We start from the raw sequence: 121,896 nt of genomic DNA, 5'->3' as shown, positions 1-121,896 counted from the left end.
CGATAATGCTCTAACATGTGCTCATTTTATTTAGATTCTAAATTAGCATCACAGAAAACTCTGATTAAAGAAGGGTGGTTGGTCCTTTACTAGAAAATTTAAGACCATTATATCTGGTTGGAAGTAAACTTCCCACCCTCTGGTTCCTTCTTTAAATGAAGTTTTAAAATTTTTTTTATCAAGGTTCCCCTTGTGGACCTTTTGGTATCATGGGCTGTTTATATAAAAAGAATCCCACAACTTGCTTTTGAGACCTGCATCCTAAAACCAAAATAGCTCATGATACAGCCTCTAAGTCATCATTTATTGATTTATAGAGCCCCCATCACATGATTGAGGTGCTTTACAATACAGTAAACATCAAAACAGAACTCACATAGTTAAATACAATCAACAAATTACAGAACTAAAACTGGAATGAAGCAACATTATGTCAAATTTCAAAGTGCTGAGAAGTGGCAGTACAAAAGGAAATTCCACCAACTGGAGACCAGACGGGCAAAGATACACAGGCACCACAACCCCAAATAGGCAGATTTGTAAAGGGTGAGTGAGTGTAAGATAAAATTTCACAACTAAGAATGAAGGGCATTAAAAAATACTAGTGACACCCAAGTGATCACACAACCAGTGGAATAACCTCACAAAGATATTACCTTATAAATAACAAGGTAAAACCAACTTCATATGGATTTTAAACTCTTTACGAAGAGGCCAAAAAGCCACTGACATCATCTATCCTGTTATGAACAGACTGAATTCTATAAGCCTTTACAAGAACTTAGAATAAATTTAGGAAGCAGCCAACAGTTCTATAATCCATGACTATGGAGATGTCAATAGTTGGCACAAGGTTAGGGAGAAAAATCCTTTTCCTAAAGCAGAGAGGACTCACCTCACACTAACGGCAAGGCACTGGTGGGACAACAGCCACCTGGATCAGTGTCACCCAAGTGTGATTTAACAAATATGGAGGCATTTAAATTCACACTGCCAGATGAACTCTTGGAAAGGCACAGATGACACCTCTGACAGAGGAAAAGTCAAAACATCTATCTAGGCCTGTGTTTCCATGTGTAGCATGGCCAGGGCACCAGGTGGAAAGGTGCACTCATTTCTGGCTCTCCCTTCTAGATCTAAACTAAACACATATGATTATACCAAAGTAACTGAATTAAAGTGGCACTTAAAAGTTCAAGAATAGTTGTCCCTGAGTTACTAGGTCATTTGCCACTCCCAAATCACTAGGTTTTAAACTCAACAGATTGCTAGGCAGAATTTTTGCAACAGGATAGCAAAATTCAGACTTCATTTTGTCACAACCACCACCATGTGAACAATTTCTGATTTAAGAGTAAAGGGATTGCGTTCAAAGTCCCAGGTAGGTGTGCAGTACTGACACTTAGGGGCAACAATTCTTAAGAGTCTTAAAAAAAAAGTCACAAAGTTCTTAAAGAAATTTGGGCCACAATGAATAAAATAAAAAATTTCACATTCAGTCATTACACATTTATGGGTTTTTATAATGCTTCAGAGTGGAAAACAGCCTGGGATTTAGAAAAATCACTCTCTATGGTGACTACGTCCTTAACCATTTTACTTCTGCTTAAAAAAGGACATGCAAAGTTCATAAAGGACTAGGCTACTTGCAGGAATCCTTTCATTATTCTGCCAGAATAGTTCTCCAAACTCATCAGAGCAGAGATGCACCAATTCTCACAAATACCATGTCCCATCTGGCACTGTCTCAAGTTCTATCCCTCATCTGCCAAAAACTACTTCCCAATCCCAACCTGACACCAAACAGAGAGGAATCTGGACCTCCCTTTAACACTGCACATGCTCATTTTACCATTTCCTGAAATTGTTTTAGAAAACTCACGAAATATATTTATACTCAAACATTAATAAAATCCAAGTGCACTGTCAGTGACAGAATCTGTATGTCAAAACAGAAAGCATTTACACCTCTGTAACGCTTTGAGATTCACTTAAGAATCTAGATAGAGACAAATAAATATACTGTCATGGTCATGTGATTTTCAAGTATTAAGAGTTTGTTTGCATAAAGAATCAACCTGAGATTTTTCTAAACTGCACTTCTCTGGCATTCAGTATTATAACCTTCATTCAATACAATAAAAGCCAACGACTTGACAATTATTGGAAAAAAATTATATTTTGGAAGAACTCACTACATAAGGTGACAGAATTCCAAAATCAAATTACATGAAAATATACATCGCAATTTCTTTGTACAATAAGTGAGAAAAATCTGAGTATAGAAGAATAGAGGCAAAGAAATATGAAGGGCTAAGGTTATGAGGGTAAATAGCATTTTTAATAGCAAACCCAGAAGTTAAGTAGAAAGCCTGTAGCTGTGCATGCTTTAGTCATCCAACCTTAACATTAGGTAACTGGAGGGCAAAAATAAAACCAAATCAGAATTTTGTAAAATTGGGGTAAATTTCGCTAAATTGAATTCAGAACCAACTCTTTTTAGTTCTTAGGAATAATGACAGTTCAAGAGCTCTCAACAGCCAAAAAATGTTATTGCTACATCCAATCCAAGTGACGGGTACAACTAGAATACAAAAAGGACAAAGCACCTAGTGATGACCACTCCTCCGAAGTCATCATTAAAATCAAGTAACTGCTTATTTAGTATTTCAGTATTGGAACTAAATGATTTGAAAACCTTCTGGCAGATAGAAGAGGTAAACACAAAGGGGAGTGTGTCAAAACAAAGAAGATACAAACTTTAGTAAATGGAAAGAGTTTAATGAAGCCTCAATGGTTTAAAGGAAATTAAATGGAAACTTTTCATCCTAATTGCTTTTCATCTGACATGCTTTAAAGAGTCTTTTAAAACATAAGAAACAATGAGTAGGGGAAGAAAACCTGCTAAAATCTTTTAGAATTTACACGATTCTTATTCTACTACAAGAAAGCATTATTTGGTACAAGGTGTATTTGTGGATGTACATGAACAGTATATATATTATCCGGATCATGTTGTGCTATGTACAGGTCTTTACAATTCTTCCTGAAGGTTAAAACAGTTCATTAGAATTCAAAATACGTAATCATCTGTAAGTTGGCACTTGTTAGGCTCTTGTCAGCATTGATACTGGCATGTTTTATTGCAGCCCAGTTCCAGCCAGTGTTTGCCAACTTGTTACAAGAGAAGTCCAGCAATAGGTGGGTAGAGTGCAGGAAAAACAGTGCCATGTTTCTCGATTGGAGACCTACAACAAAACAAACAGCATTATAAAATAAATTTATAAATTACAAAAGAATCTATTATAAATTTTTACTCGCATGCTATTTCTTTAAAAACAAATTAATTTCATTTTAAGGTAACCTTTGTGTTTGTCCAATATGGGAGCCACATATGGCCACTTCACTTTACATTTAAATAATAGTAAATAAAATTTTAAATGTAGTTCCCGCCATGGCCAGTGGCTCAATGGTTAGGGCATTTGGCCCAAGCACCATATATCCACCTGTTAAAATCACACATTTTATTAAAAGGCCCTAAAAATACAGAGCAGACAAGTATGCTTCCAAATAAAAAACACTTTTTGATATCACAGACAATAAAAGTACTCGCTCAGGGGTAGTGGTTAGCCATTCTTAAGTGAAAGCAATTCATGAATTAAACAGCTTAGTATCGCCGAAACTGGTTTGGCTCAGTGGATAGAGCGCCGGCCTGTGGACTGAAGGGTCCTGGGTTCGATTCCGGTCAAGGGCATGTACCTGGGTTGCGGGCACTTAACCAGGGGGGATGTGCAGGAGGCAGCTGATCGATGTTTCTCTCTCATTGATGTTTTTTTTTTTTTTTTTAATGTATTTTATTGATTTTTTACAGAGAAGAAGGGAGAGGGATAGAGAGTTAGAAACATCGATGAGAGAGATGGATCAGCTGCCTCCTGCACGCCCCCCACTGGGGATGTGCCCGCAACCAGGGTACATGCCCTTGACCGGAATCGAACCCGGGACCCTTGAGTCCGCAGGCCAACGCTCTATCCACTGAGCCAAACCGGTTCGGCCTCATTGATGTTTTTAACTATCTCTCTCCCTTCCTCTCTGTAAAAAATCAATAAAATATATTTAAAAAAAATAAAACAGCTTAGTATCAAGAAGTTTTCCCATTACTTTCACACAGACACTTCCAAAAGTTCCAATTCATACTGAACTGGCACTAAGTATACTAGTAGAAAACAATTCTCCCCTCTCACCTGCCCTGATTCTTATATCTTATTAGAGGCCCGGTGCACGAAATTCGTGCACCCGTGTGTGTATGGGGGGGGGGGGGGGGGGGATGTCCCTCAAACCTGGATTGTGAGAGGGTGCAGGCCAGGCCGTGGGACCCCACCAGGCACTAAGTATACTAGTAGAAAACAATTCTCCCCTCTCACCTGCCCTGATTCTTATATCTTATTAGAGGCCCGGTGCACGAAATTCGTGCACCCGTGTGTGTGGGGGGGGGGGGGGGAGATGTCCCTCAAACCTGGATTGTGAGAGGGTGCAGGCCAGGCCACGGGACCCCACCAGTGCACAATCGGAGCTGGGGAGGGATGCGGGAAGTTGGACAGCTGGGGAGGGGCCCCGGGAGGGTTCCAGGGCATGTCCGGCCTTTCTTGCTCAGCCCCAATCAGCCGGATCCTAGTAGCATGCTAACCAAACGGTCAGAGTGTCTGCCCCCTGGTGGTCAGTGCCCATCATAGCGAGCGATTGAGCGGCCTTAGCATATTATTAGCATATCACACTTTGGCTGAACGGACAACCAGACACTTAGCATATTAGGCTTTTATTATATAGGATTTTTTTTTTTTTTTTTTTTTTTTTTTTACAGAGAGGAAGGGAGAGAGATGGGAGAGAGATAGTTAGAAACATCGATGAGAGAGAAACATCGATCAGCTGCCTCCTGCACACCCTCTCCTGGGGATGTGCCCGCAACCAAGGTACATGCCCTTGACCGGAATCGAACCTGGGACCTTTCAGTCCACAGGCCGACGCTCTATCCACTGAGCCAAACCGGTTTCGACATTATATAGGATTCTTTGTCTTATGTCCTGGCATTGGTGACCATCCACATCCACTCCCTGTCTGAGGTCAGTAATGCTTCACTCTCCTTCTTGTGGCCAACCAGCCCATATGTTTCTGTCTCTGTTTCTTCCTTCTGTCCCTCAGTGTGGAAATTATACAAGATGCTGTTCTTGGCCCTAATAAGTACTGCTCCCTACATCAAGTGAATTTTCACCTCTACTCTGGAAACTTCCAATCTCACCAGCACCTCTATGTCTAATCTCTGTCCTAACCATCATAACCATTCAGTACTTAGGCATGTGCTGACTTATCAAAACCATACTCTGCTTCTACTCCCACTGGAGTTTTTAATGTGATTTAACCTTACCTTTTTATGTCTGATCTAACTGGCTAAATTAACGGCTTTTTAATTGGGCAGGATAATGTAGATAATGTATCTATGTAACTATCATGCCTTTGCAAATAGTAGGCATTTAACAAATATTCATTAACAAGAACTGAAATAAGCTCAGTGTGTCTCCTGTTCTTGGTGTTACCTCTCATTTCAGATATAAATCTTGATTCTTAATAACATGCAACTTTCACCCTAGCCAGTTTGGCTCAGTGGATAGAGCATCGGCCTATGGACTGAAGGATCCCGGGTTCAATTCCTGGTCAGGGCACATGCCCAAGTTGTGGGCTCGATTCCCAGTAGGAGGCATGCAGGAGGCAGCCGATCAATGATTCTCATCATTGATGTCTCTATCTCTCTCTCTCCCTTCCTCTCTGAAATCAATAAAAATAAAAAATATATAAAAATAAAAAAATAATATGCAACTATTAAAAAAGGAAGCAGATATATATATATTATTGAGCTAGCAAAATATCAAAAGACAATGTTGAATTAAAAGTACAGAAAAAAACAAGCTTAACAGTAGCATAACTAAGATAGTATCTAAAATTAATCACTGGAAAAAAAGAGTGCATTAATTTCATTTAAAATTCTATTAAGGACTCTAAGCTGCCACAATATGCATACTGAATATATCTGGAGTACTTGCAACTTTAAAGAAGGCTGTTTTGTTATTAATGTGTGAACAGTGCTGACATATGTTAGTGAAGATTTCCAATTATTGCTTCCATACTCTTTAAAAACAGTAATTAGTTTAGTTTCATGAGTAACAGTATACTGTTTTTCAATTAACTTATTCTACGTAATGAGGTATTTTAACTCAACATTTTTTGACTCTATCTTTTTGATAAGTGAACTTTAATCTTGAGAAGTATATCTCTTTTTAAATAATTTATTGATTTTTAGAGAGAGGGAGAGAAACATCATGTAAGAGCAACATCGATTGGCTGCCTTCTGCAAGTTAATTTAGCCAGTTAGATCAGACATAAAAAGGTATGTTTCTCTCTTAGTGTCTACAAGAGATCAAGTCTGCAACCTGGGCATGTGCCCTTGACCAGAATCGAACCTGCAATGTCCTGGTGCATGGGATGATGCTCAACCAACTAAGCCAGATCAGTCAGAGTTTGACAAATATATCTGTTTAAAAAAATATATATATTATTGATTTTTTACAGAGAGGAAGGGATAGGAATAGAGAGTTAGAAACATCGATGAAAGAGAAACATCGATCAGCTGCCTCCTGCACACCTCCTACTGGGGATGTGCCTGCAACCAAGGTACATGCCCTTGACCGGAATCGAACCTGGGACCCTTCAGTCTGCAGGCCGACGCTCTATCCACTGAGCCAAAACGGTTAGGGCGATAAATATATCTTAAAGATGTGAATGTTATAAGCATAAATTAACTCTAGTCCCACTAGTAAAGGAGATAATATATAATCCCTTATAAAATTTGTTTCTGACACTTCATTAGTACTTATCTAACTTACAATATATTATCAAGGTAAAAGTAATAAAATTCTTCGTTATTTCCTAAATTTTTAAAGTACTGTTAAGGTAAAATCACACATAAGCTTAGGCTTCAATATGTTATTTCGTTCCTCATCAATTCTTTGTTGTCGCCAAGCCCTTTTCTAACTTGAAAATGATATGGGTAAAAACCGTGAGTGTGTCTGTTGTTCCTAAGATTTTGTCATACTCATAAACCAACCGATGCAATGAGTTGAGCTTTGTGAAGATCAATGTGCAGCTGTATCCAGAACAAATACTCAGGATGAAGTAGAGGCTGGCATGAAGGATGTTCAAAACTAGCAGACTAAGGCAGTGTCTAGTAACAAGAACTTGATCTAAGGTGGTGGAAAGCAAGAGTTAAAGAAGGGAAAAGACATGGACCACTGACTAGATGTGATGGAGGTATTACATGTAATGATAATGAAATAAGAACAAAATTATTAGCAAAAATAAAAAGGATATAAACAAGATGAAAAACATAATTTTAAGACTATAAGCTTATTATTATATCTGGTGGTAACAGCAATAAGTCAAGTTAATTTTCAGCATTTCAGGTTATTATAAAGAGATCAAAAAGTAGATCTGAGTCTCTTCAGAAATCAGAGATAGTATATACCCTTAACAATTCCACCCATAGGTATACACACTAAAGAAACACATAGTACATGTGCAGCAAGAAACAAGAATAGCCACATTCTCTATAATAGCAAAAACAAAGCAAAATAAAGAAGCAAAAAACCCCGCCATAATTTGGAAAATAAATGCAATAAGAAATTAGAGGAGAGACGTAATTTATCTAATAAACCACTACATAACAGTGAAAACAGATTAAATGTAGCTGCACATAATACAGACCAATTTCAAGAATCTGATATTGAATAATAAGTCATAAAAAAAGCATACATTATAATTCCATATATACAATTCAAGACATCCAATATTGTTTGGGAATACAAACTGATAAAATTACAAAAAAAAGCAATGGTGCCCTAACCGGTTTGGCTCAGTGGATAGAGCGTCGGCCTGCGGACTCAAAGGTCTCAGGTTCGATTCCAGTCAAGAGCATGTACCTTGGTTGCGGGCACATCCCCAGTGGGAGGTGTGCAGGAGGCAGCTGATCGGTGTTTCTCTCTCATTGATGTTTCTAACTCTCTATCCCTCTCCCTTCCTCTTTGTAAAAAATCAATAAAATATATTAAAAAAAAAAAAAAAAAAGCAATGGTAAAATGGAAGAAACTTGAAATAAGCACTTTATCATTGGAAATTTTACCATCTCTAGTTTCTGAAAAAAAATAAACTGCTACCATACTAACTAGTTTGGTATACCTACTTGAAAACAGCTGGGCCTACTAAAAGAAAAAGCAAGTAAGTTATACACTGTTTCTGTTGAGAAACAGCAAACTACTGGATACTAACCACTAGAAACTGAACCCAATAAAAAATGCAATTCAAATAACTAAATCACATAATTTCCCAAAACATATACAACATTTATAAAAAAGGCAAAGTAATATCATTTTTAAAATGAACTTACCCTGAAATAAGTAAAATTACAGCTATTGAATAAATGTCACTCAAAAGCAGTCTCTTGGCTTTTTCTTACACAGCGGGCAACTTTTCTTTTGAATTCTCCATTTCTGTCTTCCCTCCATTCTTTCTGTAGGTACAGAAGTGAGATCAACTGACTTTATCAATTCCTCTTATAATTTCTAATACAAATTTTACTTTGAATGTAATGCTTTGACAATATGTAAGCTGATAAGATAGAAAAGGAGTCAAAAAATATTTCTGCAAGGCACTCTGCTGGGATAAAAGAGTAGAAACCCCCCATGCAAATCACCACTATAAGCAAAATTCTCTTAAAAAGGGAAAGATCATTAACAGTTTTATATTATACTAGAGGTCTGGTGCACAAAAATTTGTGCACCTGGGGGGGGAGGGGGGTCCCTCAGCCTGGCCTGTGCCCACTCACAGTCTGGGACCCCTCGGGAGATAACGACCTGCTGGCTTAGGCCTGCTCCCGGGTGGGAGAGGGCAGGCCCAAACCCTAGGTGCAGCCCCTGGTAGGGCTCAGAGCAGGGCCGATTGGGGAGTTGGGGCACCACCCCCTGTCATGCACAGAGCAGGGCGGATTGGGAGGTTGCGATGCCACCCTCAGTCACACTCAGGGTAGGGCCAATTGGGGGGTTGGGGCACCGCCCCCTGTCACACTCAAGGCAGGGTTGATGGGGAGGTTGCGGCGCCACCCCGTCACGCACAGAGCAGGGCCAATCAGGGGGTTGGGGAGCCCCCCCCCCCCCCGTCACGCACAGAGCAGGGCAGATCAGGGGGTTGGGGCGCCGCCACTCTCACACTCAGGGCAGGGCCGATGGGGAGGTTATGGCTCTACCCCGTCACACACAGAGCAGGGCCCGTGGGGGTGGGGGGGGGGGAGGGTTGGGGCACCGCACCCTGTCACACAGAGAGCAGGGCCGATCAGGGGGTTGGGGCGCCACACCCTGTCACACAGAGAGCCGCAGGGCGATCAGGGGGTTGGGGAGCTCCCCCGTATCAGGCACAGAGCAGGGCTGATCAGGAGGTTGGGGCGCCTTCCCCTGTCACGAACAGAGCAGGGCAGATAGGGAGGTTGTGGCCCCGCCCCCTGTCACACACAGAGCTGCAGGGCGATCAGGGGGTTTGGGCGCTGCCCCCGTCACACTGATCCCAGTGCCGGGAGGCCTCTCGGCTCCTCTGATCCCGGTGCTGGGAGGCATATTACCCTTTTACTATATAGGATAGAGGCCTGGTGCATGGGTGGGGCTGGCTGGTTTGCCCTGAAGGGTGTCCTGGATCAGGGTGGGGGTCCCCACTGGGGTGCCTGGCCAGCCTGGGTGAGGGGATGATGGCTGTTTGCAGCTGGTCACACAACACACCCTTCAGGGTGGAGGTCCCCACTGGGGTGCCTGGCTAGTCTGGGTGAGGGGCTGAGGGCTGAAGCTCCCAACTGCTCCTTTTTTTCTTTTTTTATTCTGGGCCAGCTTTAGCTCTGGCTCCAGCTCTGAGGCTTCTGCTGCTGAAAGCAGGTATCTGGTTTGTTTGGGTTCTATAATTGAAACAATGTATAACTCCAGCTCTGAGATCCCGGCTCGCTGAAAGCAGGTTTCTGGGGTTTTGTTTAGCTCAGGGGTGGGCAAACTTTTTGACTCGAGGGCCACAATGGGTTCTTAAACTGGACCGGAGGGCCAGAACAAAAGCATGGATGGAGTGTTTGTGTGAACTAATATAAATTCAAAGTAAACATCATTAGATAAAAGGGTACGGTCTTTTTTTTTTTCTTTTTCTTTTTTTAGTTTTATTCATTTCAAACAGGCCGGATCCGGCCCGCGGGCCGTAGTTTGCCCACGGCTGGTTTAGCTTCTATATTTGTTACAATGTTTCAAGCTGCAGGCTCAGAGGCCGGCAAGGCAGGCGGGGAACGTTGGAGTCCTCCATCACTGAAGCAAGCAAGCCTCATGTTCGCTTCCAGCTGCCTGGCTGCCGGCCGCCATCGTGGCTGGCAGTTAATTTGCATATCTCCCTGATTAGCCAATGGGAAGGGTAGCAGTCGTACACTAATTACCATGTTTCTCTTTTATTAGATAGGATTGATAAGAAAAGTACAACTTATAAATAAGATATTCAAGCTATCTGAAGGATTACCGACTCTCCCTGACGGAAGCAACCAGAAAGTAAAAAAGACACAAAACTCTCCTATATACAGTAGACAGGTGGAGTACATCACATTGAGATGATACTGAGCACTACTTCATGGGGGGGGCGACGGTGGAGAAGAATGAAACAATATCACTATCACTGCCAGACACATGAAAAAGGAACACGAAGCAGCACTGGCACAGTTTCACACAAGAACAGAGCTGATTTATCTAGCATGTAAATACGTAGTAGGAAATTCCTACAAAAATGCCCAGGCTTCTTTTCCCACCTTTTTATAAAATAACATCCATTTACAAACAACGAAAACCATAGACCTCTTCAATCACTGCCCTTGTGGAGGAACACATTAGAAAATAATTTTGCCCTCAAAGCAAGGAAGGCACCACCGAAATCCAATAATTACAATAAAATGAGCTAAATTATAATGCTAACATGTCCAGAGACTGAGATATATTACTTAAGTATTTATGAATAAAATGTTATAAAGCCTGCAATTTCCTCATCACTTAAGTAAAAGGAAGAAAAGAGCAATTCTAGGCAAAGGGAGATAGGGGGGTGGGGAAGACACCTAAAAATACCATTTAGCCGAGAGACTTTAGAGTACGAGCAGGGTCCTGGCCAGTTGCTCAGTTGGAGTGTTGTCCTGTACACCAAATGATTGTGGATTCGAGTCCCGGTCGGGGTGCTTAAAAGACGCAACCAATCGATGTTTCTGTTTCTCTTTCTCTCCCCCTCCATGTGTCTCCCCGCTCCCTCCCTCCCTCTCTAAAAATTAATGAAAACATATTCTCAGGTTGAGGGTTAAAAAAAAGACTGCCCTGGCCAGTGTGGCTCAGTTGGTTGGGTGTCATCCCGAGCACCAAAAGGTTGCTGGTCTGATTCCCAGTCAGGGCACATGCCCCAGTTTCGGCTTGATCCCCAATCCCCAGGAGGGTGTGTGCAGGAGGCAATCTCACATAGATGTTACCCTCTCCTTTCCTCTCTCTCTAAAGACTAAGAGCAGGGATCAGATAGAAAGCTATTACAACAATGTAGGTAAATAAGTCAAAAGGGCTCAAGTCAATGGCAGGGGGATGGCAAGGAGTTTAGAGAGACGATATAATATGACCGGCATTCTCTGATGACTGAGACAAGACTGGGCAAGGATGACTTGCCCAGTAAAAGATAGATTGGTAGATGATGGTTCCAAAGCAGGAGCTAGCTAATACAACCACCATTTGTTTCATCCAGCATAGCATAAACTTGGATAACCTGATAGGTTATATTATCTTCTGCATTTTATATAAATGGAGAACCTATGAATTCAGTGGGGCAAAAAGCATATGTTTTTCTCTATTTGCTTTCCTGAGAGAAAATATCATATGGGAATTTTTTCATTATCAAAGAAAATGACAGGAAGTTATCTAATAATGGGGGGGGGGGGTTGATGAAAGACCAGAAGATCAAAGAGTAATGAAATATGAAGAAAGAAGAAAAAGTAACAGTCTAGAAATGCTTCAACAGAACCAGAGCAAAAGAGGGAAAGAAGCTATTAAACAGAACTCTAAAGAAGGTAAAGCTTGAAAATGGTAAACGTGAGAAGAATTAGTAAGAAGTAGGGCTGAAAATAAAGAAATAGAAGTCTGTATAGCTCAACAGTTTGGCATTCCTTCCACCTATGTGCAAAATTCTAATACCTTCCTAAAATAATAATGATATATATATATATTTTTTATATAAATATGCTGCGCTGAAGAGTACTAAAATTAGAGATGCTTCATTTAGGCATTTAAATGACACCCCTCCTCCGCCAATCCTTACTCTTAGTTTAGTATCTGGCTTGCTACTCACACACTCGAGGGAAACAAAATCAGCACCTGAGCGCAAGCACACACACACACACACACACACAAATACATACACCTCCAATCTGCTTTCCTAAACCCTCATTTATTACTTATCATAAATGGAGGATAGTTACGTAGAAGGCCTACCTACAGTTCTGAAGAAGTCTTCAAAATACAAAAGAAAAACTGACTTCAAAGAAAGAGACTTCAGAATTTAACTTTTAAAAATCTCTAATTTTGCCGAAACCGGTTTGGCTCAGTGGATAGAGCATCGGCCTGCGGACTCAGAGGTCCCAGGTTCGATTCCGGTCAAGGGCATGTACCTGGGTTGCGGGCATATCCCCAGTAGGAGATGTGCAGGAGGCAGCTGATGGATGTTTCTCTCTCATCGATGTTTCTAACTCTCTCTCTCTCTCCCTTCCTCTCTGTAAAAAATCAATAAAATATATTAAAAAAAAAAATCTCTAATTTGAACTCCCAAGAGAACCATTAAGTTCATTAAAGAGTGATTTCATGAAAAAGGAAACAACGAAGAAAAGACCAAGCATTTAAAATTAAAAGTAATACTGTCAAAATAAAAATTCAACAGAAGATTCAAAATCAGCACCATTTTTTTTTTTTAATTATTTATTAGTTAAGGTATTACAAATGTGTCGTTCGCCACCATTTTTAGATTAAAAGTTACAAGGGATCAATCTGAGTTATAGCTACAAGTTCAAAAGAGGGAATAATGCCGCCCTGACCAGTAGTGTTCAGTGGTTAGAATGCCTCATGTTCAACTCCTAGTCAAGGGCACATACCTTGGTTGTTGCGACCCCACTGAGGGCACATATAGGAGGCAACCAATCCATGTCTCTCTTTTACATCGATGTTTCTCCCCGCCCCTTTCTAACTCTCTCTGAAAAGCAATGAGGAAAATATCCTCAGGTGAAGATTAACAACAAAAATGAAAGAATGCCAAACCTGAAAAAAATTTTCAAAATAATTTAAAAGGTAAATTTCCCACAGTCGAAGTCTTCAAAGTATACATCAACTAGAGGGATGGAAAATTTTACATATTGTGAAATTTCAGAAGACCAAAAATCCAGAAAAGGATCTAAAGGGAACTAGAAAGAAAAAGGAAAGAAAAGGCACCTATAGACACAGAAGAATGAACCTAGCATCAACTTTCTCCTCAGTAACAATAAGTACTAAAGAAAAATTCTGTAGAAATTTTATTTTCTACCCTAGAATTCTGTAAACAAAGTATCAATTTTAAGGTCAGGACAGAAACACTTTCAGACATGTAAGAACTTAATTCCCAGCCACCTTTTCTTAAACATTACTCTTGGATGAAGAACAGCAAAAGAAAAAAGTTAACAACAAAAAAGGGGGCAGGGGAGACCCAGGAAACAGATGATCTAATACAGAAGAGCAGCAAGTGAAGGAATGAAAATACAAGGAAAGCAATCAAGCAGCAGGCTGAATCAACCTAATTTGGATCCAAAGAATGGAGGGATCCAGGAGAGAGATCTCCAAGAAAAATGGGAGTTCCTTAAAATAGGTATCGTTCACTGATTGAGAGGTGAGAAAAACAAACAAAAAATACATAATAATATGATTAAAAGGTATGCAATGCAAGCAGAAAAGGCAAATAAGAAAGGTAACCAAAACTGTTTACAAGATAGCTGTGGTTTAAATATGAGACAACTGGTTAAATCAGACAAAGCAGCAGTGGGTTTCACAAAAAAGAACAGGATAGATGTTGCATAGTCTGTGAAGTCAAGTTTGTATATTTCAACTTCCTATAAAGGCCATTTTCTACCCTTATGAAAATTTTGCCTATTCACATTGTCAAATATTTATTTGTTCTTATTTTCTCCTTTTTGAAGATTAAAACTCAACTTGTCAGTTCCAATCTTATAGAAGAGCTGACAACTGTGAATGAAACAGGAATTACTTCTCAAAATGATTCTATAGGATTTTTTTAAATATATATTTTTATTGATTTAAGAGAGTAAGGGAGAAGGAGAGATAGATGATGAGAGAGAATCATTGATCAGCTGCCTCCTGCACACCCCACACTGGGGTGTGCCCTGACCAGAAATTGAACCGTGACCTCCCAGTTCATAGGTCGAGGCTCAACAACTAAACCACACGGGCTGGGCAGGATTTTTTTTAAAAAAACAGCTTTCATCTCTTCTCCCTCACTCTCTCTTATACTGTTTGAATACTTGACTAAACAGAAAAATAGAATAGTGTTCTACCAGGCTTTACTTCAACTTGATTACTAAATGAAAAATTTCAAAGCCATAGATATGAAAAGGGATTATTTATGTAGTGTTTTTCTACATCTAAGATCTCACCTAAATTGTTTTGTTGTGTTGTTGTTGTTTTTCTGTTAATCCTCATCTGAGGCTATTTTTCCATTGATTTTTAGACAGAGTGGAAGGGAAGGGCGGGGGAAGAGAGGGGTGGGGAGAGAGAGAGGAAGAGAGAAAGAGAGAGAGACACACACATTGATGTGAGAGAGACACATTAATTGGTTGCCTCCTGTATGTGCCACAACCAGGACAAGGGATCGAGCCTGCAACCAAGGTGCGTGCCCTTGCCCAGAATCGAACCCAGGACTCGTTAGTCCGCCGGCCAACACTCTATCCATTGAGCCAAACCAGCTGCAGCGGTTCTCAACCTGTGGGTCAAGACCTCTTTGGCGGTCGAACGACCCTTTCACAGGGGTCGCCTAAGACCATCCTGCATATCAGATATTTACATTACGATTCATAACAGTAGAAACATTACAGTTATGAAGTAGCAACGAAAATAATTTTATGGTTGGGGGTCACAACATGAGGAACTGTTTTAAAGGGCCAGAAGGCTGAGAACCACTGAGCTAGGGCTTAAGTTTTTATATGATTGAATTAACCCCCCCCAAAAAGGTGATTTTAATCTTCTGGCTTTCATATACAGTAACAAATAAAATTCCAAGAATAAGAATAAAAACAAAAGGCTTTTCAAAGAAGGACAGAAGATTGAGTAACTAAGACTATTAAAAAAGACTAATAAAACAAAAATATAATGTGAAAATATAATATGGGCCCAGCCTGCATGACTCAGTGGTTGAGCGTTGAACTATGAACCAGGAGGTCACAGTTCAATTTCCTTTCAGGGTACATGCATGGGTTCTTGGTGGGCTCCATTCCCAGTGTGGGGTGTGCAGGAGGCAGACGATCAATGATTCTCTCTCATCATTGATGTTTCTATCTCTCTCTCCCTTCCTCTCTGAAATCAATAAAAATATATATTTTTAAAAATAATAATAAGTGGGATCCTAGATTCTGGATTTTTAATAACCAAAAAAAGGAAGCTATAAGAACAATATTGAAGAAATCTGAGTATGGGCTGTATATGTATATTCAATAATAGTACTGTATCAACGATAGACTCGTACTATGCTTATATGGAAAGATACCCTTGTTCTTAGGAGATATATGCTGAAGTATTCAAGTATGAAGAGTTAGGATATCTGTAAAGTATTCTCAAACAATTTGGCAAAAAAAAAAAGTAAAATCTCCACTACTGGTAAATCTAGGTGAAGGATATAGGAATGATTAAATAATGCCAGCTTTGTTGTAAATCTGAAATCAACAAAAACATACTAAAGACAAAAAAAGCCCAACTGATGAGGTTTAGTGGTTGAGCATCAACCCATCAACCAGGAAGTCATGGTTCGATTCCCAGTCAGGGCACATACCTAGGTTGTGGCCTCAATTCCCAGTAGGGCATGTGCAAGAGGCAGCCGATCAATGATTTTCTCTTATTGGTTGATGTTTCTATCTCTCTCTCCCTCTCCCTTCCTCTCTCTGAAATCAATAAAGACATATTTAAAAGAAAATACAAAAAACTCAGGAATAATAATATGAACTTGATATTAAATTTTCCTAGGTATGACATGTAAGATGGTGTCCTTATTCTTTGAAGATCCAGGTTCAAGTATTTAGGGGTGAAGCTGAGTTGTATCTGTAATTTATTTTTGTAAAATGGATATAAACAGACACACACACTCACACAAACACACACACACTCACACACACACACAGATATATAAAGATACTATATTTCTGAGTTTCATTAAAGGGGAGGGGATATGTGCATATGACCACCTTACCGCAGCATCAACATTAGCAGGTGAGTCTCCATTAGGATCTGCCAGCATAGAAATAACACTAATCATGATGGTTTCCACGGTGTGAATGGGAAGCCAACGTTCCTCTGGTTTTTCATAACCATATTTATCTTCACCAGGCTCATGAAGAATAGAAATGCATACATCACCATTTTTATCAACTGCAAAATTAGAGAAAAAACAGTCCTGTTTAAAATACATATTTGAAATAACTTGGTTATACAGAAGATATCTATTATAGATCGAGTCCTAATTTCCACAGAACCTGTATAAAACAATGAATATACAGAAGTTAATTTCCAAAATGGAACCTGTTAACCTTCTAAGAAGACCATGGACTTTACTAACTAGGATTCATCTGAAAAACCCAATTGAATGTAAGTTATCTTGTACATCTGAGCAAAACTTCAAGATACCTAGCATGTAGCTAGATGTTGCCTAGCATTTACATGTAGTAAATACAGCAGGTCCTGGAATATTATGCAGCCGTAAAAAAGAAGGATCTCTTACTTTTTGAGACAGCATGGAGGGACCTGGAGAGTATTATGCTAAGAGAAATAAGCCAGTCAGAGAAAGATAATTATCACACGATCTCACTTATATGTAGAATCTAATGAACAAAACAGATCCAGAGACACAGAAGCATGGAACAGACAGTCAAATCTCAGAGGGAAGATTGGGGGTTGAGGGGGTGTGGGAAGCGATCAACCAAAGAACTTATATGCATAACCCATGGACACAGACAATAGGGTGATGGAGGCCTATGGTGAGGGCAGGCTATAAGGGGTCAATGAGAGAAAAAAGGGGACATATGTAACCTTCAACAATAAAGACTAAAATATAAAATAGCCCTAGCTGGATTGGCTCAGTAGATAGAGCCTCAGTCTGCGGACTGAAGAGTCCTGGGTTCAATTCCAGTCAAGGGCACATGCCCGGGTTTCAGGCTGGATCCCTTGTGGGGGGTGTGCAGGAAGCAGCCAATCAATGATTCTCTCTCATCAGTGATGTTTCTATCTCTCTCTCCCTCTCCCTTCCTCTCTGAAATGAATAAAAATATTTAAAAACATATATAAAAAAATAAACAAAATAAAAACTCATATTCTCTAACTTCCTCTTCTATGCCACCAATACACCTTTATAACTACATATCACTATCATCCTTCAGTTTCACCATTAAGTCTACATGTCCACCTTTGCCTTATATAGACCATAATTTCCTTATAGAAAGAGACCATAATGCATTAATCATCTTTATATCTCCAGTGCCTAACAGATACTCAGATGCTCGCTTTTCCTCTCATTCCTATTTCAAAATGACTTTTCACTCTTTCCTTGTCTCATTCTTCCTGTACTTGCCATCATTGCCCCTTACCTCCTCAGGTATCCTTTCTTAAGTTTTAATTATTTCACTCCCCAGTAGGGGGCCTGCAGAAGACAACCTATCAATGATTCTCTCTCATCATTTATGTTTCTATCTTTCTCTCCCTCTCCCTTACTCTCTGAAATCAATAAAAATATTTTTTTTTTTAAATAAGGGCACTGTGGTTAAAAAAACAGTCTTTTCAACTTGAAGAAACACACACACACACACACACACACACACACACACACACACACGAAAACACTTGTTCCCTCAGCTTTCCTCTTAAATTGCCTAGGCCACTGCTATGTTTCCTCTTAACAGAAAAGAAGTGCCACTTACTGTGTACATATGTGCTCTCGTTTAATTCTCACAGATAGAGAAAATAAGGCTCAAAGAGGCTCTGCCTAGAATTCTATAGCTAATCTGGTGTAGCCAACAGTGAGAAGCTTAGTCACATCTTCAGAAATAGGTGCAAACAGACTGATACTGCACATTGAATAATTCAAGTGAAGCATAAGAAACCCTGCCAAAAGCCCAGGAAGAGATGAAAGAAATTTCAAAGAAACAAGAGGTGAATCTCATTAATTCATGCATCCATACTTCATGTAGGACTATTGTTAATGCATTTTCCCACAAATAAATTTTAGATATTTTTCTCCCTTCTAGACAAAAGTAATTACATGCCTTTTGTAATCACTGCTATCTCAGATGCTATGAAGTATGGTAGTTCCCTTGGTTCCCAATAGTTTTCAATTTGCCAGTTCTGGTCTCTCAGAAGACCCATTTGTTTTGCAAGCCACTAGGTTCTAATATATACTACCTATCCATGCAATAATGCCTTAATTTATTCTATAATCCATACTCTCCCACAGATTTTGTTGAAACTAATAAATAAGGGTTTTTCTTCCTTGCAACTGAAAGAACCTTGACTAGGAGAAACAAAAGGCAGATTAGTGTAGTAGTCTAAAAAGACAGCTGATGCCCTGACCGGTTTGGCTCAGTGGATAGAGCGTCAGCCTGCGGACTGAAGGGTCCCAGGTTCAATTCCGGTCGAGGGCATGTACCTTGGTTGTGGGCACATCCCCAGTGGGGAGTGTGCAAGAGGCAGCTGATCGATGTTTCTTACTCATCGATGTTTCTAACTCTCTATCCCTCTCCCTTCCTCTCTGTAAAAAAATCAATAAAATATATTTAAAAAAGAAAAAAGAAAATAAATAAATAAACAAACAAACAGACAGCTGATTACAAAATAATGATAAGTCAACATACTTAGAAAACAAATCCTTGCAAGCTCATACAAAACAAGGCCAAAAGTTCAAGGAAACTGTGTATAATAAACATAACTTATCTATCCTAACCTTTGGTTCACAAGATGGATTTTATTTATTTATTTTTTCACAAGCTGGATTTTAAATGGTAGCAGATCTTTGGGTAAAAAAGTCAATGTCTTCATTACACAAACAGCAGTACTGGGATGCTTTCCAAAGGTTAAAACGTACACTATCTCACCTCATTTGAAGCCCTCAGTCGTTTCATGAAATAGGTAGGACATGCCCTGTTTTATAACTAAGAATATAGTTTAAAAAGTCTAAGAGCTAAGAAGAGAAAAAGTAACTACACAATCCAGGTTTAATTACTTTTGTGCTTTTTGGAATAGCCAATGAGTCACCTAATGCCTTGGAAATTATCTCTTCAATTTTAAGAGTTCTATTAATGCTGAATATCATCGTATCACCCACCAAACTTGCCTCTAGTTTGGAACATCATGAGACTCAAAGGAGCTGAAAACCAAGTAAAAAAACCATTTTTTCCGTATGATCTCTGTTGCTCCTTCTCACCTAAAGAATCTAACGCATGGCCATGTGCATAACAAATACAATGAACTTAGTACAAAAATACCAAAGCAATTTCATTGAGAACTGTATCTTTCTTACTGAACTTGAAAACTTCAGTGACGGGCCATCATATTTGTAAATGTAAAAGCACAAATAGATAAACTTACCATTTGGATGCCAGATTTCTGTAATGAATTTCATTTTAGGAGGCCGGAGGGGATAATCTTTTGGGAAAGTGAGATGAGCCTTAAAAACACCACCTTCACTGGAAAGCAAAAACATAAACAAGTCCTTGCCAATAAGTTCCTGCTTATAAGTAAACAATTATTAAAACAAACATAAAAACAAGGGTGCTAGTGTTGACAGCATAAATAAATGAATAATCTGGATTTCAAGCAGTTTACTTTATAAATAACCAGGTTTAAAAACTGTCATACCTACACCATCTTCTTAAACTCTCAAAAAACTAGTAAATATCTCAAAAAAGACATCCAAATCAGATTGCACTACTGCTGTGCTACAAAACTTCCTATTACTTCCCACTGCACTTAAAACAAAATTTAGAAGGTTTAACATTGCCTTAGGGTCAAGTTGCCAAATTTCTATGTTGATCTCAAATCATCACTCTTTGTTCTAGCCCGTTTCCTTTCCTTTTTTCAAACACAGTAAGCTCTTTCTCAGCTCAGACTTTATGCACATTTTGTTGTTCCTTGTCTGGGAAGAAATGCGCTGACCTTCTATTCATTCATCCACTTATTTATCTCATCATTTAACAAATGATGTGTCAGACACTAGGAGCATAGTAATGAACAAAGCATACAGTCGCTCAAGTAATTTATATTCTAGTGACTTTCCAAAGCAGTCCTGTGCAATAGAACATTCTACACATTGAAGATGTTCTATATTTGTGTGATCCAATATGGTAGTCACCTGCCACTTGAAGTATGGCTAGTGAAACAAAGGAACTGAATTTTACATTTTATTTAATATTAATAGCCACATTTGGCCAGTGACTGCTGTATTAGTGCAGTTCCAGAGCACTGATATTTACTTAAAAAATATTCTTGGCCGAAACCGGTTTGGCTCAGTGGATAGAGCGTCGGCCTGCGGACTGAAGGGTCCCAGGTTCAATTCCGGTCAAGGGCATGTACCTGGGTTGCGGGCACATCCCCAGTGGGGAGTGTGCAGGAGGCAGCTGGTCGATGTTTCTCTCTCATCGATGTTTCTAACTCTCTATCTCTCTCCTTTCCTCTCTGTAAAAACTCAATAAAATATATTTTAAAAAAAAAAAAAGAAAGAAATATTCTTGAAGAATTGTCAGAACAATAAAATGAGTTTTATATGTTAACAATAAAAAATGAGATGAAGTCAACTTTATGGGGCAAAAATGACTAAGTCCTGCATTGTGTCCTTGGTACCACCTGTCTCTTCTCTTTGAAATACCAGTTTCTCCTTGTCATTCAGAACTCAGCTTAAATGTTACCTCTTAAGAAAGATTTGACTACCCAATTTTAAACAAGCCACCATGTCCCTTTATTACATTGACCAATTTGCTGCAACAGCAATTTGCATATCAGATTTTTTTTACTGTTCAATGTACATACCATTATGTGATTATGTTTGTTTTACATCAGTGAGAAATAGAATTCTCAGCTCATTAAATGGTTTTCATTCACTGAACAAATATACATTGGTTATCTACTTGTGCCAGACACTAGTCTATGTAAAAGGATATAACAGAGCAAGACATTAGCACTGGTTTCATGGCACTTACCATTCTAGTGACAGAGGAAAATACAAAAAAAAAAAAAAAAATCAGTAATAAGTACTGGAATAATATGAGAAATCTATTATTAAATTTAAAAAAGAAACATAAATATCTACTGGATAAACCCATCTATCTTTAAAATATAAAAAACGCGGGTATGTTTACATGAAACATGACATAAATACATTAACAATGGTTAACTCTGGAGCACAGGATTATGAATCTTTTACTTTTACTTTCTGTTTTGTACATTTCAGTAGAACTTCACTTTTTAACCACAGCAAGTATTCATTTTTATTGCCTTTCTCTGATCATAAAAGCAAAATTGGGGAGAGGGTAATAAAAGAGAGGTAGATCATTAATACCAAGTAGTCCTAAACACTTAGCAAATGCCACTCACTGGACTCCAAGTATAAAAAGTAACCTTAATAATACAATTTTGGTAAAAGCAATAGGAAAAGACTGCCAAGGCAGAAAGTAAGAATAAAGTGGTAAAGCACAAGCATAACAAACAGGATAATTTGATTTAACAGTTAAAGAAGATGGTAACTTGCCCTGGATGGCGTTGCTCAGTGGTTAGAGTGTCAGCCCAAGAACCAAAGGGTCGAGGGTTCCATTCCAGGTCAAGGGCACATAGCTGGGTTGCAGGTTCAATCCCACATGTGAGAAGTAACCAATTGAAGTGTGTTTCTCTCACATCAGTGTCTCTCTTTCCCCCACCCCCACCCCAACTTTCACTCTCTCTAAAATTCAATGGAAAAAATATTCCTAGTAATGATTTTTTAAAAAGAAGATGAGAAATAATACAAATGAAAGGCTTTAAAAGAGAGGGGCGGAAGCCAATTTTTTTTTAAAGTAAATGGTAGAAAGACTAAAAAAAGGATAAATAAAAAAGTAAAATAAGAAAGAAAATAAGGGCCTAACAACAAAACAAAAAAAAAAAAGCTTTTCCTTCTGTACAGGAAGAAAACCAGACCGAGTGCAGTACAAATAGATATCCAGAGGCAGAAAGGAAGAAAAATTACAAATTTTATGCCTGCCTTACTGGCCTTAACTTTCATAATTTGTAAGATTATGTACTGAAGGGGAAAAAAACCTGAAGATGAGGAAAATTGAGAGTAGAGTATCTGTTGTGAAGAATGCATTACACTGATAAAGAGATAAGTCTATTTTCTCAGCCTGTATTACCCCAACTGTAAAAGATAGTGCCAAAACTGGTCTTAGAACAGAATTATATTAACTAGTTTCTCAAGCTGGGGCTATAAACCAATTAAGTAACTAACCAGTTTTCTTCTTAAATAAATAAAATTAGAATAGAAAACAAAGGTGCTTATCACAAGTAATTTGTTTCAGTTATATGATCTACACACATGCTTCTATTTATTAAGATGTATACACCTAAGCATACATTGGGTCACGATGTAAATTATTCCTGATTATGGGTTGTGGTGTAAAAAAACAAAAAAAAAACAAAAAAAACACAAACGGTTTGAAAGCCATAATTACAGAAAATAGCCAAGAATCGTTGCCACAAAGCCCAAGCACTTTATTCTACTGATGAGGCTAATCCTCAATATTCAGTTAGCTTTTCCTTAAATTTTGATTGGTTAGATCCCCTTAAAAGCTTTATATTAGCTGACTGGAATTCCTGTCATAAAAAATTACCTAGTCTCATTATTTTCAATCAAATCTAATTAACAGGATTATCCTAGAACATTTAAAGCGCAGATTTTTTTTTTACTCTGTCTGCAATGCCCTCACCCATCCTGTACCAACCATGCTATTCCTTATAGTTTTTCTCCTATAGGTGGATCCTTAACGCTTCTTTTATCTGTGAACATTTTGTGTGTGTGTGTGTGTGTGTGTGTGTGTTTAAGTCTTGCTCAGTAGTCCCTATTTGTGGGTACAAACTTCTAGTGAACAGCTAAATTAGCAAAGAGGAACTCAAAAGACCTACAGGATACAAAACATTGTAAAATAAGTATTAACATGTCACATGTTCACTGTTTTTCAACTATACAGGGATGCTACAGTGATGAGCAAATTCAAAGTTTATTGAAAAGCATCAATGAATTAAAAATATCTTCTCTTCTATTATATATTCTCTTCATCACAGATATTATTGACATGATGTTAAAAAAGAGTGTACAGTCCAGCCAGTGTGGCTCAGTGGTTGAGCACTGATCCATGAATCAGTAGGTCAAGGTTCAATTCCAGTCAGGGCACATTCCCAGGTTGAAGGCTTGATCCCCAGTGGGAGATGTGCAGGAGGCAGCTGATAAATGATTCTCTCTCACCATTGACGTTTGTGTATCTCTTTCCCTCCCTCTGAAATCAATAAAAAAAAATTTTTTTTAAGGTATGCAACCAGGAGTTCCCAATTTGAAAAGGTTAAGAAACCTAGGCCTAGTTCAAGTTTCTTCTATTACGCCTATCTTACTGTTTTTGTATTAAATTATAAAAATCTGACAAGGATCAGAAATCCTATCATTCTGCTTTGTCAGACCCTACCATTCTGCCATATGTACTTCGGAATCCCTATCATAAAATGATAAATTGTATGCTGTCATATAAAATTTTGCTCAACATTTTTCTTTTATATACACTCATCTTGATACTTGTCTCTTGTTCATTTAGTTTACCTGCCACATTCCACAGTTTATCCATTACAATTGTAAGACATTTGATTGCTTCCATTTTGCTACTGCAAGCAACAGAACACTGAACAATCCAAACACTTCCTAGGCATAGGGCTTTGACCCTAGAAATAAAACTGCTAAGACAATGTTTAAGTAATTGTTCAATCATACAACTAATAAAAATGGTAGAGTCAGGGAACTAAACAAAGATAGTTCCCAAAGCCCATGTTCTTAAGCACTGAATGATAAATGGTATGGCATAGCCAGTGCTCCGTCAATTTCTGAGGAATACGTGTATGAGGTTCATTCCCTCCAAAAATTCATTACAGAACATATGGCTGTGACTGTATGTCTTAAAACTATAAAAAAATTTTGTTACTGTAAAAGAATATTAATCAGAGTTTGGTTACCTAATTCTTTATTTTCTATATCATCTCAAGGTAAGGCAATAGTACAAAATACAGCCCAGTGGTGTGGCTCAGTGGTTGAGTGTTGACCTATGAACCAGGAGGTCACGGTTCAATTCCCAGTCAGGGCACATGCCTGGGTTGCAGGCTTGATCCCTAGTGGGGGTGTGCTGGAGGCAGCTGATCTCTCTCATCATTGATGCTTCTCTCTTTCCCTCTCCCTTCCTCTCTGAAATCAATAAAATATATTTTAAAAAAAAGAACAACACTACAAAATACATATAATCTTAAGATTCTCTCATTTTTCATTGCCAGTAGTAAGAAACAAAGCAGCATACAACGTGAACAGAGTAGCCATTACTGATGAAAGAAAAAGAGAGTAAGAGATAAAAAAGAAGTTGTACATTCACCATTCACCAATATAAATTTAAACATATATTTACACAGTGCTATCTGGGTGTCTGAGACTTTAAAAACCCACTGCCACTTCTACCTGAATTTTTCATTTCTCTGGATATGAATAGCTATCCACTACTTGATAACCAGTTGTATAAAAACAATAGGTATATCACACAAGTTTCAGAATCTCTTTCATAAAGACAGCCTCAAGAATTGATTCTTAACAGCACTAGAAAAATTAATAGACAGAGAAGTAATAGATTCAAGACTGTGTAAAGATAAATATAATGGCTAAATTAATACTCATGGCAACTATCAGTTTCAAATAAAGTAATGCATAAGTATACCAGTTCATTACATAGATTGTAGAGTATGGACTGCCCTCTAGTGACTAAACGAAGGCTAATGTTGCCACCATGAAATATCATGCTAGCTTTTAAAAAACTTTAGTACCCTATTCTTCTATTATTACATCAGAAGCCCGTTGCACGAAAATTCGTGTAATTGGCCTTCCTTCCCCTGGCTGCCGGCACCAGTTTTCCTCCGGCACCTGTGACCCAGGCCTTTGGTCCAGCCGCAGCGGAGGAGCCAAGCCTCTTCAGTCTTCAGTCTGGCCGGAGCCATCAGTCTTCGCTCCTCGCCTGCGTATGCAAATTAACTGCCATCTTTGTTGGGTTAATTTGCATACTCATCTGACTGGCTGGTGGGCATAGCGGAGTGACACCAATTTGCATGTTTCTCTTTTATTAGTGTAGATTAGAGGCCTGGTGTACGAAATTCATGCACAGATGCAGTCCCTAGACCTGGCCGGCGATTGAAACGCGAGCATCTGGCATGGAAGGGCAGGTCGAAGCTGACCTCTGGGCCCTGGGCAGCACCTGGGCCCTGGACCCCGGCATGCCCACCTCCACCTGAGTCACAGCGCCAGAGTCCCCACACGGAGATTCAGTAAGCGCGGCCAAAAATCACAGGCCAGGGCGCAGTGTGGGCCTCTGGATGGCCCAGTGGCACCACACGGAAGCCAGGCGGGCAGCGTACTCTTTCCCAGCCGGCCTCGCAGACTGGCTCCTGCGCGAACCCACGGGGAGCCTAACCAGCCCCTGTAGTCCAGTGGCTGCGGCCCAGCCTCCTCACAGGCGCCCAGTGCTCAGGGCCACCTGAGTGCGGGGGCTTCCCCAGTGCACAAGCCCTGACGTCCCAGGGGAGGGTAGCACTGTATCTCCGTCCCTGTCATCCCTGCCCTCAGGTAGCCGGTGAGAGGTTGCAGTGTATGGCTGACACCCGCCATGTTCCACGCCGCCCCCTGGTCGTCAGCGCACGTCATAACGAGCAGTCAAACTCCCGGTCCAACGACCACCAGAGGGAACAATTTGCATATTAGGCTTTTATTATATAGAATAAATTATCTAATCATTAAGTGGAGAATTAATCACGTAGGTCTAGGTACCATCTAAGCCCACATTAACTAACTTTCAACCCTATATCCTTGCCACCCTGACCCCCATTGTCAGCCTCTATTTCTCTTCCTGGCAGTTATTTATACTCAAGGTCTATGTATTCACTCCCAAATCACTCCTCAAACAGAATGATTTCTACCCTCTTACTCTCTTCACTCCACTGAAGTAACTACAAGAACACAATGCCCGTTCGATTCCTGGTCAGGGCATATTCCCAGGTTGCGGGCTTGGTCCCCAGTGTAGGGTGTGCAAGAGGTAGCCAATCAATGATTCTCTCATCACTGATGTTTCTATCTCTCTCTCCTCCCTTCCTCTCTGAAATCAATACAAATGTATTTTTTTAAAAGAACACCCATTGCCCTAACTGGTTTGGCTCAGTGGCTAGAGTGTCGGCCTGCAGACTGGGGGGTCCCAGGTTCGATTCCGGTCAGGGGCATGTGCCTTGGTTGCGGGCACATCCCCAGTGGGAGGTGTGCAGGAGGCAGCTGATCGATGTTTCTGGATCTCTATCCCTCTCCCTTCCTCTCTGTAAAGAATCAATAAAATATATATATATATAAAAAAAGAAACAAAATATTACAAATACTCCATAATCCTCTAAAAAAAAAAAAAAAGAACACCCATAATCTCCTTACTGTTAAGTAAATAAACACCATTAAATACCTGATTTTTGATTCTTGATTTATAGTAGAATTTTAGAAAGCTTACTTCTATAAAACCTTTCCTCTCCTTATACCTTTCCTGGCTAATTTCCTCTGCTTTCTCATTGTCCTACCCTAGACACATATGCTCTTTCTTTAACCTCTAAACAAAGACTGCTGATCTCCCTACTTCAAGCAGCCACGAGAAGCCCTCAAACTCCGCAAAATTTGTCTATAACATTCTTATGTTATAGACAAAATTTTAAAATAACATTGTTGTTGCAGAAATACAAGTAGCAGGAAAAATAAAACCCATAATCCCAAAATTATAATACTTAGTAATTCAATGCACATTTTTTAATATAAATTTAACTGGTGCCTCCAGATGCAAAATTTCTCAATGGCTGGGCTTTGTCCTTAGGACAAAAGATAAATTCAAACTCTTTAATAGTATTTGTAAATTTCAACTAGCCTTCGACTCCCTACCCAACCTCATTTCTTAAAATTCTTTATAATCATTTTACTGTTTCCATATCCTTATTCCATCCCTTTTTTCTAGGCTCTATGTATACAGTTCTCCCTATGAAATGCTTAATCCCTAGTTCCCTTCAACTTACCCCTACCACTCACTATTATTGCCTGAATATCTGTCTAGTTAATTCTTACCTTGCTGCTGACAGTCCCAAATCTCTTCCATCCAAGAATAATTAATCTAAGCCAGATGTGGCAATCTGATTCATATTGCCAGTTACTGGTTAAAGAATGAGTAAGCCACTCAATTCTGACAAATGAGACAAGAAGCAGAGCCTGCTGAAGAAACTACCTTCTCTTATTTCCTTGGGCGATATTCTCAAATGTTCGAAACTGCTGTAACCATTTTGTGTCGGGACAACAAATTATTCAAAGTATTCTAAGCCAGTTAAAATCAGATTTCTGTTACTTGTAGCCAAAAAGCCTAGTAACTAATACAGTTACTTGCCGGGAGCCGGTCCATGCTTGCTGTTTCAAGGGACCTGGCATATATGGCATACTGTTCTTAATATGTTTGCTCACCTTCTTGGCACTATGTGTTTTAACCAAGGTCTCTGAGAAAGGGTGTTTCCCCAGGTAGGGATTTTCCCCTGAAGCTAGGGAGGGAATAAAACCTCTTTACTAAGTGCCAGGCGGGTAATTAATCACTTTAACTACGAACAATCGTGCTTAAGCTACATAATCTTTACTCCCTGGAATGAAGATAAGAAACGCCCTAACCTTTGTAATAGAGATTGATAGGATTGAATCAACTGGTATAAATACAGATGTAATAAGACAGCAAAACACAGAACTTAGAATAAGGAACCAAGAGAGATAGAACCTAGGCACAGAACCTACACAGAACGTTCTCTAGAGACAGAAGAACTTCGCTGGAGAGAACATGGCAAAAGTTCCTGGACAGAAACTGGCCTCAGAACCTAGAGACAGAACTTAGCGAGAGAACATGGCAAAAGATCCTGGACTGAACCTGACTACAGAAATTGGCAAGAGAACCTGACTAGAACCTGGTAACTGAACCTGGCTGGAGAGCCTGGACAGAACCTGGCTGGAGAACCTAGCGAGGGAACATGGCTACAGAACCTGGCTGGAGAACCTAGCAAGAGAACATGGACACAGAACCTGGCTGGAGATCCTAAGCAGAACTTTGCTGGAGATCCAGACCAGAACTTGGCTGGAGATCCTGGCTGGAGATCCTGGCTAGGCTGCTGATCAACTGAACGCTGCCTCCATGTCATTCCTTCTTTGCCGACTCCGTCTACGCCTTTGGGGAACCCCTGGACCTGCTGGGGCTGGACCCGGGCAGTTACTAACTCTTCATTTCCCATTTTAGACATCTTTTCTTCTTGGAAAAGTTCCTGGCACATTAAAAACCTGCCATGTTCCCAATGACTTGTCATAATACCCCATGCCTATCTGCACCATACCTATCACCAAAGTGTATTAAATGACTATGCAATGATCTGTTTTGTCAACTAAAGTATAACCTCTTTGGGAACAGTGACTATTAACTAACTAATTCAAGGTCATGTTCCCATCTGGAGTAAAGAGTACTCAAAAGAAATCGGAGAACTAAATAAATTAAGTAGTGTAAATGCCAGTATAGTGCTTTATTTTTGCAACCATTCAAAGGAGGACATTGCCAAAAGTGATGGCATAAATTTAATAAATCATAAACCTCTTTTTTGAGGGCTTGATAGTAAAAACAATTTTATAACTTCCAGTATATGAATTTTAAAAATAATCATTAATAAAAAGAAATCAGATCCAAGTAATTTTGGATGATTATTATGTTTGTCAACTGCATTAAGGCTTCATTACTCACAGGATGCTCAAATACGCATGGCACTGAGGTCAAATTTATATAGCCCAGGTGTTGCTGGTGCTCTCATCAGGATGGGACAGTGTGGAAGTGGCCGTCAATTGTCTCATCATAGGTCCATACTCCAAAGGAGCTACCAACAAATGCTTCTGCTATGCACATTTCGTATCAAACAGCCAGCACTTTTTAAATGTATATTCAAGGCCAGAAATAGGTTTGTATTGGTGAAAATAATGGTCTGTTAACTAGTACAGTATTAAAAAAATATTCAGAGACAATTGCATGAAAAAAGTATTAGAAATCTGTGAGGTCCTTAGAGATGGAGCTCAAGTCTAGATGCCTAACCAAGCCTCTATATCAGGGTTGAAGTCCAGCATGATGGCCATATAAGACACGAGAAATCATTTGGTCAGGCCCTGCCAAGGCATTAAGTTAAATGTTTGACAGAATATAGCAGGCTAATTTTTAAGTCGATAATTTTGTATGGTCTGCAATTATGTTATAAATATCCAAATGGCCCTTGGTAGAAAAAAGGTTCCCCACCCCTGTTCTACATAGACAACATCAGTTTAGAGGAATTTCTCTCATTATTCATATTAACTGTAAGAGTAACAAGATTCTATCATTGAAATATTGCTGTGTAAACGTTCATGCAATGTGTTTTGATTGCAAAATCTAGAAAAGACCTGAATTTCATCAAGCTCATAAACCAGGTTGTATGTATGGTTTTGTGTATAAAATTTGGTTAATTAGCTTTCAGCCCTTGCTGGTTTGGCTCAATGGATAGAACGTTGGCCCAAGGACTGAAGGATCCCAGGTTCAATTCCAGTCAAGGGCATGTGTGGGGAGGCAACCAATCAATGTGTCTCTCACTTTGTTATTTCTCTTTCTCTGTCTCTCCCCATCTCTTCCACTCTCTAAAAAATCAATGGAAAAATATCTTTGGGTAAGGATTTAAAAAAAGGAAGGAAAAAAAAAGAAATTAGCTTTCAAATAATAACAAGACTGTGGCGTACTACTTCTAGGATGTTTTCAATGGCTACTGTTATCTATCAAGCTAACATGGTGGTTATTGTAAACTGAGTTATTTTAATTTGTAACAATTACCAATGCAAACATACATCTGGGAAATATACCAGCAAAAACTTTGATTGACAATACGTATGACAAAAAAAACCCAAAAATCCACACTATAGTTCCATGTTCTATGTCATATACCAGTCTACAGAGAAGTAGCTGAGTTTTCTTTTCTATCATGTATTTTGTGAGGTGAAAAGGGGTTGCCATCTTAGTACACCTAAAATGACACTACTTGCCCTAACCGGTTTGGCTCAGTGGATAGAGTAGGGGTCCTCAAACTTTTTAAACAGGGGGCCAGTTCACTGTCCCTCAGACCATTGGAGGGCCGGACTATAGTTTAAAAAAAAACTATGAACAAATTCCTATGCACACTGCACATATCTTATTTTGAAGTAAAAAAACAAAACAGGAACAAACACAATATCTGTATTTGCATGTGGCCCGCGGGCCGTAGTTTAAGGACCCCTGGGATAGAGCATCGGCCTGTGGACTGAAGGGTCCTAGGTTCGATTCTGGTCAAGGGCACGTATCCTTGGTTGCGGGCACATCCCCAGTAGGGTGTGTGCAGGAGGCAGCTGATCGATGTTTCTAACTCTCTATCCCTCTCCCTTCCTCTCTGTAAAAGCTCAATAAAATATATTTTAAATAAATAAATAAAATAAAATAAAAGGGCATTACTTGACCATCAGAAAAAAATGTGTGATGCATCCAAATCCTTGCCTTAGTACCATCAAGGAAGGACCATGGCTGAGTGAGAACGTGTAGTTAGTCCCCAAGAGACTCAGATCTAGATTTGTCCCTACTGTCTCTCAGTTGTCTGTCTGTGAGAAGGTCACTGCATTTTCTTCCAATACCTCAACTTCTAAAAAAATATGGAACTTGTACCAGTCAGGTACAAGGTAGTCATGACCTCTCTTACAGAACATTAAATATTAGTAAGTTTAAGTTAGTCTATAAACACTTGGGGCAGAAAATAAAACTGTGGCCTTCGAATCTAGAAATGTATTACATAAAATATTTAAGAAATTCCATCTCCCTTTATCTATTGCTCTTTGATAGCAGTACATTCTGTTGTTCATCTTTACAAATCAGTTAGTAAGTGGTTAATGAAAAATGATTAACTGTAACAGTCACATTTACAAACTGGAAAAAGATGACTGTAAGTTCATTTTAGAGCGGGAACACCTTGGTTCTAGCCAGTATTCTGTGAGAACCCAATTAGAGAACCGCTGAAATTGATATTCTTGAAAGTTCTTTCCAGCCTGCTCAAGACACTTTTGTGTACACTGTGCTCTGTATGAAATCTCCCAGATTAATAGTATGCTTTCATTAAACTGATAAAATGTTAAAATTTATAAATCCTTATCTTTAAAATTATAATGTTCCCTTTGAAGGCAAGGCACAGTAAGCACAAGGGAAGGAAGAAGGAGAAACATTTCAATAAAGAATATTCTTTTCTATCTTGACAAAACCAATCCAATTTCTGTAATACAAGTAAAAAACTGTATTATTTATATGTAACCTCACCTTAAAGATAGCTTTTCTGTAATAAATTTGTCCTAGGGAGCAAGAATATCTGAATTTCTGAAACTCATATATTTAAGAAAGCAACAAGTTTTAGACAGTTTCAAGCAGGATACAAAAACCCTAGAAAGATCATTCCATACAAATGATACTAAATACAGCCATTTCATCTGCTTTTTAAATAATTTCATTTCAGTTTGCCAAAATAGTTTACATTTCAATTAATTAAAAGAGCTCTACTTTGATGTCAGTTTCATTGTACTTACTAAAGTGTATCTGGAGGACCAATAATAAGGACTTCCCATCGGTAGAGATCATTGTCATCTATTAAACCTGCTGAAAAACCTTCCACTGGATTTTTGTTGAGTTCTGTGGAGAAAGAAAAATTTGATCAAACCTTTAAAATTAAATCACATAAATTTCACCCAACAGATGAATTACAAAACTTGAATATACATTTTATTAATTTTAAACTATTAAATAAATATAACGGGATTCATTAGCAAAATGCTACCTGATGACCAAAACATTTCCAACTCTGATGACACAAGGAGCCAAATGAGCAAAAGTAAACTAAACTTCCCAGAAGATCATCTTCTACTGCCCTCTAACTTCTACCCTGGTTTCAACTAGGTTCTTATTCTAGGTAGCTCTACAAGAGTATAGAGACACAGTGGTGTAGAGAACTTATAAAAATGCAGATATCCAGGCCCATTCACCAGAAACTCTGTTTCAGAGGGAAATTATTCAATCAATACTTCTGACGATTCTTATGCTGTGGTCTATAGGATGCACTTTGAGAGTGCCTAACACTAACAGAGTGCCTAATACCTTTTCATTGGGATTTGCTGAGCTTAACCAACCTTTACTTAATACTAATATCTACATATCTTTTTGTCAACTCCTCTGTAATCCTGGGGAATATACACCTACAGTGGATGCTCAAACGTGCCCTGCTTGTGTGTGTTAATCCTTCTGCTGGCCACAGCTTCCAGCACACAAGAGTGGCTTAAGAATAATTCCCAGTCCAGACAGTGCAGCTCAGTGGTTGAGCGTCAACCTAGGAATCAGGAGGGGTCACGGTTAGATTCCCGGAGCAGCAGCGATCGACCTGCCCACCCGGGCGTCCCATGTGCGACCCGACCCAGGGCGGCGGGGCGGGACAGCGTGGCTCCTCTGTCACCCCAGCTTCCTCATCACAGCTCCCTTGGGGGCCTAAGCCTTTAGTCGGACATCCCCCAAGGGTTCCCTGGCTGCCAGAAGGACGTCTGACTGCAAGCTTAGGCCTGATCCCTCAGGGAGTGGGCCTAAGCCAACAGGTGGACATCCCCCAAAGGGTCCTGGACTGCAAATGGGTGCAGGCCGGGCTGAGGGGGACGACCCCCCCCCCCCCCCCGTGCACAAATTTTTGTGCACTGGGCCTCTAGTAACACATAGAAAAGATACTGAAAATGGAAACATAGGAATTACATTTTAATCTTATTTTGTTTATGCATGCAAACATTTACTGAATGCTAACTACACAAAGAGCTGAAAGTCCCACTTTTACTGTCAATTGAGAGACAGGGTAGAGCACAGACAACTGCAAAATGGAGTTATCTCATTTCCAATCTTTTTCTAGATAAACACAGACCATTTATCCAACACGATACAAGAGTCTTGTGGAAGATTCTATAATTTATTTAGAAATCACCTAGTTACTGCAGTTTTTGTCTGAAGTTTTGTGGAGTTTTATAAATGTAGTTGGATAAGCTCTGAAATGAGCATATATGGTTTAAAAAAAAAAAAAAAGCCCTTAACAATTTTCTTACACTTCCCATAAAGTATGTCATTGCATCTCACTTTTGTAAATACACAGTAAGTTCTTAAAATCTTTTGCACATTTTTTCCATGCTTTTCTTCCATAGGAATTGTGTCTAGTGCTTGTTTCATGTAAGTAACACAAAAGCAATGTTGAAGAATGTACAAGCACTTCAAACTCAAATGACGCGAGTTTGACATGGCTTTTGCCCTCTACCATGAGTCCTCATAGGTCCATGGATATTCAACAGGTTTAATTTACCTATAGTTGCAGATCATTACCATACCTTCATGAATGCTTCCTTCAAAGTTCAGTTTAAGTAATACCTTCCTCCATGAGGCCTTCCTTAAGTAATTTACCAAAAAATCTTCTTTTGACTTCAGAGTTCCTATTAATTATACTTGTTGTCTGCACTACATCACCTGGCACTTAACTCTCAGCTCCTGATTCCACAATGTGTGTAAACTCTCCAACATCAGTACAGAAATGTGGAGAGCACAAAAGAAGGGCACATTATAATCATGAAGAGACAGAAAGGGCTTCTAAAAAAGAGAGGAGACATCTGAAATAAGACAAAGGATTTGGGTAAGAGAGTTTCTAGAGTTAGAACAAATACAAAAATTGAAATATGGGACTCGGTATATAGAACAAAGGGGATGCATTAAGTTGAAACCACACAGAAGGAACTTGACAGCAAAGAGCCTTTGTAAGAAATATAAGTTTAGACTTTATATCCTGAGGACTACGATGATGAGCCTCTCTGTTTGTGTTTTGTTTTTAAAACAATGAGATAACCTCTTAAGATTTACATTTTTGAAAACCAACTTTTCAGTAAGTGAAAGATGACACAGAATAAGGCCATGGTGATGACAAAGAAAACAAAAAAGAAGCTAGTCAAGTAATCCTGGAAAGTGTACCTTTAGTATATGGTAGAGGAATAATGATGAAAAACAGGAATATTTAGAAGACAGAATAACCAACCAAGCTTCGTGATTGTGGGGGGTTAAAATAATAAGTTAAAAATCACACACAATTCCTCAAAAAGTTAAAGATAGAGTTCCAATGTAACACAGCAATTCCACTCCTAGATATATACCCAAGAGAAATGGAAACATCTGTTCAAACAGGACGTTGCACACAAATGTTTATATAGCAGCATTGCTTATAATAGTAAAAAGGTGGAAACAACCCAAATATCTATCAACAAATGAATAAACAAATTATGGCATATTCACATAATGGAATATTATCAGCCATAAAAATGAAGTTCTGATACATGTTACAACTTAAAAGAATCTCAAAAAAATCAGGCTAAGTGAAAGAAACCAGACACTAAGGTCACATATTGTATGACTCCTTTGATATATCCAGAAAAGGCAAATCCACAGAAACAGAAAGCAGAATAGAGGTTACCAATGGATGGGCGAGGGGGTAATGGGATGTGATTACTTAATAGGTAGGTATTGGGGGAGGGGGTGTTATAGGATGATGAAAAAGTTTTGAAACTAAATAGTGGTTGCACATTGTGAATACACTAAACACCACTGAAATATATACTTTAAAATGGCTAAATGAATCAGTAAACACCTCTGAGTTTGTGTTACAGATTAAGCTCCGCACCCCCACCCCCCACTTTTTTTTCTGGAAATTTGTGAAGTGCTTCTGGTTGCCAATGGTCACATTGTCCTGGCCTCCCTAGGCTCAATTCCTACAGAGAGTATTAAGGAGCTTTCCACATTAACATAAAGGTTTTATTTTCTGTTAGTTTTTAAGTCCAACTTTTTAAGTCTTTTAAGATTTAGATATTTTTAGATGGTACATTAAAATTTTGTTTTGCTTGAAGAACCAAGATTACCTTGGTATTACTGTATAGTATATCTGCATGCACACCATTTTTGTGTAAAAACAATTTTTACTATAAAGACATTTCAAGAAATTTAAGAGAAGTGCTTTTGAGTTATATGGTATGGCATAAATACTTTCAATTACTAATCACATAACTAAATGTTATTGAACTGCATTAATAAATGAGTTCAATGGTCCTTTGGATGACTCAGAATAACCTAATTTTGCCTACCCTCTCCTCAAATGGAAACATATGCTTATACTTGTAGTGTTCGTTGTATTTTTCCCTCATTTTTAAAAATTTGTGACACATTGAAATGTGCCTATACGGAGTTAAGAAAGGTATTTTGCAAGCAATTTCTATAAAGCCTTTCTTAGCAATAAAATTCCTTTACATTTTAAATTAAATTTCACAGTAGGAAGAAATAAATTCAATGAAAAGAGCTAAGTAAAGAATCTTAACATTTCTATTAGCCATTGGAAAAGCTTCACTTTCTGTCCTTTAATTAAAGTCTACATTTCTCTTATCAGTTTTGTATTCTGTATTTGTGCCCTAGTGAACATTCAGTGATGTAGCTGATATGCCAGGCTGGTGTCACAACTGGATGAACAGCAAAAGGGAATAAAACTGAAAGAAGGTTACATTGCACTCATATAACTTGACTTAAGGAGACCTTATTTCATATGCATAAGTACCCATCGTGTGTGTGTGTGTGTGTGTGTGTGTGTGTGTGTGTATTATAAATAAGGGTGCATGTATAATGTGTGTTTTAACCAGCTCCAGAAAGCTGTTGGAAACGAAGATTTCTTTTGCCAAGAGCAAATTGCCAATGGTCAAAGTTATGACTCTGGTAAACTTTTAGTAATAACTAGATGCCAATACAGTCATTGCAAAGGTTAAGACCCTGCATCACTGAGTTATAAAATTGTAACTCTCACTCTGCAATGGCAGATAATGATGCACTCAGCAGGGCTGCTCTAGGTTTTCTGATGCTTAACTAACCTGAAAAGTAGTTTCAGGTCTTTTTAAGGACCACATATACTGAAGGGACAAACTTTCAGTAAAATTGACCATTAGGGGAGAAATAACCCATCATTTTCTTGGACAGATAACAGTTCTTACACGTTGGATATGGGGCAATACTTTTCTCACCTTCCCCATCCTTTGATTTTTCATTTGTGAAATGTAGGAGGTTTTGCTTTTTGGAATTCCAATCTTTTGCAGGCTTTATTGATTTATGTTTCTGTAAAGTGACCATCAATGTATTAGTTTATATAAGTTACTTAGGATTATTATACAATTTATATGCTTGTTAATATTAGCATCATTAAACTCTTATGATGTTCTTTAAAAAGGTTGAAGCACATGAGTACAGACAGTCCTCGGGTACGTAGGACTCAACGTACGTGGTTACGTCGCCATCTTCCATTTACAATATTTATTAAAAAAAAGTTCCGTCATTTCAACGTATGTACATATGTGCTTTATGTTTTTTATTATTTATTTACCACAAGTAAAGGTCAGTAATTGTTAACTTTCTTTTAAGTTTTTTTTTACTGTTTCACTTCATTACTGCTGTGTGTGTGCTCCATGTGAGTGACATAGGTACTTATGTAGGTGGGTTCCAACTTACAGCGAAAATCAGGATAGCACCCTAGGAACGGATCTCTGACATAACCAGAGGACCTACTGTAGTACTACAGAAAGAAGTGGAATCAAGTTCATGATCATTTTAATGAGTCACTGAAAAACACCTGGTTTTCAAAGCAAGGCTATAATTCTTAAATCAAAGACTGAGGGCACCATGGCCAGTGTGGCTCAATGTTAAAAGTGTCTGCCTGGGCACAGAAGGATCACAGGTTCAATCCCTGCCCCTGAATGTGAAAGGCAACCAATCAATGTGTCTCTTTCGCATCAATGTTTCTCTCCCTCCTTCTCTCTCCCCTCTTCCTCTCCCAGTCCCTCCCCCTTTCACTCTCTCTAAAAATCAATGGAAAAAATATCTGCCAGTGAGGATTAACAAAACAAAACAAAAAAACTTGGAGTAATGAAAGAAAATTATATCAAATCACCACATCACTTATCTTGGATTCAAATATGAAAAGTAGCCTCATAAAAAAAAGTAGCAATTCTGTAAATAATGAGATAAGGAGAATTTAAAAAATTTTAATGCCCAGCACTATCATTGACTGATTGTACTGGAAAGGCATATTTCTTTCTCTCTCATGTAGTATACATGTAGACAAAACACCTTTTATAATCCTTAACTTTGTCTTTAAATAGATAGGGATTTCTAAATTATTACAGATGCTACTGAAGTAAAAACAAAAGAAAAAAATCAGAGTCCGGGTAGAGATACTGAGCAGTGTTCAAGGTTAATCGATGATTGGTTTGCCTTTAATCTTTGGTCAAAGTCACTAAAATCAGATGATGATGATGATGATGATGATGACCAAGGGTCTCAAGTCAAATGGGGCTAAGTTCAGACCTCAGTCACTGGCTACTTTGATTTTAGGTGTCAAAGTGATCTTGAGCAAGGTTATTAAAACTTTCTGAGGCTTATTTTCTTTACCTATATAATGGGATGATATCTACCTTCCAGGGCTTTTATAAGGATAAATTTGGTCGTGTTTATAAAGCATTTACAGCAAAGACTTTGGTACTCAGTAGCTAATGTAGCTATAAATCTTAAAGGAATTTTATTTCTAACTATTTTCTGAAAGTGTATAATTCATGAAATGAGCAGAAAAATACTCTCACATTGAGTTTCTTGTGTTGAAGTTGTCTAATTGTCCAGATGTAAGTGATTTACTTTGCATATATTCTCTGGAAACTCTTCTTACCTCATGGAGCCTAAGATATACCAGAATATTTTTTAAAGTAAAGGAAAAGTACTATTTTTATCATTAGATCAAGTCTGATTATATCTACTTTATCTCCATTTAAATAATCAGAATCTTGGTGATGTCTACTGAATTTTTACTTATTATAAGAGCAATTAACAAACAAGACATTAGGAAGATATTTCCTATCAAATATCCATTGGCTTTTTCATGTTAAAAAATTGTAAAGATACAAATAAAATATATTTAAAATCATAAAAAGGTATACCATCAAAAAGTTCTGGAACTGTGGTTCATTCCAACCCATATTCCAGACACGATATATGAGTGACAAGGACACAAGAGCATTAATAAACCAGGTTGCTGGGAAGAAAATCAGTAAAGTTGATTCTGAAGGTCTGGCTTTAATTAAATTTGTTAAGAACAGAGTGGCTGAGAAAATGTGCAGGACCATTTTAACTATTAACCACTTTTACTTCCCCTCAAATTTCTTCATTTTAAAAAAACATCTATTTTTTTATTGATTTCAGAGAGGAAGGGAGAGGGAGAGAGAGGTAGAAACATCAATAATGAGAGAAAATCATTGATTGGCTGCCTCATGCCCCCTTCTGGGGATCAAGCCCGCAACCCTGGCACATGCTCTGACTGGAATCGAACCATGACCTCCTGGTTCATAGGTTGGTACTCAACCACTGAACCATGCCGGCTGGGCCCCTTCAAATTTTTAAGATTTTAATAAACAAAATAGAAATAGATTCACAGATACAGAGAACAAACTGACAGCTGTCAGAGAGAAAGGGGACTGGATGGCTAGGGGGAAAAGGTGAAGGGATTAAGCAAAGGAAAAAAACTCAGACACAGACAACAGTATAGTGATTACCAGAGGAAAAGGGGGGGGGGGTGTAGGGAGGTAATATAGGGCCATGGGGGGTTAATAGTGATGGAAGGAGACTTGGGTGGTGAACACACTATACAATATACAGATGAGGTATTGTAGAGTTATACATCTGAAACCTATATAATTTTCTTAACCAATAAATTCAATAAAATATTTTTTTAAATGGCTAAGTGTATGTTATTTGAATTCCAACTCAATTTTTAAAATATATTTTATTGATTTTTTACAGAGAGGAAGGGAGAGGGATAGAGAGTTAGAAACATCGATGAGATAGAAACATCGATCAGCTGCCTCCTGCATACCTCCTACTGGGGATGTTCCCTCAACCAAGGTACATGCCCTTGACTAGAATCGAACCCGGGACCCTTCAGTCCGTAGGCCGATGCTCTATCCACTGAGCTAAACTGGTCAGGGCTCCAACTCAATTTTTCAAAATGACAAACAGGTTTCTATACGGAGCAATTGGGTATAAGTCTGTTCATTCTCTGAAGTGAGAAATATATGAAGATGTGCTGATTTGAGAGATGAGGGGGAAGAAATGATGATAAGTTTCGTTTTAAATGCCCATGGGGCGTAAGTACAAATATAAATTTCTTTTTTAAAAAGTCTGAGTTAGCCCTAGCCCGTTTGGCTCAGTGGACAGAGCTTCGGCCTGGGGACTGAAGAGCATCACAGGTTCGATTCCAATCAAGGGCACATGCCTGGGTTGCGGGCTCGATCCCCCTGGTGACATGCAGGAGGCAGCCATCAATGATCCTCTTTCATCATTGATGTTTCTATCTCTCCCTCTCCCTTCTTCTCTGAAATCAATATATATAAAGTCTGAGTTTGAGATAGAGATTTGGGGGTTATATCAAAACATTGTTGATAACTGAAGTCATAAGACTGAAAACATCACCAAAGGATGCACATTAAGTATCCTATATAATAAGAGAGGAATATGCTAATTAGCCATTGTGTCCTGAGGGGTAAAGACCAAGGGCATCACTACCAGATCACCACGGATTAGCAGGAGGGTGGGCCAGCAAGATACAAGCAGGCTGCGGAGAGCTACAGAAGGGGGCAGGGCAGCAAGCTATGAGGGGGGGGAGGGAGGAGCTGCAGGAGGGCGGGGCAGCGGGAGGATGGAGAGCAGCAACCTACTGGCTACAAAAAGGTGGCAGAGAGCTACAGAAGAGGGCAGGGCAACAAGCTATGGGGGGGGGGGAGCTACAGGAGAGCAGGGCAGTGGGTCAGAGCTACAGGAGGGTGGCAGCAACCTACTGGTGCATGGATTCGTGCGCAGGGCTACTAGTAAACCATAAAAGATCTAACTGAAAGAATTCTAGGGAATACCACTATCTGGGAGATAAAAAAGAAGAGGCTACTAAAGTGACCTAGGGGATAAAACTGAGAAATAGGAAGGAAACCAGGAAAAAGCTGTATCAAAGAAGATGCATTTCAAGGAGAAAGTTACCAACAATGATAAATACATACTGCTCAGGAAGGAGGGGTCTAAATTCAGTCCTTTGGGCTCAATAAACAGAAGATCAAAGGCTGGCCTATGCCTAAATAGTTTCAGTGTAATGATGAAGCAGAGACCATAAAGGCAACACTGAGTTGACTAAAAGAAGGCACAGTAGAAAAATATGAGTGGAAACTTTTTCTAGAAGTTTGTGGGTGGAAAAGTGTAGTAGCCAAATGTAGATGAAATTCAAGCAGGTTTTTAATGGAAAAGGCCAAAAAGGATGTTTAAATATCCTATCTGCTTTTAAATGTTGATACCTCACACTACATTCAAATCCCAATGGATTACACATATATAAAAAAATAAAACTTAACTAAAATACAGGACTTTTTTTTTTTACATAATTTTGGGTAAAGGCGGCCTTCCAAAGCAGAGCACAGAACTCAAGTCAGATTACACAAAATATTTTAAATTCAGTACAGCAATAAAATTTAAACACAAGTGACAGGATGGGGAGAACATTTACAACACAGTTGGTAAAAGTCTAATATCCCTAATGCAAATAAAGTTCTTGTAAATCAAAAGAAGAGAAAACATGCAAAGGGTACAAACACATGGGGAAAAAATGAAAATAGCTTATAAACACAAAAACCTAGCCTGCTTAAGGCAAATATTTGAACCAAGAAGTGCCTATGCTTGGTTTTCTACTTGTATTTCCTAAGGTATTGCCGAGAAGTTTTAAAGGTGACAAAGATGAAGATAACATCTTTTGTGAATGCTAACTGGACGCACAATTAAGAGTTGGAAAGACCTACAAAGGGCTCTGTTTCCCACAAATCATGAATGATAAACAAAACTGTGAAGTTCTAAAGCAGGCAAAACTAATCAACATTATTCAAAATCTTTTTTTCTCTTTTCTTTTGGAAAGGGGAATGAGAATAGTATCTCAAAGGAGGAATAAAAAGGACTTCTTGGGTGCTGGTAATGCCATGCTGTACATAATATTTTGTTGTTGTTGTTAATCCTCACCCGAGGATATTTCTCCATTGATTTTTAGAGAAAGTGGAAGGGAGGCAGAAAGACAGAGAGAGAGAAACATAGATATGAAAGAGACACATTGATTTGTTGTCTCCCGAACAGGAAGGGAGATTGAGCCTGCAACTGAGACATGTGCCTTTGACAGAAATCAAACCCTGGACCCTTCAGACTGAAGGCCAACACTCTATCCACTGAGCCAAACCCGCTAGGGCTGTTATACTTCTTAAAACTCAGTAAATCATGGAGTGTCACAGGATTGTTAAATGAGTTATATATGCATTCTGTGAATCTAGAAATACTGTGGGCCAGAGTGCTGGGGTCCAACCCCAGCAGGTCCAGGGGTCCCCAAAGGTGTGGACGGAGTCGGCGAAGAAGGAATGACACGGAGACAGCGTTCAGTTGATCAGCAGCCTAGCTAGGATCTCTAGCCAGGATCTCCAGCCAAGTTCTGCCTAGGTTCTCTCACTAGGTTCTCCAGCCAGGTTCTGTAGCCATGTTCCCTCGCTAGGTTCTCCAGCCAGGTTCAGGCAGCGTTCAGTTGACCAGCATGGTTGGGTTCTCTCTCCTGGTTCTATCTAGGATCTCTAGTCAGGTTCTGTCGTCAGGTTCTTCAGCCAGGTTCTGTCTAGGTTCTCCAGCTAGGGTCTGTCACCAGGTTCTAGTCAGGTTCTCTTGCCATGTTCTATCCAGGTTCTGTAGCCAGGTTCTGTCTCTAGGTTCTTCAGCCAGGTTCTCTCGCTAGGTTCTGTCTCTAGGTTCTGTGTCCAGTTTCTGTCCAGAATCTTTTGCCATGTTCTCTCGCTAGGTTCTGTCTCTAGGTTCTGTGGCCAGTTTCTGTCCAGGATCTTTTGCATTGTTCTCTCACTAGGTTCTGTCTCTAGGTTCTGTCTCCAGTTTCTGTCCAGGATCTTTTGCCATGTTCTCTCCAGCGAAGTTCTTCTGTCTCTAGGTTCTGTGTAGGTTCTGTGTCCTGTTGTCTTGTTGCATCTGTATTTATACCAGTTGATTCCAATCCTATCAATCTCTATTCCAAAGGTTAGGGCGTTTCTTATCTCCATTCCAGGGAGTAAAGATTATGTAGCTTAAACATGAATGTTCGTAGTTAAAGTGATTAATTACGCGCCTGACACTTAGTTAAGGGGTTTTATTCCCTCCCCTAACTTCAGGGGAAAATCCCTACCTGGGGAAACAACCTTTCTCAGAGAGGTGACCTTGGTTAAAACACATAGTGCCAAGAAGGTGAGCAAACATATTAAGAACAGTATGCCATATATGCCAGGTCCCTTGAAACAGCAAGGATGGACCAGCCGGCACCAGAGTGCTCTACAAACCATGAAAAAAAAAGGAAACCAAGCACAGGAAATGTCCATGAGAAGAATGATTTGAATAGGTATAAGTAATGAAATATAATGCATGACTGACTTGCTACGATAGAGTTATTATTCAAGGTTAAGACTAAAAGAGAGTGAGGAGAACATATGAATAGGAAAAAACTCTATAGTCCTGAATTTGAACTGGAAGTATCAGTACAAATTCATGACACAGATTTAAAAATTCTAATCTCACTGTGGCTGGTTTGGCCCATTGGATAAAGCGTCGGCCTGCGGACTGAAGGGTCCGGGGTTCAATTCCAGTCAAGGGCACATGCCCGGGTAGTGGGATTGGTCCCCAGTAGGGGGCGTGCAAGAGTCAGCCAATCAATGATTCTCTCTCATTGATGTTTGTCTCTCTCCCCCCACTTCCTCTCTGAAATCAATAAAAATATATTTAAAAATAAAATAATATAAAAATTATGAACTCTGTCCACTGAAAAAGTGTAGAAAAAAAATTACCAACCATTTAGCAATGAGTATGGTCTCCAAACATGATTAACTCTCAAAGAGATGAGGGCTCTTCAGAGAAATGGCTGATTCCAGATCCGGGACAGGAAATGCTCTAAGCTTATCTCTTACACATCAGATAAAAAAGCAAGCCATCAAATAATACAATGGTCTTTTTTTTTAATATATTTTTTTGATTTTTTTAGAGAGAGGAAGGAAGAGAGAATTAGAAACATCAATGAGAGAGAAACATCGATCAGCTGCCTCCTGCACACCCCCTACTGGGGATGTGCCCGCAACCAAGGTACATGCCCTTGACCGGAATCGAACCTGGGACCCTTGAGTCCGCAGGCTGACACTCTATCCCCTGAGCCAAACTGGTCAGGGCAATACCATGGTCTTGATAAAAGAATTCAGCCAACTTGAAGAGGCTCCACTAGCCAAATATGGGAAAGCTTAAGTATCAATAGTTAATAACCACAATGAATTAATATATTAATGGATTTATAAACAGTGATATAAAAAAACAACAAACTAATTGGTCACTATTATGGGATGCTACTAAACCATTTTGTTATTTTGAAAACCAATTTAAAAAAAGATTAAGAATAAAAATTTCTTTTTCTATACAAATTATATTTCTAAGTAATCATATAATAATTACCATGAGGTATCTCTCTTTAGAAATAGTCCGGTTAAAAATGAAAAATATGTACAACACTGCCATTTTGTCATTTTAATCTAGACATTTTAAAAAGAAAGACAACCTGACATTCTCTCCTGATAAACAAACCACCACTTATAAGGTGATCTTACCTGACTCACAAACCTGAAACTGTTTAAGCCCCTAGATACAATTACCAATTTACAGAAAATACAGACAGAAAAATATGTTTAAAGACAACTCTGCAATACAATTAGCAAAATATACATTGTGGGAAATTCTAAAGAGCTAGGACTGGAATCTTCAATAAATACACTTGCAAGGGGAACAAAAAGAGAGAACTGAATTCAATTTTTAAAAAATGTGTGACACAAGTTAAAATGTTTTTGTTTTTTTAAAGATATGTATTTTATTGATTTCTGAGGAAGGGAGAGGGCAAGATAGAAACATCAATGATGAGAGAAAATCATCGATTGGCTGCCCCCTGCACGATGCCTACTAGGGATGAAGTCCACAACCCAGGCATGTGTCTGTCCTGACCGGGAATCGAACTTCAACCTCCTGGGGTTCACAGGTTGGCGCTTAACCACTGAGCCACACCAGCCAGGCCACAAGTGAAAACTGAATACTGACCAGATATTAAGATAATATTAATAATATTAAAATACTGTTAATTATTTTAAAGTGTGATAATGGTAATGTGGTTTTTACCCCTATTTTTAAGAGACAGAAATATTTAGAGATGCTGAAATATTTATAGATAAATGATTGTGATGTTTGGGATATGCTTCAAAATCACAGGGGCTAGGAGTATTATTAAGTCTAAAACTTTTCTCAATAAGAGTTTAAAAAGCAATACTAAAAAATTTAATGTAGTCTAAAATAATGTCTGAAAATATTTTGCTGCCCTGGACAATGTGACTCAGTTGGTTGAACACCGCCCAGTGCATGGAAAAGTCCCCTGTTCGATTCCTGGTCAGGATGAGTATTTGACCCCTATTTGGGGTGCCTGCAGAAGGCAACCGATCAATGTTTCTCTCTCACGTTGGTGATTCTCTCCCCCCCGCTCTAAAAATCAATAAAAACATATTTTTAAAAATTATTTTGTCAATAACATGAAAACAAACACTCATGGAGCCTCAGCAAAAAATACAAGGTCTCAAAATAACGGCATACAAAGACCCAAATACTGTCATTTTATACTTGACTATGAAGGAAATAAGCTACTTGAACACTATAAATATACTTTGCCAAGACCAAATCTAACAGCTACAAAGCCAAATACAAACTGTATTTATAGCCTAGCACTGATTTTCCTTTGTGTCTGTGTGGTTGTAGTCTCCTGCTCCAGGGAATGTGCATTCCTGTCAAGTTTATTTATGTAACACACAGCTGGCTGTAAGGTGCATTTTATATAAAGTGACCATTTTACAGCTTCATTTTGAAATCACGGATAGAACCTTTTGTCCATAAACTATCTAATTACTCTTAAGTATTGAGATGGTTTGTCAAAATAATTTTAGCCTTATTATTAGAGGAGTAAAATCGCCATATTACTTTAAAACATACAAATCACCACAAACCCAGTCACCAAAATTAACTGGGAAAACATTCCTTTCCTGCAAGCTTCCATTAATTAATTAATATTGAAAAAAGTAATATATCAGCAAATACCTGCAAAAGGTCTACTTGTATTTCTTCTATAGATTTTAAGATACATCAATTTTATAGGTTTCTTATAAGTTTTAAAAGTTTGCTTAAAATTTAAATTTCTTTTTAATATCATGCGATGCGCTAGAGCTAGAGCTGGCTAATTTCCTAATCTAAATCAGTTTCAACCCCGATGAGTTTCTTATACCATACTTCAAAAACATCAGAGCAGACAAGCAAAATAGGTCAGAGATCATATCTTGCAAAGATTTTGCCAACGTTTCAGAAAAGATTTGCTTGGCAGAATTCAGGACCACATTCCTCAAATAACACTAATGGAAGGTCTGCTGCCTGCAATATTTTACCTTGCTTACCCTTCTGCCAACACTTAAATCCAGGGGTTCTTCAACATTACATCCTAAACATGTTGTTGCTTACGGTTAAGTTAAATACAGTAGCATCATCATGCATGTCTGCCAAGATATGCTACAGCAGGAATCCCTCACAATAGAGAAATTGTTATGCTTGACACTCTAGTAGTATATAGTTTTATATACACTTCAACTTACTTAGTGTTCTCATTTATTTATCAGAAACAACTGTGATTGACATTTTAGGGGAAAATTCTGAATTTAATTGCACAATAGAAAACTTGGGACATAGTTTTGCACACAGGGCATAGTATTGTATGTCAGACCTGGGTTTGATTGCCAACTCTCTCTTAAACAAGTCTCTCTCTTTTTTTTTTCCTTTGGTCTCATTTGCCGGATCAGTAAAATACAGTAAAACCCATGGTCAAGTTTACAAGACAGATGAGAGGTATTGTATGTGCAAAAGATTCTCCATCTTAGAGTACATAAATGGTAGCTGTCCATTTTCTTCCTTTAAAATTGCTCGTCAAACTCCAGACTATGAAAGGAAAAGAATACAATGTTCTTTAGAATCTCAAGAACAAGCCATACTTTAAATACTTTTTTGAAAAATACTACCCATCCCAACATCATACTCAACTATTTGTTTCTAGCGGGAGCGGCCAAACAAGGCTCCCAGACCCTTTGGCCATAGGAATGAGTGAATCAATATCTGACACAAGCCAGAAAAATGAGATTACAGGGTTTTTCAACTGGAATTAAATAAGAAAGGGAGCCCCAAACCATGGGGAAACTAAGTTTTAAAAGGCCTGAGAGCTGCCAACAGTTACAGTTCAAATCTCGAGAAAGCTAATGTGAGAATCAAGCTAAAATTGAATTAAATAAGCAAAAGTAAACAACAAAAAGAGAGAATCTGACAGAAGGAAGAACAACCATATGTATGTATTTATTCCCTTATCCTGGTTATCAATAAGTCAAAGGGTTCTGCCAAAAGAGATAGTGTGGTGATTGTGGGAGATGAAGGAGGGGTGGAGGGTGGAGGCAGAAGAGGGCACAGAGGGGATAAATGGTGATGGGAAAAAATTAAATTAAAATAATAAAACAAAGGTATCACTTTTCTGTTTCTCCTATGAGAGGCAAGAAGCCAAATGAAATGAAGAGGATATAGATTAAAAACTAAAAACAAAAACCCACCCCAAGTGACATTCCAGGGCATCTATAGGAAGCCAGAAAGAAGACAGAAACTGATCTTAGCAGATGTTAATTTTCTTGAGTCACCCACACTATTTAGGACAACTGCAATGAATTCTCTAGGGCAAACTTAACAATCAGGAAAAAACTAATTTTCATCAGGCCGGCAGGAGAGGGCAGTTGTGGGCGATCGGGCAGGCAGGGGAGGGCAGTCGTGGGCAATCGGGCTGGCAGGGGAGGATAGTTGGGGGTGATCAGGCTGGCAAGGGAGCAGGCCGGCATCCATCAGGCTGGCAGGGGAGCGGTTAGGGGATGATCAGGTTGGCAGGCAGAAGCGGTTAGGGGCAATCAGGCAGGCAGGCAGGCAGGTGGGCAGTTAGGAGACAGAAGTCCCAGATTGTGAGAGGCCCGGTGCACGAATCCATGCACCGGGCCTCTAGTTTATCTATAATAGCATTTACTTATAAAGTGTGTTTAACTCACCTTAAAATCGACCAAGAAACTAAAATATCAATATGAGGGAAACACATTGATTAGTTGCCTCATCCACATGCCCTGACTAAGGCCCGGGCCAAGGAAGAGCCTGCAACCAAGGTACAGGCCTTTTGGTCCACCGGCCAACACTCTATCCACTAAGCCAACCAGCTAGAGCTCAAATTTCACTTTTAATTAACAATGAAAACTTTCCAGAAGTCAAAATAGTCATATCCATCCTGTGGTTACTTGCCTTCTAAGTAGAAAGCTCTTTCATAGTCTTCCTCATAAATAAAGAACAGGCAGGCAAATATTTTTAAAATTGTTTACACAAACTTAAAATACATCCCTGAGCTTAAAATATTTCATTACAACTAGCACTAAATTGTAATTAGTAAATTTCCTATTTATAGTTGTTTTAAATTCAGTACCATAAATATCTGTATTATAATCTCATAGGCAAAAATATAATTTACTGCTACTTTATTAGTAAGGTGAGCTTTATTTTATGTGCTAATTACAACAAAATGACATGCTGTCATTTTCCTGGTTTTTTTTTTAAGATTTATCTTTTTCATAATTCATATTAAATAAAAACATCAATTTTTAATTATTATATTCAGATATATATCTAAGCTCTTATTTCTTTTGATCATTGTTTGGTAACATCTCACTTGATTTCTTTGTTTGCATTACTTGTGTTTCACTTATTGTCTTGTTTTCCTGCATTGGCTAGAACATTACCGAAAAATAGAAATAAAAGTAGTAATATATATCCTTTTATTATTTATACTAGAGGCCCGGTGCACAAAAATTTGTGCACTCGGGGGGGGGGGGGGGCCCTCAGCCCGGCCTGTGCCCTCTCGCAGTCTGGGACCCCTCGGGAGATAACGACCTGCTGGCTTAGGCCTGCTCCCGGGTGGCAGAGGGCAGGCCCAATCCCTAGATGCAGCCCCTGGTCGGGCTCAGAGCAGGGCCGATTGGGGAGTTGGGGCGCCGCCCTGTCATGCACAGAGCAGGGCAGATTGGGAGATTGTGATGCCACCCTCAGTCACGCTCAGGGTAGGGCCAATTGGGGGGTTGGGGCACCGTCCCCTGTCACACTCAAGGCAGGGTCGATGGGGAGGTTGCGGCGCCACCCCCTGTCACACACAGAGCAGGGCCAATCAGGGGGTTGGGGCGCTGCCCCCGTCACACACAGAACAGGGCCCATCAGGGGGTTGGGGAACCGCCACTCTCACACTCAGGGCAGGGCCGATGGGGAGGTTATGGCTCTACCCCATCACACACAGAGTAGGGCTGCTCAGGAGGTTGGGGCCCCGCCCCCTGTCACACACAGAGCCGCAGGGCGATCAGGGGGTTTGGGTGCTGCCCCCTGTCACGCTGATCCCGGTGCCAGGAGGCATATTACCCTTTTACTATATAGGGTAGAGGCCTGGTGCATGGGTGGGGGCTGGCTGGTTTGCCCTGAAGGGTGTCCTGGATCAGGGTGGGGGTCCCCACTGGGGTGCCTGGCCAGTCTGGGTGAGGGGCTGAGGGCTGTTTTCAGGCTGGGAGTGACTGAAATTCCCAACCGCTCCTTTTTTTCTTTTTCTTTTTTTTTATTCTGGGCCAGCTTTACCTTGAGGCTTGGCTCCAGCTCTTAGGCCTCCACGGCTGAAAGTAGGTTTCTGGCCTTTGCTTACAATGTTTCAAATCTGCTGGCTGAAGTCCCGAGGTATTTGTTACAATGTTTCTTAAACTGCCCGCTCAGAGGCCTGCAGCCACAGGCGGGGAACGTTGGTTCCTCCAACGATCCTCCGTCACTGAGGCAAGCAAGCCTCATGTTAGTTTCAAGCTGCCTGGCTGCCGGCCACCATCTTGGCTGACAGTTAATTTGCATATCTCGCTGATTAGCCAATGAAAAGGGTAGCGGTCGTACGCCAATTACCATGTTTCTCTTTTAATTCTCTTTTATTAATGTAGATGTATTTATACCAACTGTTGATTCCCAACCACCATTATTTATACATTATAGCAGTTTCATTCTTTTCCTAGGGTTCTAAGTAGTTTATTGTTTGTTTTTAAAAATCAAGCATAAATGGACACTGAATATTTTTTCAAATGCCTTTTCAACATTTGTGTACATTATTAGTGATCCACAATCATGGTATTGTTTCTTCCTTAATGTATTAATATACAGTATTAGTAGTAATATGAATACATTATCTCAGCAATCCTAAATAGAATCCCATTGGTCATTTACTATACTGCCATTTTCAACTGCAATGTTGACATCTATACAGAGATTGGTCTAAAGTTTTTCTATGCTGTCAGATTTTGATATCAGAGTTTTCATTTATACCCCTTACAATAGAGTAATTAATATAAATAAGAAAAAAAAAAGTGGGATAAGTACCAGAATAAACAGATCAATGAAACATACTGGACAAAAACAGGTTATTTGGAAATTTACAGAATTGTACATTGGGGGAGAAGGGAATAAAATTTATATTCACATTATACATTTATTACATAATATAACATTTACCAAAATAATTTATTCTTGTTTATTTATTTTTTTTTTTTAATTGGTTTCAGAAAGGAAGAGAAACAGATAGAAACATCAATGATGAGAGAGAATCATTGATTGGCTGCCTCCTGCACACCCCCTACTGGGGATCGAGCCCGCAACCTGTGCATGTGCCCTTGGCCGGAATCGAACCCGGGACCCTTTAGTCCGTAGGCCAAAGCACTAACCACTGAGCAAACCAGCTAGGGCTATTCTTATTTATCTTTTAAATATTTTTTTATTGATTTCAGAGAGGAAGGGAGAGAAAGAAATATCAATGATGAGAGAGAATCATTGCAAATGAAAACCACAATGACATACCACCACACACCCAGGCATGTGCCCTTGATGGGAATCGAACCCAGGACCCTTCAGTCCACAGGCTGACGCTCTATGCACTGAGCCAAACCAGCTAGGGCTATTCTTATTTTTTTTTTAATTCTTTGGCTCAACTAAGCAAGAGATGAAACCTAAAAGTCAGAATAACAGCTTTGTCTACATAAAAATGTAACTACTTGAACCACAGGGAAAAATTACTAACATATGACCAAATGTTAATCTACTTTTAGTGTATGGATTCTCATAAGAAATACAAAAAAAGGCAATCTATAAAGTAAAAACCAGAATGGATAACACAACTGTACAGTGGTTCCTCCCTTAGCCTTGTATCCATGCATATGAGCATGACCAATGGACACTGACAATAGGGGGTGGGGGCATGTGCTGGGGGTGGGAGCAGGCGGACAGAGGTCAATGGGGGAAAAGGAGACACATGTAAAACTTTCAATAATAATAAAGAATTTTTTAAAAAACACTAAACATCACAGATACAGATCCTAGGGCATTGGAAACTAAAGAGAAAATAAACAAATGGGACTACATCAAAATAAAAAGTTTCTGCACAGCAAAAGAAACCATCAACAAAACAACAAGAAAGCCCACTACATGGGAGAACATATTTGCCAATGCTATCACTGATAAGGGTTTAACCTCCAACATTTATAGGGAACTCATACAACTCAACAAAAGGAAGATAAACAATCCAATCAAAAAATGGGCAAAGGACCTAAATAGACACCTTTTAAAAGAGGACATTCAGAAAGCCAAGAGACATATGAAAACATGCTCAAAGTCGCTAATCATCTGCGAGATGCAAATCAAAACAACAATGAGGTACCATCTCACACCTGTCAGAATGGCTATCATCAACAAATCAACAAACGACAAGTGCTGGAGAGGATGTGGAGAAAAAGGAACACTCGTGCACTGCTGGTGGGAATGCTGCAGACTGGTGCAGCCACTATGGAAGACAGTATGGAGTTTCCTCAAAAAACTGAAAATGGAACTCCCATTTGACCCTGTGATCCCACTTCTAGGAATATATCCCAAGAAACCAGAAACACCAATCAGAAAGGATATATGCACCCCTATGTTCATATTCAACACAATTCACCATAACTAAGATCTGGAAACAGCCTAAGTGCCCATCAGTAGATGAATGGATTAGAAAACTGTGGTACATCTACACGATGGAATACTATGCTGCTATAAAAAAGAAGGAACTCTTACCATGTGCAACGGCATGGATGGAACTGGAGAGCATTATGCTAAGTGAAATAAGCCAGTCAATGAAGGAAAAATACCACATGATCTCACTCATTTCTGGATAATAAAGACCATTATAAACTTATGAACAAAAATAGATACAGAGGCAGAGCTGCCTCGAACAGACTGTCAAACTACAGCAGGAAGGCCGGGGAGGGTAGGAGGGCAGAGAGCGGGTAAGAGATCAACCGAAGGACTTGTATGCATGCATATAAGCATAACCAATGGACACAAGACACTGGGGGGGAGGGGAGGCCAGGGGATTGTCAAGGGCGGGGAAAAAAAAAAAGGAGACATATGTAATACTCTTTGTAATACTTTAAGCAATAAAAAAAAAAAAATGTAAAAAAAAACCCAAAACACTAAACAAAAAACTTCACACAACTATTTCTTCACCTGGGTAGAGGTTATACTGTCGTTAAATAACAAGTCTTAAAACTGCACGTTTTATACTACATGTATCTCTCACACACATACACAAATTATTCTGCATGTCTGAACATAGAGCATAAGAGTAAAAAAGACAAACACTGGGGGGAAAACTGAAAGTAAATAAATAAATTTTAAAGAGAGACTTTTAAACAATTTTTTCTTTACTTTTAACATATAAAAACTACCCAATACAATCTACAGATTCAATAAAATCCCTATTAAAATCTCATAAATGGCCCTGGCCAGTGTGGCTCAGTTGGTTGAGCATTGTCCCGAGCACCAAGAGGTCACAGGTTTGATTCCTGGTAAAGGCACATGCCCAGGTTGCAGGCTCGATCCCAGGTCAGGTGTCTGTCTGTCTCTCTCTAAAATCAATTTTAAAAAAATACAACCACCATAGCCGGTTTGGCTCAGTGGATAGAGCATCGGCCTGCGGGCTGAAAGGTCCCAGGTTCGATTCCGGTCAAGGGCATGTACCTTGATTGCGGGCACATCCCCAGTGGGGGGTGTGCAGGAGGCAGCTGATCGATGTTTCTCTCTCATCGATGTTTCTGACTCTCTATCCCTCTCCCTTCCTCGCTGTGAAAAATCAATAAAATATATTTTTTAAAAAATACAACCCATAAAAGAAATAGTAAGAATTTTTTTTATCTCATAAATGTTTTTTGAAGGGGGGAAAAAACAACCCATCCTAATAGTTATATGGAATCTCAAGGGACTCTGAATAGCCAAAGCAATCTTTAGAAAAAAGAAAAGAACAAAGTTGGCAGGCTCATACCTCTGATTTCAAAGCTTACTGCAAAGACACAATAATCAAAACAGTGTAGTGCTGGCACAAAAACAATCATATAAACCAATGGAATAGAATAAAGGCCCAAAAATAAACCCTTGCATACGCGGTCAAATGATTTTCACCAAGAGTGCCAAGAGCATTCATTGGGGAAAGGACAGTCTTTTTTCAACAAATGATACTGTGAAAACTAGATGTCCACATGAAAAATAAAGAAATGAAGTTGGATTCTTACTTCACACCATATGTAAAAATAAACTGAAATGGATCAAAGACCTACATTTAAGAGCTAAAACTATAAGATGCTTAGAACATAAGGGAAAATTCCCAATATTACATTTGGCAGTGATTTCTTGGATATGATACCAATACACAGGCAACATAAGAAAAAAAAGTTAAATTAGACTTCCATCAAAATTAAAAACTTATGCATCAAAGGCAACCTACAGAAAGGGGAAAATCTGCAAATCACAGATCTGATGCGGGATTAATGTCCAGAATATCTCATAAATTTAGGGGTGAGGGGTTTATTCAAAAATGGGCAAAGGATTTCAATGGACATTTTTCCAAAGATATACAGGTGGCCAAACAAACACATGAAAAAATGCTCAGCATCACTAGTCATTAAGGAAAGGCAAATCAAAACTACGAGATACCACTTCACACAGCCATTAGAATAGCGATTATTTTTTAATTAAAAATAAAACAAAGCTAAATAAGTGTTAACCATGATATAGAGAAACTGGAGCCATTATGCATTACTAATGGGAATGTTAAGTGCTGCAGCCACTACCAAAGATAATATAGCAATTCCTCAAAAAATTAAAGATGGTGGGCAAAGGACCTAAATAGAAACTTGTTGAAAGAGGACATACAGAACGCCAAGAGACATATGAAAGCATGCTAAAAGTCACTACTCATCCGGGAGATGCAAATCAAAACAATGAGGTACCATCTCACACCTGTCAGAATGGCTATCATCAACAAATCAACAAACAACAAGTGCTGGAGAGGGTGAGGGGCTGAGGACCGTTTGCAGGCTGGCCACACCCCCATCGGGGTGAGGGTCCCAGGCTGGGGGGCGTGACTGGCCTGGGCAAGGGGCTGAGGGCCGTTTGGGGGCAGTTTGCAGGCCGGCCAAGCCCCTGGCTTTGTCCGGAAGGATGCCCGGAAGGTCTCTCAGTCTAATTAGCATATTACTCTTTTATTAGTATAGACTAGTGGCCCGGTGCACAAAATTCATGCAGGGGGTGAGGGTCACTTGGCCCCTCCTGCACCCTCTCCAATCTGGAACATCCCTCTTGCAATCTGAAACCACTGGCTCCTAACCGCTCACCTGCCTGCCTGCTTGATCGCCCCTAACCACTCTGCCTGTGGGCCTGCTCACCCCCAACTGCCCCCCCTGCTGGCCTGATCGCTCCCAACTGCACCCCACTGCCAGCCTGATCACCTCCAACTGCCCTCCCTTCCTGGCCTGATCGCCCCTAACCACCTCTGTCTCGGCCTCACCACCATGGCTTTGTCCAGAAGGACGTCCAGAAGGTCTCCTGGTCTAATTAGCGTATTACCCTTTTATTAGTACAGATAGACTGATAGATATTCCCAATGCTGTGCTTTACATCCCCTATGCTAGTCTTAATCTTTAAAAAAATACTAGAAATACCTTTCACAAATTAATTTTTAAAGTAAATCTACAGTTGCAATTATTTTATGCTCTTCAAAATACTGACATATTAAATTTTTTGTAAAAGCACTTTAGGACCTTATGCATAAGAAAAAGCTCTTTCGTGTATTGGGTAGTTAATGAACATTATAAATATCAAGAGAATTAACAAGAGATACAATAAAGCCTAAGATTTTGGTCTGAATTCACTGCCTTACACCCTGACTACTAGAGAGAGGTGAAGATGGTGAAACAAAAAGGATGCTGTCTATATGCATAACCCATGGAAATGAGACAGTGGGGTTGTGAGGGCCTGGGGCAGAGGGACAGGGGTGGGCTGGTGGGGTTGATAGGGGAGAAAGGAGGACATATGTAATACTTTCAACAATAAAGATTTTTTTAAAAAAAGGATGCTATCATACTCACTTCTTTGCTTCCAGTTTCATTCCTCTACATCAAGGGTGGGGAAACTTTTTTCTGCCAAGAGCCATTTGGATCTTTATAACATCATTTGCAAGCCATACAAAATTATCAACTTAAAAATTAGCCTGCTATATATGGTCAAACATTTAATTAGCTCACACCTAATAAGTTGGCAGGACCAAACCAAATGATTTCTCAGGCCTTATATAGCACTTGGGCCAGATGTTCCCCACCCCTATCAATGTGTAGCCTCCTGCTATAGAATAACTTATCTGCTTGAGGTACCAAGAACTCATAAAGCAACTCTGAAATTTATATATTTACTCAATTTTCTAAAGGAAAATTAAACACCTACACAAAAAATTAAAATTTAAAAATTTCTCAAGAGTAATGGGGGCAAGGGGTCAATTGGGAAAAAGGAGACATATGTAAAACTTTAGACAATAAATAAATAAATAATAAAAAAGAGTAAATGAGAACTTATATGACTGCCACTTGATGGCCTCTTGTGTTTAATTAAAAATGACAATGAAGACAATCGTGTAGCAAAATAAAAAATGTTTATATTACTGAGTAGAGTAATATAGAGATGATTATAAAATATGTAAACAAATTATATTAAAAAGGTTGGAGAAAAAACACAAGCAAAACCCTGAGTAATGCCAAAACCGGTTTAGCTCGGTGGATAGAGCGTCGGCCTGCGGACTCAAGGATCCCTGGTTCGATTCCGGTCAAGGGCATGTACCTTGGTTGCGGGCACATCCCCAGTGGGGGGTGTGCAGGAGGCAGCTGATCGATGTTTCTCTCTCATCGATGTTTCTAGCTCTCTCTCTCCCTTCCTCTCTGTAAAAAATCAATAAAAATATTAAAAAAAAAAAAACCCTGAGTAATTATGTTCAGGTGAAATGAGACTGATATTTCTCTCTCCCCAATTAACCAACTTCTCATAAATATCAGTTTATTTCTATAGTTTAAAGAATAAATACATCAAAAATTTAAAACATTTTTATAATGGTTAAGAAAATAGGCATCCCTTCAATATAATATTGGTCTATCTTTTGCAGCCAATTCATAAAGCAATTTCTCTCTTCCCCATATAACTTTTTTTCCTTACTATGATTCCATTTAGGCTTTTTAAAAAGGTTATTTTTTAAAACATTTTTATAACATGCTGCTACTTATAATTTAAAATGTCAGTAATGTTCTCTTAGTCTAAAATTAAATGAGTTCATTTTCCCAAAAAAAGAACTACACTATCACCAATAGAAGTTCCTAATGGAATTATGCCAAATAGTGATCTATTCCCTGGTGACACTCCATGACTCATTAAAAGAAAACTTAAGTATCATGCCTTTTGAATGAAAAGATTAGTTTAGCAAGCCAGATCATCCAGAGCAATGAGTTACCAGTACTAACAACATCTTATTTATTTAAAAAGCTTTACACATTATAAAGTACTTTCATGATGTGTCTAACAATCTAATATCTCTATTGTACAAAGCAATTGATCATATTTAGAGGTTGCATCACTTCAAAATCTAAATTATCCTGATGGAGTTTCTCAACAAAGCCACAGGCAAATTGTTTTTGAAGCAACTGTTGTCAAAAGTTGCACACACACACACAATACATCTCAAAGCTATTTTAAATTTTTTTATGATCTTATCTCATTTTAGGAATAGGAAATATTCTAAGTGCCAAAAAGAAAGAAAACTTAAGAAAGCCTAATTAACTGGACAACTAAAAAATTTTCCGTATATCAAAATACCATTAAAAAATTAAAAGGCAGCCCCAGTCAGCATGGCTCAGTGGTTAAGCATTGACCTATGAACCAGGAGGTCATGGTTCAGTTCTGGGTCGAGGCATATGCCTGAGTTGTGGGCTCAATCCCCAGTGTGGGGCATGCAGGAGGCAGCCAATCAATTATTCTCTCATATCTTTGATGTTTCTATCTCTCTCCCTTTCCCTTCCTCTCTGAAATCAATAACAATGTATTTTAAAATAAAGTTTTTAATTAAAAGGCAAACAACTGCTCTTACAAACCTTTAAAACAACCAGCCCACATGTATACAATTCAAAACTGTCAAGAAGTCTTCAACTTTCTTGAAATTTTTAAAAATAAATTTATATTCCTTTACCTAGCAGAATCAAACATTTTTAGGAGTATCTAAGAGTATTAAGAACATGGTAAAAAGTGGCATTTTAGTTTTTAATGCAATGATAGTGGAAATATAAATTGGTACATTTTAGAGGCAACTGGTGATATTTATTAACAATATCAACGAGGTATAAATTTAGTAAGTGCTGGGGATATAAAACACAACATGATAGCCCTAACCGGTATTGCTCAGTGGGTAGAGCGTCAGCCTGCGGACTGGAGGGTCCCAGGTTCGATTCCAGTCAAGAACGTGTACCTTGATTTTGGGCACATCCCCAGTAGGGGGCGTGCAAGAGGCAGCTGATTGATGTTTCTCTCTCATGGATGTTTCTAACTATCCCTCTCCCTTCCTCTCTGTAAAATCAATAAAATATATATATAAAAAAACACACACAACATGATGACCATAGTTAACATAAGGAAAATCGACAGAAGCATTAGCTATAATTTAAATAATTTATAATTATATGTAATTCAAAAACAACAACCTGAAAGTCAAAATTTGGAGAATAGTATGATACCAGCATATGAAATAATGCTATATATCTATTTTTGAAACTTTGAAAGAGTATTTAATGGCATGGGAAATATTTATAATATGTTTTTAAAAGATAAAATATTGTAAATATATCTAATTCTTTTTTAAAAACACATTACACATACATACTTAAAAAAAAAAAAACTTTGGCCTAAACTTCTATCTTCCAGTTCAAGGTGTCAGTATGAGTACATGTGTTTACTTCCTTTCCTTCCTAATATCTTAATTAAATACATTTTCTAAAGAAGTTTTAAAATAACTTTTTAATTTAAAATATTAGGAGGTTAGGGTTAGATCGTTCACAGTTCTGAAAGATGAAAAAACAAATGGAAGAATGTGAACTGATTAAGCAAGAGTGGAGGGAGCAGAAGAGCAGAATACTCACATAGGGGGCGGCAGCGAAGGAAGAAGCTAATCTTCTGGGCAGAACCCCAGAAAGGCACCAGTTCAGTGACCGTCGTACGAGGAAGGTCAGTAGTGAGAAGTGGGACTGAAAACATCTGTCATAGCAAGAAGTCAACAGAGAATGTCTAAAGTTGATAAATCAAAAAAATAAACACTATAAGCATATTATTTAGAAACATGGGGTTTAAGCCCCAGGAAATTTGAACCAAAAAGGTTTTTTCCATTAGTTGCCTCTGGGGAGTCAGGCTACTCATTATTAGGCCTTTTGTATAACTGCTATTTGATTACTTGATTGTTTAAGCTAAATGTATATATAATGCTGATTTTCAGTTTTTATTCCTTTTAATTTTATACTTCGTTCATTTTCCTTTCATACACAATTCCCCAATGTTTTACTTCCTTCTCACTAAGGCTGAGGCTGTGTTTCATTTAGCAATGTTTTTCAAGTGTAAGTTGTGCAGTCATGAAATAGACCTAGTGGAACATAAAGAGCATTTCTTTTTCATAATAAAAATAAAAAGTAAAATAGAGACATTGGTGCTTTCATTTCAGTTATAAATGTTTACTTAAATGTGAGTACTGGGGTACTATGTAAAATCTCTTATTGTATTTATTCTCAGCCCAGCAGTCAGTGATCCTGTAAAAATGTGAATTCGGATCATGTCACTACTTTCACTTAGAGTAATAGCATGTATGATGACCCAAAGTTCCATCAGAATTAACTAGCATATCTTTCAACCTTTCACTTGCTACCTCATTCACTTGGCTTCAGCTATAACTGCTCTCTCCTTTATCATCTTCCAACATTCAAGTATCCCCACTTCAAGGCCTCCCAATTATTCAAATATCACCCTGCTTTAAATTATAATCTCCACACTCTTCCAAACTTATTTCATACCCTTACTCTTTATTACTCTTAAACATTATTTTATTCCCTGTTTTACTTCCTCTAGCACTCTAAAGCTTTCTATTAATTCTGTTTATCTCCCCCACCTCCACTAGAATGCATGCCCTAAAAGGTCATGGATTTTTGTTTGTTTACTGAGTTAGACCTAGCACCTGTTAAAGTCCCTGGCATGTAGTATGCCCTCAGTAAGTATCTGCTGAGTTAATAGAATAGTCTAAAAATATATATCATCTTAGGAAGATGCTAAACAATTGGCAGTCAAGCACAACAGTTTGGAGCAGGGGTCCTCAAACTACGGCCCGCGGGCCACATGCAAATACAAATATTGTATTTGTTCCCGTTTTGTTTTCTTACTTCAAAATAAGATATGTGCAGTGTGCATAGGAATTTGTTCATAGTTTTTTTTAAACTATAGTCCGGCCCTCCAACGGTGTGAGGGACAGTGAACTGGCCCCCTGTTTAAAAAGTTTGAGGACCCCTGGTTTGGAGTCATTAAATTCTGGCCCAGCCCTTGTGGCTCAGTGTTTGAGTGTCAACCTATGAACCAGGAGATCGGTTTGATTCCCAGTCAGGGCACATGCCTGGTTGTACCTCTAACTCGGGGGACACGTGCAAGAGGCAGCTAATCATGATTCTTTCTCATCCTTGATGTTTCTCTCTCTCTTCCTCTCTAAAATCAATAAAAATATTTTTAAAAGAAATTCTGGTAATTTTAATTATAAGAATAAGCTAAGAATTATACTCTGGAGCAATCAAGTAAGGTCATTCACAATACTGAATATATTGCTGACATAATGAATGTGCAAACCTACTGAAATAATTAAAATAACCTTGGTTAACATCAACTGTAACATTATCTCAGCCATCATTTTAAAAAAACAACATCAGAGAACCTATGCCTTAAACAGTTAAGATACTTTAAGGTGTAGAAGTCTTTTACTTTTTTTTTTAATAAATTACAGTGAAAGTCTTATTCTCAGTAACCACAACTGGCACACATTCACAATTTTCACTATTTCCTTCAACCCTGGAGATCAAGGAGGCACACTGTTGATCACCTTCATTTCTTCAGAATAAATCAAAGAGCAAATTAGAATTCAGGTGCAAGTCACATAACAGGTCTTTTATTGGGGCACACATGGATAACAGAGCCTGTCAGTCATGATTTCAATGAATTATTTTCTAATTTACATTACAACTTAGTGAATGAAAAAATATCTTCAATAGATTTCAACAATTAACAGGGGGAAAGTCCTTGAACACCTCTCTCATACAAAAAGCACACATGGTGCCTGGCCAGGTAGCTCAGTTGGTTAGAACAACTTTGATGCGCCAAGGTTGCAGGTTTGATCCTCAATCAAGGCACATACAAGAATCAACCAATGAATGCATAAATAAGTGGAACAAATCAATGTCTCTCTAAATAAACAAACAGAAAGAGAATTCAAAAGGCACATATGGCTAAAACAGATGTTTATTGTATACAAAAAAGCTTATCCAACTGCAAAAAAGAAATGTCTTTTACTCTGCAAGTAAATAATGGCTTTTCCACATTTCATGCCATTAATATAGCATGACTTGATAAAACAATTTTACTTATCACTTGTTTTGTGTTCTTGGAGAATAAATTTCGATATTAGCTGCTTTGAAACTGGTTTTACCCACCTTCTCAAAAATAATGTGGTTTTACTGTTTTGACCATAAGAAGGAAAGGTCTTGGGGGGGGGGGGGGGAATATACAAGACAAATTGAAAGGGCAACTCAGACATAAATAAACAAAATTGAATGAAGTACTGAAGCCACTGGCAAAATGAAAACTACATAGTATAAAAGAAGTAGTAGACCTGATACTGGTGAAAACAAATTTAGGAAATGAAATATAACCTCAAGAAAATTACACAGAACACAGCTGAAAAGAACAAAGGAAGAAACATTTAGAAAAATAAAAAATGAAAGAAATGAAGATGAACAATCATAAAACTGGCATTCCTTAAGAAGAGAACAAAAATGAAAACATATTAAAAGATATATAAGAAAATACTCCTAAATCGCAGATTGAAACGGCTTACCATGTAACAGGAAAATGTAATAGAGAATCACACCAAGACCGAGATATATCCTGATGAAGTTACTGAACTTCAAGGATAAAGAAAGAATTCTACCAATACCCAGGCAGAAGTAGGTCACCTACAAAGGGAAAAAGAAAGTCAGGCTCACCCCAGACTTCTCTAGAGTAACCCTAGACGCCAGAAGATTATGGAATAATGTCTACTAATTACTAAGGGGAAGATAATGTAACTAAAAATTCTATAACCAACCAAAATATCATTTCACTTGTGAAAACCACTGACAGACATTTTTAAATATACAAGAACCCTGAGAATACAGCATTCAAATAACTACCCCTCAAACAGAAAAATCTATTTGGTAAACATAATAGATTTAAATATTTTTAAATTACAGCTTTATAATAATGGCCACAGGCCTATAAACAAACTACCATATTTCATCTTTTCTAAGATAGTTTTTCTTCATATTTTAGTATCTAAAATCAGCATGCATATTTCTTTGACAGCACTTAACCATATTAGTGGCTATCAATATAAAGAGGCATGTTACAATCAATGGTACCTTAGACATAATGAAATACAGTATATAACTTCCAAACTCAAAGGAAAAACAAAGAAAATAAACCATGTAGTTTAAAAAGAAAAATGAAAAGAAAACCAAGCAAAAAGGTAGGATGGAAAAAAAAGAATATTACAGAAGCAAAACCAAACATACAACAATATAAATTATTTTTTTAATATATATTTTTATTGTTTTCAGAGAGGAAGGGAGAGGGAGATAGAGATAGTAACATCAAGGATGAGAGAGAATCATTGATTGGCCGTCGCCAGCACACCCCCACACACTGGGGATGGGTCCTGCAACCCCGGCTTGTTCCTGAACTGTGACCTCCTGGGTCATACTCAACCACTGAGACACACTGGCCAGGCCACATTAATATAAATTATTAACAGTAGCTCAGATTGGGTCAAAAAGACTAATCTTTATCTCCAACTACATGGGGTCTACATGAGACAAACCTAAAACAAAGACTGAGGGGTTAAAAGTAAAATGTTAGACAATAGCATACCAGGCAAGTGTAAACACTCTTAAAACCAGTTGCATTCAAAGTAAACACTAAAGGTGGCCAAAAAGAAGGGGGGGAGGGTCACATTTTTAAATGATCACAATTATAATCTATAAAGAAGACATAATGTTTATAAAACTATATACACCAAAACCTACAAATATATATATTTGGAATCAAAACTTTAAAGAAAACTGGACAAAAATAAATATAGAAGGTAATCACCATTTCAGTCCTGAAAGATCAAACAAAACAAATGATAAAATGGCTGGACATATGAAGGAATGGGATGAAATCCTTATGGAACATTTATAAGAACTGATCATCTATTTACACTATAATACCTTAAAATTCAAAAAAGTAGAAATGATAGAGACCATAATCTGACAATGAAGCAATTAAGCTACTCTCCTTAGTGGAGGAGACTTGACCACTTATATATATCTCACCCTAAACTTTCTCCATTCAAAGATGAAAACCAAAAGCAATACAGACTATCTAGTAAATAACAATTATAAAAGCTTCCTATATAAAAAGCCTTTAGCACACAAATAAAGCTATACTCAATGGATCAAGAGTTGAAATTAAATGTATTAAGCACTCAAGATTAGAAAATGAAATACTTTGAAAATCAGAATAAAAGAATTTAAGAAATTCTCAAGTTATACACTAGAAAGCAGAAGCTAATACATTTAATTCTAAAACAGAGGAGTTGCATTTTGAAGGAAAAAACAAAACAGATAAACCATTAACCAGACTAAAATAATTTACATAACATTAGAACTAAAAAATAAGAAGATGCAGAGGAAACCAAAATAAGTATGAAGTTTCCAGGAAATTTTAAGCTACTAAATTTTAAAATGCAGATAAAATTGATGGTTTTCTAGGAAAATGCAAATTATCAAGTGGAATCAAGTAGACTAGAAAACAAACCCCTAGATAACCTCCAAAGAATTGAATACATTGTCAAAGATTTAGCTCCCAACCACTCCAAACAACAGTCCCAGGCATTTTCATAGTAATTTCAAAAGGTAATTCCTTTATTAAAAATTTTATTAAACTATATCCAGAAAAGAAAATTCCTTACATTTCATCAAGCCAATCACAGACAAAAATCTTGAAAAAATTCTAAATAATAACAAACACTATTATATGGTACTTCATATATATATTCCAGACACTGGTCTAGATAGGCAAGGTTCATAACATCAACTCATTTATTCTCAAAACAATCTGACAAGCTTGAGGGTCCAAATATTTGACAGCAGATATAGAATAGTTACCAAACCCATCAGAAGGATGCCAGAGCTAGGCTAGGTTGGAGCCTAGTCCTAAAGGCCCTCTTTTTGTGCCACATATTATCCTTTTAGTGGCTAGATCACAAGGAAGAAGGGTCATAGCCAAGAATGGATCAAGTATTTTAACAACTTGTACATCATAACATTAATGCTAGTTCCTACTGACTTTTTACCACTCCTTGCCTATGTGCTGAGAACAACAACTTATCTCCATTTTACAGTTGAGCAAACAGACCCAGAGAAGTTAGATAACAGAGGTTGGGGTTTGAACTCAATACAATGAGGCTCCAGAGATGAGGCATTTAAACTCTATGCTATGGGACCTTCCTAAATTAAAATTTTAGTAAATATGATCCAATAATAAATTTAAAAGGTGTCACTCCTTCACAAATTGAAGAGAGGCTCAATCTTTTGAGCTAACATCATATTAAAGTCTAAAGAGAAAAGGCATTCATTTTTATTGTTGAAAATCTCATAAAATGCTAGTCTTAAAAGGAAAGAGAATTCCAGCCCTAGCCAGTCTGGCTCAGTGGACAGAGCATTGGCCTGTGGACCAAAGGGTCCCGGGTTCAATTCCAGTCAAAGACACATACCTCGGTTGCAGGCTCCTCCCAGGCTCGGGCCCTGGTCAGGGTGTGTGCAGTAGGCAACCAATCGATGTGTTGTTTTTCTCACATTGATGTTTCTCTCAGTCTTTCCCTCTCTTCCACTCTCTAAAATCAATGGAAAAACATCATCGGACCGTAACCGGTTTGCTCAGTGGATAGAGCGTTGGCCTTCGGACTGAAAGGTCCCAGGTTTGATTCCTGTCAAAGGCCATGTACCTTGGTTGCAGGCCTATCCCCAGTAGGGGGTGTGCGGGAGGCAACTGATCAATGTTTCTCTCTCATTGATGTTTCTAACTATCCCTCTCCCTTCCTCTCTGTAAAAAAAAAAAAATCATCGGGTGAGGATTAAAAAAAGAGAGAGAGAATTCCAATAAAAGAGGTGGGTATAGAATGAATATTTTAAGACACCACATAATATACATTAAGCTGTATATATGTATATATTTGTTAAAGATTTTATATACACAGATAACATATTAAGCCAGTAAGGTGAAAACCAGAAGTAGTCCCATTAAAGTCCACTAACAGGACAAAACAAGGATGCCTGCCAAGAAAACTATTGTGGAAGAGAGGAAATTAAGATGAACAATCACAAAACTAATGTTCTTTGAAAGAAAAATGAAAGCATGTAACACCATTAATAGTTAAATAAACTATTCATAGTAATAAATAATAAAAACATTTAACACTTTTAGAACAATCAAGCAATGTACTCAGGTTTAAAATATATTTAAAGAAGAGATTTGAAAATAATTACTTTATAGCTAGGAAACCAACAAAACCAAATGAAAACCTAGAACTAAGCAACCAATTAAACAAATTAACAGCTTCCTTACACATAAATACTAATAAAAATGCAGTAGATAAATTAAAACAGGCTATTCAAAAGTAAAACACTGCATTAAAAATTTACTTAAAATACACAAAAAGAAAAATATTTTAAGTTTGATTTTAAAAGCACATCTATTGTGCCATTTGAATTTTAAGTATTCAGGGACAAATTTTTCTAGCTACTAAAAAGTGTATTCTAACTATTATTCTAACTATATCTTCAAATACCAGTAATCCCCTCTTATTCAGTAAGGCTGAGAGTTGCCGTTTTCATTTTAAAAAGTGATCCTAAAGTCAGATGATGTTTCTCCTCTGCTGAAAACCCTCCTTGGCTCTCCACTTTACTTAGAGTGGAAGTCCTTATAATGGCTCATAAGTCCTACCTTCCCCTTTAGCTGTCTGACTTCATCTCCTACTTCTCTCCCCACTGCTCACTTCAAGCTTTCCACACTGATCAACAAGTCTAATGTCCCATTAACCTAAGTTCCAGAAAGAGATAATAACCAGAAAAGGGGAGGGACATCACACACATAATTTTCCCAGAACTACACTTAAATTTGTAATAGGACCTTCAAAATGCCTAAGACATTAATGGCAAGGTTCACACTAACATACATCAAAATAAAATTTCAAAAAACCAAATCCCAAAAACTTCCAGACAAAAAAAAGTGACTTTTTTAAAAATCAAAATCTCAAAATTGATACTGACTTTACAAGTGAGAAGGGCAGCTGTTATAAGTCCTTTAGAATTGATTTTTTAATCTCTTTGCTCATAATTAATAAAAATAAGATAAATGTAAATGAAAAAAACTCTAAAATTACAGTAATCCACATAGTATAATTTGGCCTAAGAATGGACTTGGAGATCTAGAGAACAGAAACTAACCAAAATACACACAGAGATTTGGTATGTAATGAATTTGATAGCATTTCAAATCAGGTGGGGAGAATGGATTAGTAAAAAATGGTGTGATAAGACAATTAGCTCATTAGAGAAAACAAAGCCAATCTCTACCTAACTCCTTACAATTTAAAAAAAAAGTGCAAATGGATAAAATGTTTAAAAGTAAAAAACAAACCCATCAAAGTAAAAAAAGAAAATGTGGAGCATATGATGGGAAGATCTTTATAATATTGGTTTAGTAAAAGCCTTAAATCATATACAAAACCTAGAAGCTGCAAATGAAAAGACTGAACCTTTAAGTTTCTCAAAGACTTAAAAGGGGGAGAAAGGAACCCAAAGGACAAAGCTGAGGGGAAAATATTTGCATGTTTGACAGAGTTAATCCCCAAGTGGGTAAAGGCCACTCACAAGTCAATGAGATTAAATCCTAACATCTGCAAAAGGAGTAAATACTAATGTGCAAAATATTCATGAACAACTATTTAACCTATTTATTATTTTAATAATTCATTATTGTTGAAACTATTACATATGTCCCGCTTTCTCCCCCCCCATTGACCCCCTCCACCCTGCCTCTGCCCTCTGCCCCAGAGGGTCTCCGCCCAATTGTCTGTATCCATGGGCCCATGCACACAAGGTCCATGGTTGATTACCTCCCACCCACCCACCCTCCCCCATCTTCCCTCCAAAATTCTGTACTCTGTTCCATGCTTCCATGTAATTCTCTGACTTCTTTTTTTTTTTTAATATATTTTATTGATTTTTTACAGAGAGGAAGGGAGAAAGATAGAGAGTTAGAAACATCGATGAGAGAGAAACATCGATCAGCTGCCTCCTGCACATCTCCCACTGGGGATACGCCCGCAACCCAGGTACATGCCATTGACCGGAATCGAACTTGGGACCCTTCAGTCCGCAGGCCGACGCTCTATCCACTGAGCCAAACCGGTTTCGGCAATTCTCTGACTTCTTAATGCTGATGTGCCCAAAGTCTTAGTCCTTTATCCTCTTCTCTTACTGATTGCATTTATCCTCATGGCTTACATACAATCTATAAACTAACAATCTCCCAGTTTATGACTCTAAGCCAAGCCTCTTCATCACTGAATACCTTGTTATATATGGTAAGCTGCCTGTCTAACTTCTCTACTTCAATGTCCAATAGGCAAATCAAAATTAGTATATTCAAAACCAAGCACCTGGTAATTTTTTCTCCTTGTCCTGTAGTCTCTTCCATCTCAGTTAATGCCAACTTCATCCTTTCAGTTACACAGGCCAAAAACCTTGAAGGCGTCCTAGATTCATTTTCTTTCACACACTCCACTACCCAAAAAAATCTAGTTCATCAGTAAATCCTGACAACTCTATTTAGCAAATATATACAGAATTCAACCATTTATCATTTCCACTGCCACCATGTCCAAGCCAATATTTCATCTGGCATTGCTACAGTCTTATAACCACTCTATTTATTTCTACCTTTTCTCTATGCAGTCTATATTCTCAGCATCAAAACCCAAAAGCAATCCTGTTAAAATTTAAATCAGATCATGTCACACCTGTGCTGAAAAATTTTTTACAGTTTATCTCACTCAAGAGTAAAAGGAAGTCCTTACCTATAAGGACCACACTGCCACCTTGCTGTTTCACTGACAAACTAGGCCCCTCCTCCCACTACCTCAGAGCCTTTGTACTTATTATTGCCTCTGCCTGGAAAGCTTTCCCCCCAGACATCAATGCTCCACCCAACTTTTTTTTTTTTTTTCCACCCAACTTTTTATTTCAGTTCCCCATTTTATTTTTCTCTCTGGGGCACTTATCAGACTAATACACCATATTTTAAACCTAGTTATCTAGCTTATCTGTCTTCCCACACTAAATATATAAATTCTGTACCAGCAAGATTTTTATGTTCTGTTCTTTAAAGATTCTAAGCCAGGGGTGGACAAACTTTTTGACTCGAGGGCCACATTGGGTTCTTAAATGGGTTCTTAAACTGGACCGGAGGGCCGGAACAAAAGCATGGATGGAGTGTTTGTGTGAACTAATATAAATTCAAAGTAAACATCATTACATAAAAGGGTACGGTCTTTTTTTTTTTTTTAGTTTTATTCATTTCAAACGGGCCTGCCCACGGGCCGTAGTTTGCCCATGGCTGTTCTAAGCACTACTATATTTAGAAAAGTAGGCACTCAAATATTTCTTAAGACTATAGAATTAAACTTGATCTGTCAGCACTTTAAATTGCAAGTGCGATCATGTGGTATTTTTCCTTCATTGACTGGCTTATTTCACTTAGCATAATGCTCTCCAGTTCCATCCATGCTGTTGCAAATGGTAAGAGTTCCTTCTTTTTTTTACAGCAGCATAGTATTCCATCGTGTAGATATACCACAGTTTTCTAATCCATTCATCTACTGATGGGCACTTAGAATGTTTCCAGATCTTAGCTATGGTGAATTGTGTTGCTATGAACATAGGGGTGCATATATCCTTTCTGATTGGTGTTTCTGGTTTCTTGGGATATATTCCTAGAAGTGGGATCACAGGGTCAAACGGGAGTTCCATTTTCAGTTTTTTGAGGAAACTCCACACTGTCTTCCATAGTGGCTGCACCAGTCTGCATTCCCACCAGCAGTGCACAAGTGTTCCTTTTTCTCCACATCCTCTCCAGCACTTGTCGTTTGTTGATTTGTTGATGATAGCCATTCTGACAGGTGTGAGATGGTACCTCATTGTTGTTTTGATTTGCATCTCTCGGATGATTAGTGACTTTGAGCATGTTTTCATATGTCTCTTGGCTTTCTGAATGTCCTCTTTTGAAAGGTGTCTATTTCATGGATAATAGAGACCATTATAAACTTTTGAACAATAATAGATACAGAGGCAGAGCTGCCTCAAACAGATTGTCAAACTGCAGCGGGAAGGCCGGGGAGGGTTGGGGGGCAGGAGGGAGGGGGGTAAGAGATCAACCAAAGGACTTGTATGCATGCATATAAGCATAACCAATGGACATAAGACACTGGGGGGTAAGGGAGGCCAGGGGACTGTCAAGGGCGGGGGATAAAAAAGGACACATATGTAATACCCTTTGTAATATTTTAAGCAATAAAAAAATTTAAAAAAAATAAAAAATAAAATAAATTGCAAGTGCTATGTAGGATCATTTCTACATGAGCCTATCACTTAAAAGCTAAAACAAAGTCAACTACTCTTTTCCTATATAAGAGGATGAGGGATTTCATTAAACTCTTCTTCAAACCTTTTTTCCAGAATGGAAAAAATATATACATATATTACTGGTAAATTTATCTTCAGTCACAACAGATATAAACTCGGGAGACTAAAACTCTAGGGATGCCTCTGGAAGAAAACAGAAATGGCTATTATCCAAAGGAAAGAACTGAAGCAAACAAATACATTGGTGCTCTAGAAGGTTTCTAAAACAACACTGAATCCTTCACTTATTGAAGGCAGAGCCAAAGTTATTCTGAATAGTAAGGCACTGTAATATGAGGGATAAATAGTAAAACAAGAAAACAAGCAATAAAGAGTATAGTTATTGCCCAGCTGGTGTGGCTTAGTGGTTGAGCATCAATCTATGAACCAGGAGGTCGTGATTCGATTTCCAATCAGGGCAACATTCCCAGTACGGGGCATGCAGGAGGCAGCCTATCAATGATTCTCTCTCATCATTGATGTTTCTCTCTCTCTCTTTCTCTCTCTCTCCCTTCCTCTCTGAAATCAATAAAAATATATTTTTTAAATAGTATAGTTATTGCCATTAACACTGACTGACCACACAACATACAGTTTATACCACAAAGAATCTACAACCCAGAAGGCCAATCAATAATATGAAACAGGCTGTCAATACAGCTTGCCCTAGTAATAAAGCTAGTGGTCAAATTAAAAGGAATGGGTCTCAGTAGTTATTTCAATCCCAGTATTAAAAAATAAAAAATCCTTAACCTAACCACAAGGCACATAAGTAAACTAAGAAGTTGGCAAACAAAATACTCCAATAACTAGAGAGAACCATAAATAAACCCAAATATAAATTTCTTTCAAATATAATTTTTCTTAAAGATAAAGGCAAAATGCTAATTTTAACTCTATAATATATAATCATGTTTAATTCAGTATTCGTGATTTTTCTTGAATTTTCAGGTAAACTTATTAGTTCCAGGATATTCACACCATATTTTATACTGTAGCTTTGGGTACACCCTGGTAAAATGTATAGCACTAGACAAGCATGAATTGATGGCAAATTAGAGTAACCCTACATTTGCAAAAATGAGGTATGAATTTAAGTTTCACAGATTATTCAAATTATAAATACCATCACCAGAAAGTTCACCTAGTCTTAACCAGCTCAAGAAAAAAATTTAACAATTGCAAGAACTCATTTAGGTAATGCATATTTTAATTTTATACAATTTAGATAAGACCAAGGCAGCAACACGTGACCTTTTTTAAAATATGTATTTTTTAATTTTTTTTATTGATTTCAGAGAGGAAAGGAGAGGGAGTGAGAGATAGAAACATCAATGATGAGAGAGAATCATCAATCAGCTGCCTCCTGCACACCCCACACCAGGGATCGAGTCCGCAAACTGGGCATGTGCCCTGATTAGGAATTGAAATGTGACCTCCTGGTTCAGAGGTCGACATTCAACCACTGAGCCATGCTGGCTGGGCTCACCTTTCTTAAAACTTACCAAATTTTCTGCAGAAAGGTAGAATAGTAAAATGACCTATCATGTACCCATCATTTGCATTCAATTATCCACATGGACCATTTTATTAGTCTATATATCCTTACCTATAACCCCTCAATCTAGAGAGTTTAAAGTAAATTCTAGATGTCACGATTTTATTAATATCCTATCCTATATAATAAAAGACTAATATGCAAATAGACTGAATGGAGGAATGACCAGTCGTTATGATGCACACTCACCACCAGGTGGCAGACGCTCAACATAGGAGCTGCCTCCAGCCCGTGGGTGCCAGCGGGGCTCCCCGCATCACCCCGCCAGTCGCCCCACAGATCAGCCCTGTTCGCTGGCCAGGCCTAGGGACCCTACCCATGTATGAATTTCGTGCATCGGGCCTCTAGTTTAAGTATAAGTTCTAAACTATAACCACAACATTATCACATCGTAAGAAAAATTAACAATGTGTTAGTACTGTGATCAATTTTTCCCTTTTGCTCCATATGAGCATTTTTACAATTAGTTGGTTAGAATCAGGATTCATCCAAACAAAATCCTCACATTGTATTTGGTTAATAGGTCTCTCTTAATTTATAGATTTCCTGAGCCTTTTCTTGTCACTTATTTGTTGAAGAAATCAAGACACTTGTCCTATAGAATTTCCTTCTAGATCTGACTGTATCCACCAATGGTGTCTATGAACATGTTCTTCTATACCTTGTATTTGCTATAAATTGCTAGAGGCTTGATCATATTCAGATTTGAATTTTTTGACAAGAAATTTCATAGGTGGTGCCACTGCATCACATCAAGAGGCACATGTCTGGTTTGTCCCTCTTTTTATGATCTGTGAATTCAGGTGTTGTCAGCTTTTACTTACTAGCTTTTTTATTTGTTAATGATCATTGATTGCCTAGATCTATTTCATTAGAGGTTGCAAAATGGTGATATTCTAATTCTTTGTTTCTTCATTTATTACCTGGAATACTATTATAAAGAAAAACATCTCTTACCAACTACTTGGTTATCAGGTAAAGTCTTGAAAGGTAAATGCTTAATTCTTCATAGCATCTTCCAAAGATGACCATTAAGATGTTTTGTTGTTATTGCTTTATTTTAGTATTGAGAAATCATGGATTTTAACACAGTTGGTGTGTTTTAGCTCATAATTATTGCTCTTTTTACCCACCCAAATTGTCCCAGTGAGTAATTTGTCCAATGGGAACCCTGGCCAGTGATCTTTGATAGCTTTTTTGTTTTCTGATATGACAAGATATTCTGAACATTTCCAGTCCCAAAAGAATTGATCATTTCTCTATGTCAGTGGTTCTCAACCTTGGCTGCACATTAGAATCACCTGGGAATCTTTTTAAAATACTGATTTCTGGGCCTCATCCTCCGGAAATTCTGTTTCTTTGTTATGGGGTGAGGCCACAACATTAGAAACAAAGAAACAGAATTTCCGGAGGATGAGGCCCAGAAATCAGGATTTAAAAAAGATTCCCAGGTGAGTCTAATGTGCAGCCAAGGTTCAGAACCACTGCTCTATGAAGCCCTGTTTCCCGTTAGTAAGAAAAAGTAATAAATATGTTATCATATCCTGTGGCCCATTCTCCCAAAATCTCCTATCTATCATTGTTTCCCTAATTACTCCAGTATCAATACAAAGCATACCCAACTGTCTATCCAGCTAATAGACAAAGCTACCTTTTGTGGCCCAATTCTAATAAGTCTACCTTGCCACCCATAAGAGGACAAAAGTGGGAGCAAAGAACAGGCAAAACTCAGGGGTAGACTGTTGTAACTTTAAAACAAACAAACAAAAAACCTTAGGTAAAAGAAAGGATTAAACTTACCAATTTCAAACAACAAATTATGAATATACAGACAAACCAGAATTTTAAAAGAAAAAGTAATGAGAGTTAAGGTGTGGGAAATACTGAATAAGTATTTTCCCTGCCTTTTGAAATTTCCTAAAATTTAAAATGCAAACAAGTTTTGCTTTATTATATGCATTTATGTACCCAAGAAATAAAAGATCAAACTTTAACTTGAAAACATAATTATCGGAAAAGTTTAAATTGGCTTTGCAAAGTAAGTTGCTTCATAAGTAAAGTTTCATATGATGTCATGTTAGGCCAGAGACCCAGAAAGAATAATTAAAATGATAGCACTAGGTGGGCAGTCAGAAATACATAATGTTCATTACTTTTGGGGGGGGGGGGTAAAAGTGTTATTAGGTCTTCTCTGCTATGTTTAGCAAAAGTAATCTTCTAACAAATAATCTTTTCAACCCAAACCCCAAGCAGATTCCAATGCCTTGAAAAGTATCAATGTTGCTCAATTTGAATTGTACTTATTTAATTTTTTAAAATTTTTTTATTGATTTCAGAGAGAGAGGGAGAGATAGAAACATCAATGATGATAGAGAATCATGGATCGGCTGCCTCCTGCACGTCCCCTACTGGGGATGGAGCCCACAACCCAGGCATGTATGTGCCTTGATCTCCTGATTCATAGGTCGATGCTCAATCACTGAGCCACACCAGCCGGGCCTCAATTTGAATTTTAAACAGTACTGTTTCATTTTCATTTAATAATTAAAATGAAGATAAAAACTGACTTGCAAGACCTGCTTTTAATTCAACACTCCTGGCTTATTTCCAACAATTTATAAATATTCCATATGTGTTACTTTCATTGATTCCTTAAAGAGTTAAAAATTAAACATATATTATTCAATACAAACAACTACTTCTATCAAGTTCTTATCAGCCAGAAAGCCAGCAACTGAATTTATTATTTCTCTTTAGTCATAGTACCAAGAGACATTTGGTACAGCATTACTTTTCCTTGAAAAACACCTCATTCAATAAATGCTTACCAACTTACTAAGACATGTTTACTCTTTTAACAGTCCTCTTTACACAATTCTCATCTTACAAGAGAAGATCCCTTGTTGATCTTCAGAGCATGAAATCAGAGACAGCTTCAGTATGAGGATCCACAAGTAAAAATAGAACAGATTACAGAGACTCAAATTGAGAAGGTGGAGGAAGAACACAGCAAGCCTTATTTAAGAAAACAACCTATGGTTCTATTCAAAACAAAAAAATGGATTATTTCCTATAATTTGATTATAAAGTGTTAAATAATTCAAGATTGCACTTTTCAAACTAATTTTACATTAGGATTACTAATAGGGTGCTATTGATATTTCAAAAATACAGCATTCAGAATTGCTATCCAATTCCAACTTATTCTTTATAGAAATGATTACCTTTAAAATACAGAAATATCATTTACTGACATTAATGTAACACAAATCTGAATTCTCATCGTAAGTATATTCTCTACCTACTGAAAGGAGACTTTATATGTAGCTCATTCTCCAATGAACATCAAATATTAATAATGCTGGTCAACAATAAGTGTGAACATTGTATCCAGACCTAAACTGAAATAATCCTAACTCTATTGATTAGATAGCTATCTCAATTAGATACCAAATAAACTCAAATAGTTTTATGGCCCTTGAAAGTATGTAAAATACTGCAGTCTCATTTAATAGGAGTCAAGAAAGGAGGAACAGAGAAAAAGAATAAAGATGCCAGAGAAAAAGGTACTAATGAGGAAGCAAATACAATTGTAGAAATTCAAGAATAAAAAGACTGCCCAGCTGGTGTGGCTCAGTGGTTGAGCATCGACCCAGGAACTAAGAGGTCACCAGTTTGATTCCTGGTCAGGTTACATGCCTGGGGTTGTGAGCTCAATCCCCATTTGGGGGAATGCAGGAGGCAGCCCATCAATGATGTTTCTATCTCTCTATCTCTCTCCCTTCCTCTCTCTCTCTCTAAAAATTAATAAAAATATATTTTTTAAAAAGAATAAAAAGTCTGCTTAATTCATCTAATACAGTGGTTCTCAACCTTGGCGCACATTAGAATCACCTGGGAATCTTTTTAAAATCCTGATTTCTGGGCCTCATCCTCCGGAAATTCTGTTTCTTTGTTATGGGGTGAGGCCACAACATTAGTAACAAAGAAACAGAATTTCCGGAAGATGAGGCCCAGAAATCAAGATTTTAAAAAGATTCCCAGGTGATTCTCAAGGGCAGCCAAGGTTGAGAACCACTGATCTAATATAATCTATCAGCCGTTCCCTCTATAACACCCCTTACAGAACAGCTACCTGAACAGTACCACCCACTGAACATGTATTTACTGAATATATACTATCTGTCAAGTGCTAGCAATATAATATTGTAATCATTAGTACTGTTGTCAAATATTTCTGGTTTTCCCCCCTAGCAGGCACTCAAGTAAGAGATTTCTTGGCCCTCTATAGTTGACAGACACCAGGTGATTAAAGTTAGCCTATGATTTGTAAGTGGAAGTGTCTCCATTCACTTCTAGCCAGAGAATTTAACTATTGGTTAAACAGAGCCTCCAGAGAAACATTGCCTTTCTCTGGCAAAGTCTGAGATTGTAACCTCAATGAACAGAGACTCTAACCTAGGCCAATGAGAAATCAACCTTTGTGTTTTAAGCTACTGAGACTTTAGGGTTGTGTGTGCTTTTAATCACAGAATAACCTGGTCTATTGTGACTAACACAAAAGGTGATCAACACAGCTCTTTTTCTCACAAGCTATCTATGGCTAAACTAGGTCTCCCTGACTTCATGATGCTGGCAAAGTTTTTGTGTGTGTTTTTTTAAGACACATACTATTATCTATTATTTTAGCAAATTTTCTGCCCAACTAACATAATGGTTATTCAATTCCTGTGATTTCTACAAACAGTACATATACTAATGTCTTCAATCAAGTGATTATTTCTTGTAATGGAATCAATCAAGTTCAGGAACCCTGATATAAACCAGCAGAATATCCATCCTGTTTAACATGAACCAATCAACCACCATTCTGGTTATACCAGTAAATGTTCAACTTTTACAAGCATCCAGTCTTTCACATGGCTACAATGAACCATTCTGACAAGTGCCTTAACACAATCACTATAAAATATTATATGACTACATGACTGAAAAAGGAGAAAAGGAAGAGAATGGGGATTAAGAAACAGGATATTGCCTGGCCAGTGTGGCTCAGTGGCTGAGCACTGACTTATGAACCAGGAGGTCATACATGGTTCAATTCCCAGGCAGGGCATGTGCCTGGGTTGTGGGCTCGATCTCCAGTGTGGGGTGTGCATGAGGCAGCCGATCAATGTGTCTCTCTCATCATTGATGTTTCCATGACTTTCTCCCTCTCCCTTTCTTTCTGAAATCAATAAAAATATATATTTTTTAAAAGTTTAAAAAGAAATAGGATATTAAGAGTAGATTGACAGTTAATATTAAAGGGGAAAATGCAAACACATAAAACTAATAGCTAAGTACAAAAATGATAAATGCTTTTAAGGAAAAATAAAATATTGAGTAGAGTGGGTAAAAGTTCACTAAAAATATGCCAGGCCCTACTCTAGACATATTCTCAATGCCAACAACCTTGAACAACTATTTTGCAAGGGATAGTGTGTGTCGGAGAAGTCATTTAAGCAGCAAAAACATTTTAACTGATCCTTTATTTTAAAGGATGAGTTTATTTTACTAAGCAGAGATGGGAAAGAGAAAGGAATGCTTCCAAATAAAGTGTGTTTTACATAGGAAAGAAACACATAACAGGAGAGAAATGTTTTTTTTCCCAAAAGGGAAATTCCTAAACGCAGAGGGTTTAGGGTTGGTTTTTAGATATCTGTCTTGGGGGGAGGGAGGAGAGTGGAGTAGAGGGATTCAATTGGGGGTGGGAGAGAAACACATCTGTAATAATTTCAATAATAAAGATAAATTAACAATAAGTAATAAATAAATATCCTATCTTGCTCCCAAGTATAAAGCACTTTACAGAGATACATAAAATACAAATATAAATTAGAAACAGATGAGAAAAAGAGAAACAAGGGAGGGACAATTAAATGGAAGCAAATACTGATAATATAAAAATGCCTTAAAAATTCTCATAGGAGACCTCTACATTCACAAGGTTAACAGCCTACAATTTCAGCTCTAACGCTTAATTTTTGATGAATGACTAGTTTGCTGTAATCAAGATTTCTAGCAGCTGACATGGAAATATGATCAGAGAGTCACACAACTAAGGCCACTAAAGTTGAAAAAATTATTTTTCTGACTAAAAAGAATTACAGTTAATCTTGGTCCTCAAAAGTCTCCCATCTCAAACAATTCAGTTCTCAACCAAGTTTTTCACAGAAAATGTCTTAGTTGTTGCACAAAATTCTGTTCTCGACCCAACAATCCTTTCATGCTGACACCTGTATGATCAAGTTACACATCTCTCAGTGACAAAGGAGAGAATTCGAGAGTATGAGTCAATTTACTGCTAAACCTACCTCTCATCATTAACATCTCAGGAAATTGTGCTATTAATATTTTTGTGGGGTTTTTTTTGCTTTTGTTGCTGCTTATTATCATTAAGTACATACAGTAAGTCACCATGGGTTCTAAGAAGGTCAGTGAGAGCATAAAAGTGAAAAGGAAAGTTGTGAGAACAATAGACAGAACTTAAAAAAGATAAAGGTGTTCACATGTCTGATCTGGCTACTGAGTATATGGCATGGCGAAATCCATGATTAACACAATTTTAAAACATCAAAGAGGCTATCAGCGGTGCTGATGTTGCTAAGGTTTGTGAAAGTGCTCACAAAAACAATGATCACAGGCTATTGAAGAGGTAGAAAAATGTTGATTTGGATAAACGAAAAGAAGCCGGTGATAGCATTTCTGAGGCAATAATGTGAAAAAGTGAAGATACTACATACTGACTTCCTAAAAGACACCCCTGGTATGAGGGCTGAAAAGTAATTTGTTTAAGGCTAGGTGATGTTCAATAAAAAATTTAAGAAAAGTGGCAAAGGATATGTGCACCCCTATGTTCATAGCAGCACAATTTACAATAGCGAAGATTTGGAAACAGCCTACGTGCCTATCAGCAGATGAGTGGCTTAAAAAAACTGTGGTAGCCCTAGCCGGTTTGGCTCGATGGATAGAGCGTCAGCCTGCAGACTGAAGGATCCCAGGTTCGATTCCAGTCAAGAGCACATGCACAGGTTGCGGGCTCGATCCCCAGTGGGGGGCATGCAGGAGGCAGCCGATCAGTGATTCTCATCATTGATGTTTCTAACTCTCTCTTCCTTACTCTCTAAAATCAATAAAAATATATTAGAAAAAAAAACAAAAAACTGTGGTACATCTACACAATGTAAAAAAGAAGGAATTCTTACCATTTGCAACAGCATGGATATATAATAAGCTCACTCATTTGTGGAATATAATGAACAGCATAAACTGATGAACAAAAATAGAGCGAGAGGAAAAAACTATTTTAGAATAGAAGTAATCCTGTTATTTGCACATTTTTAATATTTCCTACTTTTGTGATATTATACTATGTTGGTACAGTTTTGGTAATATTATAATTTAAATCTTTATTTTTTGAAATATTAAAGTTTATTGCATTTAAATGGCTAATTATTTTGTATCTACAATCTGGTAATAGTTTTATTTTGTATATTGTAAAAAAAATTAAAAAATATATACTCTGAAAATAAAAAAATTTAAGAAAAGTGGCATTCATAGAGTAGTGAGGCATGAGGAGGCTGCCAGTTCTAATAAAGTAGCTGCTGATTTAGTGACAGAATTTCAATAATTCGTAGAGGCCAAGGGATGTGTTCCCCAGTAAGGGTTCAATTATGAGACAGGCCTCTTCTGGAAAAAAAAATGCCAAAAAGGACCTACATCACACAGAAGTCAGTACCAGGACATAAGCCAAAGAAGGACAGGCTGACGTTATTGTTGTGTGGGAACACCATTGGGAATTTTCAACTGAAGCCTTTACTCATCACCATTCTGAAAACTCAGTGAGTTTTCAAGAAAAATAATGCCATGAAAAACAAGCTGAATGTTATGTGGAGGACAAGAGCAAAGCTTGGGTAACCAGGCAATTTTTTATTGAGTGGATTCATAAAGTGTTTGCCCCAAGTGTGAAGAAATATCTTCAGGAAAAACAATTCCTACTCAGGGCATTTCCTATCATGGAAAAGGCTCCTGCCCACCCTCCAGGCTTGGAGAAGGAGTTGGTAGAGTACAGCTTCATTACCGTTAGGTCTTGCCACTTAACACAACTCCTCTCATCCAGCCCACGGGCTAGCAGGTCATTTATAATTTTAAGAAATTCTACACAAAGACGCTGTTTGAGAGGTGTTTTTGAGGTGACCTTTGAAACTAACTTAACCCTCAAGGAGTTCTGGAAGGAACATTTTAATAACCTCACTTGCTTGAGGATCACAGACAAAGCATGGGGTGATGTGTCTTCCAGGACCATTCAATCAGCTTAGAGCCTGGAAGAAGTTGTGGCCTGGGGTCTGTTCTTTAAAGAGACTTTGAGGGCTTTGGGGATGAGCCCATGTCTACTGTGGATATTGTGTCTCTGGGCAAGTCCATGGGCTTGGACGTGGAAGGTGATGATGTGGAAGAGTTGGTGGGAGACCACAACACTGAGCCTACCACGGAGGAACTCCAAGACCTTCAGAGGGAGAAACAACTACCAGTAGCAGAGGAGCTTTTTACATAGGAGGAGGAGGGAAAGGAGGATGTTCCTGCTTCACTAATCAAGGAAATACTTGGGAAATGGGAAGAAATGCAAAGTTTTATTGAGAACTATCACCCTGACAAAGAAGTAGCAAACCTTACAATAAACTTGTTCAATGACAATGCAGTGTTTCACTTCAGGCAAGTGTTAAATGCAGGCAAAAACAAAGTCTCTGGATAGGTTTTTAGTGACACAGAGGTCCAATGAGCCTGAAGCAAGTTCTAATGAGAAAAAAGGCAAAAGAGAGAAAGAACCCCAGAAGAACAGCTACCTGACATTTTTATGGAAGGGGTCTCCCCTTCTAAATAAAAACATCCCTCCGTCCCTCCAAACCCTCCTTTCCATTTTCAGTCATCAATAACTCTCAACATTTAGGGTAAGTTCTAGTGTGTACGTAAATTTACATTTCATGTCTTTTTTGTTTTTAAAGCGTTTATTCTTAAACTAGAGGCCCGATACACGAATTCGTGCAAGAGTAGGTCTTCCTTCCCCCGGCTGTGAGCACTGGCTTCCCTCTGGCACCTGGGACCCGGGCTTCCCTCTGGCCACAGGCAGGCACCCGGGTCACAGCCCCGGCTTCATCTGGAAGGTCATCCAGAAGGACTTCTGGTCTAAGTAGCATATTATGCTTTTATTATTATAGAATAAACCATATGTTAGACATGTACTGTATACAAGAAAGATTAAAACAGAATCATTGGGGGTCTGAAACGGATTAATTCAATTTACATTATTTTTCATGAGAAAAATGATTTAGGTTTTCAAACAAATTGCTTCTTAAACAGCCTTCCAGAACAAATTGAGTTCAAGAACCATAGTTCCATTGTATTAGCATTGATAACAAGAATGAATTTACTTGTGAAGGTCCCCTTAAAAAGGATACTATAATGTAACATCTTCACAACACCCAAAATGAATTTCACAGGGCTGCTACTTGACAGCATACCTCCACAGGTAGAGATAGCAATGATATCACCCAAAGCACAAGTCAGTAAAGACACCTCTATGTAGGGTTGGTACACAGGACTCTACAGTCTAAAGTTGCATTTTAAGGTACCAAAGACTATGATAATTTGTTGCAGGACAAGAGGATTAAAGAGATCAGCAGGAAGGTGACTTCAAAACCCTATTGAGAATCTATGCCCTGGTCAGGTAGCTCAGCTGGTTAGAACGGGGTTCTGATACACCAAGGTTGTGGATTCCGTCCCTGGTCAAGGCACATACAAGAGGCAACTAATGACTGCATAAATAAATGGAACAACAAATCAATGTTTCTCTCCCTTCCTCTCTCTAAATAAATATAATTAAGGAGGAAAAAAAAAAAAACAATTGTGAGAACCTAAATGTAGGGACAGATTCTTCCCTCCCCCTCTACAAATGCACAGATAATTTTGAATACAATTTCAAGGGATTCTAGACTATAATATCCATCCAAAACCCCCACAGGGAAGTGATGACTGCAAAGACTATTCAATCCTCAAAATATATAATTTAATCTTGGCAGAACTGAATATGGTAGCAGCAAATCTAAGACTGTATGCCCTAGCCAAGGACATATTACATATATTCTATGTGGCCCATTTAGAGTAAACCTAGAGTAGAGCAGACATCCTCGAGAGCCTTCATGAAGTCTTATGACTAATGAGAAGACTATCCCAATGGATACTTAAAATGGCTAATAGCGGTCACTGACTCATGCAGCCACCACCCCCAAACATTCTGGACCTGTTTTAGTTTCCGAAAATGTCCCAGTCTTTTCAAACATTTGGCTACTTCCTATTATCTTTTTCTCCTCCTACTATATCATTCTCAGATTTTATGATAATTAAAAATTTGACTGTCTTCCTTGCTAACCTAATGTGCTTTCTATGAAAATCAATTTCTCCAATGTCTCCCAAAACCAATAGTATTTAAAGTCAGCATTCAAATATTTAACTAAAGAACGAGACTACCTCTGATGAAAATCAAATTAGCCTTAGACATTTTTTAATCTCCTGATATGCAAACTTAGCTGAAAACACTGCCAAGGCAGTTAAAACCAAATGCCACCTTGAACATTTCAAAATAAATAATAGAGCATTCACAGAATGTCTGGATTTGAGCAGTGTTACTTTCTGCTATACTCTCCAACTCCAGCTATGTGTTAAAATGTGCACCCAGGAACTGAAAGAAACAACTTATAATTAAACCTTGAAAGGAACTGTGGGCCGCCAGGCTGCAGTGGGCACAGGGGCGGGTCTCGGCCCATCCTCCACGCCCCCACCCAGCCCCTCCCACTGCAGGCCCCAGTCCTGTCAGTCCGCAGGCTTGCTCCCACGTGCTGATGGCACTGCCCCCGCTCGCACCTGAAGATGCCGAGCAATTGGGACCGGACCAGTGCCAACAGCGGGTGCATGCGGCAGCCGCTGCCCCAATCACCCCTCAGGAGCAGGGGGAGGTGGAGAAGCCCTCAGGGGCAATCAGGGCCAGCAGCTGCCACTCACACCCACTGACAGCACCACTGAGCCAAACCAGCCAGGGCAGTAAAAACATTTAAGTTTATAGTTTTCCATGTACAGATCTGCTTTGTCAAATTTAAATGTATTCCTATGTATTTCGTGTTCTTTAAATGCTGTTGTAAATTATATTCTTTACGTTATTTTCCAATTATTTATTGTGTGTGTGTGCATAAACACACCCTATCTAATAAAGAGGAAATATGCTAATTGACCCTCACACCATTGCAAAGATGGCAGTGCCCACAGCCAATAAGGAGGTGATATGCTAATTGCTGCCCCACCCTCAAAGATGGCAGTGCCCACAGCCAATGAGGGAATATGCTAATTGACTGCCCCGCCCTCAAATATGGCGGTGCCCACAGCCAATAAGGAGGGGATATGCTAATTGCCACACCCTCAAGATGGCAACACCCACAGCCACAAGATGGCCCGCAAAGGAGGGCAGTTGTGGGCAATCAAGCCAGCAGGGGAGGGCAGTTAGGGGAGACCAGGCAAGCAGAAGAGGGTAGTTGGGGATGACCAGGCAAGCAGGGGAGGGTAGTTGGGGATGACCAGGCCTGCAGGGGAGAGCAGTTGGGAGTGACCGGGCCGGCAGGGGAGGGCAGTTGGGGGCAATCAGGCTGGCAGGGGAGTGCAGTTGGAGGCGATTGGGCCAGCAGGGGAGCAGTTAGGCATCGCTCAGGCTGGCAGGAGAGTGGTTAGAGGGTGATTAGGCTGGCAGGCAGAAGTGGTTAGGGGCAGGCAGGCAGGCAGGCAGGCAAGCGGTTGGGAGCCAGCAGTCCCAAATTGTGAGAGGGATGTCTGACTGCTGGTTTAGGCCCGATACTGTGGGATTGGGCCTAAACCTGCAGTCGGACATCCTCCGAGGGGACCCAGATTGGAGAGGGTGAAGGCTGGGCTGAGGGACACCCCCCACCCCCACGCCAGTGCATAAATTTCATGCACTGGGCCTCTAGTGTGAGAGTGTGTGTGTGTGTGTGTGTGTGTGTACACACACACACATACATATATAATTTATTTTTGTGTTTTGATCTTGTATTATTCAACCTTGATAAACTGGGCTATTAGATCTAGTAGCTTTTTCACATTTTCCTTAGAATTTTCTACATACACAATTATGGTCTGCAAAAACACAATATTACTGATTCAATCTGTGGCCTTTTATTTTATTATGCTGGATGATATGCACAGAAGTGGTGTAGTGATTTCTTCTCGACTCATCTTTGTGAATCTGGATCACGGTGCTGTATTCTGTTCTTGAATTCTTAGCTTTTAAGGCTCCTGGGGGGTCAGTTCCATATTTCTCTGGTTGCTATACTGGAGATTTTTCTCCTTAAATCATTCTTTTAGCCCTTCCAATATTTTTGTAAGCACCTAATTTCTCTATAATTCTTTCTCACAAGTTAGAAGGTTTATATTACATGATTTCAAGACTTACTATACAGCAACAGCTATGATATTGGCATAGAGGTGGACATACAGATAAAAGAGTACCCAAGGAAACATACACAGGTTGGTTAACAGATTTTTCAACGAAAGTTCCATGGTGATTCAATAGGAATAGGATAGTGTTTTCAACAAATGATATGGAACAACAGATTTAATATACTACAACAGAGATCAACCTTAAAAACATGCTAAGTGAAAGAAGCCATACACAAAAGAATACATGCTATATTATTTCATTTATATTAAATGTCCAGAAAAGATAATTTCATAGGAACAAAAAGTAGATTTATAGTTGCCTGGATGTGGGGCTAAGAAAGAAGAGTGACTACTAATGGGCACAAGATTTCTTTCTAAAGTGATGGAAGTGTTCTAAAATTACATTGTGCTGATGGTTGAACAACTCTAAACATATCAAACTGTACACGTAAAATGAGTAGATTTTATGATATGCACATTAAAACTCAGTAAATGTGTTATTAAAAACAGACTTCTATGGGAGAGACTAAGTTCTTGGAAATTAGATATACAATTACTAAAATGAAAAATTGAATGGCCAGTCTAAATAACAAAACATGCATGGTTGAAGACCAAGTCATTAATATGGAAAAAAAAAGGGGGGGAGGGTGTCCACAATATAGTAACAAAAGACAGAAAATAGACAATATGAAAATTAAAAGGCAAAGAAATGAGATTAAAAAGTTCAAACACCTGCCCTAGCTGGTTTGGCTCAATGGACAGAGTGTCGGCCTGTGAACTGAAGGGTCCCAGGTTCGATCCCGGCCAAGGGCACATGCCTTGGTTGCGGGCTCGATCCCCAGTGGGGGGGCATGCAGGAGGCAGCCAATCAATGATTCTCTTCTCATCATTGAAGTTTCTATCTCTCTTCCCCTCTCCCTTCCTCCCTAAAATCATGCTAAGTGAAAATATATTAAAAAAAAAAAAAAAAAAAGTTCAAACACCTGACTAGTAAAGGTTCCAAAGATAATGTAGAGGATGACAAAAAAATAAATAGAAGCTTCTGAGCTCAAAACAGACTGAAGCCTTCAGCAGTCAAAGAGCCCATTAGGGCCTGGCTGGTAAGTCTAAATGGTTAGAGCCTCAGCTGATGCACCAAAGGGTCTTGGGTTTGATTTCCAGTCAAGGGCATATACCTGGGTTGTGGGTCTGCTCCCCAGTCCCCAATGGGGAGCATGCAGGAGACAACCATTCAATGTGTCTCTCTCACATTTCTCTCTCTCTCTCTCTCTCTCTCTCTTCTTTCCTCCTTCCCTTCCGGGCTCTCTCTGAAAAACAATGGAAAAAATATCCTCAGGTGAGGATTAACAATAAAAATAAATAAAAGAGCCCATTAAGAATCTAAAATAATGAATGAGCCCTAGCTGGTTTGATTCAGTGTATAGAGCGTCAGCCTACGGACTGAAGGGTCCTGGGTTTGATTACAGTCAAGGGCACATGCCTGGGTTGCTGGCTCGATCCCCAGTAGGGGGCATGCAGAGGGCAGCCAATCCATGATCCTCTCTCATTGTTGATGTTTCTATCTCTCCCTCCCTTCCCCTTCCTCTCTGAAATCAATAAATGTTTGTGTATTTTTTTTTTTTTTTTTTTTTTTTTTTAAGAATCTAGCCAGTTTGGCTCGGTGGATAGAGCGTTGGCCTGTGGACTGAAGGGTCCCAGGCTCGATTCAGATCAAGGGCATATGCCTAGGTTGCGGGCTTAATCCCCAGTGGGGGCATGCAGGAAGCAGCCAATCAGTGATTATCATCATTGATGTTTCTATCTCTCTTTCCCTTTTCCTTCCTCTCTGAAATCAATAAAATTATATTTTTTTTAAAAAAAAAAAAGCTCTGAAAAAAAAAAAGAATCTAAAACAATGAATAAAAAAAGTTACACTTAAGACACAACATGGGTAAAATTTAGAACTCCAAGTATACAGAAAATCCTTTAGAACTTCAAAAAAACATCTACACAGAAAAAAAATTATACTGATAGGAGTCATTCCTTTTTTAAAAAAATGTTTTTATCAATCTTTAGAAAGGAAATGAGAGGGATAGAAAGATGGAAGCATCAATGAATGAAAAACATCATCAATAGGCTGTCTCCTGCATGCCTTCCCCTCCACACTGGGGATCAAGCCCCCAACCCGGGCATGGGCCTTGACCAGGAATCAAACCAGTGACCTCTTGGTTTATGGGTCGATGCTTGACCACTGAGCAACCCTTGCCGGGCTGACATGAATCATTCTTCATCACTGTCTTCTCATTGAGAAAATTCTGGACAAAGGAATAACGTTACAATGGAAAAATGACATCAAAGTTCCATGGGAAAATATTTTTAACCCAGAATTCAATTTCCAGAAAACCAAATGATCAAATCTGAGGACAAAATTAAGGCATTTTTCAATATGCAGACTCAAAATTTACCACCCACATATGTATCTTTATAAAAGTTAAGAAATACTAGAAGAAGACAACATAGGGTAGGAGAGAAGTGATAGTTGAGTATAAGCCATAATAACTAAGTGAAGATAGAAAGAAAATTCTGAGGCTTAAAGATTTTTCTTCAATAGGAAAAGTTTCAATGATGAGAATTACAGCCCCTTGTTAGTACCAAAATCATTACAGGCAGTCCTCAAGTTATGACGTACGTTGTTTCATGATTTTGTTTCATGGTTATATCACCATCTCCCATCCTATCTAATAAAAGAGAAACATGGTAATTGGCGTACGACCGCTACCCTTCCCATTGGCTAATCAGGGCAATATGCAAATTAACTGCCAGCCAAGATGGTGGGCGGCAGCCAGGCAGCTTGAAACATGAGGCCTGCTTGCTTCAGTGAAGGAGGACTCCAACGTTCCCTGCCTGCCGCTGCAGGCCTCTGAGCTGCAACTCTAAGCAACTATGTAACAAATATAGAAGCTAAACAAAACCCCAGAAACCTGCTTTAGTCCGCCGGGCTTCAGCCAGCAGGATTGCAACATTGTAAGCAAAGGCCAGAAACCTACTTTCAGCAGCGGAGGCCTAAGAGCTGGAGCCAAGCCTCAAAGCTAAAGCTGGCCCAGAATAAAAAAAAGAAAAAGAAAAAAAGGAGCGGTTGGGAGCTTCAGTCACCCCCAGCCTGAAAACAGCCCTCAGCCCCTCACCCAGACTGGCCAGGCACCCCAGTGGGGACCCCCACCCTGAAGGGTGTGTGACCAGCTGCAAACAGCCATCATCCCCTCACCCAGGCTGGCCAGGCACCCTAGTTTATTTAGAAAAAAAAAAAAAACCAGTTCCGTCATTTCAACGTATGTACATATGTGCTTTATGTTTTTTATTATTTATTTACCACAAGTAAAGATCAGGAATTGTTATTTTTCTTTTAAATTTTTTTTTTACTGTTTCACTTCATCACTGCTGCATATGTGCTCCATGTGAGTGACGTAGGTGCTTATGTAGGTGGGTTCTGACTTAACGGCGAAAATCGCATTACATCGCACTGTAGGGAAGGATCTCCGACGTAACCCGAGGACCTACTATATATAAAAGGCTAATATGCTAAGTGTTACTCCTACTGTCCGACCAGTCAGTATGACATGCAATGACCAACAGGGGGCAGACGCTCAACGCAGGAGCTGCTGAACTGCAGTGGCTTGGCAGCAGCGGTTCTCGGGTGACACACCCCAAAACCAGAGAGGACGGAGCCCAATTCCTCACGGGGCCACACGATTCCACCTTCAGCGATGGGTTATGCTGTTGCTGGGGCACTGTTGGCCCTGAATCTGGTTTACTACACATGTGCATTTGCGTTCTATACCCTGTACAATAGCAACTTTACAGAGTGCCCTCTCGCACTCCGGAACCCCTCAGGGGATGTCAGACTGCCAGTTTCTGCACGATCCCCGCAGGCCAGGCCAAGGGACCCCACCTGCCGGAGGGACCCCACTCACTCCCTTCAAGCCGTGGCATCACCCCAGGTGCGGCCAGCCAGGGAGGGACCAAAGGAGGAGGTTGGCTCCTTCTTGCCCAGTCCCACTCCACTGGCCACTTTTATTTTTTTTGCTGTCTTGAGTTTAAATTTTATTTTACAAAAAGAGAAATAAAACTGATAGGCAATTATACTCACAATTGTTCTGTTTGCTTTTTTTAAAAAGTGACATGAAACACAAGTAAAAATAAATACGTCATAGAAACAGCCAGTTGTCCAGTCTCTGGGGAAGGAGGACTTGCCCTGCGAAAGGAGGGAAGCCCATGACTACACTGGTAGAGCAGCAGCCACAGGTGCTCCTCAAAGCCAGGTGCAATCCCAGGCCTCAGGGGGCGTCCTGAGGAAAGAAGACAGAAAACCAAAGCCAGGTTCCAGGTCCTCGGAGTCCCAAACCTCCCCCACCCGCTCCTGGCAGCAATGTGGCCTTATTGGTTATTCACTGTGACCCCCTCAACCCACCTGGACCTCCTTCCCCTGACCCCTTTGGAGAGGGTACAGGAAAAAAACAGTCTTGAGCAGGCTAAGGGGATTCTTCTGGTGAGTCCCCAGCCCACCCTGAGTAACACAACCAGACAAGTCAGTTTATGCTCATGTGCACAGGCACAGGCACACATACACATACACACACACACACACACACACACACACACACACACACACACCCTAGGCCGAGCTTTCTTCCAGAGGAGGGTCCTGGATCAGGTCATAGTATGAGGTCCCCCCTCTTCTGACTATCACCCCAATAGTGGTAACAGAAAGTACCCAAATCTCTCCCAGCCTCTGCCCCAAAGACTCTGCAGCCTGCCTGGCTACCTCTCCCGGATTCAGATGCACCTATTCCTAGGTCACATAGGCCCAAGAGAGGAGAGAGGCAGACTCAGTCCCTGAAGAGCAAAGTTGGACATCACCTGCTCAGAAAGTTCATTGTAAGACTTGGGTATTCAAAAAAGGCCCAGGGCCAAGCTAGTGGCACAGACAGACATTTAGGGGTAAGGGCAGAAGAGAAGTGCCAGTAGGAGGGGAATGGATAGGGAAGGTGATGGATGGAGAGCGAAGCACTCTCAGACAGGCCTTGAGGGCAGGCTCCTGGGAACAGTAAGCAGAGGGCCAGAAAGTCTCCTGGGGTCCATTGGGGAAAGGAGCTCCTCTCTCAGGAGTTTTGGTGGCAAAAGAGCCACTTAGCTGGGTGTACAGGATGCCATGGTTTGGAAGGGAGACTGATCTTCTGAGGAATCACAGGGAACTGGGAAACAAGGAAGGGGTCATGACCAGGAACACTAGGAACAAGGAATGTAAAGCCCCCAAACCTTCCACATGGGATGAGCACTCAGTTCCAGAGCAAGGCCAGGCTTCCGCTGGCCACTTTCTAATTAATTTCCTTTCAATGTGCACAAATCCATGCACCGAGTCACTAGTGCTATATAATAGAAGCATAGTATGCAAATTGTCCCCTCGACTGGGAGTTTGTCCAGGAGTGTGATCGGGGCAGGGCTGGCTGGGGGAAGGGAGGGAGTACACGGCAGGCAGCCAGCAGCTGCTAGGGACATTACCAGTGCACGAATTTCACGCACTGGGCCTCTACTTCATTATAAAAGGCTAGGCCCTGGTCAGTGTAGCTCAGTTGGTTGAGTGTTGTCCTGTACATGGAAAGGTTGCCAGTTTGATTCCCAGTCAGGGCACATGCCCAGGTTTCAGGTTGGATCCTGGTCAGGGTGAGTATGGGAGGAAACAGATCAATGACTCTCTCTTGCACGGATGTTTCTCTGTCTCCCCCCCCCCCCTCTTTTCCTCTCTCTAAAAATCAGTAAAACATATTTTTTAAAAAAGACTAATGTAGAAAGTATGTTTCAGCCTGAAGTAGCTTACAGAAAATTAAACTACTGTTACTTATAAAAAACTAAATTTCATTGTATTTCCAAAATATTCACTGAACAAAAATTATAACTTAAAAATCACCTATTCCTGCCGAAACCGGTTTGGCTCAGTGGATGGAGTGTCGGCCTGCAGACTGAGGGGTCCCGGGTTCGGTTCCGGTCGGGGGCGTGTGCCTGGGTTGCGGGCATGTCCCCAGTGGGAGATGTGCAGGAGGCAGCTGATCGGTGTTTCTCTCTCATCGATGTTTCTGGCTCTCTGTCTCTCTCCCTTCCTCTCTGTAAAAAAATCAATAAAATATATTTTAAAAAAAAAAAAATCACCTATTCCTGCCCAGCCAGGTGTAGCTCAGCAGTTGAGCCTCGACTCAGGAAACAAGAGGTCACCAGGTCAGGGCATGATCCCCAATAGGGGGCAAGCAGGAGGCAGCCAATCAATGATTCTCTGTCATCACTGATGTTTCTATCTCTCACTCCCTCTCCCTTCCTCTCTGAAATCAATAAATATATATATTTTTTACATCATCTACTCCCTAATGTTAAGAAAGTTCACTTATTCATTAAAAAGTTGAGACTTCTTTCCAGCTTTACTGAGATATAAGTGGCATATAACATTGTGTACATTTAAGATGTGCAACATAATGATTTGATATATGTATATATTACAAAAATAAGACTATTTTAGATTCTGTAACACAACATAACAGATGCATAATTCTTATTTTGTTGTGTTAATCCTCACCCAAGGATATTTTTACCACTGAATTTTATAAAGGGGGGGGGGGGGGGAGAAAGAGAGTGAGAGAGCAAGAGCGAGAGAGAGAAACATAGATATGAGACATATCAATGCTGCAACCCGACTGGAGCCAGAGATCAAACCTGCAACCCAGGTACGTGCCCCAGACCTGAACTGAACCCGAGACCCTTTGGTACAAGGGCCAATGCTCTAACCACTGGTCCAAACCGGCCAGGGCAGATACATAATTCTTTGATGCTCCCTCTACTACAAGGATTGTAAATCATCCTACACTCTCCCTCAACCAAAATGTTTCATCTATGCATTTTTTCTGACAATATATTCAGTACAATATGTAGTAAATGCATTCGTTCTACAATAGTGTAATGATTTCTGGATATAAAAATTCCCACACTCTGTTAAAGCAATTAGTAGTTTGATGCAATGTAAATTTACTTTTAGACTTTTCTTCCATTTCTAAATATGTGGGTCAATAATTATTAGCATTAAGATTATTAATAATTAGCCCAGCCGCGTAGCTCAGTTGGTTAGAACAGTGTCCCCAATACACCGAAGGATGGGTTTGATCCCCATCAGAGCACATACAAGAATCAACCAATGAATGCATAAATAAGTGGAAAAGCAAACCAATGTTTCTCTATCTCTAAAATCAGTAACTATATCTAAACTTTTTTAACTTAAAAAAAAAAAAGTTATTAATATTTGGCTCGTCACCCAGAATCTTCTATCACTAGGATGTCCCTGTCAATAATCAATTACTGTATTTCTGCTTGTTTAAGATTGTTAATGGAGTTGTTTGTCAGAGTACCAATATATTCTAGAAGGTCCAATAAGAAATATCAAATCATTCTAACTCCTCTTTTAAGAGTATTCTTTCAATATCCTATGAATACCAGGAGAGCTAATAAAACATAGCACATCACAAACTCTAGGAACTGGGGCTACCTGCAGGTCATTCCGATTGGGTACCTATTATTGCAGCATAGCTCAGAACACCTGCTTCACAGCCACCCAAAGCGCTGCTGTAAAAATTAGGTTTTCTGCCGGACCGGTTTGGCTCAGTGGATAGAGCGTCAGCCTGTGGACTCAAGGGTCCCAGGTTCGATTCCGGTCAAGGGCATGTACCTTGGTTGCGAGCACAACTCCAGTGGGGGGCGTGCAAGAGGCAGCTGATCGATCTCTCTCATCGATGTTTCTAACTCTCTATCCCTCTCCCTACTTCTCTGTGAAAAATCAATAAAATATATTAAAAAAAAAAAAAAATTAGGTTTTCTTGGGCCCCCATCAAGACATGTAGACTATGGAGATAAGGCCAGGAATCTGTATTTTTAACAAACTCCCAATGACTTTATTGCACATTATGTCTAAGAACACACATGACTCACTAATCAAAACAACCTACTTATAAAAAAAATAAAAATAAACCTATTTATATGGGTAGCCAAGGAGATAAAAATTAGGGAATTTTCCAGATTATTAATATATGCAATCAAAATTTCTAAGTAAAAGAAGCTCAATTATTTCATTGTATTGCATAAACAGATTCTTCCAAGTTCTAGAATGACAGGTGCCTGTGAAAACTACTGAAAACAATGTTATCAATGTTAAAAAAAAAAAAAAAAAAAAAAACTTGGCCCTAACCGGTTTGGCTCAGTGGATAGAGCATCGGCCTGCGGACTGAAGGGTCCCAGGTTCGATTCCGGTCAAGGGCATGTACCTTGGTTGCGGGCACATCCCCAGTAGTAGGTGTGTAGGAGGCAGCTGATCAATGGCTGATCAATGTCTCTCTCCCATTGATGTTTCTAACTCTCTATCCCTGTCCCTTCCCCTCTGTAAAAAAATCAATAAAATATATTTTAAAAACAAAACACACAAAAAAACCCTTCAAGTAATCTTTAAAAAAAACCAAAAACACCTCCTTTTATTCCTTATAAATGCTTGTCATATAGTAAAACTTAGTATGGCTAGAGTAGGAAATAAGTCCAGTCAGCCCCAGTATTTTCCCTCAGAATTAACTGTGAACACCAAAAAGCTTACTGCTTGCCCTGACCGGTTTGGCTTAGTGGATGGAGTGTTGGCCTGCGGACTGAAGGGTCCTGGGTTCGATTCCTGCAGGGGCATGTACCTTGGTTGCAGGCACATCCCCGGTGGGGGGTGTGCAGGAGGCAGCTGATCAATGTTTCTAACTCTCTATCCCTCTTCCTTCCTTTGGGTAAAAAATCAATAAAATATATTGGGGGGGGGGGGAAGCTTAGTGCTTTCAGTCTATGACATTAAATTCAAAAATATTTTCCTTGATTCTGCAGAATGTTGGTCTTAAGTTGACAAGAGCTAACATATCTTTTTATGATTACCTCTAATATCACTTAGATTTTAATGCATATTATTTTAATGCAGTAAATTTTATTAAGATGAGAATGTTTTCTCATTTTTTGAGTTACTGGATAGATTAACTTTGTTTTGGGTTTCTTGTTTTGTTTTATTTTTAAATATACTTTTATTGACTTCAGAGAGGAAGGGAGAGGGAGATAGAAACATCAATGATGAGAATTATTGACAGGCTGCCTCCTCTATGCCCCCTACTTGGGATCAAACCCTCAAGGGGAATCAACCATGCATAGACTTCTGGTTCACTGGCCTATGCTCAACTACTGAGAAACACCAGCTTTGAATATTTAAATGTATAAAACCCTATTGCGTTATTAATTACTAGAAGCCCGATGCACGAGATTCTTGCAAGAATAGGCCTTCCTGCCCTAGCTGATTTGGCTCAATGGATAGGGTCCCGGGTTCAATTCCGGTCAAGGGCACATGCCTGGGTTTTTGTCTTGATCCCCAGTAGGGGGCGTGCAGGAGGCAGCCGATCAATGATTCTCTCTCATCATTGATGTTTCTATCTCTCCCTCTCCCTTCCTCTCTGAAATCAATAAAGATATATTTAAAAAAAAAAAAAAAAAGGAGTAGGCCTTCCTTCCCCCAGCTGTCAGCACCTGCTTCCCTCTGGCACCTGGGACCTGGGCTTTCCTCGCAGCCCCAGCAAAGCTGAAAGGTCGTCCAGTCTAATTAGCATATCATGCTTTTATTATTACAGAAGATTCCCTGGGAGGCAATACTGCCAATTAAAATCATCAAAGTCACCCTAGCCAGTTTGGCTCAGTGGATAGTGTCAGACTACGGACCAAAGGGTCCCGGGTTCGATTCTGGTTAGGGCGCATGCAGGAAGCAACCATCAATGTATTCCTCTCACATTTTCTCTCTGTCTTTCCCTCTCTCTTCCACTTTCTCTAGAAATCAATGGAAAAATATCCTCAGGTGAGGATTAAAAAATAATAATTTAAAAATGAAAAAAATAACAAAAATAAGAGAAACTTTGTAAAAAATACAAATAAAAAAAAAATCAAAGTTTCTCAAATAAGAAGGTCCTGAATATGAATCTAGAACAGCCGTGGGCAAACTACGGCCCATGGGCCGGATCCAGCCCGTTTGAAATGAATAAAACTAAAAAAAAAAAAAGACCGTACCCTTTTATGTAATGATGTTTACTTTGAATTTATATTAGTTCACACAAACACTCCATCCATGCTTTTGTTCCGGCCCTCCGGTCCAGTTTAAGAACCCATTGTGGCCCTCGAGTCAAAAAGTTTGCCCACCTCTGATCTAGAAGCACCACTTAGTACCTGTGTAATCTTGGGGGAGTTACTTAAGCTCTCTAAGCCTCTATTCCTTATTGGGAAGATAAAATAATATATGTAAAGCACTCAGCTCCTAGTATCTGTCAGTCCTCAGTAAACATTAGCCCATGTATAAACATATATAGAAGAATCTCTCTGAAAAGACAAGACACAAAAGAAATTATCGATGATGGCTGTTTCCAAGCAAAGACTTGGAGGTCAGGATGGAAAGACTATACCTTCTTGTACTCTTTGTATTTTTATCCAGTGCTTATCATAACTTTTAAAAAATGCTTAAAATTTTATCTCTTGTGCTGTGGGATTTCTTGGTGTTTAACATAATGCACTGCCAAAGTTAAACTGCCACTGCAGAATTCGCAAAGGAATAAAGTCATAGTCCAATAATATCCACAAAGAAATACACAACCTATCTGATTTCAGGAATCTGTAAGGTGTTCTTATTCCTTTACAATAGCCAAATGGTCTTAACTAAAACACCTTAAACCAGTAATTTCTCAGTCCGGGATCATTCTGTCCCTTGGGGGATACTTGGCAACATTTTTGTCTGTCACAACTGAGGGGGTGTACTACTGGCATCTAGTGGATGGAGGCCAAGAATGTTGCTGAACATTCTATCATGCAAGTATAGAACCACACAACAATCCACCCAAAAAGTCAGTAGAGCTGAGGTAAGAAACTGCAACCCAAGGAATCATTCTGTTCAACTCTTAAAGTAACTAGGTTCTTCATTAAAGTTACCTACAAAACACACAATAAATTCTCCCCTTAAGTAATGAAATAAAATCCTATATGAGGACTAGCAGACTAGGGGCTCAATAAATGTAACCATTGTTGGCCACTGCTATTACTTTCTGAAATTCTAGCAGCTAGAATGGCTTACAGGTTTGTGTGTCTACTAAATTCAATACATTTCAAGATTTCTAAAGTACTTCTTATAATGCCTTCCGAAAGTGCAGGCTAAAAGATTTCAAGAGATTACAGATTACCATTCTTTCCTGTTTTTAAATATCTGAAGAACCACAAAGTTCAAACAATGTAGTACTAAAATACAACAGGACCTTTATTTTAGTATATACTTATAAACTCTTTCCAATAAACTTGATATTTTTACATTTCACTACACCTTGGCTTCTATTTTATACATTTTGAGCATGTTAATTAAAATCCCTCAAAAATATAAGAAATTAAGAATAGTCCATTGACTCTGATGAAGGCAAAAAAGCCCTAGCCAGTTTGCTCAGTGGATAGAGCATCGGCCTGCGGACTGAAGGGTCCCAGGTTCGAAACCAAACAAGGGTGCATATCTCAGCTGCAGGCTCAATCCCCAGTGGGGGCCTTGCAGGAGGAAGCCGATCAATGATTTTATCTCTCTCCATCTCCCTTCCTCTCTGAAATCAACAAAAATATATAATAGTCAATAAATGCGTATTTTTAAAAAAGCAGCTAAGTAACTTTATAATGAGGCCTGAAAATTACAAACTAAATTATCCTCTCCTCTGATCTTAAAGAATATTTTAGTGTGCCTTACCAAAATGTCAACCATTAATAAAGACCTTTAGAAAATGTTTTATCAATAAGTGGGATTAACCTTGTCAAAAAAGAGTACTCAACTGAACCAGTGGCTATCAAAATCTATAGCTAATTCATAAATGGGTAGGAAGTAACTTGTAACATTGCTACTGCCTAACACTCCTATTAGCTTAACTTTCTTATTAACTATGTAACTCTTTTATACCTTTTTTAGTGTATAGTTTTCTCATTATATGAGTTGAGTAGTATTTTAATACTAATTTAGTATTTCCATATTGCTTAAGAATCCACTACATCGCAAAAACTTATTTTGATTAAAGAACTTTTAGGGAGATTCCTTCATCCAAAAAAAAAAACAAAAACAAAAATTACACAGAAAAGTAAGGTGTTTGAAAATATAAGATGCAATAAGGTTATTATTCTTTCACTATTTTTCCAGATGAACATAGGTATCCCATACTTCACTCGCTTCAAGTCACTCCCCTTGAGCACCTAGAACTTTAATCCTTGCCCAAACCTGCTTGCTCATGCTCTAATAATAAACCTAATTATACAATCCGTAACAGCCCCTGACAACCTTTTCCTACGAAGCCATAAAGGTGATTTAACCTCAAACTCTCAAACCTAACAAAAACGGATGTCTTCATTCCAGCCTTCGGCTTCTGCCGGGGGCTACGGGCTGCAGGCTGTACAGCGGGGAGGTGAAAATTCGCCCGGACCGAAAAGGGCACACGCTGGGCGCTGGGCAGCGGGAGTAACTGCTGGCTCATTTCTCTTTAAATCTGGCAGCACGTGGGGCGGCATTGTAAAGCCTCCAGCCCGCCTCCCCCCTGACACTCGGCACACGTACACCTCCAGCGCGCATGCTCCGCTCATACAGTCCTAGCAGAGTAGGAGCCAACCCCCTAAAAAGTCAACCTGGAAGCCGCAAACGGCCGGAGGCCGGGACAATGGGGGAGGGGGGCGCAGGCACCTCTGGGAAGGCACAGCCGGCCGCCTCCCCAGCCGGAGCCCGCGGGCCGCAGTCCGGAGGTCGCAAGGGCCTGCGCCGGGGCCAGAATCGCTCCGAGCACAAAGCCAGCCCCGCGCCGGCCAGCCCCTACCCTCCCCCCGCCGGCGGCGCAGCGGAGCCCGTGCCAGGCGGAGGCAGGCGAGGCGCGTCCCGCACCCCGCCAGGTTCTCCGGCCCCGCGCGCCCGCGTCGAGGCCGCGGCTGCCAGCGCTTTGTTATCCGCCCCAACTCCGCGGCGCCGGCGCTGCCCGGGCAGAAGTTTTGCGCGCCTCACCTATCCGGCCGGGGGCCAGTTCCTTCGCCTACTCTCGCCACCCGCCGCCCGCCCGCCCGCCGCTCCGACACCCGAGCCAGGGACTCGCGGCGGGGCGGGCCCAGACGCTCCTTCCCGCACCCGCCCCCCCCCCCAGGGTCCGGCGGCCTCGGCAGCACCTGAGCCCGCGACCCGCCCCTGGGAGGGTGGGTCTGGGCTGGGGACCCACAGCCCCTCCCCCGCAACGTCCCACCCAGCCGTGGGGGAGGGGGCCGCCTCCCTCCTCTCCAGGCCCCGTCCCAGCGCCGAGGCTGGGGCGCGTCCCCGCCCCCAACACCCTCCGAAAGCCGGGGAAGAAGTGCCCGCCCGCCCGGCCGGGACCGGCGCCTCGGGCTCCCCACCCTCGCGAGCCCGCACCCGGCCTCGCCAGCGGCTGCCGCTCCCCTCAGCCGTCCGGCCGCCGGCCCGGGAGGAGAGGCGAGGAGGAGGGAAGCCGCAGCGCTCGCCACGATCGCGGCCCGCCCGCCCGCTCACTCACCTGCCAGCTGTCTTCGCAGTAGCAGTGCCGACTGCAGCTCCGTCATCCTCCCGCCTAGGGCCCGGGCTGGCGCCGGGGCGTGCGAAGGGCCAGGGGCAGGCTCGGAGGCGGCCGGAGCTGGGTGCGCTGCGGAAACCGGGCCCCACGGCGGGAGCGCCGGAGCCAAGGGAGGCCGGCCTGGGGCGGCGGGAGCGGCGCCTCGCTGCCGGTGCGAGTCCGCCCGGTTCGGCGCTCCTCACAGCCTCACGCCCGGAAGGGGAGGGTGCCCGGGCCGCCGCGGCGCGCGCTGGGATTCCGCTCGCCTGCTTCCCTCCTCCAGCCCGCGGGTCGGCCCCACCGGTGCCTTCCCCCGCCACAGCCTCACTGCGCGCAGGGCCGCTCCGCGCAGGCGCGCTGGGGCTGCCGACTGGGGCTCGGCCGGCCCGAGAGCCCTGCCCCGGTGCCTCCCGGCCCCGCCTTGTGCGCCGGGCCCCGCCCCTGACGCGCGTTCGCCGGGTCGCCGCCATCTTGGGAAGGTCGACGCCCGGCTGCCTGCCGAGGCCTCAGGCGGCGGACGCCCGGCGGACGCCATGACAAAGAGGTCATGGAGGGTCAAGACAGCGCCTCGGGTGGAAGCAGGTGCTGTGGGAGCAGAGGGACCAGAGGAAGTGGTTTTGTGTCCAGCGACCAGGTAACTCCACGCGTGGTGTGCACGTTAGGCATTGTGAGAGCCGAGTTTAGGACTGGTGGGCCCCGTTTCAAGCAGACCCCCCCCCCAAACGGACTTACCATGTTGATGATTCACTTTACTACAGAAAGAACGCACAAAGATTCCTGAAATAAGCAAAATATTTTGCACCTCAGAGTACGAAACGTCTAAACATCATTAAAAATAATCTCTATTGCCCTACCAGTGGTTCTCCACCTTCTGGCCCTTTAAATACAGTTCCTCATGTTGTGACCCCCCCAACCATAAAATTATTTTCGTTGCTACTTCATAACTGTAATGTTGCTACTGTTATGCATCTTAATGTAAATATCTGATATGCAGGATGGTCTTAGGCGACCCCTGTGAAAGGGTCGTTGGACCGACAAAGGGGTTGCGACCCACAGGTTGAGAACCGCTGCAACCGGTTTGGCTCAGTGGATGGAGCCTCTGCCTGCGGACTGAAGGGTCCCGGGTTCGATTCCGGTCAAGGGCATGTACCTCGGTTGCGGGCACATCCCCAGTGGGGGCTGTGCAGGAGGCAGCTGATCGATGTTTCTCTCCCATCCATGTTTCTAACTCTCCCTCTCCCTTCCACCCTGTAAAAAAATCAAAATATATTTTAAAAAATAATCAGAATCTCTATGAGTAAAGGGAGTTGATATCAGCAAAATCTAATATACCCAATTCAAAATGTCATTCAGAAATGCATCTACTATGTAAAATCAAAGCATGAGACCTGGGGTTTGGAAAAAGCATCTTTACTCCGCTCTGCCTGCTCATCCCCTCAGCCCCCCGCTTTGCACAAAAGTCTCAATAAAGAGATGGAGCAGAAGGAAAAGTAATGCCTCATGGCACTGAAATTTCTCTGTTTCTTCAACAGACATTTATAAAAGTTGTATTAACGTTGTGCCTGTATTATAGAAACACAATACAGCTCTGTCCCTGCCGTCAAAGGGCTTCAAGTCTCTGTGCGTTCCCGGTAAAGTAAACCCATAAACAGCCGAAGAAGGAGCAGGTTCCAATACAATCCTTGTTATAAAAATTACACTCCCTCTAGAACAAGAATTAAAAGGAGCAAATAAATATAATGAATGAATCCCAACTCCTTTGGGGACCCCAACCCTCAGGGACTAGCACAGGTTTGGTGAGGCCTAAAGTTTACTGAACTTGAAGGACTAATTTTAGGTGGGCAGGGGAGTTAATAAGGTTCAAAAATGACTTTATTTAGAATAAGAAAATAAATTACAACTAACTGTAGGCTTGGGGAATCCGTCCCTTTCTCTTTTAAATCATTTCAGGCAGGTTATCCAAAATGCTGCTGGTTGCAACTTGCTTGCTGTCTCCCCCAGAACAAATCCAGCCCTCACAGGGGCTCTGAAGCTTCCTTAGCTTTACCATAAAAATAAAAATAAAAAACATTTCAACAACACTTCTTTATGGACAAAATTCTTCCTTTTTGAATTTTCTAATTTTATCAAAGCAGTAAATACATAGTTTATAATGTATCTTTTTTTTCCTAATAGGTGTGTAGTGTAGTGGTATATCATTTTTATTCTGTTGTTGACACTATTACAGATGTCTCCCATTTCCCCCTCTTTACCCTCTCCACCCAGCCCCCCCACCTCTGTCCATCACCACACTTTTGTCCATCCCCCTCCCCTCTGACTTCTGTCAGTCCCTCCCATCTACACTAATAAAAGAGAAAGATACAAATTGACCATACCTTCACGACGCCCATCAGCCAATCAGGAGTGAGTATGCAAATTAACCCAACAAAGGTGGCAGGTTAATTTGTATACGCAGGATCTGAGCGGCTGGGGGTGGGGCCGGGATGCCTGTGTTGTTGCCATGGCGATGACCCAGGTGTTCCACACCACGCCAGCCGCTCTGGGCCTCTGGGCAGCTTGGGAAGGCGGAAAGGCGGCTCTGGGCCGGAGCGAAGGCAGTGACAGCAGCCAGGGGAATGAAGGCCCATTCTTGCACGAATCTTCGTGCATTGGGCCTCTAGTCTTAATAATAAAAGGCTAATATGCAAATGGTCATTACACACGATCAGCAGGAGACTTCGTTACCCGCCCGGCGAGGCTTGACTGGGGTGGGGTCGGCCAGGTCTGGGTCTCATGCGATTTCGAGGCAAGCGTAGGTGGGTGGGGACTTTACTCTGGGTCTTGCGGGGCACCCAAGACTCTGACAGGAGGGAGATTTTCGTATACATTTTACTACTTTTCTTTCATCTCTGACACTTCTATTAACGTGCATGAATTTCGTGCACTGGGCCACTAGTCCTATATAATAAAAGTCTAATATGCAAATCGACCAAACAGCAGAATGACTGGTCACTATGATGCACACTGTTCACCAGGGGACAGACGCTTAATGCAGGAGCTACCCCTTGGTGGTCAGTGTACTCCCACAGAGGGAGCGCTGCTCAGTCAGAAGCCGAGCTCACAGCCGGTGAGTGCAGCAGTGGTGGCAGGAGCCTCTGGAGGCAGTAAGGAGTGAGGGGTCCTGGACTGCGAGAGCCCCAGACTGCGAGAGGGATGTCTGACTGCCAGCTTAGGCCCGATCACCTAAGCCAGCAAGTGGACATCCCCCGAGGGGTCCCAGACTTCGAGAGGGTGCAGGCTAGGCTGAGGGTCCCCCACCCCTGCCCAGTGCACAAATCTCATGCACCGGGCCTCTAGTGTATCCATAATATATCTTAAGGCTTATAAGCAAAAAACTATATTTTTTTTAAATCAATGGAAAAAATATCCTCAGATGAGGATTAACAACAACCACAAAAATGTTGACTAGGAAAGCCAAATACTATAATGGATTATAATTGTATTTATTCTTTAAACAGATTGGGGGAGGGGAGGCTGGAGTTTATAATTATTATAGTTGTTTTTCTTGCAGCATCTTAATTATAATTAATATCCCTCCCTTCCCAATCTCACCCGATTGCTATTGTGTTCTATCAAATTCTTTTTCTTAGGCCCTGGCCAATTTGGCTCAGTGGATAGAGCATTGGCCTGCAGACTGAATGGTCCCGGGTTTGATTCAGGTCAAGGGCACATGCCCTGGTTGTGGGCTTAGTCCCCAGTGTGGGGCTTGCAGGAGGCAGCCAATTGATGATTCTCTCACATCATTGATGTTTCCATCTCTCTCTCCCTTCCTCCCTGAAATCAATAAAAAAAATTTTTTTTTAATTCTTTTTCTTGGAAATCTCCCTCCTGGAAACCTCTCTATTATGTTTCTGATCTGCACTGGTTGCCTTGGACCATGCCTGCTATATAGAAGTCTTCCTAGGATTTCCCCTGGCTGCTCTTCTGGGCTGAGTGGACTGCATCCTGGATTTCAAGTGAAATTCTTTTTTGTTTACTCCTTTCTTTTTCTGGGGCATATTATCAGATGAGTGATGAGTGTGTATGAGACAGATTTTCTACATTCTTATATATCCAAAAATAATAAAACTTTAAACATATATAATTCAATGCCAGTTTAGCTGGGTATAGAATTTTGTATTTAAAATCAAGTAATTTTTCTTTAAAAATATGAAACCATTGGTCCATTGTCTTCTAGCATCCGGTGCTGCTGTTGATTTTTGTTCTATTGTAGATGACCTATTGTTGTTTTTTTTGTGTTTTTTTTTTTTTCTTCTTGGATATTCTTAGGGTTTTCTTGCTTTGTCTGGTATTTTAAAGTATCACAATAACATGCCTTGGTAGTCTATAGGGTCTTTTTTTTTTCTTTTTACATATATATATAAATATGTATATATTTATATATATATAATTTTTTTTAATTGATTTCAGAGAAGAAGGGAGAGGGAGAGAGAAATAGAAACATCAATGATGAGTCCTAGCAGGTTTGGCTCAGTGGACAGAGCGTTGGCCTGCGAACTGAAAGGTCACGGGTTCAATTCTGGTCAAGGGCACATGCCCGGGTTGCAGGCTTAACCCCAGTAGGGGCCATGCAGGAGGCAGCCAATCAATGATCCTCTCTCCTCATTGATGTCTCTCTCTCTTCCCTCTTCCTTCCTCTCTGAAATCAATAAATGTATATTTAAAAAAGAAAAAAGAAACATCCATGATGAGAGAGAACCATTGATCAGCTTCCTCCTGCACGACCCCTACTGAGGATTGAGCCTGCAACATGGTCATGCACCCTTGACAGGAATCAACCCCAGGACCCTTCAGTCCACAGGTCGACGCTCTATCCACTGAACCAAAACAGCTAGGGCTCTTTTCTTTTTTTAATTCACTGTGCTCACAGTGAGTTTTGTGGTGATAGAATGGTTGATTTTATTTACATACGTATAAAGATAAGCTTAGAATAATGAGATAGGCTGTATTTTCCTAGTATAGTAAGAAAAATTTTTTTAGTAACAAAATTTTTAAAAACATTTTTGTAATTAACCATTTTTATAGTTTTTTAAATTAATCATTTTTAGCCGAAGCCCGTTTGGCTCAGTGGATAGAGCGTCGGCCTGCGGACTGAAGGGTCCCAGGTTCGATTCCGGTCAAGGGCATGTACCTGGGTTGCGGGCACATCCCCGGTGGGGGATGTGCAGGAGGCGGCTGGTCGATGTTTCTCTCTCATCGATGTTTCTGACTCTCTATCTCTCTCCCTTCCTCTCTGTAAAAAATCAATAAAATATATTTTTAAAAATAAATAAATTAATTAATTAATCATTTTTAACTTTTTATAGTTTTTTAAATTAATCATTTTTATAGTTTTTTTCTACATAAATTATATGTGTTCAAATTTCCTTTAAAAAAAGACAACACTATTTCTCTTTTTTCCGCACTCTACTGGCCGGGATCTCCAGCAGACATGCATAGAAAATGTGGTAGTGGGCACCCTTGTTCCATTCTTAAAGGGACTGTTTTGATGTTTCACTATTAAGTCTCATGCTATAGATTACTTTGTAGATCCTTTTAACCGGTTAAGGAAGTTCCTTCTATTGCTTATTAAGATTTATTTCTTGCCCTGGCTGGTTATTTCTATCTCAGTGGATAGAGCGTCGGCCTGTAGACTGAAGGGTCCCGGGTTCGACTCCAGCCAAGGGCGCATGCCTGGGTTGCGGGCTCAATCCCCAGTGGGGGGCATGAGGGAGGCAGTCGATCGGTGAGTCCCTCTCATCATTGATGCTTCTGTCTCTCTTTCCCTCTCCCTTCCTTTCTGAAATCAATAAAAATATATTTTAAAAAAAGATTTATTTCTTATTCCCAAATCTTTTTTTAAAATATATTTTATTGATTTTTTACAGAGAGGAAGGGAGAGGGACAGAGAGTTAGAAACATCAATGGGAGAGAAATATCGATCAGCCGCCTCCTGCACACCTCCCACTGGGGATGTGCCTGCTACCAAGGTACATGCCCTTGACTGGAATCGAACCCGGGACCCTTCAGTCCGCAGGCCGATGTTCTATCCACTGAGCCAAACTGGTCAAGGCTTTATTCCCAAATCTTTATGTTCAGCCCAGATCTTTCACCAGAGGATTATATCTGCACACCCACCTCTCTCACTCTGCATTCATTTATTTAACGAATGTTTGCTGAGCACCTACTATGAACTAGAGGCAATTCTAAGACCTGGGGTCTGGGTGTTAAAACCAAGACCAAGTCCCTGAGCTATGGTACTGACATCAAGTGGGAAAGAATAGTAAATAAAAAAGTAAACAAGTCAGCTTCGAATTATGAGAAGTGAGTGATATGGTGGAAATAAATAGAGTGCATAACTTAGGAAAAGGATCTATGTAGATAAAAGGTAGTCAGGGAAGCCCTCTCAAGAGTTTATATTTGGGCTGAGATCTGAATTACAAACAGGAGAAGCTATTTAAGGCTTCTAGGGAAGAGCATTTCAAGCAGAGGAATGCTAAGGCCATGAGGTAAGAAAGAGCTTGGCTTATCCAAAGACTAGAAAGGAGGTCAGCATGGGCGGGGTGGCTCCACTGGAGACTGATGAAAAGGAGGCTAAGAGGAGGTAGAGAGGCAGTCAGGATCATCTTACAAGGGCCTTGTTGACCACAGCAAAGAGTTTGGATTTTAGTTTAGTTGCAATAGAAGCCTTGAGAGGGGTGTGATCTGATTCACATTGTTTAAAATTCCCTTTAGTGTTTATAGAAAAGGGAAGAGTTTACTGGAAGAACAGTCAGAAGGCTATTACAGGTGGTGGCTTGAACCAGGATTGGAGTAGGGATGGTAAGACAGGTGTGGGGAGGGAAGGGAGAATGGATTTGAGATAAATTCTGGGAAAAAAATAGAGCTTGCAGACAGATTGAATGTGGGTGAAGGGGAAAGATGACTCCTAGGTTTCCGATTCCTGGAATGATTGGCTAGATTTCAAAAAGGGAGAGGGAATAATAGTTTTGGGGGAGGGGAGGTATTAAGAGATCTGTTTTGGCTGAATTCTACTTTAGCTGTTTATTAGACTTGCAAGCAGAGATGTCAAATTAGCATATACATACATAAGACTGGAGCTCAAAGAGGCTAACGCTATCCACACAAATTTGGAGAGATCAGCATTAGGTTGCCTAGGGAGAAAGTGCAATGAGTTTTGGGGGGATTTTTTTTTATATATAATATATTTTTATTGATTTCAGAAAGGAAAGGAGAGGGAGAGAGAGATAGAAACATCAACACTGAGAGAGAATCATTGATTGGCTGCCTCCTGCACATCCCCTACAGGGGATCAAGACTGTAACCCAGGCATGTACCCTGACCAGGAATCGAACCATGACCTCCTGGTTCATAGGTCAATGCTCAACCACTGAGCCACGTTGGCCGGGCTTGCGGTGGGGAGGCGGTTTAAGCCTAAAAATGAGCCCAGAAGCACCCAGGCATTTAGAGGTCAGATAGAGGAGAAGGAGCTAGCAATGGAGACTAAGAGAGTGAACATAAAGGAGAGAACCCAAGGTGTGGTGTTACAAAAGCTAAGAAAGGAAACAGTGTTCCCAGGAGAAAGGAATGATCAACTACCACATGCTACTGAAAAGTAGAGAAAGATGAGGGCTGAGAAGTGGTCACCAAATTGTGAAACTGGGAAATTGTTGACCTTGATAGAAGGATTTTGATGGAGCAGCGCTGACAGCAGGCAAAGCAGAGTGGTCTCAACCTAAGGTGAGGAAATGGAGATCTCAGTGTCGAGTGCTTATATGAGGTTTGAGGTCATAAACTGAAAGTGGAACCAATAGGTACAGTTCAGTAATTTTTTTGGTAGTGTTCATCTGCTCAGGTGCAGGCATGGAGAAGGCTGGTAGAAGATACATTTGGGGTTGGGGGTTAGACAGTCAAGTAAAGGAGAGAGATGGAGATAAGACAGATTTGTGAAGGTGTGTGAAGAGTGTAGGAATGGACTCTCTTCTAAGCTGGGTAGAGAAGGAAGTAAAAACAGGAGGGAGCTGATGAATAGTGAAAAAATGATACAGGGGGAGAGTGTGGATGGGTGGGAAGAGATCAATCAAAGAACTTGTATGCACATATGCATAACCCAAGGACACTGACAATAGGGTGGTGAAGGCCTGGGGCAGAGGGCGGAGGTGGGCTAGAAGAGGTCAATGGGGAAGGGTGGGGGACGTATGTAATACTTTCAACAATAAACTCAGGATTTTCACTTCTCGGAATGTATCCTAAAACCCCCGAAATACCAATCAGAAAGAATGTATGCACCACTATGTTCATAGCAGCACAATTTACAATAGCTAAGATCTGAAAACAGCCTAAATGCCCATCGGCAGATGAGTGGCTAAAAAAGCTGTGATACATTTACACCATGGAATACTATACAGACATAAAAAAGAAGGACCTCTTACTCTTTGAGACAGCATGGCGGGATCTGGACAATATTATGCTAAGCGAAATAAGCTAGTTCCCAGGAGAAAGTGTTCCCAGGAGAAAGGAATGATCAACTACCACATGCTACTGAAAAGTAGAGAAAGATGAGGGCTGAGAAGTGGTCACCAAATTGTGAAACTGGGAAATTGTTGACCTTGATAGAAGGATTTTGATGGAGCAGCGCTGACAGCAGGCAAAGCAGAGTGGTCTCAACCTAAGGTGAGGAAATGGAGATCTCAGTGTCGAGTGCTTATATGAGGTTTGAGGTCATAAACTGAAAGTGGAACCAATAGGTACAGTTCAGTAATTTTTTTGGTAGTGTTCATCTGCTCAGGTGCAGGCATGGAGAAGGCTGGTAGAAGATACATTTGGGGTTGGGGGTTAGACAGTCAAGTAAAGGAGAGAGATGGAGATAAGACAGATTTGTGAGAAAGACAAGTATCACATGATCTTACTTACCATATATGTGGAATCTAATGAACAAAATAAGCTGATGAACAATATAGATCCAGAGACATAGAAACTGTCAATCTCAGAGGGAAGGTGGGGAGGTAGGGAGGGGTCTGGGATTAGGTGGGGAAAAGATCAACCAAAGAACTTGTATACATATATGCATAACCCATGGATACAGATAATAGGGTGGTGGAGGCCTGGGGGTGAGGTGGAGGGGCGGGGCAGGCTATAAGGGGTCAGTGGGAGAAAAAAGGGGACATATGTAATACTTTCAACAGTAAAGATTTTTTTAAGATTCATTTTTTAAAAAGTGACACAAATAATGAGGTCTTGATGAGATTAAAGACTTGTGTGGTATAGCCACTACAGCAAGTGAGCTGGAAGGGTATGAAATGGTGGTCAGGGTGGGTGACTTGAAATCCAGAATTTGGCTGTGGTATGGTCATGGGAGGTGAGGTGGTCTCATGTGAAGATGGGAGAGGCTGCCTGGTGTGGAGGGGGCAGGAGGCAATCAAGGAGGTGACAGGCAGGGGTACTAGATAAGTCACCCATGTAGGTGAATCCCCCAGCATGAGGACCAGAGTAGGATGAAGAGAAAGACTGTGAACCAGGAGCCGAAGTCATTGGTGAAGGGGCCCACAGATATAGCAGTAAAGGGAGTAATAAGTGACACAGCTAGATGGCACTTACCTCAAGAGAGCTAGAGTAAAAGCCCTGGCCGGATGGCTCAGTTAATTAGAACGTGGACCCAATCAGACAAAGTTTCCCACTCAGGGTGCATACAAGAATTAACCAATGAGTGCATAAGTAAGTGGAACAACAGCCCTAGCCGGTTTGGCTCAGTGGATAGAATATTGGCCTGCAGACCAAAGGGTCCCGGGTTCGATTCCAGTCAAGGGCACATACCTTGGTTGCAGACTCCTCCCTGGCCCAGGCTGGTCAGGGCATGTGCAGGAGGCAACTAAATCTATGTCTTTCTCTCACATCAATATTTCTCTCTGTCTTTCCCTCTCTCTTCCACTCTCTCTAAAAATCAATGGAAAAATACCCTCAGGTGAGGATTAAAAGAATAATAATAAGTGGAACAATAAATCGATGTCTCTCTCAAATCAATTTTTAAAAAAAAAGCTAGGATTAGGAGAAGGAAGAGGAGGAGAAAAGGTTGAAAAGCAGTGGTGAAGCACAAGAAAATGATAAGCCTGCAGGCCCTGAGGTCCATGGGATGTAAGAGAAGACGGCCTGTCCTTGAGAGGGCTACAAAACTGAGTCCTTTGAAGACAGCCAGGATCAGATAAGGCCAGGAGGTGGAGAAGTATTCCATGAGCACCTCAAACTACCGTGACGGGAACCCATCATCTTCTCCCCATCTGCTTTGTCACAACCAATGGTACCCAGTCACCTAAATCAGAAACTCAGCCTTGGTATTCCTCCTTTCTCACCCCTACCTCTCATTGATCTCCCAGGCCTAAATGTTCCCTAGTTTCCATTCCCATGGACATTCCTTAATCCAAGCCTGGATGACTGCCACAACTCCGTAAGGGTCTTCTGGCCACTGGTCTTGACCCTCCCTTCCCTCATCTGTTTTCTGCAGCCAGAGCAAAACTTTCAAAATGAAAATCTGCTATTGTCCCACTCCTACTTCCATGGCCTCCCAGCTGTTTTAGGATGAAGTCCAAGCTCTCCAATATGGTTTGATTGCCTTTCCTAGTCCAGTCTCCAGGAACTCTCCAGCTTCATCCTGACTCTCATCCTGTGCCTCTTCCTGACTCTCTACTCCTGACACACTTCTTTTCCTTCCTCCAAAAGGTCAGGGTTTTTTTTACACCTCTGGGTCTTTCCATTTACTGTTCCAATGGCCTTACAACACTTTTTTCTACTACATACTTGGCAAACTGCTACTAATTCATCTTTCAGGTCCTTGAAGGAAGCAATTTTCTTTAAAAAAAAAAAACCCCTTCTCAATCTCAAAATTAAAAATCTTACTCTTATGTTTCCTATTTCCAGCATGTATTACATCTGCTATCCTAATGTTTATCATGCAGTATTGCTTTTTTTTTCCTTTTCAATTGTTGTTAAGCTTTGTGATGGCAGCACTCTATTTTACCTCTCTGTTCTCAGAATTTAATATAATGATGCTATGTAGGAGGCACTCAACAAATATATGAATGAATGAGGCAATCCTATTAAATTAATAATAGGATAATCTTTCAATATTAATCTAGACCTATGCTTATTAAATGTGGGTTTGTGTACCTGACAGAGGGTAGTACAGAGTGGTGTTGTTGAATCCACAAGATAAGCCTTTCTTGGATTATTAATTTTACTATTTTTCTTGAGACTAAAAAATAAAAAAAAATACTTAAAGGAAAATGTATAACTTTAAGTGTTTATATTAAAAAAGAATAAAAGAATGCTCTCTCTGGAACATACCCATGCCTTATCCCAGGCATGAGCCTTTTCTTTTTCTTTTTTTTTAGATATATTTTTATTGATTTCAGAGAGGAAGGGAGAGGGAGAGATAGAAACATCAATGATGAGAGAGAATCATGGGTTGGCTGCTTTTTTTTTTTTTAATATATTTTATTGATTTTTTACAGAGAGGAAGGGAGAGAGATAGAGAGTTAGAAACATCGATCAGCTGCCTCCTGCACATCTCCTACTGGGGATGTGCCCGCAACCGAGGTACATGCCCTTGACCGGAATCGAACCTGGGACCTTTCAGTCCGCAGGCCGACGCTCTACCCAAACCGGGTAGTGAGCCAAACCGGTTTTGGCAGAGAATCATGGGTTGGCTGCTTTCTGCACGCCCCTACTGGGGATCGAGCCCACAACCTGGGCATGTGCCCTTGATTGGAATTGAACCCAGGACCCTCCAGTCTGCAGGCCGATGCTCAATCCACTGAGCCAAACTGGCTAGGGCAATAAATACACCTTAAATTTAAAATAATAAAAACAAAAAAGAAGAAACAATGAAAACATAATGAGTAAAGTATTTATTGTAAAAAATAATAGGGAGGATATAAGGACATTGGAACCCTCATACTAGAAGAATAAAATGATGCAGCCACTGTGGAAAACAGTCTGGCAATTTCTCAGAAAGTTAAACATAGAATTACCATATTATTCAGCAATTCTATTCCTAGGTATATACCAAATAGATTTGAAAATATGTGTTCATACAAATACTTGTACATAGTGCTTGTGGCATCATTATTCATGATAGCAAAAGGTAGAAACAACTCAAATGTCCATCAACTAATGAAAGGATAAACAAATGTGAGATATCCATACAATAGAATATTATTCATCCATAAAAAGGAATGATGTGCCGAACCGGTTTGGCTCAGTGGATAGAGCGTCGGCCTGTGGACTCGAGGGTCCCAGGTTCGATTCCGGTCAACGGCATGTACCTTGGTTGCGGGCACATCCCCACTGGGGGGTGTGCAGGAGGCAGCTGATCGATGTTTCTCTATCATCGATGTTTCTAACTCTCTATCCCTCTTCCTTCTTCTCTGTGAAAAATCAATAAAATATTTTTTTTAAAATTGTTTTAAAAAAGGAATGATATATGCTACAACACAGATGAACCTTGAAAACATTATTCTAACTGAAAGAGGGCAGACACAAAAGGCCACATATTATATGATTCCATTTACATGAAATACTCAGAATAGGCAAATCTATAGAGACAAAGTAAATTAATTGTTGCCTATGGATGGGGTTGGAGGGAGGGGAATGAAGAGGAACTGCTAATGGGTGCAGAATTCTTTTTGGAATGGTAAAAATTAATTGTTCTAAAATTAATTGTGATGTTTGTACAACTGTGAATATACTAACAAACATTGAATTGTGTGCATTTTACGTGGGTGAATTGCCTGGTATATAAATTATGTTTTAGTAACCCTATTTAAAAAAATAATATACCCAAAGAAATAAGAAAATAATAAAAACAAGAGCACAAAACAGAGAATATACTAAACAATAAACAGGAAAACCAGTAAAGAGGAATAACAAAGCCAAAAACTGGTACTTTGAAAAGTTGAAAAACCTCTGGGAAATCTGTTCAAGAAAAGAGAAAGCACAAATAAAATTAAGGATGAAAAGTGTCTTCATTGCGCTTCTGGTCAGACAGAGGCGTCTTTGTCGAGGGTCACATGGAACTGCCAGCTGCTTCAGGGGTTTCTTTTGGAGTCGGCAACATGGCAGAAGACATCAAGACCAAAATCATGAGCCCCCAGTGTGGCCGGTGTGGCTCAATTGTTTAAATGCTGGCCCAACTACCTAGAGGTTGCTGGTTTGACAGCCATTTTCCCAACCAGAACCAGACCAGGAGCAGCTGGCAGAAGTACCTGTGAGAAGCCAATGACCACTAAAGGGAGTGGTGCCTTCATTTGAATGGGACCAGTATGTGTACAAGTCCCTCTGCCCCATTTCCTGGGTATCAGCCTGAAGGACCGCTGGGCAGAAGGCACATGTCCTAGGAAGATCTGAACTGGCTCCACTCTGCCTCTCCTCTGTCCTCCATCCTTCTCCCAAGGAAGTGAAGGAGTACCTGGGTACACCTCACCCTGGGATGCTGAATCACGGCTTAACTAATAGTAAATACTTGTTGGAAAAGTGAAAAAAATTAAATTAAGGAAGAAAAGAAGCAAAACCACATGGATTAAAAAGATAAGAGGATTATTAACAACTCTGTGCCAAAAATTTGAAAACTGAAATGAAATAACTTCCTAGAAAAACATAATTTACCAAAAATGAATCAAGAAGTGAGAGTGGGATCACACAGCTCCCACAACTTAGAGAGAAATTTCTTATGCATATGTCTACTGAGAATAACAACAGTACCTACATAATCAGGAATGTTGTGGAGATTAGATGAAATAGTATAAAGTGTCTGACACATAGTAAACATCAATAGATTTGAACTGCTAAAAGAAAAGCGAGTCAAGAAGTAACAGAGTCTAATTAATTTCATTACTATTAAATAAATGGAATTTTAGTTAAATATCTTGCTGCAAAGAAAACTACAGGTTCAAATGGTTTTACTGGTATTGATATTTTTTTACCAAAGTTAAAAAGATCATATAACTTGCCGAAACCGGTTTGGCTCAGTGGATAGAGCGTCGGCCTGTGGACTGAAGGGTCCCAGGTTTGATTCCGGTCAAGGGCATGTATCTGGGTTGTGGGCACATCCCCAGTAGGAGATGTGCAGGAGGCAGCTGATCGATGTCTCTCCCTCATCGATGTTTCTAACTCTCTATCTCTCTCCTTTCCTCTATAAAAAAATCAATAAAATATATTTTTTTTAAAAAATCATATAACTCTAATTTTTGTAAAGAATTTACAAACTATTGTAAAGGACAGAGGATACATTTTATAACAGTAGCATACGCTTGATATCAAGACCTGATAAGAACAGTCTGAGAAAAGGAGAGTTGCGGGTCAGTATAAATCACAAACATAGATGCCAAAATCTTAAAGAAAAAATTTAGTGAATTGAATACAGTACAGCAAGCAATACAGTATCTAAAAACAACAACAACTAGTATATCATGCTCAAGTTAGATATGTCCAGGAATATAAGGTTAGTTTATTATTAGAAAATCAATTAACATAATTTGCCACATTAATAAATTAAGAGAGGAGTGGGAGAGGCATGTAGATACAGAAAAAGAATATGATAGAATTCAACACTTTTTATAAGTAATAAACCAGAAATAGAGAGGAACATTCCTAATCTGTTAAATGGGAGCTATAAAAAAGAATCCTTAGTGTAAGGTGAGACCTGGAAAACGTTTCCCTTAGGAACAGAAACAAGACAAGTGGTCCACTATCACCATTTCTATTCAACTATGCTGGGGATGCTGGCCCACACAGTAAGGCAAGAAAGAAAAACAATGTTTCAAGTGGAAGAAACTTGAATAATATGTAAACAGTTGGAGGAGAGGAGAACACAATGGTTCAAGGAGAGCATGAAGCACACTGAGGAAGATGACCTTTGAAAGCTGTGATAGGGGAAAGGAATCTGCAAGAAGATTCCAGAGAAACTAAGGAGGATGAAAACCAGGAGAATGAATGGTAGTCAAGATTAAGGGAAGAAGGATTTCCAAGAAGAAGGTCAACATGGAGGTTAAATAAGAAACAGATTGAAAAGACTAAAATGCCCCAGCCGGTTTGGCTCAGTGGATAGAGCATCAGTTTGCAAACTGAAAGGTCCCAGGCTCGATTCCGGTCAAGGGTACATGCCCGGGTTGTGGGCTCGATCCCTAGTGGAGGACTTGCAGGAGGCAGCCGATCCACCATGATTCTCTCTTATCATTGATGTCTCTCTCTCCCTCTTCCTTCCTCTCTGAAATCAATAAAAATATATTAGAAAGAAAGAAAGAAAGAAAGAAAGAAAGAAAGAAAGAAAGAAAGAAAGAAAGAGGGGGGGAGGGAGGGAGAGAGGGAGGAAGGGAAGGAGGGAGGAAGGAAGGAAGAGAACTAAAATGTCCTTTGGTGACAGAATCTTGGGGGACCTTGGTGAGAGCAAGGTCAGGGAATGGCACAGGCCAAAGCCAGAGGTGCAGAGACAGAGGAACAAATGGCCAATGGGCATTGGAGGAAGAAAGTTAACATATATGTATGGGGACCTACTATGTGCCAGTACTATTTTAGGCACTTCTGAGCCAGCAGTGAACAAACAGACAAACAAACAAAAAAAACACAAGATCTTCAAGGAGTGTACATTCTAGCGGGAGCTGACAACCAGCAGACCAGTCAACAAATTAAAAAAGAGAATTGCACATCCTGAGATATACTGCGAAGAAACTAAAACAGAGTATCAGAAAAGGCTGACTGAAAAGATTACCTTAGCTAAAAGGTGGTCAGGGACGGTTCTCTAGGGTGTTGACATTTGAATTGAGACTTGAATGGTGAGAAGGAGGCAGTCTGAGGAAGAGTGACTCAGGCATAGGAAACCACGAAGACAAGGCCCCATGACTGACTGACATAAGAGCATAAAGAAGGTCGTAGAGCCCAGCCGGTGTGGCTCTGTGGCTGAGGGTCCACCTATGAGTCAGGAGGTCTTGGTTTGATTCCCAGTCAGGGAACATGCCCGGGCTGTGTGGCATGCAGGAGACAGCCCATCAGTGGTTTCTCTTATCACGGGTGCTGCTATCTCTCTCCCCCTCTCTCTTCCTCTCTGAAATCAACAAACATTTTATTTATTTATTTTTTAAAAAAAGAGTGATTATAGGGCTGGGGCAAAAGGAATGAGGAGAGAGAATACCAGGCTATGTCAAGAGCATAACGAAGGTTGTAGGGCTGGTGAGAGAGAATACCAGGCTGTGTCCTTAGAAATAGGTTTCCTAGGCCAACATGAGGAGTGGATTTTTCTATCTGCAGTGGGAAGTCATTGTAGAGTTTGAAGGAGTCTCTTTTCTTTCAAGAAATTTGACTATGAAAGAGAAAAAAAGGCAGGCTAATAGCTTAGGGGAGGGATACGTTTTCATCACTGTGAAGACAGAAACTTGGTCTTAAGTTCTATGGATGTTTCTACCTTGCACCCTACTCTCCCAGCTGCTGTCACAGATTTGAGCAGCAAATCTGTTCCTTTCTCAACTGTGATGGAGTAGCAACAATGCATGCATAGATACCTGCAGTTCCTCCTAAGCGATAATTAGCTTCTTTGTCCCTTGGTGCCTTAGTTCTCCCATCTGTAAAATGGGATGGGACCTGTGTTCCTTCAGAAAGTCCTGAGTGTGACCTAACCGGTCTGGCTCAGTGGATAGAGTGTCGACCTGTGGACTGAAAGGTCCCAGGTTCGATTCTGGTCAAGGGCATGTACCTTGGTTGCGGGCACATCCCCAGTGGGGGGTGTGCAGGAGGCAGCTGATCGATGTTTCTCTCTCATTGATGTTTCTAATTCTTTATCCCTCTTCCTCTCCTTTCCTCTCTGTAAAAATAAAATATATTAAAAAAAAGAAAGAAAGTCCTGAGTGTAAGGCCCTCAAAGGAAATGTTTGCCAGGACTCCATGCTTCCTGCAGGCTTTAGAACAGCCCACTAACCCTAAGTGCTTGTTGGGCTCCTCACATTCACCCTGAGGGACCATCAGAGAGACCTAGGTCCAGAGAGGGGGAGGGGCCTGCCCATGTTCCCAAGGAGACGTAGATAAATCCAGAGCTAGAACCCAGGCCTCAGGTCTCATTTTCTGCTGTTCTCACGAAGCACAGTGTGGTGAATTTGAGATTCAGAGCCTGCTAAGATATATGTAGTTCCCTGAAAACCTGACCTCTCCTCACCTGTGCTGGGTGTTCAGGACTTCAGGAAGTCCTTATCTGTCCCAGGTGCCACCCATCTCTGAGCACTGCTCCCCTTACCTGCCAGTCTTAGCAACAAGGAAGTTGTTGTTGATCTTAGTAAGCATGCTGATAATAGACGTGCGGGGTAGAAGCCAGAGTAGAGTGTGGAATGACTGACACAGGTGACTTTTTCAAGACATATGACGATCGAGGAGTTGAAAGATAGAAGGCAGTGGCTGGGAAGTGGTCCAATGGAGAAGCTTTTGTTGGTTTTGTGTTGTGCTTGTCTTTTAAGATGAAGGAGATGAAAATAATCTGGATTGCTGACAGTAAGGAGTCAGTGGAAAGGAAAATGATAAAGATTCAGGAGAACAAGGGTGTGATAAATTGAGCAGGGTCCCTGAGAAGGGTAAGAGGTGTGCCCCAAAGCACAGGTGGAGAAGTAGACTTCAAATAGGAAGTGGAATACTTCTTCCTTTGTAACTAGAGGAAAGGAGGAAAGAACTCACATAGATGCAGGTGAGTTTGCAGGTGTGGGGGGAGCAGGTTGTGGGGGGATTCTTCTGTGTGCTTTGTGAAATGGGAAGCAAGTCTCCTTGCTGAACATGGGGATAAGGTGGTGGGGAGGGTTAAGAAATAGCCATTGTGGAGAAGAGCAGAGAAAGTTGAGGAGGGAAACAGGAAGGATGACCAGGCAACCATAGATTCCAGTTGATGCTGGAACAAGTTTATAGTGGTACCAGTCTGCTCAATGTGTGATTTGGTTTTCAGCAGTGCTCACCTGCCCAGATATAGACGCAGGGAACATGGGGAGTTGAAATGATTAAGGACTGGTATGACACAAAGACAACTGGGCAAGAGAGTTGAGGATACTGGTGGTCCATGTGCTGCAGACAAATGTCTCAGAATGGTGATTGGTGCATGTAATGAGATTGGTTATATGTGTAGACCAGCCGTGGGCAAACTACGGCCTGCGGGCCGGATCCGGCCCGTTTGAAATGAATAAAACTAAAAAAAAAAAGACCGTACCCTTTTATGTAATGATGTTTACTTTGAATTTATATTAGTTCACACAAACACTCCATCCATGCTTTTGTTCTGGCCCTCCAGTCCAGTTTAAGAACCCATTGTGGCCCTCGAGTCAAAAAGTTTGCCCACCCCTGGTGTAGACACTCAGCATCTTTGGATACCATTTCTTATATTTTGGTAATTTCCCTCCTACCAAAGGTAGATGCCAGGACTTGCCCGCCCAATCTCCTTTGCAGCCAGGGCACAGAAGTTTGACCTGGCCACCGATCGGACTTACCCCCACCAGACTTGAGTTGAGGATACAGTGCCATAAGGAAGGTGGCATTGGCATGTCAAGGGTGGTAAGGCTCTGAGAGGCCCTAGGAGCAGAGGTCCTCGCAATAGTGATGATGCTCAGAAATTGCTACCTGAGCTACTGTGCAGGGGTCCAGTGGTGGTGGAGCCCTGCCTCCTGCCTGTGAGCAGCCTGGCTGTGTAATCAGCATTTCCTATGAGTTTGGACAAATGTATAATGACGAATCTCTACCATTATAGTATCATACAGAGTAGTTTCACTGTCTTTTTTTATAAAAGAAATATATTTTTATTGATTTCAGAGAGGAAGGAAGGGGAGAGATAGACAGAAACATCAATGGTGAGAGAGAATTGTTGATCGGCTGCCTCCTGCATGCCCCGCACCGGGAATCGAGCCCACAACCCAGGCATATGCCCTTGACCAGAATCGAACCTGCGATCTTTCAGTCCGCAAGCCGATGCTCTATCCACTGAGACATGCCAGCTAGGGCTAGTTTCACTGTCTTAAAAATCCTCCCTCTTTCTCCCCAACCTCTGTGTAACTAACATATTATTTCTAGCTCTAGAGCAGTGCTGTCTAATAGAAATCTAGAGTGAGCCACATAAGGAATTTCAAATTGTCTGATAGCCACATTTTTAAAAATTAAAAAGTGAGATCATCTTCATACTATGTTTTTATAACTCCCAATATACCCCAAATATTATTTCAACATGTAATCAATATAAAAAAGTATTCTTGAGATCATTTATATTTTTAATTTATACTAAGCCTTTGAAATTCAGTGTGGCCAAACCGGTTTGGCTCAGTGGATAGAGCGTCGGCCTGCGGACTGAGGGGTCCCGGGTTCGATTCCGGTCAGGGGCACGTGCCTTGGTTGCGGGCACATCCCCAGTGGGAGGTGTGCGGGAGGCGGCTGGTCGGTGTTTCTCTCTCATCGATGTTTCTGGCTCTCTATCCCTCTCCCTTTCTCTCTGTGAAAAATCAATAAAATATATTTAAAAAAAAAAAAAAAGAAATTCAGTGTGTATTTAGCACTTAAAGTATGTATCAATTCAGACCAGCCACATTTCAGGTGCTCATGTGTCTAGTGGCTACCGGATTGAATAGTCAATCTAGTGTATGAATGAGTGAACGAGGAAAAATGTTCTTCCCTCAATACATCTTCCCGTATGAATGCTTGACCAAGGCTTTCTCTGACAAATTGCCTGACAGTTGCTATATCTCTTTATGGCTTTTTCATGATGAGAACACACTCCAGGCAGCACACGTGGCTTGTTAAGTGTGGTCTTGGTGACAACAGTGCCTGGTGTGCTGTGGGTGACCAGGGCAGGAAAACACAGCTTCTCCATTAAAGACTGACTCTGAAGCAGACGACTAAGACAATGGCTCATAAGGGGTTTGACCCTGAAGAGGGTGAGTGAGCATGACTAATACTGTGGGAATGGCACACCCCATCCTGGGACTTTCAGGGTCCATAGCTCCGGGCACGGATATTTGATGCCACTTCTCCAGATGGGCTATAGACTCTGGAGTGAGCAGAAAAGTCCACAGTTGTTTGAACTAATAAAATCACTCCACACTCTTGGTGTCTGCACAGACAGCAGAAGCCCAAGAAGCAGTGATATTCTTCCTGGCTGCTGTGGTGACTACCAAAGCCTCCTTGTCCTCCCGGCAAAGAAGGTCCCCACTGGGGCTACCAGGTTTCTGGATTTTTAACGATTGTCAAGCATGGGCTGGTGAGAAGCAGTGCGTGTGCTGAAATCACCTGATTACTTGTCTCCCTTTCCTAAACGGCAGTGCTGAGACCAAAGACTGGCTCTGAAATGTTGACACCCTTGACTCCCTCCCTGCCTGCCAACTCAGCTTTCTCTCTAATAAAACGGAAACAAAACCTCATGGGATTACTGTGAAGATTAAATGAGAAAACATAGGTAAAAGCTCAGAGCAGTGCTTGGCACTCCATAGAGGCTGAGAAATGCCCTTCTTGTTTTGTCCTTCAAGGCCTAATGCAAGTCTTATTTTCTACATTGACTGTCCCTAATACCTCACCCGCACCTTCTCTGAATCCCAAGGACTTCACCCATTCTTTACAGTGCTATGTGTGTACACGCACATACACGAATAAAGGAAACACACTGTTTGATGACTAGGAAGAGCCTGTGAGTTGATTTCTTTTTCTTTTTCTGCCATCTTTAATACAAAGGAAAGGAGATGAAAACTCAAGAAGAATGATAGAGGAGAAATTTATTCAGGTGGGAATTTTATTTTATTTTTGTTAATCCTCATCTGAGGATATTTTTCCATTGATTTTTACTAGTAGAGAGAGTGAAAGGGAGGGGGAGAGACAGAGAGAGAGAAATACCAATGTGAGAGACACATCAATTGGTTGCTTCCTGCAAGGGGGTTGGGGATCGAGCCTATGCCCCTGATTGTACTCAAACCCGGGACCCTTCAGTCCCTGGGCCAATGTTCTATCCACTGAGCCAAACCGGCTAGGGTCCTGAGTTGATTTCTTAGTGGTTCAAATCCTGAGGGTGTGGCTGCTGAACTTAACATTTCCAAACAACAGGGCCTATTTCTTTTTTTTTTTAAATATATTTTATTGATTTTTTACAGAGAGGAAGGGAGAGGGATAGAGAGTTAGAAACACCGATGAGAGAGAAACATTGATGAGCTGCCTCCTGCACACCTCCTACTGGGGATGTGCCCGCAACCAAGGTACATGCCCTTGACTGGAATCGAACCTGGGACCCTTCAGTCCGCAGGCCGACGCTCTACCCACTGAGCCAAACCGGTTAGGGCAAGGACCTATTTCTTAAAAATTGTTTACTTCAAGAGGATCAAAAGAGGCTGATAGATGACCCTGTAATATTCCTGGCACAGTTGAAAAAATCACTTATTCACTCTTTCAGACAATCATTGTTTATTCATTCCTGCACTTATTTCTCACACATTCATTCAGCAGGTTGTGCAAATGAGAAAAGGCTGGAGGCGAAAAGTAATCTTTGTAGCATTCAGGATCTAATTTCCACCTTACATGCAGACAGACATCTTGCCCTGAAGAGGTTAACATTCCCAAAGAAAACCAAAGGCATTTAACCCCATGCCTTAAAGACTCTGACTGAGATGGAATCTGTACTTCAGTTCTTCAGCGGGACTCACCTTGGTGGTGATGTCCCCAGCACTGTGCATGACTCTGGACAGAGCATGTTGATTTACACAAGAGCAAGTTCACGCCCATTTATTTTTGACAAAGTCCCATAAACACTCTATGTACTAAAACACTACCACCACCACCACCACCACCACCACCACCACCACCCCCAAAGAAAAAAGCATAACTTGCCCTGGTCGGTGTGGCTCAGTTGGTTAGAGTGGCTTCCTAAAAGGTTGGGGTTTGATTCCCAGTCAAGGGCACGTGCCTGGGTTGCAGGTCCAATCCCTGGCCAGGTTGGGGTGCGTACTAGAGGCAACTAATTGACATTCCTCCCTCATATCGATGTTTCACTCTCTTAAAATCAATAAAAAACAGCCGAAACCGGTTTGGCTCAGTGGATAGAGCGTCGGCCTGCGGTCTGAGAGGTCCCAGGTTCGATTCCGGTCAAGGGCATGTACCTGGGTTGCGGGCACATCCCCAGTGGGAGATGTGCAGGAGGCAGCTGATCGATGATTCTCTCTCATCAATGTTTCTAACTCTCTATCTCTCTCCCTTCCTCTCTGTAAAAAAATCAATAAAATATATTAAAAAAAAATCAATAAAAAACATACCCTCTGGTGAGGATTAAAAAAAACAAACCAAAAAGCATAACTCCACCTAGTTACCTTATTAGCTATACTTTGGCAATGTGTATGTTGATATAATGATATAATCAAAACACTTACGGTAATTCTTCCAAAGGAACCGCTGGGCTTACAAAGGTGGGGCACTGCCAATGCTGCCCTCTGCTTCTCTCTGTGGTGGGAAGCTTTCTCTGGCTGGAGCCCGCTCTGCCGGTGTGGCAGGCCCAAAGTGCAGGAGAACTAACACACCCGTCAGGCCCCCAGCAGTTCTCACTTGGTGACTGATGTGAGTTGTTATTTACCCCAAATTATCAAAAGTCTGAGGGACATGTTCTATGCTGGCCCCCAGAGTCCCTGAAAAATCGAGTCTGCTGCCCACAGAGGTGACCTGCCTGGCAATGCTTTGTTCTGGCTTTCTTCACATCCTTGCTTATCTACAGGGGTTCCTGGGATCACCTGCCAAATAAATCTCTGCATTCAAATCTTTGTCTCAGGGTCTGCCTCTGAGGGCGTCCAAACTAAGACAGGGGCACACTGCCTTTTTAAAATAGATGTATTTTTATTGAGTTCAGAGAGGAAGGGAGAGGGAGAGAGAGAGAGATAGAAACATCCATGGTAAGAATCACTGATGGGCTGCCTCTTGCACAACCCCTACTGGGGATCTAGCTGGCAACCTGGGCATGTGCCCCGTAAGTCCCGAGACCCTTAAGTCCATAGGCTGATGCTCTATCCACTGAGCCAAACCGGCCAGGGTGAAGCAGTCACTCTCTTGCGCCATAAAATAACTGAGCCTGCTGTTAAACTCAGAAGAGGTTTTACTCATTACGTACTTCATGGGAGGAAATGGGACTTCAGGGCAAACTTAATGCGTGCTTTACATTACTTCTTTCACTTATTTTTGACTCTTAGGCAGACACAGAGTGTAAATTTGGGGTGAGGATGGGGTACAACCTGGCATGGCTGTGGTGCCATTCTCCACATCATTCTCCCCTCCGGATCAGGCTCTGCCTAGCTCAGCCATCTTCCTGGAATCCCCTTCCCACCTCCTTGTGCCCATTCAAAGGAGGAAGCGTCCACACCGTGGTAGAGCATGACCCACCGAGCTCCTTCCCCAACCAGGCCTCCTCCTTTAACAGACGATGGTTTATGCCTAAGGATGTATTGGGTCCCCTGACTCCAAGAGCTGGGCTGGCTTCCGTAACTAAATCAGGGCTCAGGTGAGGTCCCCAGGCAGGTCTCTATCTCTGCTTGGCTCTGCTCTTCTTTCATTGGCTTCTTTCTCAGGCTTCAGGTAGAAGCTAAATGATGGCAGCAGCTTTCAGAGTCAAGGCCCACCAAGAGGCTCATCTGCCTCGTTCCCAGAAGCTTGCCCAGTTAGGACCCTCGGCTTCGGAGGGAACACACAGGAAAAATGTAAGACAAAACCTCTCTGCAATGCACCAGAGGAAGGCTTCTTTAAGCCCGGCCAGACCAACTGCATCAGAACTACCTGGGGGCACCTGGTAACAGACAGTCTCCTGGGCCTGAGCCCCTCTTCTTGCAGGTGGACTATGAGGCCCCAGGAAGGGGAGTGACTTTGTCAGGGAGCCAAGGCCAATCTAGGACAGAAACACTGGTCCTCTGGTTCGAAAACCCAGAGAGGAAAGGAGAGAGAATGAGGGACAGGAAACAGGTCCAACTTTGACTCCTGCAATTCCCATGGATTTTCCCTTTGGCTCCCATCGCAAGGGAAAAGCCCAGTACTAACCTAGCAGGAGACTGTGGGGGGAGGTGGCTTCCACTGAGTGTGCTCTGAGGGCTCAGGTTGCTGTCTCTCTCCTCCCAGGGAGGCTCAGTGTAGCGGGCATCTCAGGTCTCCCAGCCTCCTGCACAGACATCCTCTGTTAAAGGAGGAGGCCTGGTTGGGGAAGGAGCTGGGTGGGTCACGCTCTACCACGGTGTGGACGCTTCCTCCTTTGAATGGGCACAGTGCTGTGGGAGATGGGTGAGCTAGGCAGAGCCTGATCCAGAAGGCAGAGAGCCAGAGGGAGGCCAGGACCTCAGTCAAAGAGGAGAGCTGCATCTTCTCTCTGCCCCCACAGAACCTGTTCTGCTGCTATCTTTAGTTCCTCCCCTGGGCCAGCCAAGGGCCTCAGTGGGCAGAGACAGGTGGGCAGACACGTGATGGGAGGGAGAAGCTTCCAAGCCCTGGGGAACT

General features: G+C 40.4%; 1 protein-coding gene across 4 annotated transcripts; it reads right to left on the bottom strand.

Moving 5' to 3' along the window:
• Positions 1 to 283: 283 nt before the first annotated feature.
• On the bottom strand, positions 284 to 97,541 carry UBE2G1 (ubiquitin conjugating enzyme E2 G1). Of its 4 annotated transcripts, XM_036341262.1 has the most exons (9): positions 61,689 to 61,806; positions 58,693 to 58,837; positions 38,595 to 38,604; positions 36,904 to 36,994; positions 32,371 to 32,473; positions 20,004 to 20,101; positions 16,621 to 16,799; positions 8,489 to 8,611; positions 284 to 3,248 (listed from the first exon to the last, which is right to left on the bottom strand). In XM_036341262.1, coding segments are annotated over exons 2-8 (570 nt in total). In that variant the 5' UTR covers positions 58,695 to 58,837; positions 61,689 to 61,806; the 3' UTR covers positions 284 to 3,248; positions 8,489 to 8,524. The 4 variants fall into 4 exon arrangements, with proteins under 4 accessions (XP_036197155.1, XP_036197154.1, XP_036197153.1 ...); XM_036341261.1 differs by lacking the exons at positions 58,693 to 58,837; positions 61,689 to 61,806 and adding an exon at positions 55,615 to 55,649; XM_036341260.1 differs by lacking the exons at positions 38,595 to 38,604; positions 58,693 to 58,837; positions 61,689 to 61,806 and adding an exon at positions 38,863 to 38,916.
• Between the last annotated feature and the right edge of the window lie 24,355 nt (positions 97,542 to 121,896).

The sequence above is a fragment of the Myotis myotis genome, unplaced genomic scaffold (assembly GCF_014108235.1).
Source record: "Myotis myotis isolate mMyoMyo1 unplaced genomic scaffold, mMyoMyo1.p scaffold_m19_p_17, whole genome shotgun sequence".
NCBI lineage: Eukaryota > Metazoa > Chordata > Mammalia > Chiroptera > Vespertilionidae > Myotis > Myotis myotis.
The sequence above is the reverse complement of the archived record's forward strand: the minus strand, read 5'-3'. Positions and strand labels throughout refer to the sequence as shown.

Excerpts from the sequence above, each read along its gene's own strand:
- UBE2G1 (XM_036341260.1), bottom strand. The coding sequence starts at position 38,901 with ATGGGTTGGAATGAACCACAGTTCCAGAACTTTTTGATG. Across the intron at positions 36,995-38,862 it reads AGTTCCAGAACTTTTTGATG|AAACATAAATCAATAAAGCC; the intron begins GTATACCTTTTT and ends GTCACTTTACAG. Across the intron at positions 8,612-16,620 it reads CTGCTAATGTTGATGCTGCG|AAAGAATGGAGGGAAGACAG; the intron begins GTAAGGTGGTCA and ends CTGTACCTACAG.